Source organism: Saccoglossus kowalevskii, chromosome 14 (genome assembly GCF_978046115.1).
Source record: "Saccoglossus kowalevskii chromosome 14, keSacKowa6.1, whole genome shotgun sequence".
Taxonomy (NCBI): domain Eukaryota; kingdom Metazoa; phylum Hemichordata; class Enteropneusta; family Harrimaniidae; genus Saccoglossus; species Saccoglossus kowalevskii.
Window position 1 is genome coordinate 28697455 of NC_140654.1, and position 104405 is coordinate 28801859.

Below are 104405 nucleotides of genomic sequence, written 5' to 3' on the forward strand. Positions count from 1 at the left end.
ACCGATGTCAACGAAAGTCATTCCGTCAGTGGAGTACCGCAGTTGCACGGCATGTTTGCCAATGCATGATCTGTGGAGGAACTTTTAACTTCAACATAAACCGTGTATCGTAGTCGCCCAGTTTAAGTTCTGGTTCTGTCGTGATCCCAACTAAAGGGCGACAGTCGTCGTGTCGCGTCCTGTTCGATATGGGACTCATAGCGACGTATACAACGCGTGTAAAATACATTGTTTATTTACATGATATTCGAAAACGCGCTGCGCTACGATCACCGCGCTTAAACATCTACGAGTTATTTATTCGAACAATGACTCAAATTAGACGTCTGATTATTTTATTTTCACACGTACAGCGACTCGCGTTCTACACTGACAAGTGTTGCTAGGTCGCAGCACTGTCTTGGAGCATATTAATGGGCAATTGGGTTCCCCGATCTAAATTTCTATCCCGGTCTGTGGCACGTTCTTTTTTTTAATATGAAATAATCAAATATGGGACATATGTATAATAACAGAACCCCACACCCTCCCCGCATCACTCGTGAAAATAACTTCCATACGCAATAAAAGCCACGGGGAGGGTATCTGTCATAATACTTCATTATCACTGAAAACATTTTTCCCCTGAAATAAATTCCAGTGAATATGCCATTTCCCTCATACTCTATTGAGACACAGCGCAGTGAAAATTGGATTCACATGTAATGCTTGAAAACATGTCAGCAAAAATAAATTAAGTGAAATTCTATGTGACTTCATAATAGTTGGGAATGAACACATTACACCCGACCCTACCACTCCATATACAATGTAAACTACACCCCAAAACATCCTTTCACCCACAGTTACTACCGTGTTTCACCAGTGTATTCTATTTGACGTCAGGAGAAATTGAAATAAACAAATTAATTATAATTTCAGCCTCTAGTTGACCACTGATTAAATAAACTACCTCGTCTTTATGTCAACTTGCAGTTATTCGTTGCCTACATCAGTGACTTCAAAATATATGTTTCAATCCCAGGAATTTCACTCGCTGTTAATTGCATGGGAGTGCCAGTCTTTAATGAATTTTTATTGTCATGTCAATTTCTTGCGATTACTCGGAACATTAAGCTGTAACCACATACCGCCTAGGTGCTGTAATTAAATCCTGGTGTAAGCACCATATGAACTATGAACAATGCATGTGAAGCCAGCTGTGGGGTATATTCAATCCTATAGATTTCTCATTGTTTGGTAACTATTTGCTGCAAATGCAACAAAAATCAGAATAAAAAAAAATTACCCACACAGTATTCTACAGGTTACTTGTTTGTATATATGTTGGCGATCGCCGCTGTGTCTGCGGAAGTACTATGGGAGATTGCATGATGGGAGTGAAAAGTCTTTTGATCAGTAAAATAATTTTAGAAAAGTGAAAACTAAAGTGACTGTGAACTAAAGGTTGGTTTTAAATATTAAATATCATGACATTTGGATGTAATAATAAAAGGAAATTGAACTGGTATGAAAGGGCAGTACGCAAGGTCAGAAACCGGGGTCAAAATACGTCACAATACATCCATCAAGGCGGTTGCAAAGTGCCAACAACTATGGATGAGATAAAAGACTTCGTTAGCAGTTTGCGTGAATGGCCCGAGAGAAAAAGTCATGCAAATTCTGTGCTTCAGTAACAGTATTTGATTCTTTTTTTTGTGCAATGGAAATTAATACAAGAAATGCTGCCAATATAGTACACAAAACAACCCTGGGACGTTTATCGTGAGAAATTGAAAAAGACGAAAATCCCCTGGGACAGTCGTTGTGAAACAATAGACATGACACCAGGGTATCAAGTTTATTTTGATTATTTGAAGATGAAAACTGCTGCTTTATGGAAGAGCAAAGTTCAATGTCATTGGCACAGTAATGACGTGTTTAGAGGGGTGACTCGCTAGAAGTATTCGCCGAGACTCCAGACTTCTCATTTGGGTTCTGTCACCAAACTGTACGTTTTGACGACTCGTATGCACTTCTGGGACTTGTAATAATTTTCTGAAAACTGCATAGCAAATCACATATTTTCCTTATTAATTGTTCATAGTTTTTATTTTCAGTTTTTATTGTTCATAATTATTCACAGTAATAACATATTTTTCCGATTGTGCCAGACAGGATGATATGTACGGGTATGTGTGAGTATGTTTCATGGATTAATAGGTCACTCCTTTGCTTCAATTCCAACTACATCTCTGGAAAATCACTTGCTGTTTATCATCCATATTTTGATATCTCACAATGTTTCGATTGCGTATCTGGAAATTCTAACTACTATTTCGCAGAATTTGATCAGCCTTGCTTTTACCAGTCATTTAAGTCAACTCCCATATGAATGAAGGTTAATGCAGATATATTGTAAATTACACAGAGGTAACATTACAATACATTTTCCTTCACATTCCCCTGTAACAATCTTTGAGCTGAGGCAGTTATGGTTCTACAACCATCACCAGTTCTCTTGTCCTACTTGAAGAAACATCGACGATGGATGGATAAAGAAACATGTAGAGTTTCTCACTGATGGGGGATATTAAGCTGTCTCACTACTACACATCAATAATACTAGTAACAAGAACTACGTTTAGTCAGAATTTTATTTTATCCGGTTCGTTTCTATATGCAAGAAACAAATAAACCAGAATTACGTAGTTCGTATGAACCGGTGCACTCGAATATCAACACTTATAACTATAATATAAAACCACAATTGTATTTGTGTATCTGGCTATAGTTAAACATGGGAGATTGTTCGATTAGTTAGACATATTTTAGGTCCAAATGCACATTATACTTTTCTGTAATTGATATAAATGCAGACAAATTCCTTCAAAGAAATCTTGCCATTTTTGCTACATATACTATGATGAAAAACTGACATCTCTTACTCGAGTCTGAAGATTTTAAATCAATTTATCGTTTACATGATAGTATGTATGTATAATGAATTTGAAAACGATTCACATGTTTGACAGTATCTCGATGATTTTATTTCAACATTGAATTTATATCTTTCATTTGATATATGACATAATATTTTGAGTAGGTGGAAAAATATGTCCGAATATAATTATGACAATTGCGTCATTCTGTTAACATAAATATGATGATTAGGTCTGGGTCGTCACAACCCTTTCACTGTAACATCATTCTTCCATTAGATAACATCATATATGACCTAAAAAGTTGTTGAGTTGTAGGGGTAGCATCGTGACTATGAGAAGCCGATAGGGGAAACTGTCTGATGCAACTGACTGGCGCAAATGTTTCGTAATCTGATTTATATATGACATATCCGGTGAAGTGGAAGATACTACAGGTAAATACATGCATCTTCAGCAGATTTGTAACTATATATACGACCTGCAAGTAAAGTCCTCAACAACTCGATAATTTCTGCAAAATACATTATATTTTCAGTGAAGAATTGTTATACCTTAGTATTTTATACAGGTTATCAATTATCAAATTGCGGTTATTATATTACTTGGTAGTCCGCATACAACTGTTATTTACGCGATATTTCCTTTCTGTCACTGTCACATCATGTTCGGCACTGACATTTCCACGCATTATCGGTGACAAGTATTGCGCTAAGTGCGTGCGCGGTATATTGCCTCGGCTGTATGCCATGAGTCGAGTAAATATTCTCAACCAGGCAGGCTCACGAGACACGTTTCTTGATGCAGAAACCTCCCTGAAAAGAATGACATCATCTGACTAACATAATAGGCACAATCAGAAAAAAACGCCACAAGGAAGAGTAGACTAGGATAATGCAAATGTTGCAAGTTGCGTAATACTATAATATTTGCAGACTGCCCGGTGGAAGCCAATATTAATGAATAGTTCATACGACACAATAAATATTTGAATTTCAGATGACGTCATGGAATTGTTGCCTGGTAACGGAAATAGGTGTTCCACTTGGCAACCGATAACATTGAATGTGAATATTTGAATAAATTACGTATTTTTTACGAATATAATGTATGTTTCTACATTGTTTTTATTACGACGCGTACATTTTATGCCGCTGTAGTTTTACTATTGCAGCGATTCACTATGGCGAGTGTCTCTTAGAGAATAATCATATCAAGTATTTAACGTATAGAACGTATTAATTTGACATTTCCAGTAATCATCACATAATCGTAAATTCTCAAAAATCTCTTAACATTTCCGGTTTTATATAATTCAGATGATTTCCTAGTCCCAATATTATGAGCGGGAATACGTAGGTGACATTATTTACAATAGCGTAGTCTGTACTACTTATAAGTTATTGGTTTCGTTTCAGTTTTTTTAAGCAAGGGCACTTCGATAAAATTGTGTCGGGTGGTGAGGGGCTAGAATTTGTCATTTTTCACTATTTTTTAATATTCTATGTTGACAAATGAGAATGAAATTAAACACGCCGTGGTGGCAGGCAGATCAGTAGACGCAGATGATAAGGGAATATTTGAAATTTGCCCATGAAAGACTTTAATCTTATCTGTTTTCTGCGGTGTTTGTTCGTGGCTGTATGCCTACAAAAATGATGAATACAAGACTAATGCCATTTTTCTAAGATAAAAGAGCTGATATCATAAATGTGTATATTAGGCATATATAAATTATATGTGTATTTGCAAATAACATATTCGCCTATAGTATGAAGCAGACACTGTAGTCTCCCTCTTACAAAAACAACCAATAAATATGGGGATATTTGAAATACATCGTCAATATTTCTGAGTGTGAATTGAAAGATGTGAGTAGATTGTACTTTTTGTTGTAACTACTTCATTTACAAATTCGGTTTTATACAACTAAAAAATACATTTTTAAGCACATTTTCCTCCACTGGAATTCCCTACTTTGTTGAAAAATATATCTCTTAAACTCGACAATATGCAATACTGTTAATTTCATCTTCAGTGTAAAAATCTTGTTTTTAACAAAGTTAGTAGAATCGTACCCAATCACTATATGAACTAGAACAATTTTAATTTTAAAATGCTTGATGGATAATGTTTTTGGTGTGTTACTTGAATATATTGGAAATGATCTTGATTTCAATATTTTCAAATATTTTTTAGAGTTTTTTAATATCAACATTTCATTTGTACCACTAATGGGGATAACATCATAGTACAGTATATGCATAGCCCGGCTTTGATTACTTACAATAACAATGGAACAGCTAACAATGCTTTAAGTTTTATTGCTTTTGATAATGAATATTGCTGTAGGCTCGTGTTTTCGCCTGTGTGTAAATCGGACTGAGATTGCTAATAATTGCGACATTACTGGGGCACCACCTGTTACATGATTAGTGATTGAAATTAAGACGTCAATAATGTAAACAAATGTTATCTGTATTCATATAAAATAGTGCATAGTCCCTAGGGACTGTGAATAGTGTATTGGTATCGTTACGTATTACTGAGAACACTGCATAACTTTACGATTTTGCGACCAGTCGTAATTTTGCATCATGTTGAATAATAATCATCGTTTGTAGTGTTATCATGTGCATGTGCTTGGTGTAAGTCACGTGCCCTCAGGTTGATATATTTTCTTTATACACTGGGGTGGCACGAGGCGATTGGGCGATGAAAAGCACGTGCACGAGGAGGCGACTCTGAGTGACTTTCGACAATTCCGACTTCCTTTATATGGAAAATTCCAGATACAAGTTGTCCATGTTTTAATTCGGAAAGATGTGAATGCAATAGTAGGAAAGTTGGGTAATTTCCTGTGAGTTATAGCAGTATGTGAGTTTTGAACTCGAAATAAAGAATAATAACTCTTTGTTCAAGTTCTTATGCCAATTGTCCCCGATAGTTACGTCACGGTGATATCCACAGAGTAGCAAAAGTCATCATGCTCTATCAAGTCCATTACATCTCAGTTGTGACGTCAATTGAAATTCAACTCTAAATGAATCATTCGTGTGTAGTATAAATTATTCACTAGTACTAAATATCCCACAGTGTACAGGTCGTCGAACTGTGACGTCATATGCGTACATTTATGGCAACCAGCATGTGTTTGTGTTATAACAAATATCTCTCACTGATCAACACTAGCTCTCGATTTGTTATGATAACATTTCCTATAATTTAACATACATGTATATTTAATAACAACAGCAGCGAACTACGCCTTCATTTTTTATCTTCGTGTGTGAACGACTGGTGCCTGCCAACCAATCACTGCGTGCGCACAGCAAACGTAAACATTTGCATTTTTTATTTAACCTTCAGTTATCCATGTCACTGATTGTGCTCGTCATGTCAGTTGTAATACGGTGACATCATTAGTTTCATATCCAGTATTATAATGATTATATATATATCATGACACGTGTTTAGTGAGAATGTTTCGTTGAGAATATGTACTTAAAGGGGAGGGTCGTCACCTACGCACGCTCGGGAATTGAGTTCCAAGCGACGATAACAACACATGCTAAACACGCAAAGACTCATGGGTAGACGCAAGTAAACAATGACATGTTATGGTCATCTGACGCATGCTTAGGTGATTACTCCCCCGCTTTAACTCTTAGTAAACGTACATCCGAGGTAACATACTGATACTGTGGAATTGTCATTACTTGATATACTGGATACTGTTCAAGCCATGAGATGTGTAGGTTCACCTTTGATAGTCCCTTTTCCCAATACCAGATACATCATATATGATATTTGTGAACAATATAATTATATATTAGTCAAAAGATATGTATGTTTCCCTTAAGAATTCCTTTTTCCCATATAACATATTTGTAGATAATCTAATTATATATCAGTCAAAAGATTTGTATTTTTTCTTTAGTCTTCTTATTCTTAATACCAGATATAATATACAGAATATTTATGAATCATATAATTAAATATTGGTCAAAAGATATGAGTTTTCATATATCTCAATACCAGATCACAAGATATGAGTTTTCATATATCTTAATACCAGATCACAAGATATGAGTTTTCATATATCTCAATACCAGATCACAAGATATGAGTTTTCATATATCTCAATACCAGATCACAATATATGAGTTTTCATATATCTCAATACCAGATCACAAGATATGAGTTTTCATATATCTTAATACCAGATCACAATATATGAGTTTTTATATATCTCAATACCAGATCACAATATATGAGTTTTCATATATCTCAATACCAGATCACAAGATATGAGTTTTCATATATCTCAATACCAGATCACAAGATATGAGTTTTCATATATCTCAATACCAGATCACAAGATATGAGTTTTCATATATCTCAATACCAGATCACAAGATATATCATATACAAAACTTATGAACCATAAAATTATATAGTTATAGAGTTGTGTATGTTTCTCTGTGATATTCCTCTCCCCATTACCAGATATACCATACAAAATAATCGTAAACCATATATTTATTTATCAGTCAAGAGAATTATTTGTTGATCATGGGGGAATTATTTTGCCCTTAACCACTGCTTTATATTGAAGTGGAAATTAAAGTAAAAAGTGGATGACCGATTCTGTGACGTAACGCAATTGTCACTAAGTTTACGACCGATTTTGTGATGTAACGCAATTGTCACCAAGTGGACGACCGATTCTGTGACGTAACGCAATTGTCACCAAGCTGACGACCGATTCTGTGACGTAACGCATTTGTCACTAAGCTGACGACCGATACTGCGACGTAACGCGACTATAACCAAATATATGACCGATTCTGTGACGTAACGCGACTGTTACCAAGTATATGACAGATTATGTGACGTAACGCGACTGTCACCAAGTGGATGACCGATTCTGTGACGTAATGCGACTGTGACAAGTAACAAATGACATAACTATTATCACTATTGCGTCACGACGGTAGTGGGGACGTCGACGTGCTAGGCCGTGTAATAACCTATATAGGATTTGGTATCTAAAGTGAAGTTCATTTTATAAATTGTAAGTGACAAAAATGAATGTTTGTGCCTTAAAATGTTGAACATGATTTGGACTCGTTGCTGTTATAGCCAATCGATTGAAATACATATCTAATAATCCGAAAGTAGATAATTAAAAAAAATTATTGTTGGCTAGATTACATTAACTAACAAGTAACAATATGTTAGATGGAATCAAGGCAGTGACGAGGAAAACTGTCACAGGTGACTGCTACAACCACGTAAGCAAACAGAGACTACATTTTTAAAATGTTAGTTACTTGTTGCCATGTTAGAGGTCGGTTATAAAATGATGCATGATTTTGAAGTCACTCGTGTTTTGCATTTAGATGGAAAATCCTGCTGTCTATGAGTGGAAACAGTCCTGCCATGCTATACTCGTCGCTGTAAGATTTTAGAACATTTCCGTAGAATTTAGCGGAAATGCCTGGGGTAATTTGTTTGGCAACTTTCAACAGAAATTCAAAATCTTGGTCGCCTGTCCGAAACTACTCAAATAATAGGAAATATAAAAACCTACAATGCCAGGTTATTTCCACAATTATACTGATTATTAAAGTGACCGAATACTGGCATAGCAAGTGCACACTTCTTCATACTGAATAATTCAAAACATATCACAGTATCTGCGCACGAGCGGTGATCCGTCGTTGGCAGATAGATTTTAAAACTCCCCAGAAATGTGAACATTGGACGTTCAGTGTCCATTGGGTGAATACACTGATAGGGTATAAACTTTGTAACATGATACTAATAGTAGCAAGTCACAATGGTTATTGTTGTCCCCATGCTGACTTCGTGTCACAGATACGGCGCTACACGATACTGTGCACCGTAGTTAGCATTGTGCTTGCAGTACAATCAGTCATATAATAGTGCAGGTTTGTTTAATATTCAAACTATTTAATGCATTGAAAACATATACATTAATTATTCGTATATCAAACGTCCACGAGGGTTCACGATTGCTAACCCTACGAATAGATAGCGACCCACTAAATCTTTAGTATGATGGGTCAATACAGAATCATATCCAATAACATACTAAATAACCTACTATATATTACAATTGCATGGTGAGGTATTGAAGAAAACACTTTATTGTCAAGGTGATATAAACTCCAAGGTTTCTAATAAAAACTAATACTCTGGGAAGTATCAATTAAATAGAAAAGATGATTGGGTAACCCAAATGCACGCAAATTACTACCGCCCTTGTCCAAAATTCAAAAATACCGATTCAGGAGAGTTATTTGTAGACAGTGTACCCCGGGTTACCACCCACAATTCTGTGACAAACTTGGTCTGAATAAGGGTCTTGATCAAAGGCCATATAGAAGTTCGACATATTTCCTGCTACTACGGTAATGAAAAATTACGAATGCAAAATACATGTCACAAATGCAATTAATTTCACAAATGAAACATCATAGTAAGATAAACATAATTCGTCGTGAATAGAATGGAATATGAATGATACAACCAAGACGGAATTTGCAAATAAAATTGCATACCAGTATTCAACTGCACAAAGAAAAATGCCCTTTAAAGAATGAAAACCGAATATTTTGCGGTTATTGAAACAAAATATGAAATTTACAAATCAAAATTGCGGTTTATGAAATAAAAAATGAATTTTAATATATGTGTTCTTTTACTGATACTCAGGACTCACGCAACAAGCAATGACATACACGTTGCCATTATCAGTTTTACGCCCTCCGACTAGTCGGCATGTTCCCAACCCTAAATGTCACTGCTGAGCGGGCAGTCTACCAAGGAAGTGAAACCCGCAATCTCCCTCCCTGGGAGGACACGGTAACCATTGCACTCACACCAGGTGTAAATTAAAATATGCACACCGTGTTTACCATATGCACTAATATAAACACTAGAAATCTAAATAACGCAACTGAGATGTATACATTGTATTTGACGTCAGAGCAGAGAAACAAATGGAGATGCGGATGGGATACTCGTCATTGTTTCCATAGTAACGTTTCCTGTTTTTCCCCGTAAATATGATATATGAGCGAAACACACACACACACACTCCGAAGTAGCATGTGATTGTTATCCTTTTCTTCAAAAAACCATTACAGTGTGTTGTTGACAGTACACACATTCATCTCTGTATGGACTCTGTATGTATCATTCGTCGCTCAGATGGGAGTCAGTCTCAGGGAACAAGTGAATTACTATTCCTGACAACATCGAGTGGATGGATGAACAGTGGACAACACAGTGGATTAGATGACACAAACAAGGAAATAATACAGTGTCATCATATGTGTACAATATTTCATCCAATAATCTATATAACATTTATGAAGCCCGGAACACAAGATACTCGTAACGTAATTGATGACGTCATCATATTGCTAGGAGAGATTAAGACTTCATTACATCGTCGTTATCGCACGCAGTTGATTTCGTCTATAAGGGGTAGCGTGTGTCATCTGACCTCGCCGATGTCTAATCATTGACATGCAACATACGACACTCAGTCTACGTTTGAGCGACAGCCCACATCTTCTGGGTCGTCTCTGTGCATTTTAGTTTGCCGCTGTGATAATACTTGGCGTTACTTTGCGATCTTTGCAAATTCGGAAACAAACTCCATGAGTTGATTTGTATCATCGCATATCTAGGATTCATCAATGAGATTCTGGGACTTGGAAGAATAGAGAATATCTTGGCCAAGACATCTTGAACTTGATATATTTGTACGAATAGTAAGTACACACATAATAATTAATGTTGTTGCATCCTGTGCATCATTAGGCAAACATATCAACAGCAACCGTTATATTACAGGCGTGCTCGTCGCGTAACGCGTACGGATTTTTTGTAAACAAACATTGTATTCGACGTGCATCGTCGTATAGTCACTTGAACAAAATAACATTGCATATAATGCTTTGAAATAAATGGAAAATAACAAACATATTGACTTACAAGACTATGTAAACTCAACAATGTCTACCTAAGAAACGTTAATGTCACAAAAGAACACTTCCAGGAGGCTATCCAAAATTTATGGAACACTGACATGCAACGAGATGATTAGAAAAGGAAAACCATTAAATTATTTAAACACATCATTAATCAAGAAACCTATCTAAAACAGTTGAATGACAGACAAGCAGTAATTAAGCAAATTGATCACATTGAAACTGGACAACACACGAAACCAAAAATTGAAACCAACGAAAGAAAATCCCCTTCCTGCACCGTACTTGACACAGAAGAACGAAAACTACTGTATTCTATGTTTTCTTGTTTACAAGCTTTTAATTCCTCATCTGATGAAGAGAAAATTATAATGAGCAGCAATGACAAAACACTTGTTATTAGAGTTTAACTACATATGAAAAACGAGAGCAGTTTCTTTCACAGGAGATATGTTAACTGATTATGAAATTCATGGTAACTGTATTATTTCACAATTTATTTCTTTGGTATTTTCTGTCTTCTAACCAAATCATGTGCCAGACAATAAAGTATTCTATTCTCTTCTATTTGGGGGATTATAAAGAATGGTAATTATATAAGAAAAACAAGACTTTTGAATAACAGAGTGACAGTCGTGTTGACCTTTAGTGGAAATGTTAAATATTTGGTTTTGCAACATAATTTCAACATATTAACATTGCCAACATGTTTGTAAACATGACTGTGTATATTTCATCTAATTTGCAGTTCTCGTAAGTAATGAGAATTGTGGAAATCACAGAAGAAATTATGTGATTACTTAATAGCAACGTATACAACGCGTGTAAAATACATTGTTTGTTTCATGAAATTCGAATACGTGCTGCGCGACGACCACCACCCTTTAATATGTCCATTTTATAAGTTGTGTGTTTACATGGAATGTTAGGTATAGTTAAGTCTGTTTGCCATCTTGTTTTTTTTGTGTTAAAATAAATAACACCTGGCCATGCCTGAAAACACCTAATCTTATCATATGTGGAAACCAAGTCATTTTTGCCGCCATCTTCAATATTTCGATTCTCTCAAAGGTGTCAGATTGTCAATCAGTAGGTTTGCTAGATATAAAATCCTTCAAAAACACTGGGTTCAGGATAACATCAGAATTTACTAACTGGGCGAATATAACATTATGTCTACTTTAGGAGTAAGGCGGCCGCCATCTTGGATTAATGCAAATTTAAGAAACTCCCAAAGATTTGTACCCACATTGTAATTTTCTTTGTATAATGGCAGTCATATTGAGTTTATGCAAACTAACAAAAGTCCAATGGTACAATGTTTGCACTCATCAGAACAGAACAGAACAAAACATTTCAGCAAAAAAAAAAACAGACAAAAATGATCCGTCATTGAAAAGTTGCAGTCAAACACGAAAATCCGATTTAAAGATGACAAATATTTGCTAGGTGGCCAGTATAACAAGAACGCTTTTTAAACTTATTAAATTGACTTAAACATTGGTCACGATTAGAGATTTCTATAAAATCAAAGACATTGCAACTCATACAGTTTGCATCAAAAAGCAAGGCAACTGAATATTTTATAAATAATTCATAATCATTACAATACAACAGAACTGCGGAATAACATAATGCTATCGTGACGGGAGCCTTGGGACGCGTTTTATAATCTTGTGTTCGATCTCAGCCTGAGTGTACGCAGTCCCCAAATAATTTGTTCTTGTCGATCCATGTAGAACAATTCTAGTTATTATCAGTAAACCCCTCAGAGATAAATACATATATTCTGCGCATCATAAATTATTGACATCTGATAATCACGTGACAATGTACTTTGAGGCGATGTGCCAAACGCAATGAATAAGCCTTGTATAATATCTATCCTTAATAGTCTTTACAATTGGCATTCATTAATGGAGTTAAAATGTCACATGAAGCACAATCACAATATTTCTTATCGTTGGTGCCGATCTCAACTTTATGACGTATTAACATCGAATCTAGTCTAAAACATTTACCATGTAACATGCATTCATGTCCGTCGAGTAACAAATGTTATCAGTTAACGCCCTCTGGCGTTGTGACGTATGAACCTTTCATATAATTATTTCTTTTCCTGATACAAAATCAATTTCTACACAACTATTCTGACAAACAAGTATCGTGTCGTTCATATTTGATACGCTGTTAGAGATATTTATAACAAAAAGTCGTGATTCATTCCGGAAGTCCCGAACGCTTCATTCAAATCCAAATACGACGTTTTCCATTGGCTTCGATTCGTGATTGAGTATTGTTACTTAGGTTATTATTTTACTCGCAGTTGCACTGATAAAACAGTCTCTTTTTCCCTGGCCAATTTTTCGTTCGTAAATTTATTTGATGTGATGTATTTTGTTCCGTAGTTGTCTGTGGTACATTTTGATGTCTATAAAAATGCAAATACCAGAACGTGTTACCTTTAAAGATTGTCTATTACTTTGGTTACGCCAAACACCCATAAGGCTTTGGCCGATTTACTGTCGACACAACAAACTTGTAAAATATAAATTCCAAATATAGTTAAATAGACCCAGCCAATCGACGAGCACAGTGCACACTGACACCATTTCTACTGATCAATGAAAACCTCTCGCTTCAGTTTGAATTGCGAAATTTTATAAATATTCATAACAAATAAGACTCGGAGTCAGAATGCGTATGTTGTGCCGGTAGTACAGGCGTGCACGTGAAAGATGTTCTAATACATATGATACGGCATTTGCTTCTCTCATATTTTATTATGTTTATTATTAACATATTAAAATTGTGTTGTCTCCGAAGGTTGTCTATAAAATACGTAACCAGACCCGCATAACCGGATTCTATGGAGCAATTAAATTTCAAATTAATGAAACTCAATCAATATACAATCTGATATAGAAATATAATTTTCGTCGCTGAAGACAGTCTCCATATATTCTATAATTGTATTGATGTACGGAATTTTTAGGGCAAAAATGATGTTTTATCTTTATCTACTTTGGCACTGACGTAATGTTAAACATGAGAACACTTATTACCGGAACAAACATATTAATTATCGACCAAATTCTAACTATTGCCATGCACTCTCTCTTTAAGAGATGGTGCCAAAATAAATGTGACCCAAGAACGAATTTTGCTTTTTTATGTTCCAGCTCAAAACAACCATTAATAATGAACTACATCTAAATTATGAAAAGGCAAGTAAGAAATGGACAGCATCATTAATTGATACGGTTGAACCCGTATAAAGTGTTCTTCTGCAGTGTATAATATTTCTCGAATTTCAAGAAATTCATCTATAACTTATGTCAAATGTTATTTAGTGGATCTTAGCATTAGCATTAGGAAAATGGATAAGTGGATTAAACTATAATCCAATGCCAAGACACGTATTTCTTTCTATATATATGTTTTCAGTTAGGCAATCTCAGTCGCAGTTTTATGTTTTATAGACAACCTTTGTTGAATGCTTTAAACATATCAATTTCTAGATACAAATCCAGTAGGTACGGTGTTTTCGGAGCATGGTAAAGCGTTATAGGTATAATTGTAAATGATCAAATGAACATTTTATCTTACAGAGGCTAGATATGCCACGGCGCCATCAACTAAGAAGGGAATTTAGTATAGACTATGGAGATGAGATGGGACCTGCTTCGCCAAAAGCAATCTTGGGATACAATGGCCACATTCCCGAAGCGAAATTTAAAGAAGATGAAAATCCATCACGACTGCAATTGGAAACTGACAAGAACGATTCTAAAGGTTTCGTGCGTTCGCTTCGTTCCAGATTTCGTAAATTTAAATTGGGTGAATCTACGGGATCTGCTGTAAAACCTGATATATCTGACGAACAGGTAGAAATTCGTTTTGAACAGCAAATAAGAATAGAATCATTAGATGAAGAAGACACGGATGATGAGAATGTTATTGGTCCATCTCATCAACATGCACAGGAAAATATACAGTTCAACTCAGACTCCGAATTCAAACAAAAAGATTCTCCGACACAGCCGTCAGGACTCAAAAAGCGAATTATGCAGTCTTGGTTATTTAGATCGTTTTCTATGGGAAATAAAAACACGCCGCGATTCACACCAATTTGCAACTTTGGTGATACTGGCTCTAGAGAAAAACGCCAATTGTGCAGGTCTCGCACACTAGAATGTGAACCATCTCGTTCTAATGTTAAACATACTTTACGTCGGGATGGTAGTTTGACCACTGGATTGAACAGACGGGACGTCATTAAAGACGCATGCGTAAAAGTCAAACTACGCAACGCAAAATCATATGACGACCCAACCTGTGAAATGGATGTTGATGAAAACATCCACAATGCTTCGTCTCTACAATTGGCATCAAATGGAAACACATTACGGGTAACACATGCTGAAAAAGAGGGACCAACTCGTCATCAATTGTCTATCTTAGTAGCACCTATACAAACAACATCGCACCTTCAATCAGTCAATTTGCTTGGTCGTAAACAAGTAAATCAGCGAGATACACAGACAGGTGATGCGCAAAAGACAGTCTTGCCACCCATGGTATTACCAAACGCCATTAAAACTATTGATTCAATAGGTTTGGATCTACATGAAAGCAACCATACACTGAAAAGCGAAAATGTCCCGAAAAATGCTTGCTGTGATTTAACACCACCGAAAACTACAACGCAATATTGCCCCGGTGCTCTATCCCACTCAATGTCAGTGCCGGTACGCACCCGGACCCTCACACTCCCATCAACTCCTAGCTTTTTTGTTCATAGTAAACCCCCAATATCTCCTAGAACGTTCACAGCATGCACCAAAGCTAAACTTATACACGCAGATTCCATTGAAATGTTTTCGCGACATTCACTTGTGTTTCCGGGATGCGACCATTCTTCGGCTGAATCTGATAGTGACAGAAGCTCTTGTATTAGAAGCAGCTCAAAATCAAGTATCGATCGTGTGGATACTAAGCAGGTCACGTGGTCTCCAGATACGTACCATAAACGGCCATCGCGTCTGCGTACTTATTCACTGGACAACAGCAACAACATTTTAGAACAACATACTCTGCGTAAATCCCGTGAACAGCGCAACTGAAACACCCGTTTTTACCAAACAGCATGTCAAATATTGTCGTATAGGAAGAAATATTAAAACTGTTCATATGGGAGTGTTCATCACTGACAGTATGTTATGACGTTTATGACATGTGATTGGTGTGCATGCATAGGAGTGTACATTTAAATAGGGCTTACGGTCAATATCTATTTGAGGGCTCTCTAAACGTGAAATCTTTTTTCACAGATCATCAATTTTGCTGTTTTATCTCATCTTAGGTGGAATTCCATTTTTTGTGCAAGTTTTCAAACAAATAATCACAGGCTTGAAAGTATATTTACTAGAAGGATAAATGAAAACGAAGACTTGGTGTATCCAGCGTTATTATATGACCTTGGCCAAAGCAATCAATGTGTGATTTCACCCTATATAATCATGAAAGAATGATGTGTTGGCAAAACACGGACAAGCTTTATCAACCCATTAAACACATGCAAACGATTTGGATAGGCTAACTTCCTATTGGCCGTAAACTGACATTGAATATGGTGACTTCCATTGTTTATTTTATTTAGGAATGGATAGGTCACCATAGACGCCCACTTTTCCGTAATAATCACTAATTAGCAATCTATTTTTTCGATTTTATTTTCATTTTTTTTATTTGAGACAAAATCCAAGCGAAAAAAATCCCCACAGAAATTCCGACCGATTCCAATGCGTTGTCATAGAAGCCATGATATGATTTTATGATATTATGTCTAAATAAAACTAATGTTTCTTCCGTTATATATTTCATGTCAGATCTTTCATATGAGCTTGTCAATTAACCAACCTTTCATTTTCAATAATGTTTGTCTTATTTGTTTGTGACTTTGTCACACAGTATAATATGCAGCGCTAATCAATGGATCTTTGCATTATTTTCATGTTTTTCTGGATTTCTGAAACCAATGTTTTCGTACTAAATAAATGTAGGATTAATTAAAAAAGAGGGGTTTACTTTTTTTGACGACAAATGTGATCCTCAAGGAATTCTCTGTACTGTGATTTTCATGCAGATTTTCATATTTGAAATAAATTCATATTTGTCAATATGTGTTTTAACATCCACTTAGAACATGACATTCTACGTCCAAATAAGACCAACTTGTAGTGTTGCTGACCACCTCACGCCGTGGTGGACATTAGTGACATTGTTTCAGTTTGAGTATAGCACATAATTGTAAACTACCAGACGTATACTATGGCGCGCTCAAGTGATCCATGCCAAAATTACAATATTACACAATTTAATTTCTTTATTCCATTTGTATATTTCTACATTTGATTCGAATGTGCAATTATTTCATTCGAATATTTCAGCAGAATATTTTTTTTTATTCCTTTCGAGCACGTCATCATTGCATTTGAAGAAATGTGATATTGTAATATTGCAATCTTGGCATGGATACCGGAGTATACATGAACGGATATGCATTGCCCAGGAGAGCTGCAAGGAAATAAGTGAATGAAATAATCCCAGGGTCTGTTTCAGCTTAGCAAAATGTGGTTAGTTTCATCCGATGTTGTTACTTGTGCGAAATGACAATTTTCGCAATTTATGATTAATGAAAAAGCGCTGATATTAGTATACATTTGATTGACATAAAATATACATTATTTCATATCGCGATCCATTTTATCCCAAGTTTGGCATACCATAAATTAACTCTCCGTAAACATGGTTTTCCTCATTGGTGAATTCGTATTCAGTATTCATATTTCATTGGTGGATTCGTTTTCAGTATTCTTATCTTCATTGGTGAATTTGTGTTCATTATTCCTATCTTCATTGGTGGATTCGTTTTCAGTATTCTTATCTTCATTGGTGGATTCGTGTTCAGTGTTCTTTTCTTCATTGGTGGATTCTTACTCATTATTCTTATCTTCATTGGTGGATTCATGTTCAGTATTCTTATCTTCATTGGTTGATTCGTGTTCAGTATAATTATCTTCATTGGTGGATTCGTGCTCAGTGTTCTTTTCTTCATTGGAGGATTCTTACTCATTATTCTTATCTTCATTGGTGGATTCATGTTCAGTATTCTTATCTTCATTGGGTGATTCGTTTTCAGTATTCTTATCTTCATTGGTGGATTCGTTTTCAGTATTCTTATCTTTATTGGTGGAGTCGTGTTCAGTATAATTATCTTCATTGATGGATTTGTCTTCAATATTCTTATCTTCATTGGTGGATTCGTTTTCAGTATTCTTATCTTCATTGGTGGATTTGTGTTCAGTATTCTTATCTTTATTGGTGGAGTCGTGTTCAGTATAATTATCTTCATTGATGGATTTGTCTTCAATATTCTTATCTTCATTGGTGGATTCGTTTTCAGTATTCTTATCTTCATTGGTGGATTTGTGTTCAATATTCTTATCTTCATTGGTGGATTCGTTTTCAGTGTTCTTATCTTCATTGGTGGATTCGTGTTCAATATTCTTATCTTCATTGGTGAATTTGTGTTCATTATTCTTATCTTCATTGGTGGATTCGTGTTCAATATTCTTATCTTCATTGGTGGATTCGTTTTCAGTGTTCTTATCTTCATTGGTGGATTCGTGTTCAATATTCTTATCTTCATTGGTGAATTTGTGTTCATTATTCTTATCTTCATTGGTGGATTCTTGTTCAGTATTCTAATCTTCATTGGGTGATTCGTTTTCAGTATTCTTATCTTCATTGGTGGATTCGTTTTCAGTATTCTTATCTTTATTGGTGGATTCGTGTTCAGTATAATTATCTTCATTGATGGATTTGTCTTCAATATTCTTATCTTCATTGGTGGATTCGTTTTCAGTATTCTTATCTTCATTAGTGGATTCGTGTTCAGTATTCTTTTCTTCATTGGTGGATTCGTTTTCAGTATTCTTATCTTTATTGGTGGATTCGTGTTCAGTATAATTATCTTCATTGATAGATTTGTGTTCAGTATTCTTATCTTCATTGGTGGATTCGTTTTCAGTATTCTTATCTTTATTGGTGGATTCGTGTTCAGTATAATTATCTTCATTGATAGATTTGTGTTCAGTATTCTTATCTTCATTGGTGGATTCGTTTTCAGTATTCATATTTCATTGGTGGATTCGTGTTCAGTATAATTATCTTCATTGATAGATTTGTGTTCAGTATTCTTATCTTCATTGGTGGATTCGTTTTCAGTATTCTTATCTTTATTGGTGGATTCGTGTTCAGTATAATTATCTTCATTGATAGATTTGTGTTCAGTATTCTTATCTTTATTGGTGGATTCGTGTTCAGTATAATTATCTTCATTGATAGATTTGTGTTTAGTATTCTTATCTTCATTGGTGGATTCGTTTTCAGTATTCATATTTCATTGGTGGATTCGTGTTCAGTATAATTATCTTCATTGATAGATTTGTGTTCAGTATTCTTATCTTCATTGGTGGATTCGTTTTCAGTATTCTTATCTTTATTGGTGGATTCGTGTTCAGTATAATTATCTTCATTGATAGATTTGTGTTCAGTATTCTTATCTTTATTGGTAGATTCGTGTTCAGTATAATTATCTTCATTGGCAGATTTGTGTTCAGTATTCTTATCTTTATTGGTGGATTCGTTTTCAGTATTCTTATCTTTATTGGTGGATTCGTGTTCAGTATAATTATCTTCATTGGCAGATTTGTGTTCAGTATTCTTATCTTTATTGGTGGATTCGTGTTCAGTATAATTATCTTCATTGGCAGATTTGTGTTCAGTATTCTTATCTTTATTGGTGGATTTGTGTTGTGTTACATGTAAAACCCTTGGTACTAGGTACTTGTAAATAAGCTATAACCCATATAATGATGTTAATGGTTGCTCTGATATTCCCCACCATAGAGAATGATATAACTACCCACATAGTACACAAAATTGAATCTTGGAACTAAAAGTAAAAAAGTAAAAGTGAAAAACCAATCACAGATGTAAGCAAGAGGAGTAACATCAGATTTTATACAAATAAAAACACTATTGATCAGATATTTTTCATTGCATTGCATTTATATAACCAAATACAGAAGTTTACAATGTGAAGCTATATACAAACTGTCAAACTCATGTCAGAAAACTGTCTACTAGCTGTCATGCAAATCTGATTCTAGGTCTACATGTACAGAACATGAGCTGAATATACTTCTAAAGAGACACCATTTCCAGAACTGCACATGTGTGTGGAGAGTCCCACACGACACCAATGTTTAGTGGTAGTAACCAATAAGCAATCACTTGACAAACATGAACACTTTGCATATCCAATGTATGTCTTGAGATCAATTATAGTTTAATGTTTGTTGTAAGGATAATATACACAATGTACAGTGAGTTGTGGTCATGAAATTGCTGTTGTATTGTGTACAGGTCATGAAATTGCTGCTGTATTGTGTACAAGGCATGAAATTGCTGCTGTATTGTGTACAGGTCATGAAATTGCTGCTGTATTGTGTACAGGTCATGAAATTGCTGCTGTATTGTGTACAAGGCATGAAATTGCTGCTGTATTGTGTACAGGGCATGAAATTGCTGCTGTATTGTGTACAGGTCATGAAATTGCTGCTGTATTGTGTACAGGGCATGGAATTGCTGTTGTATTGTGTACAGGTCATGAAATTGCTGCTGTATTGTGTACAAGGCATGACATTGCTGCTGTATTGTGTACAGGTCATGAAATTGCTGCTGTATTGTGTACAGGTCATGAAATTGCTGCTGTATTGTGTACAGGGCATGGAATTGCTGTTGTATTGTGTACAGGTCATGAAATTGCTGCTGTATTGTGTACAAGGCATGAAATTGCTGCTGTATTGTGTACAGGTCATGAAATTGCTGCTGTATTGTGTACAGGTCATGAAATTGCTGCTGTATTGTGTACAGGGCATGAAATTGCTGCTGTATTGTGTACAGGGCATGAAATTGCTGCTGTATTGTGTACAGGTCATGAAATTGCTGCTGTATTGTGTACAGGTCATGAAATTGCTGCTGTATTGTGTACAGGGCATGAAATTGCTGCTGTATTGTGTACAGGTCATGAAATTGCTGCTGTATTGTGTACAAGGCATGGAATTGCTGCTGTATTGTGTACAGGGCATGAAATTGCTGCTGTATTGTGTACAGGGCATGGAATTGCTGCTGTATTGTGTACAGGGCATGAAATTGCTGCTGTATTGTGTACAGGTCATGAAATTGCTGCTGTATTGTGTACAGGGCATGAAATTGCTGCTGTATTGTGTACAGGGCATGAAATTGCTGCTGTATTGTGTACAGGTCATGAAATTGCTGCTGTATTGTGTACAGGTCATGAAATTGCTGCTGTATTGTGTACAGGGCATGAAATTGCTGCTGTATTGTGTACAAGGCATGAAATTGCTGCTGTATTGTGTACAAGGCATGAAATAGCTGCTGTATTGTGTACAGGGCATGGAATTGCTGCTGTATTGTGTACAGGTCATGAAATTGCTGCTGTATTGTGTACAGGTCATGAAATTGCTGCTGTATTGTGTACAAGGCATGAAATTGCTGCTGTATTGTGTACAGGTCATGAAATTGCTGCTGTATTGTGTACAGGACATGAAATTGCTGCTGTATTGTGTACAGGTCATGAAATTGCTGCTGTATTGTGTACAGGTCATGAAATTGCTGCTGTATTGTGTACAGGTCATGAAATTGCTGCTGTATTGTGTACAGGGCATGAAATTGCTGCTGTATTGTGTACAGGTCATGAAATTGCTGCTGTATTGTGTACAGGTCATGAAATTGCTGCTGTATTGTGTACAGGGCATGAAATTGCTGCTGTATTGTGTACAGGTCATGAAATTGCTGCTGTATTGTGTACAGGTCATGAAATTGCTGCTGTATTGTGTACAGGGCATGAAATTGCTGCTGTATTGTGTACAGGGCATGAAATTGCTGCTGTATTGTGTACAGGGCATGAAATTGCTGCTGTATTGTTTACAGGGCATAAAATTGCTGCTGTATTGTGTACAGGGCATGAAATTGCTGCTGTATTGTGTACACTAGGTCATGAAATTGCTGCTGTATTGTGTACAGGTCATGAAATTGGTGCTGTATTGTGTACAGGGCATGAAATTGCTGCTGTATTGTGTACAGGTCATGAAATTGCTGCTGTATTGTGTACAGGTCATGAAATTGCTGCTGTATTGTGTACAGGTCATGAAATTGCTGCTGTATTGTGTACAGGTCATGAAATTGCTGCTGTATTGTGTACAGGTCATGAAATTGCTGCTGTATTGTGTACAGGGCATGAAATTGCTGCTGTATTGTGTACAGGGCATGCAATTGCTGCTGTATTGTGTACAGGGCATGAAATTGCTGCTGTATTGTGTACAAGGCATGAAATTGCTGCTGCATTGTGTACAGGTCATGAAATCGCTGCTGTATTGTGTACAGGTCATGAAATTGCTGCTGTATTGTGTACAAGTCATGAAATTGCTGCTGTATTGTGTACAGGGCATGAAATTGCTGCTGTATTGTGTACAGGGCATGAAATTGCTGCTGTATTGTGTACAGGTCATGAAATTGCTGCTGTATTGTGTACAGGTCATGAAATTGCTGCTGTATTGTGTACAGGGCATGAAATTGCTGCTGTATTGTGTACAGGTCATGAAATTGCTGCTGTATTGTGTACAAGGCATGGAATTGCTGCTGTATTGTGTACAGGGCATGAAATTGCTGCTGTATTGTGTACAGGGCATGGAATTGCTGCTGTATTGTGTACAGGGCATGAAATTGCTGCTGTATTGTGTACAGGTCATGAAATTGCTGCTGTATTGTGTACAGGGCATGAAATTGCTGCTGTATTGTGTACAGGGCATGAAATTGCTGCTGTATTGTGTACAGGTCATGAAATTGCTGCTGTATTGTGTACAGGTCATGAAATTGCTGCTGTATTGTGTACAGGGCATGAAATTGCTGCTGTATTGTGTACAAGGCATGAAATTGCTGCTGTATTGTGTACAAGGCATGAAATAGCTGCTGTATTGTGTACAAGGCATGGAATTGCTGCTGTATTGTGTACAGGTCATGAAATTGCTGCTGTATTGTGTACAGGTCATGAAATTGCTGCTGTATTGTGTACAAGGCATGAAATTGCTGCTGTATTGTGTACAGGTCATGAAATTGCTGCTGTATTGTGTACAGGACATGAAATTGCTGCTGTATTGTGTACAGGTCATGAAATTGCTGCTGTATTGTGTACAGGTCATGAAATTGCTGCTGTATTGTGTACAGGTCATGAAATTGCTGCTGTATTGTGTACAGGGCATGAAATTGCTGCTGTATTGTGTACAGGTCATGAAATTGCTGCTGTATTGTGTACAGGTCATGAAATTGCTGCTGTATTGTGTACAGGGCATGAAATTGCTGCTGTATTGTGTACAGGTCATGAAATTGCTGCTGTATTGTGTACAGGTCATGAAATTGCTGCTGTATTGTGTACAGGGCATGACATTGCTGCTGTATTGTGTACAGGGCATGAAATTGCTGCTGTATTGTGTACAGGGCATGAAATTGCTGCTGTATTGTTTACAGGGCATAAAATTGCTGCTGTATTGTGTACAGGGCATGAAATTGCTGCTGTATTGTGTACACTAGGTCATGAAATTGCTGCTGTATTGTGTACAGGTCATGAAATTGCTGCTGTATTGTGTACAGGGCATGAAATTGCTGCTGTATTGTGTACAGGGCATGAAATTGCTGCTGTATTGTGTACAGGTCATGAAATTGCTGCTGTATTGTGTACATGTCATGAAATTGCTGCTGTATTGTGTACAGGTCATGAAATTGCTGCTGTATTGTGTACAGGGCATGAAATTGCTGCTGTATTGTGTACAGGGCATGCAATTGCTGCTGTATTGTGTACAGGGCATGAAATTGCTGCTGTATTGTGTACAAGGCATGAAATTGCTGCTGCATTGTGTACAGGTCATGAAATTGCTGCTGTATTGTGTACAGGTCATGAAATTGCTGCAGTATTGTGTACAGGGCATGAAATAGACAGCAGTATTGTGTACAGGTCATGAAATAGACAGCAGTACAAAGCAACAATAGAACAAGCATCAACTTTTTCACCACCAGACTTTCCCGCCCAATTTTTTCTTCACTTTTTTCTTAAATTCTTCAATATTTATGGAAAGGAAACCTAATTTTGGAGCCAACAAACACAATTTGAGAAAATTTTCAATTTTTATTCAAAAAATTGGGCTATATTTGTGAAGGAAATTGCAGACTATAAACAGGACTATTTTGTGAATTTGTAATGAAAAGGTTAATAGTTATCATTGTTCCTTAGTACAGTGAATATATAGAAAAGTATCAAAACATTCCATTTTATATGTCTTCTTTATTTGCATAATACAAGTAAATTCAGACAAATTAGTGAAATTAAAAAATATAATATACAAGATAATAGTAGGTAATCGCAGTCCTTAGTATTTATTAAATATAACCCAATAATAAATTTCTAGTCATATTGAATAAGGACTACAGTTACTTACTACTATTTCTGTACGTTATATTCACATTTTATATACACTTCAGTGGATTTTTGAAAAATAATTGTTCAAAACAAGTTATTGTATTTGGCAATTCAAGCCAGGGAACGCAAACAGGGAAATACTATCATAATTGCATTTTCCCTCTACTGAACAGAGACAAATAAAAACACTGATACAATAGGCAGTTATTGCTTTACTAGTCAGTATATCAACATAAAACATTGCCATAGAGGGCAGTGTACATATAGAAACAATGTTGTTACATTCTATTACTTTTAAAACAAATGAAATAAATTAACAATTCTTGTGAGAAACTCAAAAAATATAACTAGCACCATATAGAGTTTATTTAAATTAAGAAAATTCAACAAGAGGTGACTGTAGTCACTGCTTTTGTTTCAAAAATTTAGAAAAAAATTAAGTGTTAATGAAAAATAATAACAAAAATAAAACGCCGCCCATGTGCATCAATTTTAGAAAATGAATTGGCCCAATACAAACAACACAGTCCAGCTTTATGTTTGGCTACTTGGCTAGTCGTGTAATGTATAAACACAAACTAGCTTTATGATTGGCTAGTCGTGTAATGTGCAAATAAAGACCAGCTTTATGATTGGCTAGTTATGTAATGTGCAAATACAGACCAACTTTATGATTGGCTAGTCATGTAATGTGCAAATACAGACCAACTTTATGATTGGCTAGTCATGTAATGTGCAAATACAGACCAACTTTATGATTGGCTAGTCGGGTAATGTGCAAATAAAGACCAACTTTATGATTGGCTAGTCATGTAATGTGCAAATACAGACCAACTTTATGATTGGCTAGTCATGTAATGTGCAAATACAGACCAACTTTATGATTGGCTAGTCATGTAATGTGCAAATACAGACCAACTTTATGATTGGCTAGTCATGTAATGTGCAAATATGAACCAACTTTATTATTGGCTGGTCATGTAATGTGCAAATACGGACCAGCTTTATGAATGGCTAGTCATGTAATGTGCAAATACAGACCAACTTTATGATTGGCTAGTCATGTAATGTGCAAATATGAACCAACTTTATGATTGGCTAGTCATGTAATGTGCAAATACAGATCAGCTTTATGATTGGCTAGTCATGTAATGTGCAAATACAGACCAACTTTATGATTGGCTAGTCATGTAATGTGCAAATACAGACCAACTTTATGATTGGCTAGTCATGTAATGTGCAAATATGAACCAACTTTATGATTGGCTGGTCATGTAATGTGCAAATACGAACCAGCTTTATGAATGGCTAGTCATGTAATGTGCAAATACGGACCAGCTTTATGAATGGCTAGTCATGTAATGTGCAAATACAGACCAACTTTATGATTGGCTAGTCATGTAATGTGCAAATACGGACCAGCTTTATGATTGGCTAGTCATGTAATGTGCAAATACAGACCAACTTTATGATTGGCTAGTCATGTAATGTGCAAATACGGACCAGCTTTATGAATGGCTAGTCATGTAATGTGCAAATACAGACCAACTTTATGATTGGCTAGTCATGTAATGTGCAAATACGGACCAGCTTTATGATTGGCTAGTCATGTAATGTGCAAATACAGACCAACTTTATGATTGGCTAGTCATGTAATGTGCAAATACAGACCAGCTTTATGAATGGCTAGTCATGTAATGTGCAAATATGAACCAACTTTATGATTGGCTAGTCATGTAATGTGCAAATACAGATCAGCTTTATGATTGGCTAGTCATGTAATGTGCAAATACAGACCAACTTTATGATTGGCTAGTCATGTAATGTGCAAATATGAACCAACTTTATGATTGGCTAGTCATGTAATGTGCAAATACAGATCAGCTTTATGATTGGCTAGTCATGTAATGTGCAAATACAGACCAACTTTATGATTGGCTAGTCATGTAATGTGCAAATACGGACCAGCTTTATGATTGGCTAGTCATGTAATGTGCAAATACAGACCAACTTTATGATTGGCTAGTCATGTAATGTGCAAATACGGACCAGCTTTATGAATGGCTAGTCATGTAATGTGCAAATACAGACCAACTTTATGATTGGCTAGTCATGTAATGTGCAAATACGGACCAGCTTTATGATTGGCTAGTCATGTAATGTGCAAATACAGACCAACTTTATGATTGGCTAGTCATGTAATGTGCAAATACAGACCAGCTTTATGAATGGCTAGTCATGTAATGTGCAAATATGAACCAACTTTATGATTGGCTAGTCATGTAATGTGCAAATACAGATCAGCTTTATGATTGGCTAGTCATGTAATGTGCAAATACAGACCAACTTTATGATTGGCTAGTCATGTAATGTGCAAATATGAACCAACTTTATGATTGGCTAGTCATGTAATGTGCAAATACAGATCAGCTTTATGATTGGCTAGTCATGTAATGTGCAAATACAGACCAACTTTATGATTGGCTAGTCATGTAATGTGCAAATATGAACCAACTTTATGATTGGCTAGTCATGTAATGTGCAAATACAGATCAGCTTTATGAATGGCTAGTCATGTAATGTGCAAATACAGACCAACTTTATGAATGGCTAGTCATGTAATGTGCAAATATGGACCAGCTTTATGAATGGTTATGTGATACATAGTTTTTATACTTTGTTACAGGCCTTCATCAAAACACATGTATAGATGTCACACAGGTACCAAACTGTGTTCTGAAAGCAAATGAAGCAATGTAGACATTACTTTAGACACAAGTAAATAAACAAACTCAAATAAAATTGACATCTTGATAACAAATTTGAAATGCGAAATATAGCTGACATTAAGTGAAAACAAAATTTCAGATTGCCATTTTATTTTCTCAGCTTTACTGCCCACAATGCTTTTCCACCAGAATAAATAATACAGTATTTGTTCTATTAGAAGCGCATCTTCAATAGAAGCGCACATAAAACAAAAATCGCATTGGCTGTATATTGAATCATTAGAATATTACCCACTACGATGATAGAAAAATCTCTATTTCATGTAAGTGCTTCTAATAGACCAAATACAGTAGTTGCCACATTTGAAGCTAAACCAAACATCACCAGCACTGTGAGTCTATAATTTGTATTTTAACAGTTTTTAAAATTAGCAGAGTCAATCATTAGATAAGATTGTTGATCTATCAATCTACAAAAATTTATCACATTTCCCTAAGAAATATAAACATTCCTTACTATATTTTTATATTAAGTTACAGAGTACAAAAAATGTTCAACACAACATTATAAATATATTTAAATTCATTGCAAAAAAATATTTTTTTATTTTAGTAAAGTGTATGATAAAGCAGAAGCAAAAATGTATATTAGTTTATTTTTTTTTAAAGTTAATTAAAACCTCAACAAATTCTCACATGAAATAATAAGCAAACTTTACAATGAATGTGCATCACATGCATGTCAATTTGGTAGTTTTCAGTCGAAATTCACTACAAATTTAGGTTTTTAGCTGAAACTGACAATTTTAATTAAATTTCTGCGATTGATGAAAAGTTCATCAACACTCGGATATGTTGCAGGGGACTGCAGTCACCTGAGTACTCTTTTACAGAACCTGTCAAAGAATATGTATCTACACACAAGAAATATGAAAGTGATCACAGTGATACGGAATCAACAAATTATAGAATAAAACATAGCACAACTATTACAACCTTGCCCATTGAGAATCTAAATTACATAACAAATGGATCAATGGATACAAACTATTGGGCAAAATATTGTGGATAATATTTCGGTAGGAACATTTTTGACCAAAAATGAACAATAAAGTAATCATAGTTACAGAAAATAAATTAATTAATATTCATGTTTCTGAAATACTACTTCATATACTATTTGAATCGTAATGTCTGGTATAAAATAATATAACATGAATTGTATGAATCATTTCTAAAAAATAATAGTATAGCAACATATCTAAGCAAAATTGTGCAAGAAAAAATACTAGCCGACATGTTTCTTAATTAATTCTACTACAAGTGCTGTATTAATTTCCATGTCCCTAATAGATTGTATGAAAATTCCCAAACTATAGTACAGTATTATATAAAAAGCAAAATCTGGCAAGAAAATATTAGCTAGATTTGGTAGGAAAAGTACACTGCACACTTTTTTTATTTTTTAATACTAAACAAATATATCATATCAGTTTAAAGAATTATCTAATTGACAGATTTGAAATATTGAAAACTGCACTTGCTAGTCACACCAAAATAAATGAACTTGACATTTCATAGTGATGGAGAAGATTTTCAAATTGAAAAGATCGGATAATCACAAAAAGACAAATTTGAGTGAAATTTCACCCAAATCTTGAAAAAAATATACACAGAACAGAGACCATAAACGAACTGCAATGAGATCCCAAACTACTGTAAATAATTCATTTTAGCTAGAATTAATTTTTGCTGAAAAGACATTTTGTTGATTTGTATGGAAATTATAAATATAGGAAATATAGGAAAAATATAGGAAAAAAAGTATATTCACTGGATATTATATTCACTGAAGTATTCTTTCAGCGAAAATTAATTCCACACGAAAATAAAATATTTTACAGTATAATTAATATGAAATTAATTTGAAAGAAATTGGATAAAAACTACAAGATGGAGATTTTTTGAAAAAATCAACAACTAGGACAGGCATTTACTTCTTGTAATACAATGATGTAAATGAAGAAAGAAAAATTAAATAGACATAAAAAAGGGGAAAACTGATGAAAAGTAGACAAACTGTAACATAATAGGTACATAGGATGAAAAGGTTGGTAAACTACTCAGAGAAATTAAAGCCATAGATAAGTACTCAGTCTAGTAAAATTTCTATTGATGCAAATATTACAAAATATTGTTCAGATTTACTGGAAACATCATAATCATTCTAGCTAATTATTCATATATTTAAAGGTTGAATGTATCAATATTCTGATGTGAATTTCATTTAAAAAAAACACATTTTGATTGGTTAAGTTTTGGCTACCAGACATGTTATAGTTGCAAGGAGTATCTTTATAGTCAAATCCTCACAGCAATATTTCACAAAAACTCATTGAAAATTTGGCTCATTAGTGATTATAAAACAGTTTATCATCCAAGTTTCATTACACAAATATGTCAAAATAATGAATTATTCTGGAGATACGGAAGTACAGATCAGCTGGATAATATTGTTATTAATTTATGATCTTGAATAAACACACATGATAAGGCCAATTTCATGAAAGAAACCTCAATTCAAATAATCAATAAAAACAATTTTGGAATGTTTAATGCAATCTTTAAGAAAGGTAATCGTTGTCATGACAAGTTACGTTTGAAATGGGTTCCATACAATACATGTAAAAGATATGTAAAGATATTATTTACATAAAATTTTAATTCTTATCATTGACCTTTAACAAGACAGCCCTGCCTTCAGCTGCAAATATCAGTCTGGGATGTCTGTGATGATTAGATTGGTGTTAAGGAAGCTCGTTGTCGTGGTGATAAATCAGGATGCCAGAGGTCAACTATGAGTATCAGTCTAAATGTATCTCCGTTATGCCATACTTCGTGTTCAAATGAATCGTCAAAGATTATCACTTTGCCTTCATCCCAACTCCTACAATCAAATAAATTAAACTGTATGTTATTGTGCAAAGCAATAAAATAAAATAAAATGAAATATTGCAATCAGTCGATGTATGTCAGATGTCTAAAACGACATTTGTATTAATGAACAAAGGATGTCCATGGATAACTGAGATCTGGGTAGATAATGGTAGAACTGCATACTTATTACAGCGGGCGCAAGATATTTACATACACCCGACTCCCGCACCCAGTAGGCAATTACCGAGAAACTTTGCAACATCTCCAGAAACTTTGCTAGACACTCCAATGACCGTTTTAGATGCAATAAAGTTACATACACGCTCACGTGACAGTTAATCAAAACACCGGACGCGGTATGCTTTTGAAGTTTGGCCACGAGGAGCAAAGGGTAGTTGGACTATTCCATTGCTTTGTAGATACAACAATCATTGCTGTGTGATACTTGGGAGAAATATAATACAAACATTAAACTGGAAATAAATATTAATAAGAAATGATTATCTAAATTCTTTTGACCGGTAGTTTGTTAAGATGTTTTCAATAGATATTATGTTAATAATGTTAGCGTTGTGAGTGTCTTGTTCAATTTCTCGCATAATGGCTGGTCACATTGCCCTGTTTGCCAGAACACTCATCGCCCAGTCAATCTTTCCCTTGAATCCCACCGATGTGACAGAAATGCCACACACACAACCGTTGCCCTCGTTAGTCCATCTTCCTCTGTCGTCGATCATTCGCAAACGTAGAATAATCTCTATCTCAGTGTCTTCGTCTAAACGCTTCGACATAATAGCAATAATTCTTCAAAATCAGAAACTGCATTCAAAAACGAAACTGTTCTCACAAGGATAATTTCATTATATGTTAGGGGCGTTTTTAAATATTTGTATCAAATAGGTTTATTATTTTCGCGAAATAATCAAAATAGAATTTATTAAATGAATTCGCATATGTATGCATGAAATAATAAAGTGTCCGATATCAAAAATGAGTAAAATATGATTGTTTGACGCATACACGTTGTAATAGTTGAACTCATCTGAAACCTTGGTCAGTTGTTTTGATTACCTGTCACGTAGGTGCACGTGTACGTAATTTTATTGCCTCTACAACGGTCGTTGGAGCGTCTAAGAAAGTGTCTGGGAATGTTGCAAAGTCCTTCAGTAATTACCTACGGGGTGCAGGAGATAGGTGTATGTAAATATCTCGTGCTCACTGTAATAATAATAATAAAGATAATTTATTGCATCCTTAGAAATACAGTGTTTCCATCAGTTTATAGCAACAAAAGTAAGATATTAAAAAACAAAATAACAAAATAACTATAACTAATGCATTTTTAACATTGAATTGGCAACCAGTCAGCCATCTTGAATCAGATCATCAAACAAATTAATGTGCATATTTGTGACATGGTGTATGTACATAATTAGTCAAGGCATGTCAAAGATATGGCTTTGGAAAGGCATCCATGCAAACAAAATGGCCACCAGTTTGCCATTTTCAATTCGATCTAAAAAAAGATCAAAGAAAGCTTAGAAAGAACTCCTATGTGCTGAGAGTATTGGAGACACATTTATGACACAACAGATAAAGAGATAAGAACACACGTTTATTTGGCAAAACAGGGAGGGCACGCTGCTGGGACCATACAGTCTGAAATGCATAGCTGAAATCTGCCTAACAATGAGTGCTACCTAACTTGCCTAGACTAGTCCCACAGCGAGCCCCCCAGTGAGACGGTTAGCAGTGTCAAACTACTACCGCAGAAAAGATATAGTACAGCAAATCTGAAAAGCTCAAAAAACAGTCTGCAAAAAACAGTAAATACTGACTTGTAAAACGTTAGCATTAATGTTAGTATATTAATATGAGAAATGAACAGCGGAAGCTGTAGGTCGATTATTGTAGCTGAAAGCTACGTGAAGTAAGTAGGTTATGTAGCTGTGAGCTACGTGAGGTAACAGTGTTATCGATAGAAGCTGCGGAAGCTGCAACTACCTGGCAGAGGACAGCGGAAGCTGTCCGGAACTGGTAGAAAACAGCGGAGGCTGTAAACTACGATGTGTTTAGTAAATGAATATTAACAAGTCATTGTCAATGACACGTCCCCGTTCCGTTCATATTTGAGTGACATATACATTCAAAGCAGATCATGACCGAAATGCACCTGCATATGTACAACACATTGTGCTAAATCTGAACAAAATCCATCCATGCATGACTGAGATCCGGTTCTGGAATTGTGAAAATACGTGATTTTGATGCATTTTCGGCCTTAAAATGGCCATCATTCCGCTATTGTTAAGCAGATCATGAAACAAATGCACATATCTATTTGTGACATGATGTACCATGTGTGTGTGAAGTTTGAACTTGATCAATCCAGACATGTCTTGGATACGGATCCAGAACTGAATTCTTTAACAAAATGGCCGCCAGTCGGCCATTTCGAACTTGATCCGAAAAAAAAAAGACGTGCATCAAGGTCCTATTATGTTTAATGTATGTATCAAATTTGAACAAAATCCATCCATGCATAACTGAGATACGGGTCCGGAATGGTGAAAATGTGCGATTTCAATGCATTTTCGGCCTTAAAGCAGCCCCCATTTGGCTATCGTTAATGAGATCATGAAACAAATGCACATACATATTTGTGACATGATGTACCTTGTGTGTGTGAAGTTTGAACTTGATCAATCCAGACATGTCTCGGATACGGATCCAGAACTGAATTCTTTAAAAAAAAATGGCCGCCAGTCGGCTATTTCGAACTTGATCCGAAAAAAAAAATGACGCGCATCAAGGTCCTATTATGTTTAATGTATGTACCAAATTTGAATGAAATCCGTCCATGCATAACTGAGATCCGGGTCCGGAATGGTGAAAATGTGCGATTTCAATGCATTTTCGGCCTTAAAGCGGCCGCCATTTGGCTATCGTTAATGAGATCATGAAACAAATGCACATACATATTTGTGACATGATGTACCTTGTGTGTGTGAAGTTTGAACTCGATCAATCCAAGCATGTCTCAGATACGGATCCAGAACTGAATTCTTTAAAACAAAATGGCCGCCAGTCGGCCATTTCGAACCCGATCCCCCAAAAAAATGACGTGCATCAAGGTCCTATTATGTTTAATGTATGTACCAAATTTGAACAAAATCCGTCCATGCATAACTGAGATCCGGGTCCGGAATGGTGAAAATGTGCGATTTTGTTGCATTTTCGGCCTTAAAATGGCCGCTATTCGGCTATCGTTAATCGGATCATGAAAAAAATGCATGTGCATATGTCCCATATAATGTGTGATGTATGAGTGAAGTTTGAACTTAATCGGCCCATGCATGTTCGAGATACAGGTGATCACGGACGCACGGACGGACGGACGCACACAGGGCAAAACATAAGTCTCCGTTTTCGGACTGCGTCCGAACGGGGACTAATAATAAATACATACGAATAAAATACATAAATAATAATTTAAAAAGCTGGAAACCAAATCTTGGGGGAGAAAGAGTATATGATAAATATACGAAGCCCTGGTGGTGAAATGGGGCGGTGGTGGGTACAAGAGTCAAATAGACTGCTTCAAGCACGTGTACAGCTTGAAGAAACTGATGACGTAGCAACATAAAGACGCTCATGAATATGCAAATAGTTGTGTCAATAAATATTGTCTAATATAAACATTAGAATCCCATTTATGACACAACAGATAAAGAGATAAGAACACACGTTTATTTGGCAAAACAGGGGGGGGGGGGGCACGCTGCTGGGACCATACAAACAGTCTGAAATGCATAGCTGAAATCTGAGGTAACAGTGTTATCGATAGAAGCTGCGGAAGCTGCAACTACCTGGCAGAGGACAGCGGAAGCTGTCCGGAACTGGTAGAAAACAGCGGAGGCTGTAAACTACGATGTGTTTAGTAAATGAATATTAATACCCGGTAATAAATACATACGAATAAAATACATAAATAATAATTTAAAAAGCTGGAAACCAAATCTTGGGGGAGAAAGAGTATATGATAAATATACGAAGCCCCCAAATGAAATGACCCCAAGATAGAGGAATTTATAATGAATTAGATTTGAAACTACTGACTAATGTAGAATGTGCAGATCTGACTGACATTCCTGAAGTATGAATGTACCTCAAGTAGCTATCTGAAGACCATCTGCCTAGTGCCTTAATCATGTGATCTTGGATACCGGCATTTGCTGCAGACGTAGCTGCCCCTATACGAAAGGAATAGCCTGTAAATTAAAATGAACTGAGACCCAATGAGCAGACAAGTCTGCGTAAATACTGTAGGAAAACAGAACGCGTCAGTGGTAAGTTGTCTTCAGTTACAAACAGAGGGTCCCCTAAACTAGGTCTAGGACGCAAAGCCACTCTGAGAGACAAATATCGCTTCAGACTCTGTACTGGACACATGCGGTCATTTCTGAATAATCTAATTACCACTAAATATAATTTGAAATTACTTAGCTGAAAACTAATTATGCAAATCAGAAAATTAACATGAACAGATTTGATTGTAAAACTAATGAGGTCTGCGCAATGTAACAAAAACTCTATGTACCAAGTTTAATTGAAACGTGATTAGAACCAAAAAATTATGAATTATTATGCTAATTAGGGAAATAATATGAACAGAGTTTTACCCCAAACTAATTAGGTTTGTACATTGTCCTAGAGCATCTTTGTACTAAGTTTCATTAAAATGGAAATTAGTACTTTAGATATCAGTGTGAAAGCTTAAAATTGGTTAATTATGCAAATTGGGTAATTAATATGTACAGATTTTAACCCACAATTATGCAGGTCTGTCTATTGTCCTACAGCAACCATGTATAAACATTCATTAATATGTGATGATTAGTACCTGAGATATCAGTGTGAAAGTTGGAAATTGGTTAATTATGCAAATTAGGTGATTAATATGCACAAATATTTACCAAAAACTAATTGGGTCTCTGCATAATTCTAGATTCATTGAAATGTGATGATTAGTACTTTAGATATCAGTAGAAAAACTGAAAATTAATTATGCAAATTAGGTAATCAATATGCACAATTATTTACCCTGAAACTAATCAGGTCTCTGCATAGTCCTAAAGGATCTATGTACCAAGTTTCATTGAAATGTGATGATTAGTACTTATATCAAAAGCTGAAAATTAATTAATTATGCAAATTAGGTAATCAATATGCACAATTATTTACCCTGAAACTAATCAGGTCTCTGCATAGTCCTAAAGGATCTATGTACCAAGTTTCATTGAAATGTGATGATTAGTACTTGAGATACCCGTGGAAAAGCTGAAAATTAACTAATTATGCAAATTAGGTGATTAATATGCACAAATATTTATCCGAAACAATCAATCTCTGCATAGTCCTTCAGTATGTAAGTACCAAGTTTCATTGAAATGTAATGCTCACTACTTATATCAAAACCTGAAAATGAATTAATTATGCAAATTAGGTAATTATATATACTGATATTACCATAAAAACTATCAGGTCTGTACCAAGTTTCATTGAAATGTGATGATTAGTACTTGAGATATCAGTGGAAAAACCGAAAATTGACTAATCATTATGCAATTTAGGTAATTAGTATCCACGGATTATTACCAAAAACTAATCAAAACCTAGTATTTGTTCAGAGCATCTATGTACCAAGTTTCATCAAAATCCAATGAGTGGTTGTTTAGATATCAGTGGAACAGTCATGGAACCACTAAAAAATAGCTAATTATCATGCAAATTAGGTAATTAATATGCACGGATTTTTACCAAAAACTAATCAAATCTGCGCATATGTTCAGAGCATCTATGTACCAAGTTTCATCAAAATCCAATGAGTGATTCTTTAGATATCAGTGGAAAAGTCATAGAATAGCTAAAAATTAGCTAATTATCATGTAAATTAGGTAATTAACGAGCATGGATTTTTACCAAAACCTAATCAAATCTGCGCATTGGCCCAGAGCATCTATGCACCAAGTTTCATCAAAAACCGATGTATGGTTCTTGAGATAGATAATTTTCAATGTATGTACCAAGTTTGAACAAAATCCATCTACCGGTATACATCAAGATCTCAATTCGGAATAGAAGAAATGCTGAATTTTTAACATTAAAATAACCATCATTCTGCAATCTTGAAACTGAACAAACGCACATGCATATGTGCAACAAGATGTATACAGCTCTGGAACCACTTTTATTAAAACAAAATGACTGCCAGTCGGCCATTTTGTATCTGATCTAAAAAAACAAAGTAACATCCCATAAAAAATCCATCCATATATGACCAAGATGTGGTTCTGAAATGCCAAAAATGCTTGAATTTGATGACATTGAGCCATTGGTCATGAAACGAATTGAGGTGTATATATCTGCCATGATATGTGAAGTGTGAGTTTGTTACTTTCTCAGGCAGATCCAACATATAGGCGAGAATGAATTGACGAACACAGAGGTCAATCCACAAGCTAACAGTTAATTAGTGTGCAAATTAGCACAGACTAATTAGAAGCTATTATTAGATATTGATCTATGCAAACACCACTTGTGTATCAAGTTTCAAAGCATTCATGCAAACAGATACACAATAAAATGATAAAAGTGGTTAATTGTTATGCAAATTACTTAATTACCTAATTGTGCTTTACACACATGTTTCCAGAATGTTCACTGTCACTCATTTGTGAATGATTTTAAATACTTTGCAAGAGGAAAATTTTTCATTAATTTTTTTTGAGTCAGGAAAATCACATAATATTGCAGCAGTAACCGAGTTACAATGACTTTAGCCAAATATTTTACTTAGGAATGCATCTATCCACAAACTGCAAACATTTCTAGCAGTGAAAATAAAATGGTTTACAATAATTTAAGAAGTAGATACAACAATTATGAAATGATGAATCAAGCCTTGACATGAAATTCAACATTTTTCAAAAACATTAGTCCAGGTAGTTCAGAACCCAACACAATGTGTACTAAATAAAGACTACCTTTCAACTTTTACATTTGTCCAATAGCAGCAAAACATATGAACATTGAAATGACTTTGACCTGAAATTTTGTCCCTGGTTGTTAAGAACCCAATAACACACTTGTCTATTTCAGTCCATGTATTATACATAGCCCATATGCAATGTATGGGAAAGTGGGAAAAATCATAACTTTCACAAAAATAGTGAGATCTTCAGCAAATAAACAAATTTGAAAGAAGGCCAATCCACGTGTACACATTATGAATCTCTAGCAATCTTGCAAGACAAACAGACAACCACAACTCCAGTCAACCTATGATCTCTGCTCAGCCATAGTGAAGCTAACAAACAAGCAGCCTTTCGGCTGAGATAAGTCTGCTTTCAGCTATGCACATTTCAATTAAAAAATTAAAGATATCATCACAAAATAAACAAATTGAAAAAATAGAAAGTTGACGCAAACAGCAGATGATGGGAGACAATCATCCATACGATAAGCTATGCTCAACAAAGTCGACAGCGCAGCTAATAAAAACAGGACAAGGAAAACACAATTTTGTTTGGCCCAATGAGTTAATTATAACTTACATACCTGGTATCATTACCGACTCTAAGTTGTACATTATCTGGTATTTTCAATCCAAGATGTAATCTCAATCTACAGTTAGTCGGCCCGCAATGTGGCCAAACATGCGTACCAGGATGCATTATTGAAAACTTCACCTGCAATAAAAATATCAAAAATAATTAATATTTAATCTGAAATATATTTAAGGTAAATACGATTGGTTTATTGTTGTCACATGAGATTAATGAAAATTTGTTCTTTCAATGTTTGCATCACAAGCTGTGATATAGAGGTCATTATCATGTAGAGTAAGAGATCCAGTTTTTAGTGACTGAATTACAATAAAAAAAGTACATTATAATTAAATATTGGTAGCACATTGGGTGAAACTTTCAAAACTCAGAGACATGTTTCTGTTCAGTATGGCTCCATTGTGACAAAATTTAAACATGCACTGAGCAAGTGCAAGTGCAACTTCTATTACTCTTTTCACCACCAGTTCCCTCTATTCATAACAAATTCACAAAATAGTCCCGTTTATAGTCTTCACATTCCTTCAAAAGATTGAGACAAAAACAGCCAAATCTTTTGAGTAAAAACTGAAAATTGACTCAAATACTTTCTTTTTGCTCCAAAATTATAGTTAATTTCCAGAAATTTTGAAGAATATAAGAAAAAAGTACAAGAAAATTTGGGGGAGAAAGTCTGGTGGTGAAAAGGTTAATATAATATAAGCAAATTATTGACGCTGATATACATAGTGTATTAATTTCATATCATTACCTGTCCTCGTTTACATCCCTTTGATTCCTCTATAGTGTCTATTATTGCACAAGTTTTAGGAGTTTTCTTGCAGTTTTCTTCAATTTTTTTTCCTATGACAGATGAAACAATATTATTAGCAAAAATAAGGTGATGGATTGTACATCAGCAGAAATATTATTTCCTTCACTACAAACATTTTCTTTTGATGGCCGGATAGTATTAGCCTTATAAAAATGTACAGGGCTTGATAATTTTTTGTATGTTGTTCTTCACAAACAAGTGAATTTAAATCTAGTAAATATCCCTGTAATTCAGAGTCATCCCATTTCCCAAATACCCTGTAATTCACTGTTCTATTCTGTAGGTAACACCATTCCATTTCCCAGGTGCCATGTAATTCACCATTCCATTTCCCAGGTACCCTGTAATTCTCCATCCCATTTCCCAGGTACCCTGCAATTCACCGCCCCATTTCCCAGGTACCCTGTAATTCTCCATCACATTTCCCAGGTACCCTGTAATTCACCATCCCATTTCCCAGGTACCCTGCAATTCACCATCCCATTTCCCAGGTACCCTGCAATTCACCATCCCATTTCCCAGGTACCCTGTAATTCACCATTCCATTTCCCAGGTACCCTGTAATTCACCATTCCATTTCCCAGGTACCCTGTAATTCACCATTCCATTTCCCAGGTACCCTGTAATTCACCATTCCATTTCCCAGGTGCCCTGTAATTCACCGTCCCATTTCCCAGGTTCCCTGTAATTCACCATCCCATTTCTAAGGTGCCCTGCAATTCACCATCCCATTTCCCAGGTGCCCTGTAATTCACCATTCCATTTCCCAGGTACCCTGTAATTCACCATTCCATTTCCCAGGTACCCTGTAATTCACCATTCCATTTCCCAGGTGCCCTGTAATTCACCGTCCCATTTCCCAGGTTCCCTGTAATTCACCATCCCATTTCTAAGGTGCCCTAGGTGGCAATTGCTTCACTTTTCTTGCCTTTTGTTTAAATATTTATTCTAAATATAATTAACACCAATGAAAGCATATGTTTTGTCTATTGATAGTGCATGGTAAATAACTATAAAATATCTCAACTCATGAGTACCATGCAATTTATTAACAAAATGTCATTTTCTGTAGTTTATGTTGAACACATTCAGGCAATCTGCTTAAATGGATGTGTGTTGTCACAAGTAAATACCTTGCTGGTAAAGAGTGAACTGCTTCCAGTCTCCAGATTCTCGAAGATTCTCATCTTCTGGGAGGAAAGCCCCAGTAGTGTCATCCATCATTGCCAACCCTTCATCTCGAATCACTTCCCAATTGTCTTCAAGTTTCTACAATTATATGAGTGAAGGAAATGTTATAGAGCAAAGTGTGTACTTACATGACATGCAATGAGTACACAATGAAATGCATGATGAGATAGCACAACATTTCACATGTACATTGTCAACAAATTTGCGTCGATGTAACATCCAGACAAGCAACTTTAACCTTTTCACCACCACTTTCTGTCCCGATTTTTCTTCCCTTTTTTCTTACATATTCTTCAATATTTCTTGAAATAAATAAATTTTGGAGGCGAGGTACAGACAAAATTTGAGTCAATTTTCAGTTTTTGCTCAAATATTTTGGCTATTTTTGTACATATACAACTCATGATGTATGGTACATATACAACTCATGCTGTATGGTACATATACAACTCATGATGTATGGTACATATACAACTCATGATGTATGGTACATATACAACTCATGCTGTATGGTACATATACAACTCATGCTGTATGGTACATATACAACTCATGCTGTATGGTACATATACAACTCATGCTGTATGGTACATATACAACTCATGATGTATGGTACATATACAACTCATGATGTATGGTACATATACAACTCATGCTGTATGGTACATATACAACTCATGTTGTATGGTACATATACAACTCATGCTGTATGGTACATATACAACTCATGCTGTATGGTACATATACAACTCATGATGTATGGTACATATACAACTCATGATGTATGGTACATATACAACTCATGCTGTATGGTACATATACAACTCATGATGTATGGTACATATACAACTCATGCTGTATGGTACATATACAACTCATGTTGTATGGTACATATACAACTCATGATGTATGGTACATATACAACTCATGATGTATGGTACATATACAACTCATGATGTATGGTACATATACCATGTCTACAAGATCAGCTTACCTTTGCATGCTGGGTATATCTAGCTTCTTTAGGTAGCCACCATGGTTTAGCTCTCAGTGAATCTACATTGTACAAGGAACGCTGCCACATAGATTTAAAATGACCTCGCTTTGCGCCTTTAGCATAGATATCATAGGCCTACAAGATACAACAAGACAAAACAAGAGTCAATTTAATATAATGTTTAATATTGAATTTTGTGTGAATTGCAAGAAAGTATATACCGGTACTAAACAATGATTTTATATGATTTCTGGTATTTCTTGAAGGTGGGTGGTTGTCGTGCCGCCCATGTGCAACATTTGTGTTTATAAACCTAAATTTTTCATAATCATTTCACATTCTTTGTTCATATTAGACCCATATTTCCCTCATGTGTGGCATGACAACCACCACCATTTAATGACAGCAAAGGTTTGACTTCTCATTTCATGGTCTGTTTTATTTGCTAACACATGGAATCACAGAACGTTCTATGTTGCCAAGACATGCAGCACTGTACCATGTATTATTATGGGCCTCTGTGCAAGCTGCTGGTGAATGCTGGTTGGAAAGGTGTGAATACAGCTAAAGTAAAAATAAACAACATATATTGCATATGTAGGGTAATCTTGTTACACTGTTCAGGAAAGTCCCAAAACCTAGCCCATTGTCTTCATCAGGGATGGTTGTCAGACGATGAAAACGCCCAAATGTTCATTTCCGAGAATAAGAATGATCTCACCTTTGAATATTCAGTAGAACAGTGCATTGTGGGACATACTCTCTTACCTCATTCTCCCTTCCCAGTCTATAGAGGGCATCACCAAGATGAAAGTAAAATTTGCCTTCATCTGTTCCCTTTTCTTTACTTTCAATTCCTTTCTTGAGTAGTGGTACAGCGCCCTCATAATCAGTTTTAGCTTTCAGAATGAACCCCAGATGTACCATGGCAAACCCACTATTAGGATTTAATTTTAACATCTGAAAGAAATATATTGAGTAAGATCCTGTATGATTAATAAAGTAAATCATTTATTATTAGCTACAATTAGCAGTTAACACAATTAGCAACATACATGTCATACAAATCCTGTACATCTGATTGATACTTTTGTATCAGATTCTACAGACTAGATATTTTGAATGATATGATCCAATTCCATATCAGAAATATCAACTGTTCACATTTGAAGAATGCTCTTTGATGCTTTTTGGATTCTGACATAGAGACATCAATAGGAAAATAACTCTTGATTGTACTCTGCAGGACGTCCATTTCCTGAGATGACAATTGGGTTCATTTCTAAAAAATGGTGGTTACAAAGAGCAAAATATTGTTTCAATTTGCTGAAACCATATGTATGCAACAGAAAGTTGGTCAGCTCAAACTTCTACAAAATGGATGTAAACAAAACACACAGATTTGTCAGTCTTTCTACCTTCAATATTCATAGAAGTATCTAATCAAGAGTTGATCAGATCCACAGGTCACTGGTTTTATCTCCAACAAATCGCAATTCAGATAAAATGCTGTGAACAATTTTGGCTAACAACAACCATATGATTTGACAACTACAAATGTTGATAAAATAACTGGCGATATGCAATCTGCACACATTGGAACCAAACTGTCACAATGTATTTTAAAAAGTCTCATGACAACCATAGGTGTGCACTGAGAAATTAATGTATTTTGATTCAAATGTAATAGTCGTTTCAACTTATTTACTTTGTAAAAAGTTATTATACCTTTTCAAATGCTTGCTGTCCTTTGTCATTGTCTCCTAATATCAGATTTGCCACACCTAACTCTTGTAAGATTTCCAAGTCTTCTGGGAATAGTCTGTAAAGTTGATTGTATACTTGTACTGCTTTTCTACTTTTACCTGCAACAAAATAATCACCAATTCAATACATACAGTTATTGTACTGTGATAATTATACAAAAACATTGTTGAGGCATCCTGGCCTAGTAAAGAATGTGCTTATCCTTGAATATGTTTATTAAATTCATGATCCAAAATAAATAATTGATTATCACCAGAACTCATAATAACAGTCTCAATATGGATTGAGGCCAGAAAAGAGAAAAACTACTTTATATTGAATATTACTTGTTACTTTGCAGTTATATTTTCAGTTACTGAATAAATAGAATAGAATAGAATAGAATAGAATAGAATAGAATAGAATAGAATAGAAAATGCACTTAAAAAGGATATGGCCTTTTGGTGTAATAAAGGTGTATACATTTTTGAATTCTCATACAACCTTGAATTAACCCAATGTACAAGTGAATCTGAGGATAGAGGTTAACTTACCTAAAAACTGCAGCCTATTAGCCTGCCTTTGTAGTGCTGCTTTTTTCATCTCTACGGAACAGTCTGCTGCATTGGCAGTGTCTTGGTAGGATTGTATGGAGTCCTGCAAAAGTTTATTACTGCGCCTTTCATCAGCAAGTTGGTCCAATGATTTGGCCTTTCCGTAGTGAGCTTTGCTACTGTCTGGCCATTTAGTTAAAACTTTGTCAAATGATCTCAATGCTTCAGCAAATTTTTTCTGGAAAAAAAGGAATTGTTTAGTCATTATCAGTTAAACACATCAGAACCCATAACGCATTGCTCAGTCAATGTCATACATGTACAGTCTGGCATGATTCTTCTAATGTCATGGTTCATAATGAGATTCAAATGATATGCTAATGAGATTCAAATGATATGCTAATGAGTTTGTTAAATTCAATATTCTAAAAACTCTATACATAATTGCATCAGTGTGTTTATGAATTTAATCACATGCACAGGGATGATTGTAAACATCTTCATGTTATATAGTTCAGCAATGTGGAAATCTACCCCCCTCCCCTGTTTATTTGGATGTTTGAAATAGCATTTTTGACCAACAATCATTAAAACATTTGTGAAAAAATAGAAAATTGCTGTTCTTGTTATGAAATCAACAAATCTGAAAGTGAATAAGTCCCATGCAGATATTCACATGGCAAATTATGAAAGCAATTTGACTGTCAATTTCAGACAAGAATTGAATTATGGAAATTTGCTCAAATAGTAGTATTTGCGTTTACATAGTCAATAGTAGTATTTGCGTTTACATAGTCAATAGAAGTATTTGCGTTTACATAGTCAATAGTAGTATTTGCGTTTACATAGTCAATAGAAGTATTTGCGTTTACATAGTCAATAGTAGTATTTGCTTTTACATAGTCAATAGAAGTATTTGCGTTTACATAGTCAATAGTAGTATTTGCGTTTACATAGTCAATAGTAGTATTTGCGTTTACATAGTCAATAGTAGTATTTGCATTTACATAGTCAATAGAAGTATTTGCGTTTACATAGTCAATAGTAGTATTTGCGTTTACATAGTCAATAGTAGTATTTGCTTTTACATAGTCAATAGTAGTATATGCTTTTACATAGTCAATAGTAGTATTTGCGTTTACATAGTCAATAGTAGTATTTGCGTTTACATAGTCAATAGTAGTATTTGCATTTACATAGTCAATAGAAGTATTTGCGTTTACATAGTCAATAGTAGTATTTGCGTTTACATAGTCAATAGTAGTATTTGCATTTACATAGTCAATAGAAGTATTTGCGTTTACATAGTCAATAGTAGTATTTTCGTTTACATAGTCAATAGTAGTATTTGCATTTACATAGTCAATAGAAGTATTTGCGTTTACATAGTCAATAGTAGTATTTGCGTTTACATAGTCAATAGTAGTATTTGCTTTTACATAGTCAATAGTAGTATTTGCGTTTACATAGTCAATAGTAGTATTTGCGTTTACATAGTCAATAGTAGTATTTGCGTTTACATAGTCAATAGAAGTATTTGCGTTTACATAGTCAATAGTAGTATTTGCATTTACATAGTCAATAGAAGTATTTGCGTTTACATAGTCAATAGTAGTATTTGCGTTTACATAGTCAATAGTAGTATTTGCATTTACATAGTCAATAGTAGTATTTGCGTTTACATAGTCAATAGTAGTATTTGCATTTACATAGTCAATAGAAGTATTTGCATTTACATAGTCAATAGAAGTATTTGCGTTTACATAGTCAATAGTAGTATTTGCGTTTACATAGTCAATAGTAGTATTTGCGTTTACATAGTCAATAGAAGTATTTGCGTTTACATAGTCAATAGTAGTATTTGCATTTACATAGTCAATAGAAGTATTTGCGTTTACATAGTCAATAGTAGTATTTGCGTTTACATAGTCAATAGTAGTATTTGCGTTTACATAGTCAATAGTAGTATTTGCGTTTACATAGTCAATAAAAGTATTTATGGTCAAAATACTGTAAAGCATTTAATTTTGTGAAATTTGCGAAAAATTGTCTCTTGAAATGAAATGAGCTTGCAGACAATAAAGCATGGAACAAATATGGTACATAAAAAGTTGATGTTGGATAATAATGATTGATGTCTTACTTCTTTTAATAGGTCTTCCGCCTTCTTTATTTCCTCAAAACTTTCTTTCTTCTCATCTGTTTTGATTTGGTTTGGTTCCAAATTTAGATCCATTTTATTTTTTTTGGCTTGTTTTCTCAATTCAGGATCTGCGGCTTTAAGAATTTTTTCTGGCTTTTCTTCTTTTTCTGGCATTGCTTTATCTGCTGGTGATTTACTTTCAGGGATTGGTTTCTTTTGTTTCTTCTCGAGTGGCAGTGTGTCTGGTTCCACCTTCTTGGATTTTTCTGGTTGTTTCTTTTCCTCTTTCACTGGTAGTTTTGTTTCTGGTGCCTTTTTTTCTGATTCTTCCCGTTTTTCTGGTTGTTTTTCCTCTTTTACAGGTGGTTTTATCTCAGGTGCTTTCTTTTCTGGTTCTTTCTGTTTTTCTGGTTGTTTTTCCTCTTTTACTGGTGGTTTTATCTCTGGTGCTTTCTTTTCTGGTTCTTTCTGTTTTTCTGGTTGCTTTTCTTCTTTCACTTGGGGTTTTGTTTCCGGTCCTTTCTTTTCTGGTTCTTTCTGTTTTTCTTCTTTCACTGGTGGTTTTGTTTCTGGTGCCTTTTCTGGTTCTTTCTGCTCTTTCACAGGTGGTTTTCTTTCTGGAGCTTTCTTTTCTGATTCTTCCCGTTTTTCTGGTTGTTTTTCCTCTTTTACAGGTGGTTTTATCTCAGGTGCTTTCTTTTCTGGTTCTTTCTGTTTTTCTGGTTGTTTTTCCTCTTTTACTGGTGGTTTTATCTCTGGTGCTTTCTTTTCTGGTTCTTTCTGTTTTTCTGGTTGCTTTTCTTCTTTCACTTGGGGTTTTGTTTCCGGTCCTTTCTTTTCTGGTTCTTTCTGTTTTTCTTCTTTCACTGGTGGTTTTGTTTCTGGTGCCTTTTCTGGTTCTTTCTGCTCTTTCACAGGTGGTTTTATTTCTGGAGCTTTCTTTTCTGATTCTTCCCGTTTTTCTGGTTGTTTTTCCTCTTTTACTGGTGGTTTTATCTCAGGTGCTTTCTTTTCTGGTTCTTTCTGTTTTTCTGGTTGTTTTTCTTCTTTCACTGGTGGTTTTATCTCAGGTGCTTTCCTTTCTGGTTCTTTCAGTTTTTCTGGTTGTTTTTCTTCTTTCACTGGTGCGTTCTTTTCTGGTTCTTTCTGTTTTTCTTCTTTCACTGGTGGTTTTGTTTCTGGTGCCTTTTCTGGTTCTTTCTGCTCTTTCACAGGTGGTTTTATCTCTGGTGGTTTCTTTTCTGGTTCTTTCTGTTTTTCTGGTTGTTTTTCTTCTTTCACTGGTGGTTTCTTTTCTGGTTCTTTCTGTTTTTCTGGTTGTTTTTCTTCTTTCACTGGTGCTTTCTTTTCTGGTTCTTTCTGTTTTTCTTCTTTCACTTGTGGTTTTGTTTCTGGTGTCTTTTCTGGTACTTTCTGCTCTTTCACAGGTGGTTTTATCTCTGGTGCTTTCTTTTCTGGTTCTTTCTGTTTTTCTGGTTGTTTTTCCTCTTTTACTGGTGGTTTTATCTCAGGTGCTTTCTTTTCTGGTTCTTTCTTTTTTTCTGGTTGTTTTTCCTCTTTTACTGGTGGCTTTATCTCAGGTGCTTTCTTTTCTGGTTCTTTCTGTTTTTCTGGTTGTTTTTCTTCCTTTACTGGTGGTTTTGTTTCTGGTGCCTTCTTTCCTGGTTCTTTCTGTTTTTCTGGTTGTTTTTCCTCTTTTACTGGTGGCTTTATCTCAGGTGCTTTCTTTTCTGGTTGTTTTTCCTCTTTTACTGGTGGCTTTATCTCAGGTGCTTTCTTTTCTGGTTCTTTCTGTTTTTCTGGTTGTTTTTCTTCTTTTACTGGTGGTTTTGTTTCTGGTACCTTCTTTTCTGGTTCTTTCTGTTTATCTGGTTGTGTTTCTTCTTTTACTGGTGGTTTTGTTTCTGGTACCTTCTTTTCTGGTTCTTTCTGTTTATTTCGTTGATTTTCTTCTTTTATTGGTGGTTTTGCTTCTGGTACCTTCTTTTCTGGTTCTTTCTGTTTATCTGGTTGTTTTTCTTCTTTTACTGGTGGTTTTGTTTCTGGTACCTTCTTTTCTGGTTCTTTCTGTTTTTCTGGTTGTCTTTCTTCTTTCACTGGTGGTTTTGTTTCTGGTAACTTCTTTTCAGGTTCTTTCTGTTTTTCTGGTTGTTTTTCTTTTTTTGCTGGGTGTTTTATCTCTGGAGCCTCCTTCTCTGGCATCACCTTTTTAGGTTCACCCTTGTTTTCAAAAATGTCTTGTTTTTTTTTATGTTCATCTTTTATATGAGATTTCCACTTGTCCTGATCTACAGTCTTATCGCTTTCTTGCCTCTTACTCAATAAGCCATCTTTCCCTACAAGTGTACAAACATAGTATAACTGTTATAACCTTTCCCTTAGTAAAGCTGGTTATTACATAATGATAATAGGAATGAAAAACTGAAATATTTTTCTGAGCAAATAACTTTGCAATTTAAAGTTGGTCAGTTGACAGTACATGTCAGATGATTAATTACACTGGTACCTACCAAGAATATGATTGACTTGATCTATTGTCACAATATCAAAGTATACTACAGCAACACCGGCTGCTATTACTAATACTAATAACAATACAATGTAGATTCCTTTACTGGATGAAGGTTTTGGCGAAGGTGATGAAGATTTCTGTTTTTTTTCTGCAATAAATAAATAACAGAGAAAGCTTATTGGTTATATGAACGGATATCACTACACGTAAAATTCAAAGTGTACAGTCATCAGTGAATAAACAAGCCTGTCAGATTCAATGCCAAAAAAAACATTGTCAAAATGTTATCATAATTTTATGTGTTTTTGTGTAAGTTTGACAGTTTAATATATAATAAACTTTATTACCAAGCAAAATATTAAATTCATTAGCATATCATTTGAATCTAATTATCATATTATTTGAATATCATAAGAATCTCATTAGCATATCATTTGAATCTAATTAGCATATTATTTGAATATCACATGTATCTCATTAGCATATTATTTAAATATCATAAGAGTCTCGTTAGCATATCATTTGAATCTTATTAGCATATTATTTGAATATCGTATGAGTCTCGTTAGCATATCATTCGAATATCACATGTATCTCAGTAGCATATTATTTAAATATAAGAGTCTCGTTAGCATATCATTTGAATCTAATTAGCATATTATTTGAATATCACATGTATCTTATTAGCGTATTATTTGAATTTAATTAGCATATTATTTGAATCTAATTAGCATATTATTTGAATCTAATTAGCATATCATTTGAATCTAATTATCATATTATTTGAATCTAATTAGCATATTATTTGAATCTAATTACTACATCATTCATTTCATGCACAAGTAACAGAGACTGGGAATATCAAAAGATGGTAATGTATATGACACAATGTACATGGACAACCTATGGTAATTCTGTAGTACCTATCACTGCAAATCTATACCACTGGGTTAGCAACATGTTGTAAGTTCCATAGAGATTCAAAACTGAACTGCGTTGTTTTGTTTTTTTTATTCAAATTGATTAAAGAAATTTTTTAGTTTATATTTAAAACTATAATAATCTTTAAAATACATAAAAATACTACTATCTTAGAAAAATTGTTTTATATTGTATTTATTATTGTATGCCTTGGGACCAATATAACTGTTAACTTGAGTGGGTTGGTCTGTCTGCAGTGAACCTTATTATCATATCATCAAGGTTGTAATGGGTCATTGACTTGATACAGGTCAGTGACCTTTCAATGAACTCCAAACACTGTCATAAGCAGTTCATTTGTTTCAATGTAATTTGATTACGTCACAGCAATTAAACCCTACAAGTGAAATAGTTATTTCAAAATCAGTTACATAATACCATTATGTCTCAATTACTACCCTTCCAAAGCAAACCGTGATTTTTATTTTGTTTCATTTTTGTATTGCTATATACTGATAGAAATGTGTATTTCTAAAGATCCAATAAGTTATTATTATTATTATATCATGTTAGAACAACAAATCTTCAACACAAATCAATACATACAGTTAAGTCTATTTGCTAACTTTTAGAATACGCATTCAGCAGGTAATTATTTTTCAAAACTTTAATGAGGGAACTGCATGGTTTAATCATTTTAACAGATCTTAAGTCTGTATTGTACGTCAGACATTATACATTCTGTTCCTGTCAAAAACTAAACTACCGGTATGACATTATCATAATTTTATTACCTAATAATTGATAAATATTTTTTTTATAGTTTCTTGTTACACATGTAAATGATGAATGACTCAAAGCTAAATTTTACATTGAGTAAATATATGTTTGTTGAATCATCATCCTGTCTAGGTATCTTCCAGGTGAGGTTTATCAATAATTGAGTGACCCCCTCACTCGATAATTATTATCACCTATTCAGAAATTAATAATTAAAGCGAACCTAAATGTGGCCTTAATTTATAGTTGTGTATATTCTAAACTGTATTCGAAATAATAGTGCAGTGGTTTAATTTTGTTTTAATTATAACTGTAGCTTGGATAGGCATTTGAAGTGCTTGCAATTAAACACCATGGAGGCCATTCATGGAGGGGAATAAATAACGAACGAACATATTTAACATCCGGATACTTTTCAAAGCTATGACGTTTTAGTATCTGATTACATTCGTATACGCCATTGTACATAGCCGTTCATGCTGCCAAGCATTGTGTACTACTAGTATAAAGTCAACTTTTATATGCACAATGTGCTTTTTAAAACTTGGGTTAGAGCCTTATGCGTTTGAACCACAGTATTCTGAGAGTGAAAGCCCAATTGCGTTAAAGTACCGTACTTCCCCGATCGTAAGTCCCTCTCGAGTATGAAGCCCATCCCTATATTTTTACTTGGTATTTATCGAGTTGAGAGCATTCACGATTATAATATGCGTGTAAAAGGTGTGTTTTATTTCATAATAATCGTGAATGGCATGGTAGTTTGGTTCATGCTTTTAGTTTTATGAGAAAACTCGCATTAATTTCAGAGTGCATGGCGAACGTACACAACGTGGTTCGCATGCTTTCTATTCTGTCATTTACTCAGGATGAACCCCGATGTTGCAAGTCTGGAGTAATCCCTATTTCTTTGAGTAGTAGCTTTCGAAAAGCCAAAAATGTGATCGTTAAGTCCTGTACCTGGTTATTGGGCATGGTTTACTTTGAGACTATCATGAAAGGCCTAGGGTTTGAACGATGAGACATGTTGGCGACCGAGAAAGGTTTTTAAATTCTTCCTCCACACTCAGTTTACCCACGGTTACTATTAACCGTCATTTATATTCAGATCAGTCCAGTGTAAGTGATGAGAGTATATCGTCGACGATGCCCCTTGTTCGGATGATAGTTTTATTTCAAATAACATGGAAGTCTGTGAACAATCTGCTTGGTGTTCCTGTGATACTTGTCCCATGATTTGCCAGTGCAGCCCCGTGAATACATGGATGAAAATGTTTCTACCACCACCCTACGAACTCAAGATTGCATACTCCAGCATCTATACTAAATTGAATAATTTGCACACCGCACAGTGCAGTACTGGAAACAGCATTTATTAGACAGTTAGACAAAAAACAAAACAAAATGCCTGTCTCGATCAATCGCACATCCATAATGTTTGTATGTTGATACGCTTGTAAATAACGTAAATTAACATTAACGTAAAAGTCGAAACAACCTAGACTAGAAGTCAATTCACCAGTCCAGCCAACTATGGCTCCCTAAGTTGCTTATATTTAATCAGATACTATTTCGTCATCATGCTTTGTTACCTTACCTGTTTATACCTCATGAGGGCGTTTTTTGATGGCAAGATGGCGCAAACGGAAGTCCTTCGCAGGTTTATGGTTTCTCATAATTAAATCATCATAACTCTGAAGATAATCATTGTTTCTAATTTTTTTTTCAAATTTATAATCAATATATATAACTTGATAAATACAAACACCAAAATAGGCTCTATTTAGTTCCCCTTTAATTGGATTAATCATCTATATACACATTTACAAAGAAGGAAGTTGATAGAGTTATATGTTAGAAAAGTTAAAAAGACTACAAATAGCAACATAATGATTTTGTAAATTGCATATGATAAAAACACCTGTGAATATTATAACCAGCAGTTTTGTTACTGACTATCATTTCCCAAAAACCTAAATAAAAATTATTAGACATAAGGCAAGCTTACGCCATGCAGGCGATGGTGGGTCGTCCATTATTGTTTAAACAATGTCATTTTTCGCATAATTTGCTGGTTGGAGATAAACTGAAATGGATTATCCAAATTTAAACCCATGTACAAAATAATAACAATTATAGGTATAGACAGGCACAATATGCAAATATTATTGACAACAAATAATTCATTCATAAAGATACCATCATCATGAAAATGTTAAAATACCGGAGTGGTCCTCTAAATCCAATTGACACTCAATAAACCGTAGCATATGCTAAAATTAATATTTTTTTAGAAGCCATATGTTGATGCAGACAGTAATACATTACTAGTACACGTCATGGACTTTACACAAGCATTGTAGTTGCATGCCTTTGCCAACCAGTGTATGCAAACGAGATTATTATCTTAACCACAGTTTATTCCTTTATTACGCGGGTATGAGTGGATTTACATTAAAAATTAATCGACTGGATATAATTTGTACTATAATACCTAATTAGACAATGATATAAAAGCAATATAATGACAACAATTTTTGATATTGTGCATGTTTGGGCTTCCCCTTGACCCTAGTAGTAATAGACCGGTAATCGGACACCTCGGCTATAAATAAGTCGGCTTTCCATGTAACTGTCAGAAACTTTGAAAGTTATAGTACAGTCCGGTAAACGATTGGGGATGTTTCTGATGTCGAAGGCATTTATAAGTATGTGTAGCCAAAAGACGGGGTTATACACGTATGCAACATAAAAAGACAACTTCCATCGACTACGGAAGTTACTTTGTCGGGTCGTAAGATGACGACGTGTCACATCGATGCCCACCAATCAATGCAATGCCAGTGATCTAAACCGGCATTTTTACACCATCAACTCGTCTATCAATCGGCTTACCTGTCTTACTGTTGTTGTCATGTTTTACGTTCCGTTTTCTCGTTCCCATCTTTTTCGCCGTATTACTTTGAATACCTGAGCTCAGCGGTGAGTAAGTAGTGCGTTTGTAACATGTGGCACTAGTGAGAGCGCCCTCAATCATGAGAAAGTTAAGAAGCGAGATTCGCGACCCTGTTCGCAATTTCTTCAAAGTGTAGCGAGATGCCGCTATTAGTAATACTTGGGACTTGAACAAAAGTAAAAAATTAATACCAAAGGCACAACTGTTTTACAACTGTCGGCATTTGTTTGCATCGTTGAAGAAAAATGTTGTGCAACCCCTCATTTTTTCTTAAAAATAGCATTGTGATGCATATTTAGTAAAAAAGGATTCCCCTGTGGGGAAATATCCATCCGCGCAAGAAAATAATACGTGGATATTATATGACTGCTACTAATATAAGTCATGTAAATGCAACAAAACCATCAGATAATTTTGTTATTTTTTTGAAATGTATAGTTGATATCTGTATTTTTTTAATCGTAACATAACATCACAGGGATTACATTTTTGGGGCTGCGTGATTCATATGAGAAACTGATGTGATGCGGATACACATTGAAAGTCAGGTTGTGTGAGTTACAGTGTGATTCGAGTGATCGTGTTGAGTTGTTGTTCCAAGGAAAAGGAGTTTTACTACTCTTGGCAAAACTGAATATCGCCGTTTCATCAAAATGGGGTGCTGCACAGCTCGATGTACCCTGATCACCATTTGTGTCCTTCAGTTGGTAAGTACACCCAGTTTTAGTGACGAAGCCATTGACGATCATTCATTCTGTGAGAGTGGATTGAACTCAAAATGCCCATTCATGATCAAGTTTTAAAATGCCATTTGTGGTGGCACTATGCACAGTCTTGTTAACATATCTGTTGAAATCGTGACATTATTATGATATACGCCCAATATATATATTAACTAGTTATGCTCGCTATATCGCTATCATCGTTCATTTCATTTCAGTCTTGCGTTTCACTCACAGTCAACAGATGCCCCTTTTGTTGTTGTTTTGTTTAGCGCCGACGGCGTCAGAGTCAGCTCGCATTTTCTGCCACTGTCTGGTTAATGTTAAATAATCCCATCACAATTGTAACTGTAGTTTAGTCAGGGCTTTTGTAATTAACTGTTGATTATTCTCAGGGCTTCTTTAGTATGAATTTAAAAACATAAACAATCACGATCTAATGGTCATAGTGGCATCTGTTTGTGTTTGTGATCTATTTCACCTGCCTTGCTTGCATATCAAAATAGTTGCATTGTGTCCTAGCTGCATTGGACGCTACATGCCCCCGGCACAGGCCATTCACACATTTATATAATACAAACGTTGACACTTAATGCAGTCTTTCTGTTAAAATTGAAATCAGTTGCAAACACAGCACACTATGCATTCATAAACTGAAAGACTGAACCACTTCTATAGCATGGCAGCAAAGCTGGGCTGCTAGAAAATCTTATACTGACAGTATTATTAATTAATACTCAAATATAAATAATTTACATACTTGTTATCACTCTGAAAAGTCTACAATATAACACATTTTACTGTGAATTTGAATGCATGTAGTCAACATGTTATATTTACTTTGTTTTACTGAGGTTTGTGAAATGAATCTCACCACACCCTCAGTGGTTTCAAGGTGTGTACATGTGTCTTTTGTTATGACTACATGACTCTTACCTGTCAAGCATTTCCGTTCTTCTAGAACTATGTTTATTTTTTTTATACTTCACTATATTATTTATTGAAGACTTTAAAAAAAGTTAGCTAATAATTTTAGGATGACAAAACTGTCCATAATGACTCAAAATCAAACAAACTTGAAGAAATGCATTCTTAGTGCTTAAATTGCAGCAGAGTGATTTATTGTTCTGTGTGTTAGTACATGTACATCCATGATTGATTTAACATCTACATCACTCTCAGTGCTTGTAAAACAATATATCTTAACAATTATCTTTCCGGTAGTAGAATAAAATGCTGAGCAAGCAAACTCAGTCCTGCATTTAAAATTCAAACAAATTTGTAACACAAATTTTTCACCTATCCTTTCCCATTTATCTGTTTTCCCAAATACCTGTCTGCATGAAATACATGTAATCCAAAATAGATCCCCACTGAGATAATCTACAGTATTGTAATCAAGTTTTATTGAGGTCTGCTGCTTATAATCACTATTATATTTCATAGAGTGCTTCCGATAGGATATCCTTTACTGGTGAAGTGCTATATATGACTATGGCTGGTAATTTGATATAGTATACTATGGCTGGTAATTTGATATAGTATACTATGGCTGGTAATTTGATATGGTATACTATGGCTGGTAATTTGATATGGTATACTATGGCTGGTAATTTGATATGGTATACTATGGCTGGTAATTTGATATAGTATACTATGGCTGGTAATTTGATATAGTATACTATGGCTGGTAATTTGATATGGTATACTATGGCTGGTAATTTGATATGGTATACTATGGCTGGTAATTTGATATGGTATACTATGGCTGGTAATTTGATATGGTATACTATGGCTGGTAATTTGATATGGTATACTATGGCTGGTAATTTGATATAGTATACTATGGCTGGTAATTTGATATGGTATACTATGGCTGGTAATTTGATATAGTATACTATGGCTGGTAATTTGATATGGTATACTATGGCTGGTAATTTGATATGGTATACTATGGCTGGTAATTTGATATGGTATACTATGGCTGGTAATTTGATATAGTATACTATGGCTGGTAATTTGATATAGTATACTATGGCTGGTAATTTGATATGGTATACTATGGCTGGTAATTTGATATGGTATACTATGGCTGGTAATTTGATATGGTATACTATGGCTGGTAATTTGATATGGTATACTATGGCTGGTAATTTGATATGGTATACTATGGCTGGTAATTTGATATAGTATACTATGGCTGGTAATTTGATATGGTATACTATGGCTGGTAATTTGATATAGTATACTATGGCTGGTAATTTGATATGGTATACTATGGCTGGTAATTTGATATAGTATACTATGGCTGGTAATTTGATATGGTATACTATGGCTGGTAATTTGATATGGTATACTATGGCTGGTAATTTGATATGGTATACTATGGCTGGTAATTTGATATGGTATACTATGGCTGGTAATTTGATATGGTATACTATGGCTGGTAATTTGATATGGTATACTATGGCTGGTAATTTGATATGGTATACTATGGCTGGTAATTTGATATGGTATACTATGGCTGGTAATTTGATATGGTATACTATGGCTGGTAATTTGATATGGTATACTATGGCTGGTAATTTGATATGGTATACTATGGCTGGTAATTTGATATGGTATACTATGGCTGGTAATTTGATATGGTATACTATGGCTGGTAATTTGATATGGTATACTATGGCTGGTAATTTGATATGGTATACTATGGCTGGTAATTTGATATGGTATACTATGGCTGGTAATTTGATATGGTATACTATGTATACTATGGTGGTTGTATGTTACAGTTTGTTGCAAAACATGGTTTATTTGAGTAGTTCAGCAAATGTGTATCTGTTTGCTACCCGTTTGATTTTCAATTAACCTTATGACTTTTGTGTCATGATTTTTCAGTAAATATTTCTGACCAGTAAAGCTTGGTGGCGTTCTAGTTTAAACATTCATATTCTCCACGGTAGATTATTTGGCAAACATCCTTTAGGAGTGGAAGTTACAAAATCATGTGAGCCAAGTCAAGCTACATCCATATGTAAATTTCAATCTCCGTGGATTCTGATTGACATTTAATTTTGTGACTATGATACAATTTGAACAAGAGAATCCATTTTTATCCAAAGTCCATTTGAAACAGTGAAATTTTTTTTACAAATGTTCTCAACTGTATAGGTAGTATAGTTATTCACGTGATTTAAATAACTTAGCCATGTATGTAAGGTACAAGTCCCAGATAAGATATGAATGGAAATTTAGATTTGTATTCTAAAAAGGTCTGAATAGTTGTTATCTAACATGTAATTTGTTAACTAGGTAAGCTATATTTAAGCTAGATGTAATTTGATATCAGTTACTGTAATACACTTAATTTGGTAATGGTGTATGCTACATCTAATTTGGTAAATAGTTAAGCTAAAATGTAATTAGGCACCAGAGTAAGTTGCATATACTTTGGTAATATTTGACATACATGTAGTCTTTAAACACACTGTAGTTGTTTGGTTTTGATGTAGATTGTATCTATGCTATAATTCCTAAATTACTTGCTGTATACTGTGAAATAATTTATTTTCACTGGAATTAATTTTCGCTGAAAATACTTTTTGGGTATTTTGTATGGAATTTATTTTTACTGATTTTTGGTGAGTTGAATGTAAAATACATGTATAGGAAAAAAGGTAATTTCGCTGGATTTTATTTTTTACTGAATGACTCCTTCAGCGAAAATAGCGAAAATCAATTCTAAACGAAAATAATGTGTTTTACAGTATCAAGTAACAATCCAAGTGAAGCAGTTGTTTTTCTAAAACACTTGTATACACAGCTATAATAGGGTTAATAGTGTTTTCACACAATCATCACACGCACAAAAGAAACACTAGCTTACAGCTTTCTATCAGTACTGTGTAAAACTGAATCTGTTCATGAAAGTCATTATACATGTACTTGTGTCTACATGTATCGGGGTAGTTATAAAATTCTTACATCTTTGAAAATGCCATTCTTATCTTTTGCCAAACAACTGTTCAGACTGACATTTGATGCTTGTATATTGATATCTGCAAAAAGTTTTTTAATAGATAATGAAAAAAAAAGATCATTATCTTGTAATGTTTGAATTCTATACTCATCATTTGTTTTAAAATATCAAACATGACAGGTCACTTGTCATCGGTAAGTGGTATTTCCTGACAACCCCTGTGCTATCATGTTTGGGTTGGTATGGACAAAACACTTCTTAAGATTCTCCACAATTGTAATCCTCTACCCTTTCACGTATACAATGTACAGAAAGTTATGTCTACGCATTCGGAAAGGTTTCAATTACTATGAAGAAATTATATAATATTAGTATCCATGGAAACAGATTACATTTCATACTAAAAATAATTTCTAAATAAGCCACAACAATAGACTGCCATAGTATCTATGGTAAAACTCGGTTGTATTATTGAATATAAATAAAATAAATATTGTTGTGACTACAGATATTCATTTTAGTTTGAGGCTTCAACCAGTTTGGGGCTACTCCAAAATTACTACTGTATAAATTTTGTAGCAGTTGAGCAGTCATAGTCACAGAAAATATGGAAACAATTTTGAGTGATAACAATTTACCAGTTTACATTATCGCATACAATGGTAGCTCTCTATGCTTAAAATGAAGTACTTATTTTCATATTTTTTCAATTGTCATTTTATTGCCGTCACTTGTATTTTTTCAAAATTAGGAAATTAGATGCAATTACTAATAGACTGTCAAATGTAAATGCTATCATCTTATCATTGTTATAACCAGGGCTTTCACCGATGACAGTGTCCTGTATTATGCTAGGTCTTATATCAGCAGTGAATGCTAGTACCAGTATATCTAGGGTGACCGTTGACCCTTTAGCAGATATCACTGTTGGGTCATTCCATCAAGGTGACATTCACTAAGGGTTATCTTCACTATTGTCAGAACAGTTTTCCACGGAAACCTTATTTTATTTTCACCACATAATTTATCCAGACATGTACCTCGGCCTGTTTAAATGAAATATTGCCACCTAATGTTATTTGCACTGAATTTATAATAGATGAATTATATACTATTAAATATATCAGTGTTGCCATAGCGATATCTGTGAATATGCGAATACATTTTATATCTATCAAGGTTCTAGATTTGATTTTACCAACACAAGCCATTGACTTTCCCTTGCAGCGTTTACCAACAAAATATAACATACTGATTAGACAGTGCCTTATACTTTACAGCTGACTTTCATTGTCTTTTGTTGAACATGAGTGACATGATACTGCCGGTCGGGCATGTTAGCAAATTGAAATTGAAATCGAACATTGTTTCATATAACATGCCTTTATCAGAGACCACTGCCTTATGAAACGAACACATACCAAGTTTGCACAAACAAGGGCTCAATCACCTAATGTATATAGTTTAAGCACACTCTATTTTGTTGCTTGACACTACAAGAGAAAGTCAAGGACTGGCTGGCATCCATTGTATCTGGTGTTTTGAAAGGTGCTGTACACTATATAATACCGGTACTAATTACTTAATTAAAGTAGAGCTGCTGGTCTGTCGATATGACATGATTCTTCCTAAATGTCCCTCTAATCCAAATACTTTAAAATACTTTATTTTAGCAGGATTTATTTTTTGCTGAAAAAGGCTTTTTTGGTTGTTTTGCGTACAATTTATTTTCACAGATTTTGCTTCCCTGACTCCAATTATTGAAGAATAACCTAGTTTTTCAGGCAAGCTGGGGTCCAATCTCTAATAAGGTTATCCAGGATAAAATTTCTTAAAATTTTGTAAGTGGGACTCGTCTTGCCGAGACACGAGCACAAACCCTGAAGTATTTTACAGTAAATGTCATTGCCATTCATACAAATGACACCAATCTGTCACTCTTAATACCATATACAACATTGTATTCTGGGCTACCTGGTATTTATTCGCTGACATGACCTATGACCTTCATATGAGCAAGCATACATAATATTCAGGGCATCATTTTAACCATAACGACATGTACATGTTAATTTAGCGCTATGATGGATAGAGTTAGGTCTTGTCTCTGTTTTCAATAAATCATAGGGCAACAAATTTGAACTGTACACCTTTCTCATAACCCATCTACACAAATTGATAAAAATAGGATAATATATTTATTTTTATATTATTTTATGTTGGATGATAATTTTTTCCATAAATTTCTAGCTTGATAATGAATACTGTAGTGTAGTATGCATTATTGATTTTATAGAAAATCTTTTTATTAGCTCTGCTGTCGACTTTGTCGAGCGGAGCTTACATGTATCATATGAGTGATTGTCCGTCGGCGTCGTCCGTGTCAATGTTTTACTTTTTCGACTTCTTCTTGAAAACTACAAGCCTGAATGCTTTGATACTTGGTGTGTAAGTATCTGGGGTAGACCTCTCGTAGATTTGTTCATTTCATGATGATATCTTCAATTCTCTAATTTTGGTGAATATTTTTGTAAATTTTGGTAAAAAGTGATATTTTCGACTTCTTGTTAAAAATCGCAAGTCCAATTGCTTTGATATTGCATATACAGATACTACATGTGGACCTTTCTCAGATTTGTTCATTTCGTGATGATATCTTAAATTCTCTAATTTTGGTGAATATTTTTGTCATATTTGGTAAAAAGTGATATTTTCGACTTCTTGTTAAAAATCAAAAGTTCAATTGCTTTGATATTACATATATAGGTACTACATGTTGACCTTTCTCAAATTTGTTCATTTTCTGATGATATCCTCAATTCTCTAATTTTGGTGAATATTTTTGTCATTTTTGGTAAATAGTGATATTTTTGACTTCTTGTTAAAAACCGCAAGTCCAATTGCTTTGATATTACATATATAAATGCTACATGTGGATCTTTCTGAGATTTGTTCATTTCGTGATGATATCCTCAATTCCCTAATTTTGGTGAATATTTTTGTAATTTTTGGTAAAAAGTGATATTTTCGATTTCTTGTTAAAAACCAAAAGTTCGATTGCTTTGATATTACATATATAGGTACTACATGTGGACCTCTCTCAGATTTGTTCATTTTGTGATGATATCTTCAATTATCTAATTTTGATGAATATTTATGTCATTTTTGGTAAAAAGTGATATTTTTGAATTATTGTTGAAAACAACAAGTCCAATTGCTATACATACTTATACATATTGTTCATTTTCTAATGATATCTTTAATTGAAATGTGTCTTGCTAACAGCGGAGCTATCTAAGCCGAGAGGCTGCTCGTTTTAAATTTCAACAAAAACTGTTCAAATGTGGAAAACAACAAGTCTTACATGGACAGCCTGTTGTTGTAACATCGATTACATGGATGTTGTTATTGTATCATTGAATACCTCTGTAAATTAAACACCTCTGTAAATTGAACACCTATGCGCTGAATGTTCCTGTAGATCTAAAACATGCACTTAAATTGTAAGCCTCTCATTGCGTACATAAACATAATTAATTTTATAAAGTGTTAAAAACTTGTGTCCACTTTGTAAATCACTAATCCAGAAAAGGTACGGTATTGGTTGTTAATTTCCACGTTGTTTGTGTTCTGAAGATGTACAGAAAACTATATAGTTGAGGGCAAAAGAGTAAAACATTTTATAAACAAAATTATTTTAAAATATTTGGTGCGTGTTACACAGAGCTTAGTGCAGGTAATTCTGAAAACATGCATGCTGGGAAAGAATGTTTACATGTACTTTATGTGCATGACAGCTGAATGTATACACTGTATTTATTAATTAATTCAGGCCAGACAGAAAATCATCAGTTTGCTCACACCTGCCTGATTGCATTTTGGAATTTCTTTTATTTGTGCCAAAAAATCACTTGACTTGGTGCTGCTGTGGGATTCTCACACCTGCCTACCGGTAATTGCATTTTGGAATTTTTTTTATGTATGCTAAAAAAATACTTGACCATTAGTGGTGCTGTGATATTCTCGCAAACTGTGGGAAGTCAGATCGGGAGTTGTTTGTGCATCTCCTAACCATGCTCATAGCCGTTGTTAATAAGTTTCTGCATTTTGTACATTGTTTGAAAGACATGCAAAAAAAATTGTGTACACTAGCCCAAGGTAAACGCAAAAAAAATCTGATAAACAATTTTTTTTTTCGTCTGGCCTCGCCTGAATTAATGGATATTCATACTGAGTAAGTGTGGGTGGGTGGTGACGCACAATTGTCTGAAAAACCCAATACAATTTTCTGTGTTTTATACATATATCTTATATGCACAGCATAAAAATACCTTTCCTGAGGTGTACTTTGTCTAAATCCAGCGTACCATGCTTTCATATTACTTTATACATATCCAATTTCAAAAATTGATTACATTTCTTGGTGATTCTTTTTATTCCAGAAATTGTGGATAGTTACTATTACTGTCTGGAGGCTATATCAGTAAAATAAAATACAGTGAAATGTTTTTTTTTCACTCACTGTGAATTGACAACAAATGAGATTATGTGCATTGCACGAGAATAATGTTTTAATCAGTATAATAAATTACAGATAAAATTGACAGTATATGGATAGTATATTTTCCATAATCAAAACAAATATTTATTACTGGTGTGATAACTGAATTCTTCTGTACATTTCACAATTATGAATTTAGAAATATGACTTTAATTATGGGTGGTATGTAATTATTAGTAAATGTGCTAAAAAATTCTAAAAATATACTTGATTATACTATTCAGTGTAAAATATTTTGTCAAATGCCACATTAATTCTATTTGACCATATATATACATTGTGCTGGGAAGTCTATTCAGTGAAAATAACTGATCTTCAAACAGACACTGTTTGAGTGAGAGTTCCATTATTCTGCGATAACCTTCTACTCAATATGAGATGGATGCTCTGATTTTTAGTGCATTGAGGACGGAAATGGTACCGTTAGTTTTGCGGAACCTCTGACTGAACTGCATATTCTCAACTCTGAATGCCGTAAGCCTTGCATAAAGGCAGTATGTACATCTTATTAACTGCTGAGTGTACAATTGCAATCTCCCTTATGGCAAACCATGCTAACCATTAAACCACACATCAGTTGACTGCAGTGTAGTTGAAATTATTACCCAAGTTATTATACTACCGTACTCGTCCGCGTTAGCGCCCATGCTTTTGCACAATTTTTATATTTGGGGTCACATTCGGCAAAGCGCCCACCCCTTCAAAATGCACCTAATTCAAAACTTGGTCTTGCGTAACGAATCTTTGTAATCGTTTTTATATGATACAGCATGGATATCGACCGCTGTGAACATGTTGTCAATGCATAGAACACGGTAACCGTGCGTAACTACGCTTCGACAATGACCTGTTAATACAAGTAATATGCGGTAAATATTTCATACCATATTCAGTTTACCTCTCAAAAATGACTAGTTTTTTGGAAAAACCATGTCGTTTATTCGCTGAAATCAATTCCAACAGATCGTACTTCGACATCGATAATTCACTTCCGCATTGCGTTACCGGAAAGTCTTCGGGAATTTCCAAAAAATTGCGTCAGTAAAACACAGCATTCTGATTGGTTAATAACCAACTTAACCCATTAGGTCAAAGGACGCTGCTGCAGGTCAAATCTGCAAATGCATCATGACGGAAAGTGATTTTCATCGAGAGTTTGCGTACGATCCAACACCTTCGTCAGTGTAGATAATATGACAATTTTGACTTCGACTGTGTCCCAACAGACTCAAATGTTTTTAATTTAGTAAATTATGGTGGTACGTAATTAATATTGTAATAAAATGTGCATATTTTTTGTGATCATTTCTGTTTCTTCATTGTAAAAATCAATGACGACTCAACTAATTTTGTAATTTGATTTTCCCTCTGTCACTTGATGAATCAAATTTTTCATTTGCAATCTTTTATGAGACAGGTGCTCGGGTAAGCGCCCACCCCTAAAAAATCATGATTTTCTGAGTTGAGGCCCCTGGGCGCGCTAACGCGGTCGAGTATGGTGCATGTACACTGTAAAATAATTTATTTTAGATGGGTTTAATTTTCGCTGAAAAGGCATTTTGGTTGTTTTGTATGTTTTTTTCCCGTTAATTTTTGATAAATTGAAAGTAAAATAAAGGAAAAAAGGCACTGGATTTTATTTTCATTGACTCATTCCTCAACGAAAATAACAAAATTAAATTGATACATGCTACAAGCTAAATGATATAAAAACATGATGTGATCAAATGTTGTAAATTATTTAATTTTATAGTCATCCACAATACATTTCAAGTGAGTTAAATTGCTAGGAAATTTAAAACCTCAGTGGAAACACTAAATTTAGACTTAAAAATTAAAACTAAAATAGTTATGATTGTTGAATGGACATTCTCATAATTACACTCTAGAATACAAAGATACATGGTTAATCCTATAACCATGACGATGAGAGATATTTGTTGCAATAATAATAATAATAACAATAATAATAACTTTATTGCATCCTTAAAATACAATGTTAATAGCAATAAAGATTAGTTGTGATAACTACTACTATAAAAGGAAAGAAACTAGGTAATGGGATAAATCTGGTGTTACATATCAGATGGTATTTTCATTTCTTGATTTAAATGAGTTAGTGCAAGTGGGGCACTGGACAAAATTCTTGTGATTTCATTGGAAAAGCACACTGGATTGTGGGTAAAACAATGTTTATCAACACAAATTTTTTTCGCTCTTTAAATTTCTCATCACTAGTAAATATTTCTTGATATAATTTACAGGCTATATTGTAATAGATTGTTCAATGAAAACAGATGGTACAAAGAGTAATCCATATATGACCCATTTTTACACGATGGTTTTTTCTAATCCACACTGATGCCTACATGTAATTTTTTTTTGTATAGCATGGTGACAGTTAAAATAGAATATATTTTATTTGGTAAACTGATCATAAATTAATGTATCAAGATTAAGTGTTGTCATAAAACAACAATATTCTAAATAACATAATTTGGCTAAGCCATGAAAAAAATTTACTTGTCTTCGCCCAAGAAAAATTCAACCATTAACAAAAAGCAAGGCAAAGACAAATTGGTAACATGACAATGAAATTGAAGTCTTGAATTAAATTATACATGATTTTTAATGATTATTACAATTTATAATTAAATTACCGCTTGGTTCTTGGGTGTTTTTTTTTTAATTTGATACTTTTAAATCTATCTATAATTTAAAAAAAGCACAGTATAAATATTTTGCTAATATTATTTTTATTAGTAGGAGTAGTTAGTAGGTGTTCCTACTTTTACAAGTCTATTTTTTTTGTACATTTAAAAATATAATGGAATTCATCTCAAATATTGTTTGGACAGTTTCTACATATCCTTTCTGAATGTAGGGTACATGTACATCTGTGACAACCGAATACAACTGGTAATTTATTTGCTGAAATACGATACTGAGTAAGTGCAATAACTCGCTTACTGTTTTAAATACCATCTAGACAGATCTCCAAATTTTCTAAACAAACTATATGTTATTAATTTGTTTATATAAACAATGCTGGTCACAGTAGGAGTTGATGATATCCATTGCAGTTCTAGAGAATATGCAATAAGGGAAGGAAATACGTTTTATATTTCGTTTGGAATCTTTATTCTCATTTTAATTGTGCTATTGATTTCTTGCCATAGTGTAATTGCCATCTCTTTTTATCTGTTTCTTTGTATTGGATTGGAATGCAGTGTAATATGCATTTTTATTCACTATAATGATATCTTATTCTAAATTCTCTCAAAATATCATTTCCGTGTAAATATTAATTCAAATCAGTGAATTCAGCACCCTTATGCTATCCACTTTCTTTCTCTGAATCTAGGTGTCCATAGTTATGTTGCATTTACAACAGGTGTGCATGTGTTCACTGTTTTCGTTTTTGTCATCAGATTCCTCTTGCGGATTTCTCTTGCATTTCTTGCCTAGTTAAGGTAAAGATGCAGTTTACCTGACAGGTATTTTAATTAGTTAATTAGGAAACCAAGATGACCTCCCTTTTCCACAAAACTATATGTTTTCAGAAAGCTTATTGTATGAATTTTAAAGTTTTGTTAGTATTTTATTTTTATGGACACTGTAGTTTGAAATATGCACAAAAATGTGCTTTTTTAGTCAAAAGTGATTTAAAAAAAATTAGCTTCTAAACCATGCTTCTGTTTCCTGTCAAAATTGGTTTATGGGTACATCTGTTTACTATGAAGAAAGCACCCCGTCTTGAAAACTGTCTACCAGTTGTTAATTTTGTAGGGCAGCAGCTCAAATTTCAATACTTCAAGTTTATGCATAAATTAACACCCAGGCTAGTTGTCTGTAAGATTGCTGTAACACTATTCAACCATGGAGGTAAAAAGAGAAGGAGTCACAGCCAAGCTTATAGATCAAAGGTACCAGGATGGGCGCCGCTGTTTGTACATAGATCAGGGAGTTTATTTGCCGAACGGATCAAGGAGGACAGTTTCCTCTAAGCGCAGTGAGGATTACCGTGAATTAGCATACTACGGACGCCTTCGGCGGCACTCGGTGATTTTCGTGACAACTCTGAAATTCTTATAAACAAATATGGCGACGATCGATAACGCGCACGAGTTAGACTACGATGCTGAAACTGCTATGTCCTTCAATTCAGAAGAAGTAAACGAAATCGTAGAGCATATTACAGACGAAAAATTGTTTTCTATATGCTGTGAACGAAACGATTGCTCGAAAACAAAAAAATGCAGCGAATTTCTTGTTGACGCACTGCCGTAGGAAGTAGGACATACAAGGGATATAAACTTCAAAAAGCGTCATTTTGAACCTCAAAATTCAGTCTCTGGTACAACGCGGTGCGGTCCATGCCATGCACCATTGCAAAAATCATTAAACGAGCTTTATTTTGGACTAAAAAACAGTACTAGCAAGGTTTCGAAACATTACAATATTGCTGATTCAAAACTACAACGGAAAATGTGCTGAAAAACAAAAAATTACATAAACTTAACAAGAAATTCTCTGATTTTCAAAATTCCAAACTTCCCATTCTCACAAACACGATTTCTCTACGTATAAAAGATCTGAGTATGCTTTATGTCCTTTGACATTTACTGTGACACCATAAAACAAGACCTTGGAATGTGTATTGTCGCAGCAACGCGTGAGAGTAAATGACGCGTCGGCGACGATCCTGGGGTGAAAGGACGATAAGACAAAGGGAATTATAGGATTAAACTTGTCTATAAAAACAAAAGAAGTTTAGAAGGATTATTTTGACTGTGACTCCTTGTCTTTTTACCTCCATGATTCAACTAAAAACAATGCCCTGACGAAGCTGAGATAATTGCTAATTTGCATAACAATTCACTCAGTAAGAAGTTTGCTAATGCTCATAATTAAAATGGCTGTTACAGTTTCAAATTTAAATGTATTATCGTTTTGTAAAAAGTTAAATACAGTGCATAATATATGGATCCCGTCATTTCTTTTTTTCACCATGTTTTTTTTTATTATTTATTGCTAAATCTTGCTAAGCATTCAAAGGAGAGAATGTTTGCACCTGTTATCTATATTTTAAAATTGTTTTTTGAGTATGTTCCACTATTCACAATTCTGCAAAATTTCAACAGTCTATAGCCAAGACTTTTTGAATAATAAAAAGCAAAAAAAAAAAAAATTTCACTCCCAAGTGCCCACGAACCTGCATCTCTACCTTAAAATAATTATTTTCTTTCAAGAAAAATATTTTTTCTCGGATCAGAGTTTCTTCAAATTATTCAGAAATTAACATGGAGACACAAAAAATAAAATTAAAATGAAATGCATTATTAATTAATGCACCATGATCTATTGAATGAAACCAAATCTGTCATGTTTAGAGAATGTTTGATGATTTTGTCCCATAAGCTATAGATTATAAAGAATGGGCAAGTACATTAAATACATTAAATTTCTGAATAGAGGAGTATAATATATCTATACAGTAGTAATAAAGAATTATCTTATCATAATGCTCAATGACAGTAATTATCTATTCTTTTTAATTGGTTGTTAAATCCAGAACATGCTATAAATATTTATTTTTATTCATCAGTTGTAGTTATATGTGATGTACATTGTACTACCTAGATCTGATTTTAATCGGGTTGTCTTTGTGCCAATTTCAAAGCAAATATATGCATATATATGTATATATCTTGTCTTGGAAACAACAAAACAAAATGGCCATCAGTCAACAGTGTTTGATGACATGATCTTTATGTCATGTCTTTTTACCAAAGTCAAAGCATCATACCATGTTGTGATATGGGTTCCATGCGATATATACAATGTGTGTGATAAACAATGTTTACATGAAATTCAAACACAACCCTGATGCTCATATTTGTCAGCAAACAAGATAAATGAAGGAATAAATAAAGACAGGTTTATAAATCCCCTTTTGGGTTTGGTTTGAGTGATACATGGCTGAATAAAGCTAATCAGTTACAATGTTAATATACAGATAAGTTCTTTGTCTGAGTAAAGCTTGAATGTCACTGCAAGCATGTCAGCTTAGTATGGGGTGTGGTTCTCCTGATGTACAGTACTTGTAAGATTACACTGTCAAATTCTAAGGGGATGAGAACTTACCTGAACGTGACCTCGAAAAAGGGGAGGAGGGGGCTTAGCCACACATGGGTGCTATGTGGGTGACGATGGTAGTTCTCATAAACTACATGTATGTACTGTAAAATACTTTATTTTCGTTTGGAATTAACTTTCGCATTTTTCGCTAAAGGAATGATTCAATGAAAATAAAATCCAGTGAATATACCGGTACCTGTTTACATTCACCTTCAAAAATCAGTGAAAATAAATTCCATACAAAACACCCTAAAAGTCTTTTCAGCAAAATTTAATTCCAGCTAAAATAAAGTATTTTATAGTATTGTATTTGTCTCTAGTACATTGTTGTTTGATTGGTGAGTCTGTAATAATGTCAAAGGTGTTGTGCTATGTATTCACGTCACAACTGTCAACAGTGACTCAATAACTTATCTCTTTAATTTTAACTATGGCTGGTTATATCCCCATGATTACAAACATAAATGGTATTGTCTCTGTATACATCTGTGTTCTGATCTAACACACATGTTAGTACTAGCATGGATACCTTGCATACATGTACATACATGGAAACCTGTCATTATTACCTGTAATGCTTTGTTTACAACCACCATGTATTCACACCATGTTTCTGTTAACATGCTATATACTATTGATTAACTTTGCCTGCTTTATAATGTGAATTTAATACTAAATAATTCAGGCCATTCTTAAATTTGTTCATGAAATCTGAGAACTGTTAAAAAAGTAGTACAACTCTTTATTGGTTCTGTGAATTGCATTTCATCTCTTATTATCACCCACTGTTGAAAAAAAATGTTTTCATCTAAAGAATAACTTGTTAAACATTTAGTAGCTGTGGTTTCCAAAAGGTTTTGCATTTTTGAAATTATTTAGGTGGGTGTGAAATGAACAACTTTTTTCTGAGAAGAACTTTCATCTCAACCAACATGAAGACAGGCATGTTACTTATTCAATAAAAATATCAGGTCTCTGTGGCTGGTATTATTGTGTCAATATTTGTTCAGTCAGTTAGAATCCTTTGGTCTACAAACAATAAGTCTCTGTGTGTGAATAAATTTAGATGTGAATCATGACACGAGTAATAATTATTCTTCATTTTACATTCACTGAGAGATCCTAAATTATGTGTGAAATTGAACACAAAAAAAGGATAAACAAATGTCATAACATCGTAGTGATGTCAAAGCATCATGTGCAATTCAACAATTGCAAAAGTATTTTGGGGGTATTTCCACACTTAAAAATGTGCTATGTACATTTGATGATGGTTAATTTTGATGAAGTAAGTGCATCTCAATGCAATATTTTCCTTTCAAAGATCAACACTTTGACATTGAGCTATAAAAAATATTGTTTGATTTCTGCAAAAGACATTCGATTCACACCTTTCATGCAAATCGCAATTCACATATTACTTCAGTGTTTACCAAACTGTCAATATGTAAATAATGTGAATAACTTTCTACTATAATAAAAAATATGAATTTATTATAAATTGCATCACAGTATCTGCTATTAGTATATCATTTTCTGTTTTCTTGGCCATTACTGTTGTTAAAATGTGGCCTGTGGCGAGAGAGTGCTGCATATTAACTGCAGGTATATTTATCTCAGTCATGCTATAATTCATGTAAATCTTATAATGGTATTACAGCTAACTATACATATAGGTGCTGGCCTGTCTCAGTCAGCACTGTACTGGGTGCAGCTCTGTTGTTATTGCAGCTAGTTGACAACTGTGTTTTTATACAATACGTGTACAAACCACATACACGTACCAGTGTTGCCTGTCATGCTTTAATGCATCCTTCACAATGAAAGGGGTTAATTTAAACTATTTTCAACGCTAGATGAATTTGAAAGTGAATGTTGGATATTCCTGGGATTTCACAGTGGAATTGTGGGACATCCTTAATGATACAAATTTATTAATCCATTCCCAGTGCCCTCGTAATTTTACTTAACAGACTTGCATAAAGTTTTACAAATCACCCTTAAAATAACTGACATAAATAAATAATTCACAGCTGTACAACTAGTTACTTTGACAGCGATTAATTTACTGTTTTATTTTCTTTAGTTTTATTTTAATTGCGGTGAATGTAAAATATAGGAAAACAAGTATTTTCACTGGATTTTTTTTTATTTCATCTGTTCAGCAAAAATAATAACGTACTTAACAGTATTTGAAAAGAAATAATTATTTTGGTTTTTCATCAAGGTTGCTTAGCATTCTAAAATCTTACAAAGGTATTCAAAAAATGAAAAATATATTCTGTATGCGTGGCAGAATGTAGTTATAAAACCTAGACTGACTGACCTCAGTCATATTGAATTATATACTATATGTATCATATGTAAGAATGTAGTTTAATTCAACTCTAGACTGACATGTCATATAAATTTCTTGTCACAATGGCACGATGGTTTCTGTTAATGTCACAATTTGTAGAACTTGACTGTGTCAGCCTTGAAATTACTGTGAGAAATCACGCAAATGTGATTGTGTATTCATACGAACTGAGTAAAGTACCAGTTCATGCATGAATTTTGGTTTGATTCATTGACACGCACACACAGGAAATGCAACATTTATTTTATAGGTAACCACCACCAGGGCATGCTTGCCATCATGATAGACTTGTCTATTTTCATATTTTGCTTATCTTGTGATATTTATATTACTGATTTTCATATTTCTATCAAATCTCTCCAAATCTGCTCATAAACATCTCTCATCTCTGTACATGGTCATATATGTAATGTATATGCAAATGGTATATGCAAATAGTATATCTGTATTTGGTATATTCAGATGGTATATGTGTAAATGCATGTGTATAATTCATTTAAGTTTACATTGTACCCAGGGTATCTACTGAATGTATTGTATATCCATGAGATGTACATGTATATAGTATATTTGTCATGGTATATCTGTACTTGGTGAATATATATTAAATATACATTCAAGTATGATTGTCACCATTTTGCAGTAATAACCTCCCAAAATACCCCTCCCTTCCCCAAATTGGGGAGACATGTGTTATTTTTACTTTGAAGCTTTCCTGCATTAATATATATAAAAAAAAAAGTTTTCATTATATTACCTTCAAAAAATAAAAAATAAAATAGAATTCACACCCTAAAATACCCACACAACATATTAGATAAGCTGACTGTTTATTTATTGTCAGAACATTCCATCTGGCATTTCATTCTGCGCTCTCAGACTATAAAGGTGAGCAAAGGTCAGTAGACAGATACTAGTGATCTTTGACGTTCCCATTGTTATGGCTGGCTAAGACACTGTATGGCTATGCACCAATAAATGCATTTTTAAGATAGTTATAATCTCATAAGTTACATTGTTACACCCATACACGATATGTAATAATAATAGTATTATGAAAGATATCTTCATTTGGGATCTAAATAAATAGCACAGAATAGAGCCTTTTGCGATAATATGCAAATATATACTGAATGTATTCTTCAAACGTCTACATTTGTATTACTTCCCCAGCCAAATCCCTTATATCTAGTGTGCGTGCTGACTCACAATGCCAAAGTCATGGTTAAAGCCAAGTATAGCAAACTTTTCAATGGTTGAGAAAGAATTTGGCCAAGCTCTAATTGAATGTCAGACACTGAAAACTGAACCAATTACTAATCTATGTTCATGAAACAAAACTGAATTGATTACTAATCTGCATAAAGACATATAACTAAGTGTTGTGTTTCATTAATAAATACTTTGACAGGACAATAGGTCACGTGACCAAGAGTGATTTACTGGCATACTGGTGGCTAGAACATGTCCACATTAAATTACGCATACCTACTGGTAGTATAAACATTTAACTACCAAGGTTCAGTCAGTTTTATTAGTCCCCGTTCGGACGCAGTCCGAAAACGGGGACTTATGTTTTGCCCTGTGTGCGTCCGTCCGTGCGTCCGTGCGTCTGTGATCACCTGTATCTCGAACATGCATGGACCGATTAAGTTCAAACTTAACTCATACATCACACATTATATGGGACATATGCACATGCATTTTTTTCATGATCCGATTAACGATAGCCGAATAGCGGCCATTTTAAGGCCGAAAATGCATCAAAATCGCACATTTTCACCATTCCGGACCCGGATCTCAGTTATGCATGGACGGATTTTGTTCAAATATGGTACATACATTAAACATAATAGGACCTTGATGCACGTCATTTTTTTTTTGGATCGGGTTCGAAATGGCCGACTGGCGGCCATTTTGTTTTAAAGAATTCAGTTCTGGATCCGTATCTGAGACATGCTTGGATTGATCGAGTTCAAACTTCACACACACAAGGTACATCATGTCACAAATATGTATGTGCATTTGTTTCATGATCTCATTAACGATAGCCAAATGGGGGCCGCTTTAAGGCCGAAAATGCATTGAAATCGCACATTTTCACCATTCCGGACCCGTATCTCAGTTATGCATGGATGGATTTTGTTCAAATTTGGTACATACATTAAAGATAATAGGACCTTGATGCACGTCTTTTTTTTTCGGATCAAGTTCGAAATGGCCGACTGGCGGCCATTTTGTTAAAGAATTCAGTTCTGGATCCGTATCCAAGACATGTCTGGATTGATCAAGTTCAAACTTCACACACACATGGTACATCATGTCACAAATAGATATGTGCATTTGTTTCATGATCTGCTTAACAATAGCGGAATGATGGCCATTTTAAGGCCTAAAATGCATCAAAATCACGTATTTTCACAATTCCAGAACCGGATCTCAGTCATGCATGGATGGATTTTGTTCAGATTTAGCACAATGTGTTGTACATATGCAGGTGCATTTCGGTCATGATCTGCTTTGAATGTATATGTCACTCAAATATGAACGGAACGGGGACGTGTCATTGACAATGACTTGTTTTCTAAATATATTTCTGACAAATGCTTTGCAAATCCTATCTGAAATTTTATTAAAAATTAATAAACTGTATTCGCGCTATTACATTTATCAGTACATGTACTTGCGTAAACTGACATTGCAATATTTGGTCACAATTTTTGTTTTTTTCGTGTAAAATAAATGCAATTTTTGATTTCTATTTCTATTGGAGAAATGCTTCTAATATAGAGGAAATGTGGTAATTTATCATGCAATAAAACATTAATTTACCAATACTGAGTGGAATGGAAGTGAGTGGAGTGGTGTATTTTGCAGTTGGGTGATATGGTTGAGTGCAGTGTAAACCAGAATGTCATAAAACAGTTGTCCTTTGAGTGTGATTCAATTTTATTTGTACGAGAAACTCAAGTATCATAATTTCTATTGGTATTGCCATACTATTAAAAAATAATATGTTTCTGATCACTTCAGAATTCTGGAGTTTTTGACAGATTAAGCCCTAGAGGATACCAATAATAGTTTGTTAGTATAACAATTTAGCAGTCTTCACTACGGTACATGTACTTGTACACTTGCTATATTCCTTATGTCTTGCTTAATTGCTTTCTGAGATCAAAATATTCAAAATGCTACAAATTTAGGAATAACAATTGGACGACTTGACCAAGGGAACTGATCATTACCACCAAGCCGGTTTCCTGTGAGTCTCCTGCGGCATGCGTTTCTTTACCGTACCGGCCGCTGCTTTACCGTACCGGCCGCTGCTTTACCGTACCGGCCCCTGCTTTACCGTACCGGTCGGTTCTTTACCGTACCCGAAGGTCATTAGCCGTACCGGCAAGGCCGTTACCGTACTGGCAGGAGGCAATTCACACTTCTGACAAGTTAATTTATGTATTGATTTTCCGGTTTACCGGTAAAATGCCGACCTGTTTAAATTTCAGTTTTATGCACAGGATCGCCAGAGAAAGCAAAACTGTAGAATTAATTTGAGTAGAATTTGTTTAGTTTGTAGTTATAGTCTGTTTATAAATCATTTTGTTCATGTTTGCTATGCGGTAGCTTTCAAGGTCAAATACACCACCAGGGCAATTTGTTGCATCTTTTTATTTGTCAGAGATTAAACTTTACCATTATTATTGCATAATATTTACATTCAAGTTGCGCGCGATAATGCTACACATGATTTTTGTGAGACCATGGAGCTCCCAGTACGTCCATGTGAACTGTTGGATATGACTACAGACGGAACTGCGTCTTTATTTTATACGATATTTTTTTTTTTTAAATTGGGATCAGTGCTTCCAAATCAACTGAGCCGACAAAGTGGATTACAAAAATAACAGTTCCATGAAAGTGGCTATATTTGTGTATGATGAATCCTGAGTCGGTAGTTTTGGCATGTAACCTAATGGTTTTGGTTATTGTTACAAATGCACAGTGCAGACGTAATTTTGTTTTCCTTTTTTCACTTTATCTGGCGCCAGTGCACGTGTGCTTGGATGTTTTTTTATTCAGTGATTGGGCTAAATATTTGACGACGTTGCCAACGTATTCAACATACGAAAATAGCATGTGTGTGCGTGTGCGTGTGCGTGAATGATAGATGCAGACGAGATTTCTCGTCGCAACGCGTTTTATTAGTTTATTTCCAACGCGAGTGGTCGGCGCCTTTGATTGCGTTTAGTTTGTTCTTTCATTCACAAAATCTATCGCTGGCACCGTTTATTTTGTTATGTCTCACAACTGAATGTCCAAGCTGACTTTGTATTGGCTGTAATTATATTTTTTTTTGTAAAACAAAAAAAAGTCCCGACCTTTCCAGTCTAAAACGTATTCTGCCCCAAACCAAACAGCCCTTTTCAGGGCCAATCACATGTTCCAAAAAGAGATGTACTGGCACACTTGCACACTCTGTTTTGTTATAATAAAGTTACATTGGGGATTGTTGGAAGGGATGTGTAAATATGTTTGGTCAATTCCATAAGCAAAATCACAAAATGAGGTCGAAAAGCAATGGAAAAATGTTGACCTAGAGCAAGGTCAAATTCCGTTTTACGCACTTTTTATGTGGTTATTTTTCTTTTACTAATATCTGATTTGTAACCCTTTTCATCCCCTCCGGGGGATGTTGTGTGTTAATAGATAAATAAATAAAGTTAATTTTATCTGGACTACGTGCACGCGTTGCGCGTGTTATTGTCAACAAAGTATCAAAACAGATTTTCGAACGCCCAAGCCCGAATTTAAATACATGTGAGCTCAGATTATGCAAGTATCATCGAATTCATGCGACAGGTTGAGACGTTTTATTCAACGTTGTGGGTAAGCTACGATTTAGGACTGTCGTTTTATAGCGTTACAGGCGATCATGAATATGTGAATAACACACATATATTGAAAAAAACACATGCGAAGAATTTCAGAAAGACTTTTTTATTTAATTTATTTATTTATTTGTATTTCGACGGTTGTCCGACTTTCTTTCCACTGTGTGAGCTACTGACAAATATAAACAAATAATTAAACCATTGAGTCCTCTAGTCGACTGGGACGTAACACTCTGTTGTACAAGTCCTAAAAAAAAATTCTTATTGTTTGCAAAATGCCCAATTAATTCATGCATGACTCACGGTTACCGGCAGGGCGCCGATCAGTTACCGGGGCTTTGTTTACCATGCATTCATTAATCGAAGGTGATAAATAGTCGGTATTGGTCCTATCAGTACGGTAATTGTCCAGCCGGTACAGTAAAGCACCGGCCGGTACGGTAACGCAACGGTCGGTACGGTAACGCAACGGTCGGTACGGTAACGCAACGGTCGGTACGGTAAAGCAATGACCGGTACGGGAAAGCAACGACCGGTACGGTAAACCGAGTCAAACTCACAGGAAACCGGCTGGGTGGTAATGATCAGTTCCCCAAAACAACCCATTTTGTCTGAAATTATTCCATTGTATACTATATTTATAGTACCTAAATGCATACCGTAATTGTTTGATCAAAAAAACATACTTGTATAAACAAAAAATTTGTTGTATACTCAGTTATTAAAATATAATCTGTTTTGTCTTACGTGAGCACATGTGCTACTAATACAGTATACTGTGAAATACTTTATTTAACTGGAATTCATTTTTGCTGGAAATTTTTTTGACTGTTTTGTTTCTATTTGTTTCTATTTTGACTGTTTTGACTGATTTTTGTTGAAAAATGTAAAATATAGGGGAAAAAGATAATTTCATTGAATTTTGTTTCCACTGATGCATCCCTTCAGCAAGTGATAATAAAGTACATTACAGTAGCATGTTTTGAATCTTGAATGAAAGAGAACAGATGACATCACAAACAGTAAAACAGTTATTCTGTTATGACTTCACATTAATGTACAAAATATATAAAACACATCAGATGTACCTAACTGTATGACCTTAATACCACATCTTAATGTCACTGACCTACATATTGTAAATTGGATTGTCATAGTTTATCCTATAACCCTAAGTAGATCTTTAAAACATAGTAAAGCATGCATGTAGTGCTCATAAAAAGTGAAAATTCTAGTGCAATGTATACCTGAATATAATATTTGTTATTTGGAATAGATTTCAAAGGTTGGTGGTTTCATGTACTGGTATTTAAATATCAAATCAAGATAGGGTTATAGCCAGAAAATAAAAAGTTCTTATCTAGAAACTTTATCAAAATGAAAAATAGCAGTCCGGAATCTACAACCACAAACTTACAATAATTTTGTTGTTAATCGTTTATGGTTATTTTGTTATTACAGGAAATTCTTAATGAAAATTACACAGGTTTGTAAAAATTTGCCTGTCATATCAAATTTTGACAGGTAGACAGGTGGCTGGCTAAAATGACAGGTAGACACATGGCTGGCTAAAGTGACAGATAGACAGGTGGCTGTCTAAAATGACAGACAGGTGGCTGGCTAAAATGACTGGTAAACAGGTGGCTGGCAAAAATGACAGGTAGACAGGTGGCTGGCTAAAATGACAGGGGGACAGGTGGCTGGCTAAAATGGCAGGTAGACAGGTGGCTGGCTAAAATGACAGGTAGACAGGTGGCTGTCTAAAATGACAGGTAGACAGGTGGCTGGCTAAAATGACAGGTAGACAGGTGGCTGGCTAAAATGACAGGTAGACAGGTGGCTGTCTAAAATGACAGGGGGACAGGTGGCTGTCTAAAATGACAGGTAGACAGGTGGCTGGCTAAAATGACAGGTAGACAGGTGGCTGGCTAAAATGACAGGTAGACAGGTGGCTGTCTAAAATGACAGGTAGACAGGTGGCTGGCTAAAATGACAGGTAGACAGGTGGCTGGCTAAAATGACAGGGGGACAGGTGGCTGGCTAAAATGGCAGGTAGACAGGTGGCTGGCTAAAATGACAGGTAGACAGGTGGCTGGCTAAAATGACAGGTAGACAGGTGGCTGTCTAAAATGACAGGTAGACAGGTGGCTGTCTAAAATGACAGGTAGACAGGTGGCTGTCTAAAATGACAGGTAGACAGGTGGCTGTCTAAAATGACAGGTAGACAGGTGGCTGGCTAAAATGACAGGGGGACAGGTGGCTGGCTAAAATGACAGGGGGACAGGTGGCTGGCTAAAATGGCAGGTAGACAGGTGGCTGGCTAAAATGGCAGGTAGACAGGTGGCTGGCTAAAATGGCAGGTAGACAGGTGGCTGTCTAAAATGACAGGTAGACAGGTGGCTGTCTAAAATGACAGGTAGACAGGTAGACAGGTGGCTGTCTAAAATGACAGGTAGACAGGTGGCTGTCTAAAATGACAGGTAGACAGGTGGCTGTCTAAAATGACAGGTAGACAGGTGGCTGGCTAATATGACAGGTAGACAGGTGGCTGGCTAAAATGACAGGTAGACAGGTGGCTGTCTAAAATGACAGGTAGACAGGTGGCTGTCTAAAATGACAGGTAGACAGGTGGCTGTCTAAAATGACAGGTAGACAGGTGGCTGTCTAAAATGACAGGTAGACAGGTGGCTGTCTAAAATGACAGGTAGACAGGTGGCTGTCTAAAATGACAGGTAGACAGGTGGCTGGCTAAATGCCTGCATCAAGAAATAGTGGATAATTGTAAGAATATTGACATCCAAAGGCCCAGCATGTACTTTCAATATTCTGTGTGTAGAATTCAATGTGTTGTACTTCTATGCCACAAGATATGATGTGTCTCATATTAATTACATATAAAAGCTGCTATATCAAGGATTTCCTCATCAATATTGGTACATGTAATATGTTTAAATAATCCCTTTGCAAGATTGATTTGTCTGTTATTTTTGAAGCGCCTACATGTCCAGACTCTGGGTCACTATAGCAACGACTCCTACCCATAATCTGTTGTATTCAGAGCTCCTACATGTCCGGATTCCAGGTCACCATAGCAACAACTACTAGCATAGTCTGTTTTGATATACTGTTGATTAATCTTGTAAACTTAGGGTAATGGAAAGCAGTCTATGGCATCTGGATTCCGATGTGTACACGCTGTGATATGTAATCTATGCCATAGATAGCCAGTTTATGCTATCTTGTAATGGATTAGTCTTTTTTTTACATTTGCATATTCCCTTAAAGCATTGCTGTGTACATCATACAGTGTTACCAATCCACTGACAGATGCTATAATATAATTACATCACAATGTATACATGAATAGCCTAAATGATAGAATGTATAATTCAATTACAAGACTGTGCCATCTGTTGTCAGAAATTCTCAAAACTGCATCACATTAATATACTGTACAACAGGAATTTACATAACAATACAATTGTAAATAATAACAATAATTATTTATGTCAATTTGTTTTTGCTGGACGCATCCATCTTGTTGCGATCTTAGCATGAATTATCACATGGATTCAACCAAACCTACAACCCTATAATCTCAAAGATTTCCCATGACAATGGGTCAGTCATTGTGGTCATTTTACTTGCATTGATCAGTATCTCATTTCATTCATTCATTAACAGTCTTTCTTATATCTCCTGGGATGGCCCACTGGATGCATATCTGAGCTCAAGAATGCCTGACTAGACCTCATCACAAGGGAAGGGTAAAAATGATGTAAATTGGCTGTGGTGTCAGTTTCTGTCATGCCTCTCACCCCAACGCTGACCAACCTGGCCCTCCAACCTCCAAGCCATTTTATTAACCAACAAACTGTACAGTTTATGCAAGTATTAAACAAGGCAACATTCATTTCTGATCTAAGTGTCTAAGTTTGAATGGTCAATAGGGTTCCAGTTTGAAAGGTCAAACGGGTTCCAGTTTGAAAGGTCAATAGAGTTTCAGTTTGAAAGGTCAAAAGGGTTTCAGTTTGAAAGGTCAAAAGGGTTTCAGTTTGAAAGGTCTATAGAGTTTCAGTTTGAAAGATGAATAGGGTTTCAGTTTGAAAGATGGATAGGGTTTCAGTGTGAAAGGTCAATAGGGTTTCAGTGTGAAAGGGCAATTGGGTTTCGGTTTGAAAGGTCAATAGCGTTTCAGTTTGAAAGGTCAATAGCGTTTCAGTTTGAAAGGTCAATAGCGTTTCAGTTTGAAAGGTCAATAGAGTTTCAGTTTGAAAGGTCAATAGGGTTTCAGTTTGAAAGGGCAATAGGGTTTCAGTTTGAAAGGTCAATAGGGTTTCAGTTTGAAAGGGCAATAGGGTTTCAATTTGAAAGGGCAATAGGGTTTCAGTTTGAAAGGGCAATAGGGTTTCAGTTTGAAAGGGCAATAGGGTTTCAGTTTGAAAGGGCAATACGGTTTCAGTTTGAAAGGGCAATAGGGTTTCAGTTTGAAAGGGCAATAGAGTTTCAGTTTGTAAGGTCGAAAGGGTTTCAATTTGAAAGGTGAATGGAGTTTCAGTTTGAAAGGTTGAAAGGGGTTCAGTTTGAAAGGTCAAAAGGGTTTCAGTTTGAAAGGTAAAGGGGTTTCAGTTTGAAAGGTCAAATATGGTTTCAGTTTGAAAGGTGAATAGGTTTCAGTTTGAAAGGTCAAAAGGGTTTCAGTTTGAAAGGTCAAAGGGTTTCAGTTTGAAAGGTAAAGGGGTTTCAGTTTGAAGGGTCAAATATGGTTTCAGTTTGAAAGGTGAGTAGGTTTCAGTTTGAAAGGTCAATAGGGTTTCAGTTTTAAAGGTGAATAGAGTTTCAGTTTGAAAGGTCGAAAGGGTTTCAATTTGAAAGGTGAATAGAGTTTCAGTTTGAAAGGTCGAAAAGGGTTCAGTTTGAAAGGTCAAAGGGGTTTCAGTTTGAAAGGTCAAAGGGGTTTCAGTTTGAAAGGTCAAATATGGTTTCAGTTTGAAGGGTGAATAGGTTTCAGTTTGAAATGTCAATAGGGTTTGAGTTTGAAAGATCAAATAGGGTTTCAGTTTGAAAGGTGAATTGGGTTTCAGTTTGAAAGGTCAAATAGGGTTTCAGTTTGAAAGGTCAAATAGGGTTTCAGTTTGAAAGGTCAATGTGGTTTCACTTTGATAGGTCAATGTGGTTTCACTTTGATAGGTCAATATGGTTTCAGTTTGAAAGGTCAATAGGGTTTCAGTTTGAAAGGTCAATAGGGTTTCAGTTTGAAAGGTCAAAAGGGTTTCAGTTTGAAAGGTAAAGGAGTTTCAGTTTGAAAGGTCAAAAGGGTTTCGGTTTGAAAGGTAAAGGGGTTTGAGTTTGAAAGGTCAAATATGGTTTCAGTTTGAAAGGTCAATAGAGTTTTCAGTTTGAAAAGTCAAAAGGTTTCAGTTTGAAAGGTGAGCAGGGTTTCAGTTTGAAAGGTGAGTAGGGTTTCAGTTTGAAAGATGAATAGGGTTTCAGTTTGAAAGGTCAATATGGTTTCAATTTGAAAGGTCAACATGATTTCAGTTTGAAAGATCAAATAGGGTTTCAGTTTGAAAGGTGAATTGGGTTTCAGTTTGAAAGGTCAAATAGGGTTTCAGTTTGAAAGATCAAATAAGGTTTCAGTTTGAAAGATCAAATAAGGTTTCAGTTTGAAAGGTCAATGTGGTTTCACTTTGATAGGTCAAATATGGTTTCAGTTTGATAGGTCTATATTGTTTCAGTTTGAAAGGTCAGTAGGGTTTCAGTTTGAAAGGTCAATAGGATTTCAGTTTGAAAGATCAAATAGGATTTCAGTTTGAAAGATCAAATAGGGTTTCAGTTTGAAAGGTGAATTGGGTTTCAGTTTGAAAGGTCAAATAGGGTTTCAGTTAAAAAGGTCAAATTTTACCAGGACAGTAACTTAGTGAATCTGCAAATATATATACAGTATATACACTTGATACATTTCTCTTTATGCGTGTACACGTATGTCCTAATGAGTTTTCAATTACATGTCTTAGGTTATAGGAATAGACTATTATAGAGTCCATGATTGACTCCTTTTGTTCAGCAAATTGATATGAGAAACCTTTTAACATATTGATAGTCATATAACACTAAAACGAGTTCTGTTTTGAGCAGTGATGCGCTAAGCTGGAATATAAGTATGTACTTGATATGTTAATGCAATTGTAACCCATTAGTGTGAGCAATGTAGTGCTATGGATGACTTACATATTAAGCTTGAATAAGTAGATTCAATAATAAAACAGGAAAATAAAGCAAAATATTCAACTTATTCATAAGTTGTATTCCCATTTTGTATTATATGTAGTTCTAAGACTTTCTCCTGCTACAATGAGAAATGATGAAATCAGTTGGTCAGGCAATAAATCCTGAAATCGAACACTGCTAGCACTGAAAGCTGAGGTTTCTGATCCCTTAAATCAAACCACATAATTACTCAAGGCCATTTGCATGTATTTTAGGAGGACTTTCTGTATTTGATTTCAGATGATTAGATAAAATTTCCCATGAACTGTACAAAACCCAAAAGCCTAATTAAAGCTTACCCAGGGTCAGTGGAAAGTTTTCTGCAGATCATACAAAGTTGGAATGCAAATCAAAAGAATATATACCTTTCCACATCTGATGAAAAGCCCCTGTGCAGATCTGTTCGCTTCATGTTACTCAAAAACAAATTAAAAGTTGGTTAAAGGTTCCATTGTGCTTTGGCTTTGACCTGTTCAAAATGCTAATGAAATACACATTGCAGCAAACACAGTATAAATAAAACATCACCAAGTCTGATTAGTTTTCTTGACAATATTGCAGTAATTACTGTAAAACATTTCTAGCTAGCATGTCATTTTAGCTAATCAGCTAACCTGTAATTTTGCTAATTCAAGATGTCGCTAATTTAGAATAAAGTATATTCTCACAATGAGATTATTGTCATTTTAGCTAAATTAAGATTTTCCTAATTCATGTATTGAGTCGAATTCGCTAAAATGGCATGTAGCTATTTCAGTGGGTTTTACAGTATTTGGTGTCATCAGTACTATCAATTCTTAGATGCAAGTTTGTTGTATGTATTGAATGAATTAGAACAAACTCCATCCTGTTAAACGGCAAGCTCAAGGTTGTTGTTTTTAGTTTTCTGCAGCATTGCACACGATTAAAAACTACATTGCATTTTGAAGTTCTTTTTTTCAAAAGTTGAATGAGATTACATACTTGATTTATCAGATCTTTGTGGGGGTTGTGATAAATAAATAAATAAAAAGAAAACACAGATCTTATTATAACACAAGTTTACATGTTGCATGTAATATGTGATCTGACCAATGCAGTCTTGTAATCCCTGGAGCATATGAGCTGTATTAAAACTGGTGTAGAATTACTTCACAGTTAATAGATAGATGATAGATAATATACTCAATAAATATATATATTGCTCCACTATAAAAAGTAAAACTTCTAGTCTTAAAACAAACTTACCAGCTGCCTAAATAGTCTGTTTTCTCTTCAATTATCTGGTTTTTTTGTTCAAACTTTATTGTATTTTTATTGAGATCTCAATTGAAAATATGATTTTAAGTATTTTATTATTATTATACTCCCCAAAATGGTACAAACAATAATAAATTCACTAATTATTGTAAAATACTTATAAAATTTGTTATTCCTTTACAGATAGGTACAGTAGAAAGACAAGTATTTGATTTCCTTGGTTACATGTGGGCTCCTATTATTGGAAATTTTCTGCACATAATTTTTGTGATCCTGGGACTATTTGGTGCATATCAGTACAGACCAAGATATATCATTGTGGTAAGATATCTCACTTTCAACATATTCCTTACATAACTACAAGTACATGTATTTACCTTTTGAGTGAGCATCAGATTTTTTCCCGTCTAAAAATTTTTTCAGTTTCTAAAATTTTCATTGAATTCAATCTTAATTTTAAACCAAACTAACAAAAAGTGACATTATTGCAAGATTTTGATCCAAAAATTTGAAACGTTTGAAACGTTTGCAACATTTTATTTGGAAAAGAGCAGACTGTAAATGGAACTTTTTGATGGATGCTGCTTCAAGTTAATGCTGGCAACCAAAAGGTTATAAAAAAAGGAACTTGTTTCTAGAAAATATAATAAAAAGATAGATTTAAACCCACTTTCAATAAGCCACAATGGGTTACAGTGATAAATGGCTACCAGTGTACATGTAGCTCAATATGGGACCAGATAGATGAATATATCAGATAATAATTAATTGAGTATTTATTTTAATATTTTCAGTATGCGGTATGGTTAGTCATATGGCTGGTTTGGAACACTTTTATAATCTGTATGTATCTTGAAGTTGGAGCACTTTCAATAAAGGTATGACACAATATCTGTAACATCTGTTTGTTTCAGCAATATCATGTGACTTTTGTATTCAAGATACTGATCTTATGCATCACACAGAGTAAAGTATGTCCTCACACAGTAAAATGTGCATCACACACAGTAAAATACACAGTAAAATAGGCATCACACACAGTAAGGTATGCATCACACATAGTAAGGTATGTATCACACATAGTGAAGTATGCATCACACACAGTAAAATATGCATCTCACAAGGTAAGGTACGCATCGCACATAGTAAGGTAAGCAACACACAGTGAGCTATGTCCATCATAGACAGTAAGGTACCTATTGCATCCAATGGTTGTGTTGTGCCACTCTATGTGTAATTACAATAAAAAGAAGACACTTGTCTAGGTCGGCAATGTTTCAAATTTGATTACTGGTTTGGGGCGACAGCATGACAAGATCCCTGGCTCAACACAATTGCTCGCTGAAAGCCTCAATGGATAACTGAATTGAATGGAAAAATAGGTGTCAGCAGGTAATATGTGTTAAGTAGTCACTGGCAGTCCTTACTATGTATTGATGGGCCTGACATAATCTTTGGTATTGTGATTGAATCTTATCTCAATTGGTAAATTGACCTTTCCCATTGTTGCACACTTTATAGACTATGTACTTTAGTCCAAACACCCTGCAGTGTATATAAATTAAAGTTATCATTTCTGGTAAATGCTACATAGGGTTATTTCAAGGTATTAAGTTTTCTTAAATGAAAAAAATAATTTGTCTAATTGTGTCATTCAGTAAAATTTGTAATTTTAAGGAAAGTTATACATGTATAAAAAAATATTGCAGTCGTCTGCCAATGTTTAAAAACATAGAATAGTAGAATTATTGTTTCATACATTGAAATTTTGCTTGGTGGCAGGTATAAAATAGTTGTATATTATTATTGATATAAATATTGTTAAAACGTTTTATAAATTGACATTTAATTTAGTGAGTGCAGTTTTCTATCATACAGTGGGAAGTGCAATCCCACAATGCATTGCATATATGCACTGCTGTAAAATACTTTTTCGCTTGCAACTAATTTTTGCTGAAGGAATGATTCGGTGAAAATAAAATCCAGCTAATATACTTTTTTTCCTACATTTTACATTCAACTCTTCAAAATTTAGTGAAAATAAACTCCATACAAAACACCCAAAAAGTCTTTTCAGCAAAAATTAATTCCAGCTAAAATAAAACATTTTACAATATAACATTCTCAGTATTCAGCTCAAAATACATTACATGACTTTACAGAATGGTGATAATAAAAAATGAGACATACTCTCAGTAATAAGTGTGACAAGGTAACAATATATACCATCTATGCTCTATTAGAAGTGCATCTTCTATAGAAGCACATATAAACTAGAAATTATGTTTGTTGTATTCTGATTACAAAACATAAAATATAACTTAAAATATAATTTTGATCATAGAAACACCTTTTTAGCTTCGCTGACAGTGGAGCTGTTTATTTAGGTGATTGTTAGTCGTTGTCCGTCAACAATTGCATTTTTGACTTTTGATACTTGGTATGGACCTTTCAGGTTTGTTCATTACATGTCAATATCATTGAGTCTCTGTGTTGGCAATTATTTTTTATAATTTTTGGCAAAAAATGATATATTTGAAATCTTCTTGTAACACTGCCAATTGTTTTTGTGAACAATTTGTTTGATGAAGTTGAGTTGACATCTTCTCAACAGCCAATGGGTGTGCATTGCTACCACAATGTTCTTGTAGGACAGCAGAGCTATTTCAATCAAGGTTGCTTGTTAATTTATGCAAATAGAGTATATTGAAGTCTGCATGTTCACTACTGGGGGGGGGGGGGTTATCATGTATAACTGTTTTTGAGCTCTAAATAAATACTTTTGTTTTTTCAGAATCACAAAAAAATTTTAACAATCAATACAGACAATGAGAGTTGGTGGACAAACCATGGTTACGGTTGCGTAATAACTTATAATACAACAACAACAGCAAATGGAGAAACGCATCAAGAAACATCAAACCAAGACTGTATTTTAGATTATGAATATGTAGAAATAATACATGCTGGAATTCAGTGCCTATTTTGTGTAAGTCGTCAATACTTTGTCCTATACGTGGTGGTTAGGGACAACATCAAAAGTTCAATGTAGGATAAAAAACTTAATTCCTTTAGTTTTTTCCAACCCCCCTACACCCCACTGAAACTTAATTAATAAATATTGATCATGGCGTCAGACTACATTCACCATTAAATACAAATTGATAATCGGACAGTAGTATGGCATAGCAGTTGGTTGTCGGTTGGGTGTAGAAAGACTGCACTCGAACCAAACCATTTTTGACATCCGTGTGCGAAGCACAAAAAGGGAGTCTTTGCAGTTAGTGTGTCTGTATGTGTATGTGTGTGTGTGTGTGTGTGTGTGTGTGTGTATGTGTGTGTGTGTATGTGTGTCCGTCTGTTCCACTGATATCTCAAGAACCATACATCAGTTTTTGATGAAACTTGGTGCATAGATGCTCTGGGCCAATGCGCAGATTTGATTAGGTTTTGGTAAAAATCCATGCATATTAATTACCTAATTTGCATGATAATTAGCTGATTTTTAGCTGTTCCATGACTGTTCCACTGATATCTAAAGAACCACTCATTGGATTTTGATGAAACTTGGCACACAGATGCTCCAAACTAATGCACAGATTTGATTAGTTTTGGGTAAAAATCTGTGCAATATTAATTACCTAATTTGCATAATGATTAATCAATTTTCGGCTTTTCCACTGATATCTCAAGTACTAATCATCACATTTCAATAAAACTTGGTACATAGATGTCATGGGACACTGCACAGACCTGATAGTTTTTAGGATAATATCAGTATATATTAATTAGCTAATTTGCATAATTAATTAATTTTCAGCTTTTGATATTTCAAGTAGAAATCATCACATTTCAATGACACTTGGTACATAGATGTCATAGGACACTGCACAGACCTGATAGTTTTTAAGGTAATATGAGTACATATTAATTACCTAATTTGCATAATTAATTAATTTTCAGCTTTTGATATTTCAAGTAGTAATCATCACATTTCAATGAAATTTGGTACATAGATGTCATAGGACACTGCACAGACCTGATAGTTTTTAGGATAATATCAGTATATATTAATTAGCTAATTTGCATAATTAATTAATTTTCAGATTTTGATATATCAAGTAGTAATCATCATATTTCAATGAGACTTGCTACATAGATCTTCTAGGATTATGCAGAGACCTGATTAGTTTTAATTGGATTTTAATTACCTAATTAGCATAATTAATTAATTTTCAGCTTTTGATATTTCAGGTAGTAATCATCACATTTCAATGAAATTTTGTACATAGATGTCATAGGACACTGCACAGACCTGATAGTTTTTAGGGTAATATCAGTATATATTAATTAGCTAATTTGCATAATTAATTAATTTTCAACTTTTGATATTTCAAGTAGTAATCATCACATTTCAATGACACTTGGTACATAGATGTCATAGGACACTGCACAGACCTGATAGTTTTTAGGGTAATACGAGTACATATTAATTACCTAATTTGCATAATTAATTAATTTTCAGCTTGTGATATTTCAAGTAGTAATCATCACATTTCAATGAAATTTGGTACATAGATGTCATAGGACACTGCACAGACCTGATAGTTTTTAGGATAATATCAGTATATATTAATTAGCTAATTTGCATAATTAATTAATTTTCAGCTTTTGATATTTCAAGTAGTAATCATCACATTTCAATGACACTTGGTACATAGATGTCATAGGACACTGCACAGTCCTGATAGTTTTTAGGATAATATCAGTATATATTAATTAGCTAATTTGCATAATTAATTAATTTTCAGCTTTTGATATTTCAAGTAGTAATCATCACATTTCAATGACACTTGGTACATAGATGTCATAGGACACTGCACAGACCTGATAGTTTTTAGGGTAATATGAGTACATATTAATTACCTAATTTGCATAATTAATTAATTTTCAGCTTTTGATATATCAAGTAGTAATCATCACATTTCAATGAGACTTGCTACATAGATCTTCTAGGATTATGCAGAGACCTGATTAGTTTTAATTGGATATTAATTACCTAATTTGCATAATGTTCCACTGATATATAAAGAACCACAAATTGGATTTTAATGAAACTTTTAAAAAGAACTATGCAGAAACCCAATTAGTTTTTGGTAAATATTTATGCTTATTAATCTCCTAATTAACTTAATTAATTAACACTGATATGTCAATTACTGATCATCACATTTGAATAAAATTTGGTACATAAATGCTCTAGAACAATAGACAGGCCTGATTAATTTTGGGTTAAAATTTGTTCATATTAATTCTCTAATTAGCATAATAATTCATAATTTTTTTGTTCTGTTCTGTGCATATTAGTTACCTGATTTACATAATTAGTTTTCAGCTTTTCCATCAATATCTCATGTACAAGTAATGTTTAATTAATTTTTAATGTGTCTTCAATACTCTCAGCACACGGGAGTTCTTTCTAAGCTTTCTTTGATCTCCTCTTGGATGTTTTTCTTTCATTTTCTGTTATTTTTGTCCATGATTGGATAGAAAAAAAAAACGAACTACAAATACTCCAAGATTTTTTTGACTTCATTAAAAAATAAAATCGTTTTTGTAGGATGGAAACTTTTTGAGGTCAAAACCCCCCACCCCCAAACTAAAGCAAATAAGCTTTTTATCCGACATCGATCTTTTGACGTCCTCCCTTACTGCCATAGTCTTTACAACACATTCATGAATGCTTAGTCCAATATGTGGTGGTTACTGCCATAGTCTTTACAACACATACATGAATGCTTAGTCCAATATGTTGTGGTTACTTCCATGGTCTTTACAACACATACATGAATGCTGAGTCCAATATGTTGTGGTTACTTCCATGGTCTTTACAACACATACATGAATGCTTAGTCCAATATGTTGTGATTACTGCCATAGTCTTTACAACACATACATGAATGCTTAGTCCAATATGTGATGGTTACTGCCATAGTCTTTACAACACATACATGAATGCTTAGTCCAATATGTTGTGGTTACTGCCATGGTCTTTACAACACATACATGAATGCTTAGTCCAATACGTGGGGGTTACTTCCATGGTCTTTACAACACATACATGAATGGTTAGTCCAATATGTTGTGGTTACTGCCACGGTCTTTACAACACATACATGAATGGTTAGTCCAATATGTGACGGTTACTGCCACGGTCTTTACAACACATACATGAATGCTTAGTCCAATATGTTGTGGTTACTGCCATGGTCTTTACAACACATACATGAATGGTTAGTCCAATATGTTGTGGTTACTGCCACGGTCTTTACAACACATACATGAATGGTTAGTCCAATATGTTGTGGTTACTGCCACGGTCTTTACAACACATACATGAATGCTTAGTCCAATATGTTGTGGTTACTGCCATGGTCTTTACAACACATACATGAATGCTTAGTCCAATACATGGGGGTTACTTCCATGGTCTTTACAACACATACATGAATGGTTAGTCCAATATGTTGTGGTTACTGCCACGGTCTTTACAACACATACATGAATGGTTAGTCCAATATGTGACGGTTACTGCCACGGTCTTTACAACACATACATGAATGCTTAGTCCAATATGTTGTGGTTACTGCCATGGTCTTTACAACACATACATGAATGCTTAGTCCAATACGTGGGGGTTACTTCCATGGTCTTTACAACACATACATGAATGGTTAGTCCAATATGTTGTGGTTACTGCCACGGTCTTTACAACACATACATGAATGCTGAGTCCAATATGTTGTGGTTACTGCCACGGTCTTTACAACACATAAATGAATGCTTAGTCCAATATGTGACGGTTACTGCCATGGTCTTTACAACACATACATAAATGCTGAGTCCAATATGTTGTGGTTACTGCCACGGTCTTTACAACACATAGATGAATGCTTAGTCCAATATGTGACGGTTACTGCCATGATCTTTACAACACATACATGAATGGTTAGTCCAATATGTTGTGGTTACTGCCACGGTCTTTACAACACATAAATGAATGCTGAGTCCAATATGTTGTGGTTACTGCCATGGTCTTTACAACACATACATGAATGCTTAGTCCAATACATGGGGGTTACTTCCATGGTCTTTACAACACATACATGAATGGTTAGTCCAATATGTTGTGGTTACTGCCACGGTCTTTACAACACATACATGAATGGTTAGTCCAATATGTGACGGTTACTGCCACGGTCTTTACAACACATACATGAATGCTTAGTCCAATATGTTGTGGTTACTGCCATGGTCTTTACAACACATACATGAATGCTTAGTCCAATATGTGATGGTTACTGCCATAGTCTTTACAACACATACATGAATGCTTAGTCCAATATGTTGTGGTTACTGCCATGGTCTTTACAACACATACATGAATGCTTAGTCCAATACGTGGGGGTTACTTCCATGGTCTTTACAACACATACATGAATGGTTAGTCCAATATGTTGTGGTTACTGCCACGGTTTTTACAACACATACATGAATGGTTAGTCCAATATGTGACGGTTACTGCCATGGTCTTTACAACACATACATGAATGCTTAGTCCAATATGTTGTGGTTACTGCCATGGTCTTTACAACACATACATGAATGGTTAGTCCAATATGTTGTGGTTACTGCCACGGTCTTTACAACACATACATGAATGGTTAGTCCAATATGTTGTGGTTACTGCCACGGTCTTTACAACACATACATGAATGCTTAGTCCAATATGTTGTGGTTACTGCCATGGTCTTTACAACACATACATGAATGCTTAGTCCAATACATGGGGGTTACTTCCATGGTCTTTACAACACATACATGAATGGTTAGTCCAATATGTTGTGGTTACTGCTACGGTCTTTACAACACATACATGAATGGTTAGTCCAATATGTTGTGGTTACTGCCACGGTCTTTACAACACATACATGAATGCTTAGTCCAATATGTTGTGGTTACTGCCATGGTCTTTACAACACATACATGAATGCTTAGTCCAATACGTGGGGGTTACTTCCATGGTCTTTACAACACATACATGAATGGTTAGTCCAATATGTTGTGGTTACTGCCACGGTCTTTACAACACATACATGAATGCTGAGTCCAATATGTTGTGGTTACTGCCACGGTCTTTACAACACATAAATGAATGCTTAGTCCAATATGTGACGGTTACTGCCATGGTCTTTACAACACATACATAAATGCTGAGTCCAATATGTTGTGGTTACTGCCACGGTCTTTACAACACATAGATGAATGCTTAGTCCAATATGTGACGGTTACTGCCATGATCTTTACAACACATACATGAATGGTTAGTCCAATATGTTGTGGTTACTGCCACGGTCTTTACAACACATAAATGAATGCTGAGTCCAATATGTTGTGGTTACTGCCATGGTCTTTACAACACATACATGAATGCTTAGTCCAATACATGGGGGTTACTTCCATGGTCTTTACAACACATACATGAATGGTTAGTCCAATATGTTGTGGTTACTGCCACGGTCTTTACAACACATACATGAATGGTTAGTCCAATATGTGACGGTTACTGCCACGGTCTTTACAACACATACATGAATGCTTAGTCCAATATGTTGTGGTTACTGCCATGGTCTTTACAACACATACATGAATGGTTAGTCCAATATGTTGTGGTTACTGCCACGGTCTTTACAACACATACATGAATGGTTAGTCCAATATGTTGTGGTTACTGCCACGGTCTTCACAACACATACATGAATGCTTAGTCCAATATGTTGTGGTTACTGCCATGGTCTTTACAACACATACATGAATGCTTAGTCCAATACGTGGGGGTTACTTCCATGGTCTTTACAACACATACATGAATGGTTAGTCCAATATGTTGTGGTTACTGCCACGGTCTTTACAACACATACATGAATGCTGAGTCCAATATGTTGTGGTTACTGCCACGGTCTTTACAACACATAAATGAATGCTTAGTCCAATATGTGACGGTTACTGCCATGGTCTTTACAACACATACATGAATGCTGAGTCCAATATGTTGTGGTTACTGCCATGGTCTTTACAACACATAGATGAATGCTTAGTCCAATATGTGACGGTTACTGCCATGATCTTTACAACACATACATGAATGGTTAGTCCAATATGTTGTGGTTACTGCCACGGTCTTTACAACACATAAATGAATGCTGAGTCCAATATGTTGTGGTTACTGCCACGGTCTTTACAACACATAAATGAATGCTTAGTCCAATATGTGACGGTTACTGCCATGATCTTTACAACACATACATGAATGGTTAGTCCAATATGTTGTGGTTACTGCCACGGTCTTTACAACACATACATGAATGCTGAGTCCAATATGTTGTGGTTACTGCCACGGTCTTTACAACACATAAATGAATGCTTAGTCCAATATGTGACGGTTACTGCCATGGTCTTTACAACACATACATGAATGGTTAGTCCAATATGTTGTGGTTACTGCCACGGTCTTTACAACACATACATGAATGCTGAGTCCAATATGTTGTGGTTACTGCCACGGTCTTTACAACACATAAATGAATGCTTAGTCCAATATGTGACGGTTACTGCCATGGTCTTTACAACACATACATGAATGCTGAGTCCAATATGTTGTGGTTACTGCCACGGTCTTTACAACACATACATGAATGGTTAGTCCAATATGTGACGGTTACTGCCACGGTCTTTACAACACATACATGAATGCTTAGTCCAATACATGGGGGTTACTTCCATGGTCTTTACAACACATACATGAATGGTTAGTCCAATATGTTGTGGTTACTGCCACGGTCTTTACAACACATACATGAATGGTTAGTCCAATATGTTGTGGTTACTGCCACGGTCTTTACAACACATACATGAATGCTTAGTCCAATATGTTGTGGTTACTGCCATGGTTTTTACAACACATACATGAATGCTTAGTCCAATACGTGGGGGTTACTTCCATGGTCTTTACAACACATACATGAATGGTTAGTCCAATATGTTGTGGTTACTGCCACGGTCTTTACAACACATACATGAATGCTGAGTCCAATATGTTGTGGTTACTGCCACGGTCTTTACAACACATAAATGAATGGTTAGTCCAATATGTGACGGTTACTGCCACGGTCTTTACAACACATAAATGAATGCTTAGTCCAATATGTGACGGTTACTTCCATAGTCTTTACAACACATACATGAATGGTTAGCCTTATACATGGTGGTTACTGCCATTTGAATTCACTCATGTGTGACAACTGTCATTCTTCAAGAATCAAATCTGCTAAAAATACTAATTTTACATAATTATACATGTTATGTGACTTATGTTTTTGTTGTGAGTGGATGCTTTCCATTGTACCCCAACAACGCAGCGGTGTGTGGCCCTACTCCAATATTGAGAATATTTTTGATGTAATTAAGTGTATATGCTTCTATATTGTTCTGTATCTAATATAAGTGTATAATACTTAACTGTTCTGTTTTGGTTTCCTCTGCAGATTATTGGTTTCTTTTATGCAATATATGTTATATATAGGTTTACAGTAGAGGATGATAGCTGTAAGTACTCGTTAAATAAATGATGTATAAACCAGCAATCAGTGCTGCCAGTAGACTAGTGACCAATCAGCAATCAGTGCTGCCAGTAGACTAGTGACCAATCAGCAATCAGTGCTGCCAGTAGACTAGTGACCAATCAGCAATCAGTGCTGCCAGTAGAATAGTGACCAATCAGCAATCAGTGCTGCCAGTAGACTAGTGACCAATCAGCAATCAGTGCTGCCAGTAGACTAGTGACCAATCAGCGATCAGTGCTGCCAGTAGACTACTGACCAATCAGCAATCAGTGCTGCCAGTGGACTAGTAACCAATCAGCAATCAGTGCTGCCAGTAGACTAGTGGCCAATCAGCAATCAGTGCTGCCAGTAGACTAGTGACCAATCAGCAATCAGTGCTGCTAGTAGACTTGTGACCAATCAGCAATCAGAGCTGCCAGTAGACTAGTGACCAATCAGCAATCAGTGCTGCCAGTAGAATAGTGAGCAAGTAGTGCTGTCAATAGACAAGTGACCAATCAGCAATCAGTGCTGCCAGTAGACTAGTGACCAATCAGCAATCAGTGTTGCCAGTAGACTAGTGACCAATCAGCAATCAGTGTTGCCAGTAGAATAGTGATAAATCAGCAATCAGTGCTGTCAGTAGAATAGTGACCAATAAGCAATCACTGCTGCTAGTAGACTAATGACTAATCAGCAATCAGTGCTGCTAGTAGACTAGTGACCAATCAGCAATCAGTGCTGCCAGTAGACTAGTGACCAATCAGCAATCAGTGCTGCGAGTAGACTAGTGACCAATCAGCAATCAGAGCTGCCAGTAGAATAGTGATCAATCAGCAATCAGTGCTGCCAGTAAACTAGTGACAAATCAGCAATCAGTGCTGCCAGTAAACTAGTGACAAATCAGCAATCAGTGCTGCCAGTAGACTAGTGACCAATCAGCAATCAGTGCTGCCAGTAGACTAATAACCAATCAGCAATCAGTGTTGCCAGTAGACTAATAACCAATCAGCAATCAGTGTTGCCAGTAGACTAGTGACCAATCAGCAATCAGTGTTGCCAGTAGAATAGTGACCAATCAGTAATCAGTGCTGCCAGTAGACTAGTGACCAATCAGCAATCAGTGCTGCCAGTAGAATAGTGACCAATCAGCAATCAGTGCTGCCAGTAGAATAGTGAGCAAGTAGTGCTGTCAATAGACTAGTGACCAATCAGCAATCAGTGCTGCCAGTAGACTAGTGACCAATCAGCAATCAGTGTTGCCAGTAGACTAGTGACCAATCAGCAATCAGTGTTGCCAGTAGAATAGTGAGCAATCAGTGCTGCCAGTAGACTAGTGACCAATCAGCAATCAGTGTTGCCAGTAGAATAGTGAGCAAGTAGTGCTGTCAATAGACAAGTGACCAATCAGCAATCAGTGCTGCCAGTAGACTAGTGACCAATCAGCAATCAGTGTTGCCAGTAGACTAGTGACCAATCAGCAATCAGTGTTGCCAGTAGACTAGTGACCAATCAGCAATCAGTGTTGCCAGTAGAATAGTGACCAATCAGCAATCACTGCTGCTAGTAGACTAATGACTAATCAGCAATCAGTGCTGCCAGTAGACTAGTGACCAATCAGTGCTGTCAGTAGAATAGTGACCAATCAGCAATCAGTATTGCCAGTAGACAAGTGACCAATCAGCAATCAGTACTGCTAGTAGACTAGTGACCAATCAGCAATCACTGCTGCCAGTAGACTGGTGACCAATCAGCAATCACTGCTGCCAGTCGACTAGTGACCAATCAGCAATCAGTACTGCCAGTAGACTTATCTCCACTATATGCAAATCATGATGGTCATGTGACCATGCAAGGTTATTAAGTTAGCCCATTCTCGATCAAACTTGTTTACTCATACATATGACTGAGTGATACAGTTTGAATCTTGTTTTTTACTGTTTATATGTTCATCTATGTAATTTCTTTTAGTGCACTATAGTAATATATGGGATATAAGGTAATGATATAATATAGTTATGCACATAAGAATTTGTTTTCTCATAACTGTTAAAAATGTTTGCAGTCATCAAAAGATTAGTTATCTGAAGAATGTGAAAAATGAAGGTTGAAAATCACTGTCAAAATAACTTTTAATTTAAATTCGTCCTCATACTTTCAAATTTCATACTGTCAAAGAACATATACAATCAATTTAAGTCAGAAATCAACGTCAATTTTTGTTTTGTCTCGCGCTAAAGCAGTGGTGTATTTGCGTACTCTTATACTTGGGAAATAGCGCCACCTATAGTGTAAAAGTGTAATCTGTTCTCATAGTTCCAACTGTAGAGGGCAGTGTAACATTGTAACTTATTTTCCCACTGCACCAATATTAGGAACACACTTCACTGAGTACATCTACTGACAACTTGAATATTCTAATGATCAAGAAACTAAACCTCATTTCACCAAAGATGACTGCTTGCAGTCCAACAGTACGATTTAAGCTTAACTTAACATTTAGCTGGTTTTGAACTTGCTTTCAAAACTGTCACATGTCTAAATTCTTTAATCGGCCTAAGTATCTGCTTAGATATGTCTCACCGTAGTAACATAAATATCTGCTTAGATATGTCTCACCGTAGTAACATAAATAATTAAGTTTAAATTGTTGAAGAAAATTAAACAAATTTAATAAAAATAGTTCTGAAAAGACAAAGCCAATAGTCTGCTTGTTAAGTTAAGCTATGCCAAGACTGTACTGTACTTAAGCACTGTAATAATCACTGATAAAACATTACTTCACGAATGATCAACCCTGATAACCCACTTTACCAATAGTGGTTTCATTTGTTTCAGTTGATTTTATTGGTGGATTTGATTCATACTCAAGTTATTCGTCACCACAGAAAGGAGGATCAAGCACGAATGTGATGATGCAGATGCAGCCAGTATACGTGTAAGTATTAGACCATTTATCCCAACAACTGTTAATTTCAATCAATGACGTAATACACTATCTGTAATTGTGCTATACATGTAGTGCCATAAGCACAATATGTGCATTCATTTTAAGCAATAAAGTATAGTTTGGTTTAATTAGTGCAAGTAATTGATGCTATCAATATAAAACATTGTCATAGCATGCTGCTACTAGATTGGCTACAAAGACTGCTTCACCATAATGAATATCACCAACAATTTCTACTTAGACCTTAATGAACACATGCGTATCTGCATTCAGGATCACTTCTTCTATCTGGTTTGTTTGGATGTTATATCTCAGTGCGTGGAGGCAGAGGAGTGGAAGCAGTAAATGATAAATTTAAAACTGGAGTCACTGCGTATTGTTATTGTTTGGCTCTATATCCCTCCATATTGAGCTTTGATGAATGTTGATCGCTGATCTTCATTTGTGTATGCTGCATGTAAAAACACTGTCCAATTGCACCAGTCAGTGACTTCTATGCACGACCACATTCTCTGACTGTGATATGTAAATATAGACAAAACACTGTCCAATTGCACCAGTCAGTGACTTCTATGCACGACCACATTCTCTGACTGTGATATGTAATCTCTGTTAAGACCTTATTCACTCCCTAGCATGGAAACTATATGTGTAGACTCCTAAGTTGAGGTATTTTCCCAGAATGCTGTGTATTTAGAGTATTTAGAATGGTTAGAGTATATAGTCAAACCTGCCTATAGTGACCATTTTAGGCAGCACCCAAAGCATAAATTATGAGCAACCTGTGTATAAAGACCACCCGTCTTATGTGACCACTTTTAGATCGTTGACCAGATCAACAATTTGAGTTCTGTTTATAGAATAATTTTTAATTAATTCAAATCAAACTTATTTGATTTTAGCCAACTAAAATAAATGTTTTCGGTGCAACATTATTTTCTTGACAATTATGTCAAATGTATGAGTTGACGATCTAGACAGAAAATTAACCTCTATATAAGGACCACCTTTCTGTAAATACCATTTCAAGGAAGTTCTTTTGGTGGTCGCTATACACAGGTTTGACTGTATTAATGAGAATTGATTGTTCTATATCTGTTCCCCTGTGTTACTTATTCCATAGTTGCAAAATGGAGCATACTTAAAGCAGGTAGGTCTGCTGCATGCAGTCAATACAGTTTGTACTTGAAAAACTGAGATAGCAAAATAATAGTGACATTAATTTTCTGGAGGCTGCTTGAAATTACTTTTCTGGTGTTTTTGTTATAAACGTAAATTGTTGTGTTTTACTTGTGATAGATGAAGTGTCTTCTCTCTATTTTAAGTAGGGAAGCATATATGTTGTTAAGTGAACTCATGTATAGATGTTATCAACATTAATATAGTGAGAATGGTTACCAGAGTTTGTTTTGTACTCGCATGGTAAAAATAGCGATAATCCATGTTAAATAGAAACTTATATAAAACAATAATTACGTTTGTTGTATACTAAATCATAGAAACACCACACAATCATGCCATCACACTTTCAGGAAAAAAAGTCTTGGAGTTATGAATATAATAAAAGTTATGATTAAACACAAAAAACTTGTAAATATTATGTGTGGAAAGTCTGAGAAAACAATAGTGTTAATGTAACTCTAAAAGCTGTTGTGTAATCTTTAAATACTGTACACTCTAAATGTGCAGAGCTGTTTTTATTATATTTTTAAAATTACCCGAAAATTGCTTCTCATAGTGAACTTATTTACATGTTGTTGTACATGATTTTTCTAGTTTTTTTTTTGAAAATTGAGATTATTTGAGGCCCATGTATTATATCAGGAGATACTTGTATGTAATTTGGTGACAACATTTTGCAAAATTGAGTGTACTTTAAATGAACTTGAACTTTGAAGATTATTTAATATTTAAAAATAACTAGAAATGAACACTTAAAGTTGACTATTAAAACCTTGCTGGGACTAAAAATTAATTAGCAACTGAACTTGTTGTTAGCAGTGTTGTTACCTTTTCTTTAAAAAAAAAAACTTCTACATGCACACAGATGATGAAATTAGCCAAGTTTAGGTTATTATACGATGTATAATGTAAGAAAATGGATGAAAGGAATGGTCAATTGCAAATCATTCACACAAATATAATTTAAATAATGGTAACTGAGCTATCATGCAGAATGTATGATTAAAATCAAAGCAGTAACCCTCAGGAAATAATCGATAATCTCAATATGTAATTCTCCTCTGCTTATCCAAAACCCTTTTCCGGATCAAGTGACGGGTCAAGCCTATTGAACTATGACCTATGACATTATATAGATACGAGCAATAAATCTTTACATTGCAGCATGTTGTACATAGAGTATGCCATCATATTCAATTGTCAGTTATGCTGGTCAATTTGGGTCACCTGTTTTGTGTCTAACTTGTTTTTTCTATCTACTTACAGACATCATGGAATGAACTAGGCACACCTGCACTGATTACACTAAAACTAGTGCTGTAACTATGGACTACAAATGAACCATTCTTTGAACTATGTGTTATTTTTTTACTATTGATAAAATGTATCTCCAATTTATGGGTTATCCTTGGGGAAACCACACCGATTAGAAGCATGGTTGGATTACAGGCTAAGAGGATGAGAACTTCATCAGGATAATCCTGAGACATGTTGCTAAACAACAAGATGTGTATGTAAATGAGGACCCATTGCTGGGATGAAAATAAAGAAGTCATAACCACTATTTGTAGAGCTACAGTTTCCTGATTTCTTGCTAGACTAGAATCATTATTTGAACAATTTGCAAGAACCATATTTTCTAGTATCAGGACTGCATATTGCCACTGGTCTGGTGTTTTTTCTTTGTATATAAGTGATATACCCAACTTTGCAGTGTAAACTAGTTGGTAAACCATATATATACACATCAAGATATCCGCCCCAACTAAAGCCTAGAGTGAAACCTGGTTTAACCTTGTGAAATTTTCTTCATAAGGTGTCCGGAGTTGCTGTGAAATTGAGCTCTCTGGGAAACATTTCCTCAATTTCAAGCATTCAAATACATCAGAAGGTGTGCCAAATTTATTGAGGGAAAATGCTGCCTTAGACAGTATGATAAGTTTTCTAATGATTAGCATGGCTATTAGGTTCTGCCTTGTATTGTTAAAACACATTCAAGTTATTTGCTTTTAGTATGATCTCATCTTGTCCCAAAATTGTATTTATTATCTACTGGATACACCTTTAGACACACCTTTGTTATTTATGTAAACCTGCATATGCTGCCATCGATAATAAAGCAAATATAGTACTTTGCCACAGTTCTTATAACAGCTGGTCTGGTCCACTTACAATTATGCAAGATATTGAATATTGAGACAGGGTCAGTCCATGAGGACCTCTACATGTAGAAATTACGATGGCTATACAGATAAGTATTTGGCTTGTCTAGGCATTTTTTTTTCACATACATGTACTCTCAAATTTTGAAGCTGCATTTGTTGAGGGGTCCGACTCCTATTAATGCCAACACTAAATTACTCCTGTGCACTGCAATAGTCTTTATCCTATTGCTGCAGTTGCATGTCTGTCTTTTTTTTACTTGTGTTTATGATTATATGACAGAACCTAATGCCATAGTGTGTAGTGAAAAGTACTGCATATATCGATACTGGTTGACAAATGGCTGTCACGATTGATGGTTTCAAAGAAACTCCCTCCTTTGATATTTAACTTTGATGTAGATTCAAATATGGTAACTTTTTGTGTTGAGATACATATGGTAAACAGCATTATTTACGTTTTATCTTTGATAGAGTTCATATTAGTGTTTTGTGTACTACCAGTGAACAATTTAACCTTAAACAAGTTGTTCAAGAATTGTAAATACTGGGTTGAAGGTAGTACATGGATTTTTTTTATAAATTGCTCACAATTTTTAATCTAGTATCATGTAAAAATGAGGTAATTTTATTAATTTTTAATCCTTAATCTGTATTGTACATTTGTAAGTTACTGTTTTTGTAGAAATGTTTTCTTTTTGCAATTGTATAATGGTTTTTCATATTGTCTAAATATACCCAGAGTTCAAAGTAAGTTGAATGTAACTTACTAACTGTGTCTAATTGGATCCCTGACATCAACCATCAACCATCATTGCTCAACCAAAGCATGTAAGCCAATACCCTAGAACTTGTGTTGCTTGTACTTCACTGCTGTTGCACTACCTTCAGTCACTTATGCTTCTCCTTCTGTCAACAAACAGATTTGAATTTATGACCTTATTACGACAAACAACCAATCACATAGCCCAGCAGACATGGATGTTACAGACTGAATAAATTTGTTGACCATATTTGGTAAAAGGTCAATGTTGCTTGTTTGTGCTGAAAAAATCAGTCACAAATTTCCATTTTGGTGCAACCCCCAGTTGTCTGAGATTTTGTATTTCACTTCTCAACTAACAAGATGACCGTATATACCTCTATTGAAGTAATTATTCAGACAATGTTTAGCTCTGCACAAATCACTCCATCCATTATAACAGTAAAATTGTCTGCTTCAATGATTCACCATTAAAATTCAATCGTATTGTACGATATTTTTTTCTTTGTACAATTTCAAGTGCACAAGCATGTTGATTGGAACCCATCTCATTAATAATTTCATTTGAATACTGTAACTACGTTTATTTTATGAATACAGGGCTGCGATATCGCAAAGAAACTGAAGGTACAATGTGTAGCAGTTGCAGTAGTCACATATATGCAAGTTCTGAAGTTTAAAATTCTCCTTGAAAAAAATTTGTGAATACTTCAAAACAAGTTTAAAACTATATATTTGTTAAACCAATTATTTGTGTTTTCTGTCTTTTCTTGAAAACTGAATTGACAGAATGTTAGGTAGCTTCTAGTAATACTGCCAGTCAATGTGTTTTAATAATGAAATATTGTTGCTAACATGACCCTTAAATTGGATAAAAGAATGGTTAATTTTGTATACCACTAGACAAACTCCAAAAGTGCCATTTATACCGGTAATTACCAACAATTGTGGTGGTGGTGGTGGGGAGAGGGGAGGGGGGTCTTCCAGCGTCCAATGGTTACCTGGGCCTGACAATTTAGTCACATAGTTCATCAGTTTAATGAAGACATTGGCCCATTTATTACTTTTCATGTAACAGTTGTATTTTACAGAAACATTTTTATAAAATTCAAGTTGTATCCTATTATAAATTCATGTTTGAAATGAGCTAAACATGTATTTACATATCTAAAATAAACTAATTGCATTTTCATGTACTTGATTGTTTTGTTTGTTCTTCAGGGTAAACTCACTGCTGTATTTTCTCAATTATAGGAGTACATGCTAGATTGCATTAACTTGCAAACTCGCAATGATCATTTAATGATAACCTTCCAAGTCCAGTCTGTATGTGTGCATGCATGTCTTCTCAACTGATATCTCAAGAACCACTAAATTTCAATGAAACTTTTACACTCGGTGAAACTAGTGAGATGATATGTCCAATGCCTTCAAGTTAAATTGAAGATCTTGTGACAAAATAAACAAATCTGACAGAAGTCTACCCAAAGTACCTGCATACCAAGTATTATATCAATTGAGCTGGTAATTTTCAAGGAGAAGTCGAAAATAGCAGCATTTTTTACCAAAGATTACAAAAAATATTAACCAAAAATTAAAAATTATCACCACAGCACCTACAAATCTGACAGAGGTCTATCCAAGGAAACGGTATACCAAGTATCATATCAACTGAGCTGGTAATTTTCAAGGAGAAGTCAAAAATAGTATTTTTTTACCAAAAATTACAAAACTATTTGTCTAAAATAGAGAATAGAAGATATCACAAAATGAATAAATTTAACACAGGCCCAGCCAAGGTACCTACATACAAAGTATCAAAGCAATTGAGCAGTTTGTTTTCAAGAAGTTTAAAATAAAATTTGATAACAACAAAGCGAAAAAAGTAATTTTTACCAATAATATATAATTATAGAACAGATTTTGGTATTTCTAATTAAAAGAAGTTTATTTTGTGACAATTAGTTCTGACTTTTGTTTGAGACAACTTATTAACTGATTCAAAGGAAAGAAATCCCCATATTGAAAAAAATACTATTACTTTGCAAACTAGCTAAATTAAATGTAACTTTTGAATAATATAATATAAACATGTTGCAAGCAGAATAACTCTCATCACAGAAATCTAAAAGATCTTAACTTTATGCTGTAAGTTTTTGCTAGTCAAAGTATTTTCTAATATGCCTTAAGTTGGGAATTTACACCGACAACCACAACAATAGAATTTAACATACTGTAAAATATGGTACTTGTATGCACTTGAAACAGGTAGTCACAGTGAACATTTTCCAAGAGTCCTTAAAACAAGGAGTCGGAGTTAACATTTCCCAAGGACCTTACGGCAGGGAATCACAAGGAAAATTTTACAAGAGTCACAGTGAACATTTCACAAGGATCTTAACACAGGTAGTCACAGTGAACATTTCACAGGGATCTTAACACAGGTAGTCACAGTGAACATTTCACAAGGATCTTAACACAGGTAGTCACAGTGAACATTTCACAAGGATCTTAACACAGGTAGTCACAGTGAACAATTCACAGGGATCTTAACACGGCTAGTCACAGTGAACATTTCACAGGGATCTTAACACAGGTAGTCACAGTGAACATTTCACAGGGATCTTAACACAGGTAGTCACAGTGAACAATTCACAGGGATCTTAACACAGCTAGTCACAGTGAACATTTCACAGGGATCTTAACACAGGTAGTCACAGTGAACATTTCACAAGGATCTTAACACAGGTAGTCACAGTGAACATTTCACAAGGATCTTAACACAGGTAGTCACAGTGAACATGTCACAAGGATCTTAACACAGGTAGTCACAGTGAACATTTCACAAGGATCTTAACACAGGTAGTCACAGTGAACATTTCACAAGGATCTTAACACAGGTAGTCACAGTGAACATTTCACAAGGATCTTAACACAGGTAGTCACAGTGAACATTTCACAAGGATCTTAACACAGGTAGTCACAGTGAACATTTCACAAGGATCTTAACACAGGTAGTCACAGTGAACATTTCACAAGGATCTTAACACAGGTAATCACAGTGAACATTTCACAAGGATCTTAACACAGGTAGTCACAGTGAACATTTCACAAGGATCTTAACACAGGTAGTCACAGTGAACATTTCACAAGGATCTTAACACAGGTAGTCACAGTGAACATTTCACAAGGATCTTAACACAGGTAGTCACAGTGAACATTTCACAAGGATCTTAACACAGGTAGTCACAGTGAACATTTCACAGGGATCTTAACACAGGTAGTCACAGTGAACATTTCACAAGGATCTTAACACAGGTAGTCACAGTGAACATTTCACAGGGATCTTAACGCAGGTTGTCACAGTGAACATTTCACAAGGATCTTAACACAGGTAGTCACAGTGAACATTTCACAAGGATCTTAACACAGGTAGTCACAGTGAACATTTCACAAGGATCTTAACACAGGTAGTCACAGTGAACATTTCACAAGGATCTTAACACAGGTAGTCACAGTGAACATTTCACAAGGATCGTAACACAGGTAGTCACAGTGAACATTTCACGGATCTTAACACAGGTAGTCACAGTGAACATTTCTCAGGGCCTTAATACAGGTAGTCACAGTGAACATTTCACAAGGATCTTAACACAGGTAGTCACAGTGATCATTTCACAAGGATCTTAACACAGGTAGTCACAGTGAACATTTCACAGGGATCGTAACACAGGTAGTCACAGTGATCATTTCACAGGGATCTTAACACAGGTAATCACAGTGGACATTTCACAGGGATCTTAACACAGGTAGTCACAGTGAACATTACACAGGGATCTTAACACAGGTAGTCACGGTGATCATTTCACAGGGATCTTAACACAGGTAGTCACAGTGAACATTTCACAGGGATCTTAACACAGGTAGTCACAGTGAACATTTCACAGGGATCTTAACACAGGTAATCACAGTGAACATTTCACAGGGATCTTAACACAGGTAGTCACAGTGAACAATTCACAGGGATCTTAACACGGCTAGTCA

The 104405-nt window shown here is 34.9% G+C and overlaps 2 protein-coding genes across 4 annotated transcripts; one reads left to right on the plus strand and one right to left on the minus strand.

Moving 5' to 3' along the window:
- Positions 1-27396: 27396 nt before the first annotated feature.
- LOC100369952 (uncharacterized) lies at positions 27397-52586 on the minus strand. Its single transcript, XM_085508100.1, has 11 exons — positions 52420-52586; positions 47825-47974; positions 45315-47650; positions 43172-43409; positions 42600-42736; positions 41640-41831; positions 40869-41006; positions 39817-39952; positions 38621-38712; positions 37862-37992; positions 27397-30251 (listed from the first exon to the last, which is right to left on the minus strand). The coding sequence occupies exons 1-11, from the start codon at positions 52559-52561 to the stop codon at positions 30101-30103; spliced, it is 3843 nt and encodes a 1280-aa protein (XP_085364226.1). The 5' UTR covers positions 52562-52586; the 3' UTR covers positions 27397-30100.
- Positions 52587-53009: 423 nt separating this feature from the next.
- Positions 53010-101557, plus strand: LOC102806614 (sodium/potassium-transporting ATPase subunit beta-1-interacting protein 3-like). 3 transcript variants are annotated; one of them, XM_085508103.1, is made up of 9 exons: positions 53167-53187; positions 62512-62611; positions 82827-82964; positions 83438-83521; positions 85438-85632; positions 93248-93308; positions 96143-96242; positions 97378-97404; positions 98703-101557. In XM_085508103.1, the coding sequence occupies exons 3-8, from the start codon at positions 82869-82871 to the stop codon at positions 97397-97399; spliced, it is 558 nt and encodes a 185-aa protein (XP_085364229.1). In that variant the 5' UTR covers positions 53167-53187; positions 62512-62611; positions 82827-82868; the 3' UTR covers positions 97400-97404; positions 98703-101557. The 3 variants fall into 3 exon arrangements, with proteins under 3 accessions (XP_085364227.1, XP_085364228.1, XP_085364229.1); XM_085508101.1 differs by lacking the exon at positions 62512-62611 and having other exon boundaries at positions 53010-53187; XM_085508102.1 differs by lacking the exons at positions 62512-62611; positions 97378-97404 and having other exon boundaries at positions 53010-53187.
- The last annotated feature ends 2848 nt before the right edge of the window (positions 101558-104405 follow it).

Coding starts and splice junctions, on each gene's coding strand:
- LOC100369952 (XM_085508100.1), bottom strand. CDS start 52,561: ATGATTGAGGGCGCTCTCACTAGTGCCACATGTTACAAACGCACTACT. Junction 47,651..47,824: donor TCAAGTCAATCATATTCTTG/GTAGGTACCAGT, acceptor GTACACTTGTAG/GGAAAGATGGCTTATTGAGT. Junction 37,993..38,620: donor AGGGATGTAAACGAGGACAG/GTAATGATATGA, acceptor TTTTTATTGCAG/GTGAAGTTTTCAATAATGCA.
- LOC102806614 (XM_085508101.1), top strand. CDS start 53,134: ATGGGGTGCTGCACAGCTCGATGTACCCTGATCACCATTTGTGTCCTT. Junction 53,188..82,826: donor CCATTTGTGTCCTTCAGTTG/GTAAGTACACCC, acceptor ATTCCTTTACAG/ATAGGTACAGTAGAAAGACA. Junction 83,522..85,437: donor TTGGAGCACTTTCAATAAAG/GTATGACACAAT, acceptor TTGTTTTTTCAG/AATCACAAAAAAATTTTAAC.